This window comes from Ranitomeya imitator, chromosome 4 (genome assembly GCF_032444005.1).
Source record: "Ranitomeya imitator isolate aRanImi1 chromosome 4, aRanImi1.pri, whole genome shotgun sequence".
Lineage (NCBI taxonomy): Eukaryota > Metazoa > Chordata > Amphibia > Anura > Dendrobatidae > Ranitomeya > Ranitomeya imitator.
In genome coordinates, this window is record NC_091285.1 from 510,129,780 (window position 1) to 510,273,958 (window position 144,179).

The 144,179-nt window shown below is 46.5% G+C and overlaps 1 protein-coding gene across 1 annotated transcript; it reads right to left on the reverse strand.

Annotated features, from left to right (window-relative positions):
* Nucleotides 1–546: 546 nt before the first annotated feature.
* Nucleotides 547–112,291, reverse strand: USP8 (ubiquitin specific peptidase 8). The gene is made up of 20 exons (XM_069766072.1): nucleotides 112,154–112,291; nucleotides 104,487–104,672; nucleotides 90,156–90,300; nucleotides 82,494–82,579; nucleotides 70,062–70,179; nucleotides 68,211–68,262; nucleotides 67,221–67,374; nucleotides 58,283–58,445; nucleotides 54,414–54,558; nucleotides 52,577–52,788; nucleotides 41,402–41,809; nucleotides 38,124–38,201; nucleotides 27,257–27,331; nucleotides 26,063–26,313; nucleotides 25,138–25,350; nucleotides 23,700–23,910; nucleotides 6,171–6,407; nucleotides 4,798–4,940; nucleotides 4,574–4,703; nucleotides 547–2,283 (listed from the first exon to the last, which is right to left on the reverse strand). The coding sequence occupies exons 2-20, from the start codon at nucleotides 104,588–104,590 to the stop codon at nucleotides 2,098–2,100; spliced, it is 3,111 nt and encodes a 1,036-aa protein (XP_069622173.1). The 5' UTR covers nucleotides 104,591–104,672; nucleotides 112,154–112,291; the 3' UTR covers nucleotides 547–2,097.
* Nucleotides 112,292–144,179: the final 31,888 nt, after the last annotated feature.

Below are 144,179 nucleotides of genomic sequence, written 5' to 3' on the forward strand. Positions count from 1 at the left end.
TTAGGGTATGCACACACTGCGGATTTTGCTGCGGGTCCGCAGCGGTTTCCCATGCGATTACAGTACAATGTAAACCTATGGGAAACGAAATCCGCAGTGCACATGCTGCGGAAAAAAACGCGCGGAAGCGCAGCGGTTTACATTCCGCAGCATGTCAATTCTTTGTGCGGATTCCGCAGCGGTTTTACACCTGCTCCAATAGAAAACTGCAGGTGTAAACCAGCAGCGGAATCCGCAATAGAAACCGCGATAAATCTGCAGAAAAAACCACAGCAGTTTTGCACTGCGGATTTATCAAATCCGCTGCGGAAAAATCCGCAGCCCTCACAGATACGTGTGCACATAGCCTTAGTTCTGGGTGTCAGCTGTGATAATCAGCTGACACCCGGCCGCGCTTCCCCCCATAAGCGCGGCTGATTGCGCATGATGTACTATTCCGTCCATGGTAAGTAAGGCCCAGGTCACATTGACGGAATAGTACGTCGGATGGCAGAAAGGGATTAATCATTCTTGAGTAATAGCTTTTAATAAAAATACTCCAATAAATGGAATAGAAGAAAAACTTTATTTCATAAAATGCATTTCTAGAGAAAGTTAAGGGCATATACCAATTTTTTTTTTCAAAATCTGAACAGAAAAATACTGAATGGGAGTGGAATGATGGCTATTTAATGCACCCCAATGGACAATTGACAGAGGCAATTAACTTAACAGTAAGCTCTTATGGGCAGGGCCATCGATATCTTTGCATTAATTATTGTATTATCGTTAACTTTGTTATGACTGTTGTATATGAACTGTTGAATTGTAAGGCGCTGCGGAACATGCTGGCGCTATATAAAGATTATTATTATTATTATAACAACTGTGGGTGGATCACGGTCGTTAGAAGCAAGTGACAGCTGATCAGATCAACTGTCATGTGCAGAGAAAGATGTAGGCTCAGCACCGGAGCCAGCATCAAAGGCAGGAACACGACCTATGACACACCTATATGTCATCGGTTGTGAAGGGGTGAATGGATGAAAAAAAATGAAAAAGTGGCAATGAAAGATTAGTTAAGATATGAAAGTAAAGGGAGAAGGAAAAAAAAAAAAAATCACGAATCAAACAATTATCCAAGATGTGAATATATTGGTAAAAAAAAAATCATCATAAAAAGACATGAATGGTCGGAAGGCAATGATCATTAACCAAACTGAGCCCGATCTTCAGACTAGGACAGCTCCCATACAAAAGCCACCAGGGGTCATCTGACCGCTTCTAAGCATCATATATTATTGATAGGGCACTGCAGTTGGACCATGTTATAGCAATAAACCACATGCACAATAAATAATTCAGAGAAATGCTGTGTGCTGCCCTCTGAATGTCTGCTTCCAGGACTTGCAGTAGGGCTCGGTATCTGTATATTGTGATTTTATAACACTAAGTGTATACATCCTCAAGTAGATAGATTTATTTAGATGTTAGACAGTTTATCAAGTGCTATAGGTATTTTACATAAATATGATTTACAACAAAGAAAAGGAGATATATATATACACATTAGGAGTGATGTGCAAGCTTGCAGTCTTTGATTTAATAAGTTCCCAATCTGCTTAGACTGTTTGTACGTCACAGTAGAGAAACATATGGAAAAAGGCAAGAATAGGACACTAGACAAGTTACTTATCAAGCGATTAATACGGACATATCCAAGGCATTTTCAGTTTGATGCTGCAGTGTTGTTTGCTATACACTGCAAGATTCCTGTAAGCATAGCCTGTCTGTTAGTACAGTGTATAGCACAGACGGTCCATAAAGAAGAGCAGAGGAGAAAGGTGGCGATCACCTACAGCCACCATTCAATGCTTCTATTATACAGCAGTCCGTACGAGTAAGAACTCTAATCATCTGTCTGAGAAGAAGTGCAGCGTCGGCTCTCGTCTTCTTGGGATCCTCAGCCCATCACACTCCGAGCAGGAGAGTGATCGCTCCAGTACCCGCTCTTTAATACCCCCGTGGTGATCAAATAAGTGTCACACCACAGTATTTCGTTGAAAATAAGACATTTTTTGAGAAGTAAATGCCTGAGGAGCGTTTCTGGACAAATGCTTATGTCAAAAGCTCAGCTCCTCGAAGATCCAGTGAAGTGTAAAACAAGATGTATGCAGCCGAGGTTTTCACAGAGGAGACTGAAATGTCAGATACTTCATGGTCATCAAATTTAAACCACTTCTGTTTCATTGCATTTTTGCAGTAGGCAGTGTAATGGCCACCATCGAGTCCACCATAGTGGTTCTGTTCAAAACACAAAAGGGAGATGTCAAAAGTAGCAATAAAGGAAACCATTATAAATACAGCCTGCCTAGATTGAATCCCTTCGTCCGTTTCATTAGCCTTGCAGATCACACCACCAATGCTCAAATCGCTAATGAACCTGAAGCGTCCTGGGTTGTTGGCAGACACATGTAAGAAATCAATGCAAGCTCCCTAATCCGAGAATCTTTACTGGGGCTGTACAGCATTTACAAAATATAGCTTCGACCTTACAAACTTTGTGTAATATCAGGCAATAGGATGTATGGAGTTGGGCTGCAATACCTGACAACCAGTGACAGGTGTGGCACTGTGTAGGCAAAACAGTAGGTATGCTTTTCAAACACTGTACCGCACGGCTAATGCCCACTCTGCAGTAAGAATATGCCAGAACTATACGCTGCAATTTTTAGGAGAAACTTAACATAAGGAACGTGTAGGGAAAGTAAGAAAGCAAACACGTTTAAATGGAATCTGTCAACAGGTATATGCCACTTAATCCGGCAGCAGCTCAAAATAGAAGCAGATATCCTAATTCCAGCAATGTGTGAACGGCTTGCTGTAGTTTTGATAAAAATCAGTCATCAGCAGGAGATTATCACTAGTAAAGCTGATACCATGTAATCCTCCATATTCTGTATAACCACACCACCACAACTGATTAACAAATTTGTTTACGCTGTACATAGGCAGAAAGCTGCCAATTAGTGGTGTGGTTGGGGTAGTATAGAGCATTTGGCAAACAGATGTGAATCAGATAAAACAGTGATGTTATTACAAGTGCAGAAAGCAAGCCCAGTAAGTGGACACATCGCTGGAATCAGGGTCTCTGCCCTTACATTATACTGCTCTCAGACCTGGACCTATAGTATTGATGACCTATTTTTAGGATATAATTGTAGATCGGTGGGAGTACTTCACATCAGCTCCTATTTGACAATACACACTAAACTGTGCTGATGTTCAGCTCCAAGCACAACCTGCTGCCGCCAGCTGATCACGGAGGGTGGGTGCTGGATGGTGAACGCCAACCAATAGGTGTCGCGGATCCCTTACTCTGTGGTGTCACTAATTCGTCACGCGCCTGCTCTCAGCACAAGACTTGGGTTGTGCCTGCAAGGCTTAATCTATCTCCCCTCTCAGTCCAGCATTCAACCTCTGTCCTATGCTGTAATGGGAGCATAAATCACACACTGACCCAGGCCACACACCCGCTCATACACGCTGCCACCACTCACCAAATACACAGGCGATGAGTCCCAGAAGTATTAATACTAATAATGCCTACAACAACTCATAAGGCTCACACACCTCAGGCTATGTATTCTTTTAGAACATTCAAGGTTCAACTTGTTAAAGTTTTATACTTTAATACAAAAAGGTTCAGTGCTTACAGTAAGAAAAGATATAAAAATATGATAATAAAAAGACATACAACTATGCAAAACAGTATAAAATAACAGGAGAAACTTACAGAAATCATCTAACTTGGTAGTCTGCTTTCTGCTCCCTGAGGGTAGGATGAATGTAGATTGGATCACACCAGCTCGGCCGCCCCCATTATGTGAACACATTTCTCTGTATACAGGTCTAATTTATAGCTTTGGTCTGGAGGTCAGGTTTCTAGACCAGCCCCTCAGGTTAATATCATAATTGCTTGGTTTTTAATTGGACCACGGCCGCGCCCCCAATGAATATATTATTTTCTCTTGAGATCCTTTGTGTAACAGCTCTCACAGAGATACTATCAGGCCGTAATTAACATCTCTCTTCCAAGAGCTAGGAGGTGTCAAATGTCACCTTTCTTCTGGCTTCCAGCAGGACCCACTGGTGAGATAGGAGACAGAACTCTACTTGTCTCAGGAAAATACATATTAACACCTGGGTGTGAACCTGCAGCCTCCAGGACAGGTGTTCCCAGTCACACAATACCTATACATAAGGTTACTGCACACACAATATATATTAATATATATATATATATATATATATATATATATATATATATATATATATATATATATATATATATATATATATATATCGTATATATATATATATATATATATATATATATATATATATATATATACATACATATATATACATACATACATACATACACACATATACACATATATATATACATACACACATATACACATATATATATACACACACATTACGCTATCGTTATAATAGCCTCACAAGGTGTATTTCATATAACTACACCAAGGTGGCGACAGGTGTATCTTTAGAAGTAGCTACTTACAGAGACACCAAATAAACTGTATTTCTTAAACGTCTTGGGTCCTATGACATATTGGGACAAGTCAAGATGTTCTAATGGAAAATCCACACATGTCTGAAGTTTTTGCTTCCAGCGTCCTTCATAAGAAAATCTAGGAAACAGTCATGCATGCAATTGTTAAAACCAACTGATCGTCTGAGGTTAAGACAAGTATTGCAAAAATGATCATAATAAAATACAATTACCGTTTTAGGTGCACAAGGAGAACTGGGGGGAGTTTCCAAATCTCCATTTTCTTTGTAGAATCTCTACTTGCTTTACAGTTGCTACAAAAAAATCTATTGTTATCCGTCAGCTTCTCTTCTTTGGAAAAAGACTTAAGGCAATCCTAAAAAAAAAAGAATAAAAAAAAAACAATTAAACAAAAACAGATCAATCCCAAGCTGCTTGAGGTGATCGCATTTGTTTTTTTTTTTTTTTATTTGAGGTGAGGAGGTGGGGGGACAAAAAGATTAGATAGTAGACGCATCATTCCGCTATGTTCACACATTGCGCTTCTGCAATTTTTACAGTTACAGCAAAAGCTAGGATTTGAGAAATGTCATGCGCAGACATTGTTTTTTTCCTGACTGAATTGGAAAACTGCTGCATTTTTTACAGCTGCCGTGTGTCACTTCTGTCAGCGGTTTGGCAGCATTTTTTTCAGCCATAGAAAGCAATGAGTAGTGCAAGAAAAGCAGCAAAAACACAGGTATCAGATTTTCCTGCGTTTTTGGTGCAGAAAACATAGGAACAACAGGCACTAAACTGTACCAGCATACGCAAGAGACAAATGTACCTGAAAAACGCAAAAAAGCCCAGCCAAAAATACAGTAAAACCTGCTTTTTTTTTAAAGCTGTTTAATTACTGCGAAAAAAGCAGGTTTTGCCTGCAGAAAAAACAACAACATGTGAACATAGCCTAAAAGGTTTTCTGTAACTGATATTGATAGCCACAAAATCAAATCTGTGGAGGACAGGCACCCAGTATCTCAATCAATGACTCAGTCAATGACTGCCTTCTGGACATCTGTCAGCAGTCTTCCCCATGATTGTGGAGCCTACTGAAACAGACTAAGGGACCTTTTTAAATGATTAGGAAGCCTTTGCAGGTGTTTTTTTATTAATTATTCTAATTTACTGAGAATGACTTTTGGGCTTTCATTGGCTCTAAGCCATAATCATCAACAGAAATAAACACTTGAAATAGATAACTGTTTGTAATGATTCTATATAATATACAAGTTTCACTTTTTGTAATGAAGAACAGAAATAAATGAACTTTTTGATGATATTCTAATTTAGTGAGAAGCACCTGTACATCAATAAACATGAGTATTCATAAGCCCTTATGAAAGTGTCCTGCATCAAAAAAAGCATGGCTGCTTAGTTTTCCTTGAACAGAACGCACACACACAGCTAATACAAGAAGAGTTGGTTCCAGTGGGATATAGATCTGTAAAACCTGTGCTCTGATAATTGAGATTTTTTTTAATTTTGTCATCTATTTCTGTGTCTAAACTTAAAACAAAGAACTTAACGATTTTGAGAAAAGGAGAAATTATCTCGAGACAAATACCTGAAGAGAACATTTGCTTAATGATGGAAGTGGTAGAGACAAGTACATGAAAGCTTCAAACGTTCGGGACTTTTTGTGGCAAGTTAGACATTGCACCGTCGACTTGAACTGGCCTTGGAAAAGTGCCACAATGATAGATTCATTGAGCTGCTTGTGCTTTATCCAAGCCATGTCTGCAGCCTGGGAGTCATTCAAGTGATCGTTGTTTTCTTCCTTATGTCTTTTTCTGTTGTCAGCCTGAAAAAACACAGAAATCATCCAATAGAAAAAGTACGACAAATACAGCAATAGTATAAGCCGTTGACACTTTAGGTCATGACTACATGGTAAATGGAACCAAGAGGTAAAATTTGGCATAGGTGACTGCTTCACAAATACGGGTCGTACTCTGTAGGATCAGCACTTATAATACAGACCCATTCCTATATATCAGGTTCTGGTCATGCTTCCATTACCACATTGACTTTTCACCTAAAACTGTTCAAACCATAATGCGTGGAAAAATCACAGAGCATGGGAAACAAACAAGGAGAATTGTAGCTGTTAACACAGAAAGAGAGATATGATGTCATAGGCATTACCGAAACTTGATGGGATGATACACATGATTGTAATACAAACCTGGAAGGCTACACCTTATTTAATAGAAACAGAATTAAGAAGAGGGGAGGAGGTGTTGCATTGCATGTTAGGAAAAAGTATATCTCCGCAGAGATCCAAGCTTCAGAAAATGGTAGTTCTGCAGGAACTGCTTGAGTAAGAATACAAGGAGAAAAGAACAGACAAGACATTATTGTTGGTGTTTACTATAAGGTCACCTGGACAGACTGAAGATATAGATGAACTCTTTACATCAGATGTCTATGTTGTCAAAAAAGTTTGACAGTGATCACGGGAGAAATTGCCTATCCAGATATTAGATGAGAATCTCTCTCAGGCAAAAGTAATGGGTCTAGAAAATTATTCTCTTCTCTTGCTGACAACTTTGCGTTTCAAAAAGATAGACGAGAGAACAAGTGGATCTGTAATCTTGGACTTAATAATTCGTACCAACAGGGAGGAATTGGCTTAGAAAGTAAAGGTAGCAAAGAATTTAGGAGGCAGCGATCATGCTATACTCAAATTTTTGATTACAAGAGAAGGAAGACCAGTGAGGACTCAGACTGTAAGGTTGGCCTTCAGAAAGGCAGATTTTAATAGACTCAGAAACAGGGTAGGAAAGGAACAATGGCTGAATATTCTTAAGGACAGAAATGTCCAAGAAGGATGAGAGAATTTGCTAAATTAAATCTCACTGCACAATCTAAAAAGGAAAAATCGGAAGAATTTAAAAAGACCAGGATGGACGAATACAGAGCTTAATCATTTCTTAAAAAGGAAAAAAAGAAATTAATATTGAATGGAAAGAAAAGGGGGGGTGGAGGGGGGGGGGGGGGTTGCGCGGGGGCATATCTAAAGAAGAATATAATGCTGCCTGCAGGGGAAGCATTAGAAGAGCTTAAGGAGGTAATGAAGTGAGGCTTGCAAGGGAGACCATAAGCAATAAAAAAAGGATTTTGGGGGTATGTCAAAAGCAAAAGAAAAGTCAAAAGATACTATAGGGTTTTTACAGGGTGAAAAGAGTGAAGTGGTCAAAAAGGATGTTGAGAATTCCCATTTTTAATCTGTGTTCTCTAAGAAAGCAATTGTAACATCAATTGATCTTAACGGTGCTATTGAAGGAATAAAGGAATCCACACTATAAAAGAGAGATGGTGAGTGAACCAATTTAATTTAATTTCAATCTCCTGGTCCAGATGATTTTCATCCTAGGGTACTGAAAGAGTTAGCAAATGAAATTGCAGAACTACTAACAAAAATCTTTGAAAAATCCTGGAGAACAGAAGTCCCAGAAGATTGGAGAAGGGCAAATGTTTTCCCTATCTTCAAAAAAGAAAAGAAGATGGAACCAGGAAATTACAGGCCTGTAAGCCTTACTTCTATACCAGGAAAGATCTTTGAACAATTTATTAAACAGCATGTATGCAAGTACTTGGATAAGAATACAGTAATTAACCAGAGCCAGCATGAGTTTGTAGTGAACAAGTCATGCCAGACTAATCTATCGTATATACTCGAGTATAAGCCGACCTGAGTATACGCAGAGACCCCTAGTTTTGCCACAAAAAAATGGGAAAACTTAATGACTCGAGTATAAGCCTAGGGTGAAAAATGCAGCAGCTACCAGTAAATGTCAAAAATAAATGCCAATGAAAGTAAAATTAATTGAGACATCAGTAGTTTAAGTGTTTTAGAATATCCATATTGAATGAGGAGCCCCATATAATGTTCCATATAGTTTATGATGGGCCTCATAAGATGCTCCATATTAAAATATGCCCCATATAATGCTGCATAAATGCTGATTATGGCCTCATAAGATACTCCATACAGACATTTGCCCCATATAATGCTCCACAAATGCTGACTATGGCCCCATAAGATGCTCCATAGAGATATTTGCCCCATATTATGCTGCACGTGGCCCCATAAGATGCTCCATACATATATTTGCCCCATATAATGCTGTACATGGCCCCATAAAATGCTCCATACAGATATTTGCGCCATATGCTGTTGCTGCGATTTGCCCCATATAATGCTCCACAAAATGCTGATTATGGCCCCATAAGATGCTCCATAGAGATATTTGCCCCATATAATGCTGCACATGGCCCCATAGAGATATTTGCCCCATATAATGCTGCACATGGCCCCATAAGATGCTCCATACAGACATTTGCCCCATATGCTGTTGCTGCGATTTAATTAAAAAAAATTACATACTCCCCTCTCGTCGCTCAGGCCCTCAGCACTTGCTATATTCGCCTGCTCCCAGTTCCACCGACAGTCGCCGCTGTCTTCCCCGTCCTCCACACTGACACTCAGGCAGAGGGCGGCGCGCACACTAATCACGTCACCGCACCCTCTGACATGAGCGTCACTGCAGAGGACGCAGAAGACACAGCGGCGGCCGTTGGTGGAATGGGGAACAGGTGAATATCGCGCACTGCGTTCTACTCGCCTGCTCCCGGCGCAGTGCAGTCCCTGGTTCTCCGGATGCCTGCAGCTTCTTCCTGTATTGAGCGGTCACATGGTACTGCTCATTACAGTAATGAATATGTGGCTCCACCCCTATGTGAGTGGAATGGGGTCCATATTCATTACTGTAATGAGCGGTACCATGTGACCGCTCAATACAGGAAGAAGCTGCAGGCACCCAGAGAACCAGGGACGTGCAGGGACCGCGCCAGGAGCAGGTGGGTATTATTACACAGCGGCTGCTCCCCCTCCGCTGCCGACCCCTGGGTATGACTCGAGTATAAGCCGAGAGGGGCAATTTCAGCCTAAAAAAATGGGCTGAAATTCTCGGCTTATGCTCGAGTATATACGGTAATTTCTTTCATGATGGAGTATATGTCGACTTCAGCAAAGCATTTGATAAAGTATCTCATACTATCCTTATTGAAAAAATGACCAAGTATGGGATTGTCAAGGCTACAGATTATTATTGTTATGGTTAGGTGGATTCATAACTGGCTCAGTAATCGTACTCAGAGTGGTAATAAAATGGTTGCACATTCAATTGTAAGAGTGTTTCAAGTGGAGAAGCACGAAGCTCTGTCCTGGCCCCAGTGTTGTTCCAATATTTTTTTTTATAAATGATCTAGATAAGGGAACTGAAGGTAAACTAATCAATATTTGCAGACGATGCAAAGCTAGGAGGGCTAGCTAACATTAGAGAAGACAGCAGAAGGATCTGGATAAACTTGTGCAATGGGCATCAACTAATAATTAACAGGGAGAAATGCAAGATTCTACATTTGGGCAAAGAAAAAAAAAATTATGTCTACAGAATGGGAGGAATAGAACTAAGCAACAGCACGTGTGAAAAAGACTTGGGTATACTAATGGAACAGAGACTGCCCATGAGTCATCATTGTTATGCAGCGACAAAAAAGGCAAACACCATTCTAGGATGTATTAACAGAAGCATAGAGTCTAGATCACGTGAAGAAATTATCCCCTCTTCTCCTCCTTGGTCAGGCCTTATCTGAAATACTGTGTCCTGTTCTGGGCACATTTTAAAAAAGACATTGAAAAACTGGAGCAAGTTCAGAGAAGAGCTACCAGGAAGGTGAGCGGACTGCAAACTATGTCCTACGAGGAACAGTTAAAGGATATGGGAATAGGCTTAGAGGAGACTTAATAGCGGTCTACAAATATCTCAAGGGATATCACAGTGTAGAGGGATCATCCTTATTTTCATTTGTACATGGAAACAAGAGAAGTAATGGAATTAACATAGTAACATAGTTAGTAAGGCCGAAAAAAGACATTTGTCCATCCAGTTCAGCCTATATTCCATCATAATAAATCCCCAGATCTACGTCCTTCTACAGAACCTAATAATTGTATGATACAATATTGTTCTGCTCCAGGAAGACATCCAGGCCTCTCTTGAACCCCTCGACTGAGTTCGCCATCACCACCTCCTCAGGCAAGCAATTCCAGATTCTCACCGCCCTAACAGTAAAGAATCCTCTTCTATGTTGGTGGAAAAACCTTCTCTCCTCCAGACGCAAAGAATGCCCCCTTGTGCCCGTCACCTTCCTTGGTATAAACAGATCCTCAGCGAGATATTTGTATTGTCCCCTTATATACTTATACATGGTTATTAAATCGCCCCTCAGTCGTCTTTTTTCTAGACTAAATAATCCTAATTTCGCTAATCTATCTGGGTATTGTAGTTCTCCCATCCCCTTTATTAATTTTGTTGCCCTCCTTTGTACTCTCTCTAGTTCCATTATATCCTTCCTGAGCACCGGTGCCCAAAACTGGACACAGTACTCCATGTGCGGTCTAACTAAATTAAACTGAAAGGGAGAAAATACAGATTAGATATTAGAAATTTTTTTTTTTAAATTGAGGGGGATCAATGATTGGAACAGGCTGCCACGAGAGGCGGAGATTTCTCCTTCAATGGAAGTCTTCGACCAGAGGCTGGGCAGACATCTGTCTGAGTTGATATTGTGAACCCTGCATTGAGAAGGGGGTTGGACACGAAGACCCTGGAGGTCCTTCCAACTCTAACATTCTATAATGCAGAAAATAAAGATGATGGTTGGTTGTGTAACATAGGACATGTAAAAACAATTGTTCTTTGCAGAGGTCTTTCCTTCTAAGTGTCAAAAAAATATCATTTCAGATACCAGGCAATATTTGCCTTTGCAGAAAAAAAAATGTATTTAAGCAGTCTTCCCTTTTGTTGTTTTATTTTTCAATTCATGGAACTTAACAATTCTCTCCAAATTCTGCTCAATGCTAAAATTAACGAATAGTAATATAAATACATTTGATACAGTAATGAGTAGTACAGAATCGGTGACATATAAGAACCCTTTCATCTCGACAATAAGTGAATAAAATATATAGGTTGATTGCAAGAAAAGATAGGTTTGCAATTAATGGATTTTGTGTGGGTGTTGCCATATAAAGATGATTTATTATGGCTGATGCTGGACTTCTCATTGCTACACCATGTGCTCGCCAGCCTGCCCAGGCAGTGGCTGGTTGCTGCAGAAGAGCAGATATTGATGCATGGATTACACATTTAACCTTTATAGTTAATGCCCTTCCTATGGCTGCTGTACATCAGAGTGTGGTCTGGTTTGTTTCTCGGACAGAACAATGATCTCTAAAGTTTCCAACACCACACACGCATGGTTTAAAAATGGATCTGTGCCTCCAGTCCATGAGACTCAGAACATGTCCTATTCTCATCAGTTTTTAGGATTGAACGTGGCCATTAAAGGCTATGGCTATCCGTGTAAAGAGAATGAAACGTAGAAGACAGATTCTGTACTTCAGAGTTCCATCCACGCTTCATCCGTTCTTAACTGATCATTTTCAAGAGTTGATGGATAAACTTTCAGACACTCTACATGCTTCAGTGAAAAAAAAGGTTGAGAATAAAAACTGAAGCAACCAGGATGACACCCAAAGGCAAAAAAACCAAATGGGTCTGTTTCTCTTGGAAAGCAACACTCGCACAGATGTGTGAATGTGGCCTTATTGCGATTGCTGGACGATTAACCCATGAAGGTGGGACTATGGAACGACTGGTGGGAGTACCGTTGCAATCTCCTATCAATCACACAAAGGCATATCCTTGCAATTAATGGGACTGTCAGCACAGAAATGACTGTTCAAGCCAAGTCCCGCTGCTCGGTGCTTCATGGTTCGGCCAAACATTTATCTACACCTCTCATCTTATTTTTTTCCCTCAATCTCCATGCCCCCTCCTCTTTGATTATGAAGCCAGAACTGTCAGAGAAAGGAGATACAGTCATGGCCAAAAGTTATTTTGGCTAAAGGTTGTGCAACCAAGTATTAGGCTGAGGGTGCCAATACTTTTGTCTGGACCATTTTGGAGTTTTGTGTGACATGATCAATGTTTTGCTTTTTGCTTCATTCTCTTTTGCGTTTTTTCATTTAAGACAAATTAAATGAAGAAAATAATACCAAATAATTTGTGTTTGCAATCATTTTCAGGAAGAAAATGAGTATTATCTGACAGAATTGCAGGGGTGTCAATACTTTTGGCCATGACTGTAGATGGAAAACAAACAGGTGGGAAGGTGTATATAAATGTTTGACTCCCTACCATGATGCACCAAGTGCCTGTACTTGGTTTGAACAGTCATTTTGTGTTGACAGACCCCCTTTAAGGACTATGGTGTAAACCCCATTAACACTCACTGCACTACATGAATTTTTCCAGTCTGCAGATAAGTAGAGTTTGCCTCATATGGCAATGTTAAGGATAACCGTGTGCAGGACCCAGTCTCAGCAGGTGAACTCTACAAGGTCGGTAGAAAGATGGCTTCTGGTAAAGAGGTAAATGGTTTAAATAATACACAAAAGAAAAAGTGGTAAATCATCTAATGAAACAAAACACGTGTGTAGGTATGAGATGACCCACATTTAATGGTCAGGCAGCATATGTGAGTGAAGATCATATACTCCGCTGTAATGAGAAAACGACAGATACGGAACAGGACAACACACGGACATTTTACTTCAGGTCACTGCTTATCCCACAAAAAAACAACACAGATCTATCTTATAAACAGAAAATGGAGCCATTCGCCTTTATGAACATGAATGGTTTGGCTTACTTACTCTCTACATGGATCATCAAAGGACACGTAAAATAGAAAGTAAAACAAAATGAGATATTACGTCACGTATACTTCTATCTTTATGTATAATAACATGATAAACTATTAAAGTCAGTCAATCAAGAAACAGCTGACCGCACCACCAAGACGCTAAACTCATGAACCCACAGGCTGTCAACAAGAGTCGGCCACTAGGTCTCGGGTGCTGGACCGAGAAAACATCACCATGCAGCTGCGAGTAAGGAAGGAGACGGCAGCACTCACCGATCTTCAGTGCAGGTAAAACTTTATTGCAGTAAAATCTTCACGGCTCGGGGGAGTATATACAGCAGAGTGTACAGGTCAAACAAAAGGTACACTATGCTGTATATGCTCCCCCGAGCCGTGAAGATTTTACTGCAATAAAGTTTTACCTGCACTGAAGATCGGTGAGTGCTGCCGTCTCCTTCCTTACTCGCAGCTACATGATAAACTATTACTGCACCATGCTGTAGCAGTTACCAAGGAGAACCACATGGGCTTAAAGGGAATCGGTCACCACATTTGACCTATCTATGCCATTAGTATGGGCATACAGGTTATAGGTTGATGAGGAGCATGATACCTGTATGTCTCATATCAGATGTCTTGTCGGGGATAAATCACCTTTTATCACTTTATGTAAATGAGCTCTTCCAGGCTCTGGGAAGGATGCTGCCAGGAGGTAACTCTGCCCCCAACCTTATTTTATATAGAAGGAGAAGTTACCAGTGTGATGTGTAATGGTTACCAGTGTTACCAGTGTGATGGGTAAAGTCATTTTGAGGGGTCTATATGATAGAAAATAGCCAAGTGTGACACCATTCTAAAAACTGCACCCCTCAAGGTGCTCAAAACCACATTCAAGAAGTTTATTAACCCTTCAGGTGTTTCACAGGAATTTTTGGAATGTTTAAATAAAAATGAACATTTTACTTTATTTCACAAAAAATTTACTTCATCTCCAATTTGTTTTATTTTACCAAGGGTAAGAGGAGAAAATGGACCCCAAAAATTGTTGTACAATTTGTCCTGAGTACACCGATACCCCAGTGGGGGTAAACCACTGTTTGGGCGCATGACAGAGCTCGGAAGGGAAGGAGCGCCATTTGACTTTTCAATGCAAAATTGACAGGAATTGAGATGGGACGCCATGTTGCGTTTGGAGACCCACTGATGTGCCTAAACATTAAAACCCCCCACAAGTGACACCAGTTTGGAAAGTAGACCCCCTAAGGAACTTATCTAGAGGTGTGGTGAGCACTTTGACCCCATAATGCAGAGCTGTAAAAATAAAACAAAAATTTTTTCCCACAAAAATTATTTTTAAGCCCCCAGTTTTGTATATTCCCGAGGGTGGAAGGAGAAATTGGACCCCAAAAGTTGTTCTCCAATTTGTCCTGAGTACGCTGATACCCCATATGTGGGGGGGAACCACCATTTGGGCGCATGGGAGGGCTCGGAGGGGAAGGAGTGTCATTTGGAATGCAGACTTAGATGGAATGGTCTGCAGGCGTCACATTGCGTTTGCAGAGCCCCTAATGTACCTAAACAGTAGAAACCCCCCACAAGTGACCGGATATTGGAAACTAGACCCCCCAAGGAACTTATCTAGATGTGTTGTGAGAACTTTGAGCCCCCAAGTGTTTCAGTACAGTTTATAACGCAGAGCTGTGAAAATAAAAAATCTTTTTTTCCCCCCACAAAAATTATTTTTTAGCCCCCAGTTTTGTATTTTCGCAAGGGTAACAGGGGAAATTGGACCCCAAAAGTTGTTCTCCAATTTGTCCTGAGTACGCCGATATCCCATATGTTGGGGTAAACCCCTGTTTGGGCACACAGGAGAGCTCGGAAGGGAAGGAGCACTGTTTTAGTTTTTCAACGCAGAATTGGCTGGCATTGAGATCGGACGCCATGTTGCGTTTGGAGAGCTCCTGATGTGCCTAAACAGTGGAAACCCCACAATTATAACTGAAACCCTAATCCAAACACACCCCTAACCCTAATCCCAACGGTAACCCTAACCACACCTCTAACCCAGACACACCCCTAACCCTATTCCCAACCGTAAATGTAATCCAAACCCTAACCCTAACTTTAGCCCCAACTTTAACTGTAGCCTTAACCCTAGCCCCAACCCTAACTCTAGCCCTAATGGGAAAATGGAAATAAATACATTTTTTTTTATTTTTCCCTAACTAAGGGGGTGATGAAGGGGGGTTTGATTTACTTTAATAGCGGGTTTTTAGCGGATTTTTATGACTGGCAGCCGTCACACACACTGAAAGACGCTTTTTATTGCAAAAAAATATTTTTTGCGTTACCACATTTTGAGAGCTATAATTTTTCCATATTTGAGTCCACAGAGTCATGTGAGGTCTTGTTTTTTGCGGGACGAGTTAACGCTTTTATTGGTAACATTTTCGGGCACGTGACATTTTTTTGATCGCTTTTTATTCCGATTTTTGTGAGGCAGAATGACCAAAAACCAGCTATTCATGAATTTTTTGGGGGGGAGGCGTTTATAACGTTCTGCGTTTGGTAAAATGGATAAAGCAGTTTTATTCTTCGGGTCAGTACGATTACAGCGATACCTCATTTATATCATCTTTTTATGTTTTGGCACTTTTATACGATAAAAACTATTTTATAGAAAAAAGAATTATTTTTGCATCGCTTTATTCTGAGGACTATAACTTTTTTATTTTTTTGCTGATGATGCTGTATGGGGGCTCGTTTTTTGCGGGACAAGATGACGTTTTCAGCGGTACCATGGTTATTTATATCAGTCTTTTTGATCGCGTGCTATTCCACTTTTTGTTCGGCGGTATGATAATAAAGGTTTGTGTTTTTTTTTCTTACGGTGTTTACTGAAGGGGTTAACTAGTGGGACAGTTTTATAGGTTGGGTCGTTACGGACGCGGCGATACTAAATGTGTACTTTTATTGTTTGCTTTTTTATTTAGATAAAGAAATATATATATATATATATATATATATATATATATATATATATATATATATATATATATATATATATATATATATATATATATATATATATATATATATATTCCCATTATTTAGGATTTAAAAAAAAAAAATTTTTTTACACATGTGGAAATTTTTTCTTATTTTAATTTTTTACTTTGTCCCAGGGGGGGGGACATCACGGATCGCTGATCTGACAGTTTGCACAGCACTCTGTCAGATCAGCTATCTGACTTACAGGGCTGCAGGCTTACCAAGCGCCTGCTCTGAGCAGGCTCTTGGTAAGCCACCTCCCTCCCTGCAGGACCCGGATGCCGCGGCCATTTTGGATCCGGCCTGCTGCAGGGTTGGGAGACCCTCGCAGCAACGCGATCACAGGGGTCTCAGGGAAGCCCGCAGGGAGCCCCCTCCCTGCGCGATGCTTCCCTGTACCGCCGGCACACCGCGATCATGTTTGATCGCGGTGTGCCGGGGGTTAATGTGCCGGGGGCGGTCCGTGACCGCTCCTGGCACATAGTGCCGGATGTCAGCTGCGATAGGCAGCTGACACCCGGCCGCGGTCCCCCCGTGAGCGCGGCCGATCGCGCTGGACGTACTATTCCATCCGTGGGAATTAAGGCCCACCCCACATGGACAAAATAGTACGTCCAATGACAGAAAGGGGTTAATTTTGCGTTTTTTTTTTTTTGCATTGGGAAATGTCCGGAAAAAAACGCATCAAAAGCGCACCAAAAACGTGTCAAAAACGCATGCAGATTTATTACGGATTTCTTGCAGAAAATTTCAGGTTTTTCTCAAGAGTTTTCTGCGAGAAATCCTGAACGTGTGCACATAGCCTAAATGATACAAGTACTAATACCAGTACTTAGTTTTAACCATCGAGTCCATTTAGCTTAAGTGCACACGTTGCAGAATTTCCGTGGCAATTCTGCAACTCCTGCCGCGGGTATATCGCATGCGGAATTTCCCCGTCAGGCTTCCCGCTCCTCGCGATGCCTCGGTACGAGTAATGCTTTGCGGCATGACCCCAGATGACGTAACGGTCTCGCGAGACCGCTACGTCACCACAGGACATTTCGCAATGCATTACTGGGACCGAAGCGTCGCGAGGAGCGGGAAGCCTGCCGGGGGATGCCGGAAGGCGAGAATATATGGATTTTTGTGTACTCACCGTAAAATCCTTTTCTCCGAGCCATTCATTGGGGGACACAGACCGTGGGTGTATGCTGCTGCCACTAAGTGATACAAAGAAAGTTAGCTCCTCACCTGCAGCATACACCCTCCTGCTGGCTCTCAGCTAACCAGTTCGGTGCAAAAGCAGTTGGAGATCAATAACAATATATGAGCGTATAGCATGTCAAATTATAAAACAAGCACAAGCTAATAATAGGGTAGGAACTGTGTCCCCCCAATGAATGGCTCGGAGAAAAGGATTTTACGGTGAGTACACAAAAATCCCTATTTCTCCTTCGCCTCATTTGGGGACACAGACCATGGGACGTCCCAAAGCAGTCCCTGGGTGGGGACAACATCAGATCAGGCCCTGTGTAACCGCTACTTACAAGTGCGACACCGCAGCCTGCAGAGTCCGCCAGCACATACTCACATCTGTGGAAGTCTGGGAATTATAGTGCTTTAAGAATGAATGCGGACTGGATGAACCCACAAGCTTGCAGGCGTGCTGTGCCGACGCCTGGTGCCTAGAATCCAAGAAACCTCGATAGACAGGGAGATGGGCTGACATCTAACACGGAAGGACTCCTGGATGGTGTAACGAATCCACCAGGCTAACATGGTCGATGAAATGGCTAAACCACCCTTCCTGTAACCGTCAGGAAGCCGTCCTCCTACAGTGAGGTAGCCCAAATGAAGTATCCAACTTTCGGAAGGACGCCGTCCTCGAGACGTACCTACTCAGAACACTCACCTTGTCCAGAAAATGGGGAACCCATTCCATTATGTGGACTGGTGCCAAAAGAGATGAGGGAAGAACGATGCCCTCATAACTGTGGGAATACAATACCACCTTGGTAACCAGGGACGGGGATGGCCTGAGGGCAACCTTGCCTTGATGGTAATAAGGGAAAAAAGTCTGAAAGAACAGAGCGGCTAGCTCCGAAGACTCGTCAGGATGAGGAGATCGCAGAGAAAACAGGGCGACCTTCCCTGATCGTAAAGTCTGACCGGATCAAAAGGAGTCTACTGTAAGACTCCCAGGATCATTAGGGTCCCAAAGATCTAACGGTATGCGATAGGGAAGAACCACATGTGAAGACTCCCAGCGAGGAAGTCCATATTTGCAGTTTTGTTGCAATAAGAAGGAAAAAATGCTAGTTCCGCAAACGAGAAAACCTGACATGGTCAGTGCGGATCTCCCAGGATCACTGGGGCCCTTCCTGCTTCCGAAAAGATCTCTGAAGTAGTGGAAGAGGGGTTAAGGAAACTGGTACCATGGAAGAACCAGAGCATGCACTCCGATGGCTTTTGGACTGGAGGCCGAACCATGAACTTAAGAGTACATTGGCGTTCAGTCTGGATGCCATCCAACCTAAATCTGGAGTGCTCCAGAAAAGTCAGATCTGATGGAAGACTTCCGGGTGAAGTTCCCACTCACATGAGGCGGGACCCTGACGCGTCCGCCATCCAGAGTTCTACTCCTGAGATGTGTAGTGCCAAGATCACCATCAGATGTGAGGTACCTCGGCCATGACGCCTGACCGTGGGTACCTGCTAGATGATTGACGTATGGCACAGACGTGGGATTACCCGATTGAATCGGATGGGGTGACCTACCAGAAAGCAGTGGAGATGCTGTAGAACTAGCCGTACCATTTGAATCCCCAGGACAATGATCAGGAGAAGAGGATTGGCATCGGTAGTCACTAATAACCACTAAACAAGGAGAAAGGATCTCCCCTGGATGAGGAAGGAGCTCAGAGACTACCCTCTGAAAGCCTGATTGACCTGCAGCAAATGAGAGGAGCAAAGAAAACCGCTTCCATTATCGTCACCAATTTCCCTCAGAACCCTCCTAGCAAATCGAATGGAATGAGGGGATGAGTGAACAAGGGCGCGAGCTCCCAGTTGAAGGGCCACGGCCTTGTCTCAAGGGAGAATCACCAACCTTCTGGAAGATTCCAGGATCATCCTCAAAAAGGATATCTGCAGGGCTGGAAATGAGGAAAAACTTGTCTAAGTTTAGCTGCCAGCCCAGGAGAGAAAGGGTATTGCAAGAGATATAGATGACTCAGCGCAGGGTTGGAAGACCGGCTAGAAAGTTAACCAGATAGGGCAGGACGACCACGCCTCTAGGGTGCAAGAGGAACGTGACAGCCACCATAACCCTTGCGAACATTCTAGGTGCGGTAGCAAGGACAAAGGACAAGGTCGTGATTTGAAAATGCTGTTCGCGAAAGGGAAAGCGAAGGAATTTTTGAAGAGGGGAAAACATAGGAATGTGAAGGTAAATATCCCGAATGTCGGTGGATGCCAGAAACTCGACCTTTTTCCGTTGACGTAATGGCTGAGCGGAGGAACTCCATCCGAAGGAGGGGGACCTTGTCAAGCTTGGTAGAAGTTTGAGGTTCAGGGTCGGTCTTACTTTTTGGTCCCCATTTAGGAACCAAGATCCAATAGATCTAGACCGTCCTGGACAACTAATCCACTGCTGGTTGGGTCTATAGGAAATCAAAATAGTTAAAGGGAATCTGTCACCCCCAAAATCAACGGTGAGCTAAACCCACCGGCATCAGGGGCTTATCTACAGCATTCTGTAATGCTGTAGATAAGCCCCCGATGTATCCTAAAAGATGAGAAAAAAAGGTTAGATTATACTCACTTGGGCGGGCCATCCGATCCAATGGGCGTCGCGGTCCGGGGCCTCCCATCTTCTTACGATGACTTCCTCTTCTGGTCTTCACGCTGCGGCTCCGGCGCAGGCGTACTTTGTCTGCCCTGTTGAGGGCAGAGCAAAGTAATGCAGTGCGCAGGCGCCGGGAAAGGTCAGAGAGGCCCAGCGCCTGCGCACTGCAGTACTTTGCTCTGCCCTCAACAGGGCAGACAAAGTACGCCTGCTCGGAGCCACAGCCTGAAGACAAGAAGAGGACGTCATCTGATGAAGATAGGAGGTGCCGGACCCGGACCAGCAGCGGGAACGCCCCTGGGTGAGCATAATATAACCTCTTTTTCTCATCTTTTAGGATACATCGGGGGCTTATCTACAGCATTACAGAATGCTGAAGATAAGCCCCTGATGCCGGTGGGCTTACCTCACCCTCGATTTTGGGGGTGACAGATTCCCTTTAAGGTCTCTGACCAAGAAACCATTGCTCTAGCAACACATGCGGCGGCTAAGGAAGGGTAGAGCGCTGAACTGGAGGCCGCAAGACGGAACGAACTAGATTTGCTATCTGACAGTCCATTGTATTTTTAATTGATGACCCATCGGGTAGGGATACTGGTAGGTATACCACAGGAGATTCTACCCGGTTAATATGCCAAGTGGCAGAATGCGCGGCTGCATGCAGAAGGTCAGGAAAAAACAGTCTCTTACCATCGCCGCTCTTGACGGTGAGGAGTTAAAATGATGAACCCTCAATCCACGATCCTCTTAACAGGGAAGTGGAGAGGGATCGTCCGCCTTCTTGCATTATCTGCTAAATAGTGGAGATGCAGACGGAGTGTTTGGACGCCAAAAAGGGAGCCTCTGTACATCCACAGAGTTAAGGTACCTGGGTGGACAGGGCTGGTTGTCCGGCGGTAGGCCTGGCTGTAGAAGAGGATACATGGAGGCTACACTCCATGTGCTCGTCTATCGATGGTGTGGGGAGATCAGTACCCTTTAAAAGGACCCGTCGCCCTTAAAAATCAGACCAGGCATGGCATCTCACGTCTTAGGTGGGTATACGTGGAGGGGACACCCCGGAGGTTTGCATATTGGCTGAAAAAAGGATACCGCGCTTGCAGAGGTGTCTGTCCAGTGGATCGCTTATCCGGACGCTCCCTGTCCGGGTGAATGGCAAATGCTCTGCGAGGGAGTTTAGTTTCCTCATGAGGGACACTGCATGGTCTAGAGTAGGACCGAAGTCCTCGTCAATCTACAGAGATTGGATGATGATATAAATAGGCGAATCCATCCTTTTCTGAAGCTCTGGTGAGTCCAGAACCAAGGCAATATCCGATCCACATTCAGAGACTTGTTCTCAGCAAATCATTGATGAGGGATCAGGAAATGAAACTTCCGTTTTCTAGGCGCGTGTACGTTTCTAAAAAACTTGCGGCTCCTGCTAGCCGACGGCTCACATGAAGGAAAGGGACCATCTATATTGGTCCTGCGAGCACTCCGAGCCACAGAGCGTTCACGGAGGGAATCAATCTCGTCAGAGAATCCATGGGTTGCGGCAGTGACGAAGCCCACTCAGGGAACTAAGTAATCTGGGATAAGCTGGGATCGGCGGCGGAGGGCTCCTGAGCTCATTTAGGGTGACCGGCTTCGGACTGGTCATGTGCCTTTAAGACAAGGGAATATTGGTCATGTGCCTTTAAGACCAGGGAATGCTGGTCATGTGCCCTTAAGACCAGGGAATACTGGTCATGCGCCTTTAAGACCTGGAAATATTGGTCATGCGCCCCTAAGACCAGGAAATATTGGTTATGCGCCCCTAAGACCAGGTAATACTGGTCATGTGCCTTTAAGACCAGGGAATACTGGTCCAGTTAAGTACATGGAGAAGATGCAGGGAAAGAGTGCAGTACTTCCTTACCCGGTTGCAGAGTTGTTGTGCGCCTTTAATGCAAATGTGCCAGCAGAGTGGACCAAGATGGCCACCGAGAGCTGCAGAGGTAGTAAAGTCTCGCAGAGAGCGAGAGGCGCCAATTTGGGGGGCGGAGCCTCGTGACTTCCATGAATAGGCCCAAGCCAGGGCCTAAATTTCTGCAGCCGGTGTGAGCAATACCAGCGTTTCTGAGGGAAGCGATCGCAGAGCCGCCTTAGCGCGCCATAGTGCAGGCGCAGCTTCCAGGATGCGGCCTACACATCGGCTGAAGGCGGGGGCTAAATTTTTGCAGCCGGCTGCAGCGTTACCTCAGTGAGGTGGGCCACAGGGAAGCTGAGGCTGCCTGTCAGCATGTGAATAACCCGCTGCAGAGGCCCATCGCTGACTAAATCCACTCACCATCGGTGCATGTCCCGGCATGGAGCCGCTGCGATGACTGGGTTTCAGTGCCGAGGAAAGCACGCGCACTCTATTGTTCTGCTGCAGGTCAGGTATTGCAGCATGGAAGGTGCGGGGATAAACTTCAATCCCCCATCCCTATGTTTGGGAGGTGGAAAGGAACCGTACGCCTCCTTGTGCCATCCGCTTTAACAGTGGTGGGACAGTGGGGACTGCTCGGACGGGCCAGTTGTCCGGCTATAGGCCTGGCTCCAGGAGAGGATACCTGGAGGCGACACTCCATGTGGTCGCCTGCTGCTGGTGTGGGGAGATCGGGACCCGAAGGAACCGTCGCCCCTGAAGTGAGCTCAGGCATGGCTTCCCACGTCACAGGAGAGGGTACGGGGAGGGACTCTCCGCGTTCTCGCCTGTTGATGATTAGGGGGAGATCGGAACCTTGAAAGGATCCGTTGACCCCTTCACTCCTTTAATTAAAAAATAAAAATTTACAGAAAAGTAAAACATAAAATAAAAACGAAGCAGACCCAAGTGCCTCCTACAGACACTAAGCAAGAACTGGTTAGCTGAGAGCCAGCAGGAGGGTGTATACTGCAGAGGAGGAGCAAACTTTCTTTGTATCCCTTAGTGTCAGCCTCATAGTGTCAGCCGCATACACCCACGGTCTGTGTCCCCCCAATGAGGTGAAGGAGAAATCATGATTTTTTTATTTTAATTCTTTTTTTTTCTTTTTTTTTTTAACAATTATATGGTTCCCAGGGCATGAAGGAGAGTCTCCTCTCCTCCACCCTGGGTACCATCCGCAAATGACCGCTTACTTCCCGCATGGTGGGCATAGCCACACGCGGAAAGTAAGTGGATCAATGCATTCCTATGTGTGCGGAATCCCCGCGATTCTGCACAAAGAATGAACATGCTGTGGTTTTTTCCAGAATGTGATTCCGCCGCGGAAAAAAACGTCCTAATAATTGGATGCTTAATGTGAGTGTTTATTTGCATTTTTATAGCGAAAAAAAAAAAACGAGAAAAAACATGAACGTGTGCACATAGCCTTAGAGAGAATGTATTAACAGTAATTCCTACAGTATAACAGAGGTGCACTCATTTAGGAAAGGAAAGTAGATTACCTTATTGAGATCCTCATGGAGTCCATCCATTAAGAATAACAGCAGCTCTTGGGAGTCTTGCTGGCTGTATCCCGCAAACTGGTCATTGATTTTTCCAATTGTTACCTTGAAATCTTTAGGGCTTATGTATTTATATTGACCAGTCCAAAGAGCCTTCATTATAATCCCAAACTCCTCGGCCACTTCTCCTTTATGACCTAGAAGATTAAATCTGTGCAGAACAGACACCGTTCAGAATCCCAGGCATCACATTCACCCAAACAAGCAAAAAACAATAATGGCAACGATTTCTCCTGCATCCGAGCAAAATCTGCTCTGTTTCGAGATTTCTGCGGTAATTATGTTGTAAGATTGTAGGCCTGAAACTTCCCAAACTGATAGTACAGGATAATAACCAACAAGTAAAGAGGTTTCCATATTTTCATTGTGTACATCAAGTACTTTTCTGCATGATGTCTCATAGGTTTGCTTTAAAGTTGACATATTACCAAATTTCACAATTCAAGCTTCATACATCACTAAACAAATTTCTGTGAGCTGACAAGCCCGGTGTGCTTACTTTGAAAAGTCACATCAGAATGGCGTTCTAATAATTTGCGAACGTTTTCACTCAATCTCCGCTCACCTCACTAGATTGCCAGTTCCGCAGCGCCCCTCCTCCCTGCTGCGATCTCACTCTGCTCAGTCTCATCTACCAGTAAGGTGGGATGGATGGAGACTGAATACAGACTCTTGACTACTCTAATTATTCAACAAGACTCGAACTTTATATCGTAAAACATTTTATTTGGAATGTATGAAAAATGTGCGTTACAAAAGAACAGAGACAAGGAGTACATATTATGATCCATGCAGATTAAGTGTTGTAAATCATATACGAATAAGCTACTTATTCCTGAAGAACAGGCTAGTTTTTGAATTACGGAGAGGGGAAGATCCATTTTGGACAAGGAAGCAGTCTGCAGAGACTGAACAATAATCCAAGTCTATGAATAGCAGACAGGATTTAGCGTCTTCTGCTATGTGCATCCCAATCTTATTTGGAAATGTGATACTTTGGGCCACAAGAGCCCCTAATTTTGCAGGCGGTCCCACACAAAATGGACAAGTGTCTTGACTAGAACCAGGACTAGTTGTACGACCTTTGAAGGATGTACAGCTGTGTGGGCCTTTCTGACTAGCTAAGGGAGACCAACTTGGGGGCTTCCGGAGCCAAATCTCACTGCTCATTAGACACAGGCTCTAAACTAAGATGCTCATTTAATTATTTGGATTATTCAGTCATTCTGATGTGGAGTTTCACAGTAAGTACATCAGTCTCATCACACCTAACAATCATTTAAAATGATATAAGGCGTTTATATTGTGAAATCTACTGAACGGTCCACTCTACATATCACCTGGCGAAAAAAAGGACATAGGTTAAGAATAAGCCTACCTGTTGATATCTGCTTGATAGCGGTTCTTGTGGAAGTACTCAGCCAAGTGGGGAGTGTTACAGAGACACTGTAAGATAGAGTTCATGTAGCAGGTATTGCCAAGATTCCTGAGACCAGTAAGAGCTGGGCCAGCACCTCCAAAAACGGGGTTCAGGCTGCGGATCTTAGATGCAGATAACTTGGTGATCTCGGTTTTAGCGTGGGTTGTGGGTCTAGAAGACAAACCATTTGTTACAATTAAAAAGTGCAATTATCCAAACTTTAAAAAACTCCGGCAAAAGTTTTTTTTTTTGTTTAATTAATTTCTCTGTTTGGTAGTAATGAAGTAATATTCATTTTCACCAGAGTGGTCCAGTAAGACACCAGTAACATAGCTATGAAGTTTAACCCATTAGGTCCACAAGTAAAGGCTTACGTTACCATCTTGCAACAATAAAGTTCCTTACTGGGTTTTTAATTGCGTCAATCAGTTCTATACAGTTTTGAGTATTGCAAAGTGATGTTCCTGACCACTTTACTACTTATAGAAGAGAACACACAAAGAAACATTTTAGTGGAATTAAAGAAGGCCACAATGGTGAGAAGTTCTTCTGAAAATATGTAAAATCTCGGCGTGCCTCCGTCTGTAGAAATGCCTGTCAGGGTGCTTCCGCTCTTTGGCCAAAACCTCGTTGAAAACCTGCCTGTTAGTTTTTAGACCAGAAGTAACAAAGAAAAAAAAAAACCTATTGGATAACCTCTTTAATCTGACAAAATTAACAACTGGTTTTCAGTACATAGAACGCAAAAGCAATGGCCAGCGGAAAAAGCCATGTCATGTCTAGGACTAGGAAAACAAATCCAACTAGAATCAATCTGAGAACATGTATTTTCAATAGAACATGTTCCAATCATCTACAAAATTTCTCAGATGAGCAAACTTACTTATTTTCACGGTTGATTATCGGTGTTGGTATCTTTTTTTCTTCTTTAATAGCCTGGGTTAAATCTGGAGAAGAATATGATCGTTTCAACTTGGTTTGCTCCTTGTCTACATCTGAATGTGCCTGATGCTTGACTTTCTGAACTTGAGTCGATAAAGGTGCAGATGACGGCTTCATTTCAGGCGGATACATGTGAACAGTGTGCGTTGGTGAATGATAATAGCGGTAAGTACCAGTTACTGCATCAAGAAACTGCAGATGAATGGAATAAGAGTTTTATTACACAAGCAATAATCAGGATTCAAAGGATAATAGGATAACTTGCTGATTTGCTTGTGGTCCAACCGTTGAGACCACCAGTGATCAGAGAAATGGAGCTCTAAAGTCCAGTCCTAAATGGAGCAGAGGTGAGTATGAGTGGCCTGTCCTTTTTAATCTATGGGACCACCCATCACAGCTGTTTCCATCAGCTTCATATAAAATGAGTGGAACAGAGGCTGAACTTGTGCACCTCTCCTGGTCTCAGTATCATTGGGTGGGGTCTAAGCAGTCAGACCCCCTAAGGAGCGGGGAAAAACTTGATTTTTTTGGGGAATATCCCTTTAATTTAATGTTATTATGATTAAAGTCATACACTCACATTAGTATAAAGCTCCCAATAATCATCTTTATTAATTTGAAAAAATAAACACCTAAAGGGTTATTCTACCTTTTTATTTCTGAGTGACGGCTGGGAGGCGTTTGTGTCAGGGGGAAAAGATATGCCCCCCTGACAAACTGCAGGTATGAGGGGGCAAATTCTAAAAACGATTATTTCAGAGTTGGCAGGGACCACAACTAAAAGAGCCACCTTGACAGAATGCTGCATCAGTGTTGCACGAGGTGGCTCTTTAGTTAAAACACACCTTTGGGGTGGGGGGGGGGGACAGGTTCCCTTTAATCAAGAAGAAAAAATGTTAAGAAAATAATTCTATATACGAGAACACACCTTCTGCGCAAACCACAAATGTCCTGTACATTGCACAAAATGTGAGGAAGGAGGCCATATGTGAGTGCAGCTGCAAGGTTTACAGTGCATTTATTGTGTATTGGGGGAGTTAGGACAGATATTGTCTGTCACCGGACAACCATCTAAAGCCTTTTTTCTTGACGTATTAATACTTGTGTGGCAGTCAGATATTTATACACTAATTACCTTAACCCAGCCTTCAGGCATTCCTGGAACAGTTCTCCCCATCTCTTCACTTCGAGCTCGCATCAAAGGTTCTCTCTAAAACAAAAAGGACAAAGATAAAACTAAATTACACTAGTTACCGCACAAATCATAACTTTAAATGGTTACTCTTAACATGTGTGTTCAGTAGCACATAGCTCTCCATTTCCTTGTTGCTGGTGTGGTGGATGCTCCCCCTGCAGTGACAGTTGTGGTTCAGTACCTTTCTGCTACTGTGACACACTCAGATCTGTCAGTGCTTGTTGCTATCAGTTTCCGAATAAAGGTACCGTCACACTAGACGATATCGCTAGCGATCCGTGACGTTGCAGCGTCCTGGCTAGCGATATCGTCCAGTGTGACAGGCAGCAGCGATCAGGCCCCTGCTGTGATGTCGCTGGTCGGGGAAGAAAGGCCAGAACTTTATTTCGTCGCTGGCTCTCCCACTGACATCGCGTCACCGCTCTGCTTTCCGGCCGCTGTGCTCACAGCCAGACCAGAGAAGCAGAGCGCCGAGGACAGACAGCGGTAGGTAAGTATGTAGTGGTTGTTTTTTAACTTTAACGATGGTAACCAGGGTAAACATCGGGTTATTAAGCGCGGCCCTGCGCTTAGTAACCCGATGTTTACCCTGGTTACCGGCATCGTTGGTCGCTGGAGAGCTGTCTGTGTGACAGCTCTCCAGCGACCAAACAGCGACGCTGCAGCGATCCGGATCGTTGTCGGTATCGCTGCAGCATCGCTTAGTGTGACGGTACCTTAATAGCTGCTTCTCTGTAGGGAACAAGGGGCGTGGCAGTGAGGAGCAGCCATTGTCACACTGAATTACAAGTGTTCTAAAGATAATAGAAGTGCACTGCGCATCTCACCTTTATGAGGGCAGGGACAGTACAATTTTTTTTTTTATCTCCCCGAAGTACCACTTTAACTCCTCAGCCTGCAATGAAGCTACTGCACATACTGGCTAAGCTTGGTGGTCGGTCTCCTTGGCAACCAACTGTAATCCATGTGAGAAAACAGCTTTCATAGAGAATGACAGCAGATAGATAAGGCAGGTCAAATGCAAACTTGTTACAGTATATCACAAAAGTGAGTACACCCCTCAAATTTTTTTCAATATTTTATTATATCTTTAAATAAGACAACACTGAAGATATGACACTGATACAATGTAAAATAGTCCATGTACAGTTTGCATAACAGTGCAAATTTAGTGTGCCCTCAAAATAAACTCAACATAGCCAGTAATGTCTAAACCTCTGGCAACAAAAGTGAGTACACAATTAGCCATTTTGCCTCCCGGGTGTCATGTGACTCAGTGTTATAAGATCTCAGGTGTGAATGGGGAGCAGCTGTGTGTATTACTAAAATAAAGCGCTTTGAAACTTTTCAAAAATACCTATCTTTGTACCTGGAGGCAGGTCTGAAGCCTCCTCTGTGAAGCGCCCAACTGCCGTCACTCATCTCTTCTGGGGCGATGGTCGCCGCCCCCTGCGCGCTGTTCTTCTTAAATCCGGCGCCTGCGCTGTGCGTGCCTGCCTGGGGCAGGCGCATTGAGAATTGGCAGTCATAGCTCAGATGCCGGGTTCCTGACTGCGCCTGTGCGGGCAGTGCGGCCACCCTGTTACTGAATCCCCGCCCCGCACGGTGTTATGCATTATGCACAGTGCGGGGCTGGGATTCCTGGGCATGCGCACTGCGCTTGTCAGACGCTCCCCCAGGTTCCCCGCCTTCCAGCGTCGGTCTGTGCAGGAATCTGCCCAGGAATCCCAGCCCCGCACTGTGCATAATGCATAACACAGTGCGGGGCGGGGATTCAGTAACAGGGTGGCCGCACTGCCCGTACAGGCGCAGTCAGGAACCCGGCATCTGAGCTGACGGCCAATGAACATTACGCCTGCCCCAGGCAGGCACGCACAGCGCAGGCGCCGGATTTAAGAAGAACAGCGCGCAGGGGGTGGCAACCATCGCCCCAAAAGAGATGAGTGACGGCAGTTGGGTGCTTCACAGAGGAGGCTTCAGACCCGCCTCCAGGTACAAAGACAGGTATTTTTGAAAAGTTTCAAAGCGCTTTATTTTAGTAATACATGAACACAAAACTAAAAGAGCCACCTTGTTAGAATGCAGCATTACTGCTGCACAAGGTGGCTCTTTTAGTTTATAACGGCTGGAGGGGGTGACAGTGTCCCTTTAAGGACATGGATTACTAAAACCATGTCCTGTGGTCTGATGAGACCAAGAAAAACATACCGTATATACTCAAGTTTAAGCTGAGAATTTCAGCCCATTTTTTCAGGCTGAAATTGCCCCTCTCGGCTTATACTTGAGTCATTCCCAGGGGTTGGCAATGAAGGGGGAGCGGCAACTGTCTAATCATACTCACCTGCTCCTGGCGCGGTGTCCCTGGTTCTCCAGGGGCTGACAGCTTCTTCCTGTATTGAGCGGTCACATGGTTCCGCTCATTACTGTAATGAATATGGACCCGACTCCACTCCCATATGGGTGGAGCCGCATATTCACTATTGTAATGAGCGGTACCATGTGACCGCTCAACACAGGAAGAAGCTGTCAGCGCCCGAAGAACCAGGGACCTGCAGGGACCGCACTAGGAGCAGGTGAGTATGACGAGGGCAGTGCGCGATATTCACCTGTCCCCCGTTCCACTGTCGGCGCCGCTCCAGCTTCCGCATCCTCTGCAGTGACGCTTAGGGTTGCGATTAGTGTGCGCGAAGCCCTCTGCCTGAACAGTGCCGGGGGCCTGAGTGACAAGAGGTGAGTATGTCTTTTTTTTATCGCATTCTTTTATTGGTATCTAATTTTTATTTTTGACATTTACCGGTAGCTGCTGCATTTTCTACCCTAAGCTTATACTCGAGTCATTAAGTTTTCCCAGTTTTTTTGTGGCAAAAAGGAGATTTTTGTGTACTCACCGTAAAATCTTTCTCTTAGCCTCTAATTGGGGGACACAGGACCATGGGTGTTCTGCTGCTGTCCACTAGGAGGCGACACTATGCATAATCTGAAAAAGATTAACTGTGGCTCCTCCTCTGCAGTATACACCCCTGGACGGCGTCAGCCTTCTCCAGTTTTGTGCAAAAGCAGTAGGAGGAACGTGACATGAATAACATAACCATGCCTATAAGAAGGCAACTATGTGCGAGCTCAAGCAAACAATATGAGAACTCGACAGTAACAACGGCCCGGAAGGGCAACAGGGTGGGAGCTGTATCCCCCAATTAGAGGCTAAGAGAAAGAGATTTTACGGTGAGTACACAAAAATCTCCTTTACTCTGTCACCTCATTGGGGGACACAGGACCATGGGACGTTCCAAAGCAGTCCCTGGGTGGGAAGCAATGGACGAATATTGTGCAGACAGGCCGCTACACTTAGGGCACCGCCGCCTGCAGTACATGTCTACCCAGGCTCGCGTCCGCTGGGGACTGGGTATGAACCCTGTAGTGTTTAGTAAACGTGTGTAGGCTAGTCCAAGTGGCCGCCTTACACACTTGTTGTGCCGAAGCCTGGTGCCGAATGGCCCAGGAGGCCCCTACCGCCCGTGTAGAGTGTGCCGTAATACAGGCTGGAAGAGGAGAATTCTTAAGGCGGTAGGTGCCTTGTATGGTGGATTTGATCCACCTGGCAAGGGTAGCTTTGGAAGCTGGCAGTCCCTTGTGGCAGCCTTCCGGAAGAAGGAAAAGAGTCAGACCTCCGGAAGGACGCAGTCCTAGATACATATATACGCAATGCCCTGACAAGGTCAAGCGTATGCAGAGCCTTCTCCACTCTATGAACCGGGACCGGACAAAGGGATGGCAGTGAAATTTCCTCATTGAGGTAGAAGTGGGACACAACCTTCGGAAGGAAGGATGGGACCATACAGAGAACTACCTTGTCGTGGTGAAAAACCAGGAAGGGCCGTCTGCAGGAGAGTGCTGTCAGTTCAGACACCCTGCGTAGCGAGGTGATTGCCACCAGGAAAACCACCTTCTGAGATAGAAGGCGGAGCGGGACCTCCTTAAGGGGTTCGAAGGGTGGTTCCTGCAATGCTGTCAGGACCAGGTTGAGGTCCCACGTTTCTAGTGGTCATCTGTAGGGGGGAACCAATTGGGAAACCCCCTGAATAAAAGTCCTTACTTGCGGCTTGGTAGCAATGCGCCTTTGAAAAAGTACTGAGAGGGCTGACACCTGGCTCTTAAGCGAGCCCAGGGACAGCCTGGCCTCCAGACCCGATTGGAGAAAACCAAGTACTTTGGGTAAGGAGTAAGGGAGTGGAGTCTGGCCACGAGATTCGCACCAGGTAAAGAAAGCTTTCCAGGTACGGTAATAGATCTTGGCAGAGGCTGGCTTCCGTGCCCTGATCATGGTTTCAATGACGTCCGGCGAGAGCCCTGCCTGGGTTAGAACCCAGGTCTCAAGGGCCACGCCGTCAAATTGAGAGCCCCTGAGTTCTGGTGGTAGAACGGGCCTTGTGATAGAAGATCGGGGCGGTCGGGAAAACGCCAGGGGGCGTCTGCTGCAAGTTGTACGATGTCGGCGTACCATGTGCGTCTGGGCCAGTCCGTTGCGATTAGGATGGTTGGAACTCCCTCTTGCTTGATCTTCCTCACCACCCTGGATATCAGGGGGAGAGGTGTTATGTGTGCTAATGACAGGTGTTATGAAGGCAATCCAGAAACACAGTGTGCTTAGCGATCAGAGCGCACACAGTGATCTGACAAATACCCAAAAATACAAGAACGAGCTCTGAGACGTGGAAACTCTGTAGACTGCACACCTGATCCTATCCTAAACACAACTAAAAGCGGCTGTGGATTGCGCCTAACAACTACCTAGGCAACTCGGCACAGCCTAAGAAACTAGCTAGCCTGAAGATAGAAAAATAGGCCTGACTTGCCCCAGAGAAATTCCCCAAAGGAAAAGGCAGCCCCCCACATATAATGACTGTGAGTAAGATGAAAAGACAAAACGTAGGGATGAAATAGATTCAGCAAAGTGGGGCCCGATATTCTAGGACAGAGCGAGGACAGTAAAGCGAACTTTGCAGTCTACAAAAAACCCTAAAGCAAAACCACGCAAAGGGGGCAAAAAAAACCCACCGTGCCGAACTAACGGCACGGCGGTACACCCTTTGCGTCTCAGAGCTTCCAGCAAAACAAAAGACAAGCTGGACAGAAAAAAAGCAACAAAAAAGCAAAAAGCACTTAGCTATACAGAGCAGCAGGTCACAGGAACAATCAGGAGAAGCTCAGATCCAACACTGAAACATTGACAAGGAGCAAGGATAGCAACATCAGGCGGAGTTAAGTAATGAAGCAGTTAACGAGCTCACCAGAACACCTGAGGGAGGAAGCTCAGAAGCTGCAGTACCACTTGTGACCACAGGAGTGAATTCAGCCACAGAATTCACAATAGAGAGGTGGAAAAATGTACAGAAGCTGGAACTGGGTCCAGTCCTGAACCAGAGCGTCTGCTCTGAGCGACCGCGGATCGTGTGTTCTGGCCATGAAGTTGGAGACCTTGGCATTGAAGTGGGATGCCATTAGGTCCACATCTGGGGTCCCCCAGTGATGGCAAATCTGGCAAAAAATTTCAGGATGGAGAGACCACTCGCCCGAGTCTATTTCTTGTCGGCTGAGGAAGTCTGCTTCCCAGTTGTCCACACCTGGAATATGGACCGCCGAGAGAACCGACCCTGTGTCCTCTGCCCAGTGGAGGATATGTGACACTTCTCGCATCGCCTGAGTACTGCGGGTCCCCCCTTGGTGATTCACATATGCCACAGCCGTTGCATTGTCAGACTGTATTCTGATGTGAGAGGCTGCCAGTAATGATGAAAGGCTCTCAATGCCAGGAGGATGGCACGAATTTCCAGGATGTTGATGGACATGGTCACTTCCACTGGGGACCACTTGCCCTGTGCCCTGTGGTGTAGGTGCACTGCACCCCAACCTGTCATGCTCGCATCGGTGGTCAGAACCTTCCATTGACCTGTGAGAAAGGATTTCCCCTTTGCTAGCAAGGTTGGCTTGAGCCACCAGTGCAGGGACCTCTTGGTTGACGACGTTAGCCGGAACTCCCTGTTGAGAGAGAGAGAGAGAGGGTTTTTGTCCCAGGACCTGAGGATGGCTAGTTGGAGAGGCCTGATGCGAAACTGGGCAAATGGGACGGCTTCTATTGCTGCCCCCATCCTGCCGAGGACTCTCAAACCAGAGAGATCGAGGGGGTCTGCGGAGGAGGGTGCGAACTCCTAGGCGAAGAGCCAGTGCCTTGTCCTTGGGAAGGAGCACTAGACCCCTGGAGGTGTTGAATAGCATTCCCAGGAAGGTCAGAGACTGACTCGGGGTTGGTGATGACTTCTGTAAGTTGACTAACCAGCCCATGCGACTCAGAGTGTCGATTGTAATTGAGACGCTGAGCTCGCAGTCCTTGAAGGTGGGAGCCTTGATGAGTAGATCGTCCAAGTATGGAATGACTACTATGCCTCTGGAGTGCAGGACGTCCATGGTGGCTGCCATGACTTCGGTAAACACTCTGGGAGCCGTGGCGAGTCCGAATGGGAGAGCCACGAACTGGTAGTGGTCCTGGTCGATTGCGAACCTGAGAAACCTCTGATGGGCAGGAGCAATCGGTATATGCAGGTATGCGTCTTGTATGTATATGGAGGCGAGATATTCTCCCTTCTCCATGGACGCAATGATGGACCGAAGAGACTCCATGCGGAAGTGACGGACCCGTACATATTTGTTGAGTTGTTTTAGGTTCAATATGGGCTGCACACTGCCTCCTTTCTTGGATTGGAGTAGAACCCTCGGAAGCGCTCGGCCGTGGGGACCGTTACTATGACTCCTGCTTGAAGAAGCGAGGAGACCGCTTGTTGGAAGGCACGAGCCTTGGCCGGTGGTTTTGGGGGGACAGAAAGGAAGAATCGGTCCGGTGGGTTGGAGGTGAACTCTATCTTGTATCCGGAAGACACTAGTTCCCTGACCCACCTGTCTTCTGTAATAGGCAGCCAGACTTGAAGAAAGAGCAAAAGACGGCCGCCTACGGGTGTGGTGTCTTCCAGAGTCATGATGAGGAGAAAGCCTGAGATTTTCCTCCTCTGGGCTTGGACTGGGATGCTTTTGACTACCAGGTCTTGTCCGACCTTTGCGTTGACCGTGAGTTGTCCCTTCGTGGGGAACGGTTACGATTTTGTGCTGGACGCGAGACGGACCAGCCCGAAGAATTCCGAAAGGATCGGAATCGAGTTTGGTTACGCTTCTTGTAAGTGCATTTAGGTTTCAGTTGGGGAAGAGAGGTACTCTTACCCCCAGTGGCGTTGGATATCATCATGTCCAACTGTTCACCAAAAAGTCGGCCACTGAGGTAGGGGAGGTGCGTGAGGGACTTCTTTGAGGCTGGGTCCGCTTTCCATTCCCGCAGCCAGAGGATACGCTGAATTGTGATGGCGTTTGATGCTATCCCCGCTTCACCCCTTGCCGAATCCAGAGCTGCATGAAGCATGTAATCTGCTACGACTGCTATTTGAACCGCTTGGTCCGACAGCTCAGGAGCGGATGCTTGGAGGCCAGCTTGTAAATTTTTGGCCCAGGCCAGAATGGCCTTGGCAGCCCGAACTGAAGCGAACGCAGGAGCCAGGGATGCCCCTGCAGCCTCGAAAATTGAACAAGCCATGCGTTCTACCTGCCGGTCTGCTGCATCCCTGAGGGTTGAGCTATCTGGCAGTGAAAGGAGAGTCTGTGCTGCTAGTCTAAAGACTGGGGGGTCCACTTCGGGTGGGTTCGTCCATTCCTTGGTATCCTTCTGTGGGAAGGGGTACCTAGCCTCAAGATATTTGCGATTAGCAAATTTTTTCTCAGGCTGTGAAAACTGCTTTTTAAGGATCGCCTTAAACTCTAGGTGGTTGAAGAAAACCTTAGGTGGCTTCAGAGGTCCTTCAAAGGAAATCTTGTGTTCTGGGGCCTTTGGTGGCGGAATAGAAATGTCTAGCACTCGATGGATGGAAGAAATTAAGTCCTCAACTAGCGCTGTATTGCTAGGAGGGATTGGGATCAGGGACCCCTCCGTTTCCTTGTCTGAGTCGAAGTCACAGATGCCTTCCGAATCCAGTGTATCACTGAGGCGTCCCCTGCTGGGTGAGCTGGGGCGGAGGCCTTCTCTGGTCGGGGATCGCTGCGGAGATCTGCACTGTGTGTCCCTGGAAGGGGACGGTCTAGGTGACCTGGAACTACGGTGTCTCTCCCTAGAAGGGAATGACCGTGTGCTATGGGATGATGCAGATGGACTTGACCTATGGGTCCGCTTGCGTCCTGGCCTAGACATGGATGTGCCAGGGTCGTCCTGTCCCTGAGTCAAGCTCTCCCTTTGCTGGGTAGCGGTCATAGCCGCGGCATGACTCTGCAGAGCCTGAAGGAATGTGGAGGTTAGGTTATCTATAGACTGCGTCATAGATTGCGACATCTGGGTGACCCATTCCGGCGTGGCATTAGACACTGAGGCATTAGCAGGGGCCTCTTGGGTCTGCGACACAGTAGTCTGAGTGCAGCCCTGGCAGTGCGGGTACGTGTTGCCGCTGGGAAGAGCGGTCCCGCAGGCTGTGCAGAATGCATAATAGCAGTCCAGCCTGGTTCTCTTGGACCTTGAGCCCGGCATAGTGCACAGAGTGCAAAAGGGCTGGCTATGCAGAACGCCTTACAGGGGTAGCTATGCAGAGGAACCTTATAGAGGAGCCTTATAGGGAATATGGATTCACAGCCGAGTAAAACAACCCAGCTGTGATCTTACCCCACCAGTTTGCTCTTAGGTCCAGCGCCGAAGATCCACAGTCCTGTGCCACCCGGAGACTGCTGGCCTGGTCCTGCTGACCAGGAGATGCAGGGTTAATCCTTGCTGCAGTAGAAATGGCAGCCGAGAAAGGTAGGAAGGGGGCGGAGAGCTGGAAAAAGGCGGCAAAGCTGTGTAAAAACGCGCCCTTTCTGTCTCGATCCACCCCCTCTATGACACTGTAGAGTGTCATTTATCATCCGGGGGGCGGGGCGGGCCGGGGGGCAGAGAGGAGGCTGCAGCTTCAGCTAGGCCGAAGCCGGGGCCTAAATTAGATGCCTGATGCCCAGAAAGGCTCCAGGCCGGCGCGGAAGTCCGGGAGGGGGCCGGATCTGAAAACCGGAACCCCCCCGGATTTGAAGGCAGGATAGCGGTGGGGCTATAAACGGGAGGGGGGCCCTGTAAGCGGTCCCCCTGAGGCAGTATAGAGCTGGCGCTGCCGCAGATACAGGGGCACAGGGAGCCCTGTGTCTCTATTATGCCATTCCTGCCTGCACTCCCCCCCCGGCCCCGACAGGAGCCCGCAGCTGGGCTGGGGTCCCTGGATGCAGGCGCAGTGTGCTAGCCCATTGCTGGGAGCTGCAGAGTGCTGCCTGTACAGGCCCTACCTGAGGCATCTCAACCTAATGCCCCCAGAGGGGGATTAGGGAGGGTGCTGCTGTCACCATCAGGGGGTTTTGTCCTCGCCTCAACCTCAACCCATAAACCAAAAGGAATTGGGGAAGGACTTCGAACCAGCACCCGAGGGACTGGGGAAGGAGCGACATAGGGAATAGCCATCTCTACTTCAACCGGGCACCCCATAATAGGGGGCCGAGGAAGGAGCCATGCCGGGAGTCTCACAGGAGACCCACTTTTCTTCATCTGTAATCCGGAAAAAAACGGAGTAAAAAATCTTAGGTGTGCCTCCTATGCAACACTAAGCAAAAACTGGAGAAGGCTGACGCCATCCAGGGGTGTATACTGCAGAGGAGGAGCCACGGTTAATCTTTTTCAGATTATGCATAGTGTCGCCTCCTAGTGGACAGCAGCATAACACCCATGGTCCTGTGTCCCCCAATGAGGCGACAGAGTAATTAGGGGTCTCAGCTTATACTCGGGTCAGTTTATACTCAAGTATATACGGTATTTGGTTCAGATGGTGTCCAGCTTGTGTGGCAGCAACCAGGTGAAGAGTACAAAAGACAAGTGTGTCTTGCCTACAGTCAAGCATGGAGGTGGGAGTGTCATTGTTTGGGGCTGCATGAGTACTGCCAGCTGCAGGGAGCTACAATTCATTAAGGTGACATGTACTTTAACATACTCAAGCACAGCATGATCCCCCTACCTTTGGAAACTGGGCCACAGAGCAGTATTCCAACATGACAACGGCCTCAAACACACTTCCAAGATGACCACTGCCTTGCTAAAGAAACCAAGCGTAAAGGTGCTGGACTGACCAAGTATGTATCCAGACCTAAATTCTACTGAGCATTTTTGGGGCATCCTCAAACAGAAAGTAGAGGAGTGCAAGGTCTCCAACATCCACCATTTCCATGATGTCGTCATGAAGGAGTGGAAGAGCAACCTGTGAAGCTCTAGTGAACTCCATGCCTAAGATAGTTAAGGCAGTGCTTGAAAATAATGATAGCCACTCAAAATATTCACACTTTAAGCACAATCTGGCCATTTTTTAAATCAGGGGTGTACTCACTTGTTTCCAGCAGTTTAGACATTAATTTCGGTGTGCTGAGTTATTTAGAGGGCACACCAAATATACACTGCTCTACAAGCCGTACACTGACTACTTTACATTGTATCAAAGTGTGATGTCTTCAGTGTTGTCCCAAGAAAGCGATAATAAAAATATTTACAAAAATATGAGGGGTGTACTCACTTTTATGATATACTGAATGTTTCAATGTTGTCCAACTAATCTTAACTTTTTTATAATATGATAATCGTTTAAATTTAATAAATCTGCTATATAAACATTGAATAACAATTTAATTCCAAAGTAAAATTAAAAAGTCAAGATGCACATACTCTAGGTCTATCATCTTCGGCAACCTCTTTTGTAACCATTTCTGCTTTATCTTCTTGAGGTCCTTTTCCTACTTCTTGCTGCAAAATAGAAGTGCAGTAAACATTTGCAAAATGTAACAATAGTTTCCACACTGTGGTCCTCAACTACAGCTTAAAAATACAACTTCACAGGCTTATTTGAACAGAAATTGTGTTTCTCTGCACATTACCAAATTTCACAATTAATTTTTGGTTTTAGGGTCAAGTGGAAGTGAACAGAGAAAAACAAACAAAAAACCTGAAAAGGTATGAAAGAGATCTTAACCAAGATTAAAGTGGTGGTCCAATACCTATAAAGCACCTTAAAGTATTTATAAAGCCCTAAGCACTTTTGTAATTAGCTTTATTATTAAATTCCTTACACTTCTCCCTATCCTATTTCCTATATGTGTATTTTACTTCTTGTGATGTTTCGTTAGAGAGGTGTCTCAAATGGGATATCACAAGAGGCTGGGGCTGCACTCAAGTTTTCGGCCACGTCTATCACCCCTCCTGGAACAAGTACATCATCAGGAGGAGGCGCTGCAGTCACTTACTAAAGCATCTGTCACAAGTATCCCCTGACGACTTCCTGGCTCAGTAGAGGTCACCAAGAAATTTCTGCATCTTCAGTTGCGACTTCTAACACCACAGTCACTTTCTCTGAAACTAATCGCCATCAGGAGGTGGTGCTTGCATCACTATCTCCACCCCCTGTGGAGGAATTGTATCAGGGAAAGTGACCGGTGTCAGAAGCAGCGATTGTGTGATGGTGATGGCGATTGAAGACGTGGTCATTTCTCAATCACCTCTACTTGACCAGGAGGTCATCAGCAGACGGTGGTGACAGTAGCTGTGATAAATTTCAAAAACCTGACCGGCACATCCAAACATAGACTAAGTGTGAACAGGTGCTGAACCTAGAGTCGCCAACTCGTATATAGTTAAGTAAATAAGGCAGCACACTGCAGCGCTAAAACCTGCAAACTTGAAACACGAAATTTGAACTGCATTACTGCACTAGAAATATGAAAAATGAGAGCGTTTAGCGCATAAAAATGGCCAATTTTATGTGTACCTGGTAGCCTCTTTACGACATCTCTCTTATACCAGGTCCTACACTTGCCTTACCTCGCTGAGAATAAACGTCTCCATCTGAATGGGTACATGTGAAACCTCTTCGTAGACTAAAATTCTCTCTCTCTGTGGAGGGGTATTGGACCTGCTGTAATTAAAACACCTGTGGCTAGAAGGTGGAGTGCACGATCAGAAGGCTAAAGAATACATTTCAAAAACCTGACCGGCACATCCAAACATAGACTAAGTGTGAACAGGTGCTGAACCTAGAGTCGCCAACTCGTATATAGTTAAGTAAATAAGGCAGCACACTGCAGCGCTAAAATGCAGTTCAAATTTCGTGTTTCAAGTTTGCAGGTTTTAGCGCTGCAGTGTGCTGCCTTATTTACTTAACTATATACGAGTTGGCGACTCTGGGTTCAGCACCTGTTCACACTTAGTCTATGTTTGGATGTGCCGGTCAGGTTTTTGAAATGTATTCTTTAGCCTTCTGATCGTGCACTCCGCCTTCTAGCCACAGGTGTTTTAATTACAGCAGGTCCAATACCCCTCCACAGAGAGAGAGAATTTTAGTCTACGAAGAGGTTTCACATGTACCCATTCAGATGGAGACGTTTATTCTCAGCGAGGTAAGGCAAGTAAGAGAGATGCCGTAAAGGGGCTACCAGGTACACATAAAATTGGCCATTTTTATGCGCTAAACGCTCTCATTTTTCATATTTCTAGTGCAGTAATGCAGTTCAAATTTCGTGTTTCAAGTTTGCAGGTTTTAGCGCTGCAGTGTACTGCCTTATTTACTTAACTAGTAGCTGTGATAAGTGACAGCAGCTGTGATAAGTGACTGCAGTGCTGCCCCTGATTACGTCTGGTTTCAGGAGGGTGATAGACGCTGCAAGCAAAAGAGTGCAGTCCCAGCTTCCAGTGACATCTGTTTTGAGGCTCCATTCAAACAAAACATCACAGTAAAGGTACCGTCACACTGAACGATATCGCTAGCGATCCGTGACGTTGCAGCGTCCTGGCTAGCGATATCGTTCAGTTTGACAGGCAGCAGCGATCAGGATCCTGCTGTGCCATCGTTGGTCGGTGCAGAAAGTCCAGAACTTTATTTCATCGCTGGACTCCCTGCAAACATCGCTGAATCGGCGTGTGTGACGCCGATTCAGCGATGTCTTCACTGGTAACCAGGGTAAACATCGGGTTACTAAGCGCAGGGCCGCGCTTAGTAAGCCGATGTTTACCCTGGTTACCAGCGTAAACGTAAAAAACAAACACTACATACTTACCTTCCGCTGTCTGTCCTCCGGCGCTGTGCTTCTCTGCACTGTGAGCGCCGGCCAGCCGGAAAGTAGAGCACAGCGGTGACGTCACCGCTGTGCTTTCCGGCCGGCGCTCACAGTCAGTGCAGAGAAGCACAGCGCCAGGGGACAGACAGCGGAAGGTAAGTATGTAGTGTTTGTTTTTTTACGTTTACGCTGGTAACCAGGGTAAACATCGGGTTACTAAGCGCAGCCCTGCGCTTAGTAACCCGATGTTTACCCTGGTTACCAGGGGACCAGCATCGTTGGTCGCTGGAGAGATGTCTGTGTGACAGCTCTCCAGCGACCACACAGTGACGCTGCAGCGATCGGGATCGTTGTCTAGATCGCTGCAGCGTCGCTAAATGTGACGGTACCTTTAGTAAATGAAAAAATACACATATAGGAAGCAGCAGCAAAGGAGAAAGTGTTGTGTATTTAAGAAAGCCAATTACAAAAATGCTTAGGGCTTAAAGTTAGGTGTTTATAAAGGGCTTTATTATAGGTATTGAACCACCCTTTAAATGTACACAATATTTGTAAAATTGAGTGTACATCATCACTATTGTAATTAAAGTAATGTAGGAGGGAAGCGCTCATACTATCACAATCTGAGCTCATCTCTTAATTTTGGATTTTATTTTTGATATGTGTATTTTTTTCCAGAAAATCATACAATGTATTAGATAGACTTACACGGTCCCTTAATGAGATAATGACAAGGAATGCTAATATCGGAGAATAAAGCACTGCAAGATACCCCTGTAGAAACCAATGGGCTGTATGTATAGAGCATGAACTTATGGTCATCATACAGAGTAGGTCTTTGCACAAGTTCTCGAACAGCAGCTTGAACATACTGTAAGTCATAGAAAATCACTTTACCTTGTTAGGGTTAGCAGCCACAGACATATCTTTCTTTTTCTCTGACCCAGCTTTTTTAATTTCCTTATTTTTGTTATCAATCACAACTTTTTTTTCTGGTTCTTGTTTTTTCTGTGGAGTCCCAGAGTCCGATTCTCCAGCGTTGAGCCGATTAATTTGCTTTTCTTCTTGGGTACTAGTAATCTGGATTTCCTCTTTGATGTTGTTCTCTTTTTGGTCTTGAGATTTTTCCGGTGTGTCTTTATCTGATAAAGAATAGGTTTCTACTTTTTTGGTGTTTAATGATGGCTTGGTAGAACGATCTGGAATGATTTTTACATTTTGCACTGGATTGTTTTCTCTCACTTCATTTTTATTTTTTTTAGGATTGTCACTTATTCTAACAGTTGGCTTCTTCGTGCGATCAAACTGCAAGTACATGTAAAAAGAAAGAACAGGAATAATAGGACATCATAACAAGAAATGTGATGTAAAAAGACTACAAAGAGAAAAAAAAAAAATTATATATAGATTCGAACTCGGCTTCAGGAAAATGGCCGCCACGATGTCCATCTGCGCACGCGCGGCATCCCGCGGCCATTTTCCTGAAGCCCCGGGAAGCAGGAGACTCCATCTGCGCACGCGCGGCCTCAGGAAGATGGCCGCACCCACCGAGAAACCGCTGAATAGCGGCAAGCGCGCTCTTTTTCTACAGCTGCGCAGTGCATTTGGCGACAAGCACTACGCCACCAACGGGAACATAAGCAAGATGTGGGGGAGAAACAGCGCTGTGACCACGCCCATCCGACCTGACCAGCCTGATTGACAGGCGAAAAAGGCCACTTTTGTAAGATATTTCGGCAGCATAGGTAGGGAATCAGGGGACAAAAAATACCCTATTGTAAAGCACAGCTCAGGCCCTATTTAACGGTATTTTTATCTCCTACTGAAAAAACGGGGTGACAGGTTCCCTTTAATTGTGTAAGAAGGCTAATGGATGGTTAGAATACCCTTGAAAACCGTTGTGCAAGTATGTTAGCACAGCTGAAAACAGTTTGGCTGATTAGAGAACCTATAAACCTGACCTTCCTTTGAGCTAGTTGAGAATCTGGAGCATTACATTTGTTGGTTCCATTAAACTCTCAAAATGGCCAGAAAAAATGAACTTTCAAGTGAAACACGACAGTCTATTCTTGTTCTTAGAAATGAAGGCTATTCCATGCGAGAAATTGCCAAGAAACTGAAAATTTCTTACAATGGTGTGTACTACTCCCTTCAGAGGAAAGCAGAAACCGGCTCTAACCAGAGTAGAAAGAGAAGTGGGAGGCCCCGCTGCACAACTGAGCAACAAGACAAGTACATTAGAGTCTGTAGTTTGAGAAATCAGCGCCTCACAGGTCATCAACTGGCAGCTTCATTAACCCCTTCAAGACGCAGCCCTTTTACGTTTTTAGCTCCCCTCCTTCCAAGAGCCATAACTTTTTTTAGTTTTCCGTCAATATGGCCATGTGAGGGCTTATTTTTTGCGGGACGAGTTGGTTTTACCATGTCTTGTACTAGAAAACAGGAAAAAAATTTCAAGTGTGGTGAAATTGCAAAAAAAGTGCAATCCAACACTTGTTTTTTGTTTGGCTTTTTTGCTAGCTTCACTAAATGCTAAAACTGACCTGCCATTTTGATTCTCCAGGTCATTACGAGTTCATAGACACCAAACATGTCTAAGTTATTTTTTATTTAAGCGGTGAAAAAAAAATTCCAAACTTTGCTAAACAAAAAAAAAAAAAAATTGTGCCATTTTCCGATACCCGTAGCGTTTCCATTTTTTGGGATCCCGGGTCAGGTGAGGGCTTATTTTTTGCGTGATGACCTGATGTTTTTAATACCACTTTTGTGCAGATACGTTCTTTTGATCGCCCGTTATTGCATTTTAATGCAATGTCGCGGCAACAAAAAAAACATAATTCTGGCGTTTTGAATTTTTTTCTCGCTATGCAGTTTAGCGATCAGGATAATCCTTTTTTATTGATAGATCTGGCGATTCTGAATGCGGAGATACCAAATATGTGTAGGTTTGATTTTTTTATTTTTTTTTATTATTGTTTTGAATGGGGCGAAAAGGGGGGTGATTTAAGCTTTTATATTTTTATTTTTTATTTTGTTTAACTTTTGCCATGCTTCAATAGCCTCCATGGGAGGCTAGAGGCTGGCATAGCCTGATCGGCTCTGCTACACAGATCGCTGCTAAGTAGCTGAATTACAGGCTTGATATGAGCGCCGACCACAGGGTGGCGCTCACAGCAAGCCGGCATCAACAACCATAGAGGTCTAAAGGAGACCTCAGATTGTCATGCTGACGCATCGCTGACCCCCATCATGTGACCGGGGTCGGTGATGCGCTCAATTCCGGCCGCGCGGCCTGAAGCGGTAATTAAATGCTGCTGTCAGCGTTTGACAGCGCATTTAACTAGTTAATAGCGGCAGGTGGATCGCGATTCCACCTGCCGCTATTGCGCGCACATGTCAGCTGTACAAAACAGCTGACATGTTGCGACTTTGATGTGGGCTCACCGCCGGAGCCCACATCAAAGGGGTGGACACGACATGCGCCGTACTAGTACGGCACATGTCGTGAAGGGGTTAAATAGTACACGCAAAACGCCAGTGTCAACGTCTACAGTGAAGAGGCGACTCCGGGATGCTGGCCGTCAGGGCAGAGTGGCAAAGAAAAAGCCGTATCTGAGACTGGCTAATAAAAGGAAAAGATTAAAATGGGCAAAAGATCACAGACATTGGACAGAGGAAGACTGGAAAAAAGTGTTATGGACAGACGAATCCAAGTTCGAGGTGTTTGGATCACACAGAAGAACCTTTGTGAGATGCAGAACAACTGAAAAGATGCTGGAAGAGTGCCTGACGCCATCTGTCAAGCATGGTGGAGGTAATGTGATGGTCTGGGGTTGCTTTGGTGCTGGTAAAGTGGGAGATTTGTACAAGGTAAAAGGGATTCTGAATAAGGAAGGTTATCACTCCATTTTGGAACGCCATGCCATACCCTGTGGACAGCGCTTGATTGGAGCCAATTTCATCCTACAACAGGACAATGACCCAAAGCACACCTCCAAATTATGCAAGAGCTATTTAGGGAAAACAGGATTTTTGGTTGCTTACCGTAAAATCTGTTTCTTGGAGCCTCCATTGGGGGACACAGGAACCATGGGTGTATGCTGCTGCCACTAGGAGGCTGACACTATGCAAATAAAAAAGTTAGCTCCTCCTCTGCAGTGTACACCCCACCGACTGGCATTAAACTCTTCAGTTAGTGAGAAAGCAGTAGGAGATAATAAAACAAGGTTGAAAAACCATAACCACAAACTTGAGAAATGTAACGTGAGAACAGTCATAGAACAGATAACAACAGAAAACATTGGGAGGGAGCTGTGTCCCCCAATGGAGGCTCCAAGAAACAGATTTTACGGTAAGCAACCAAAAATCCTGTTTTCTTTATCGCCTCTCATTGGGGGACACAGGAACCATGGGACGTCCCAAAGCAGTCCCAAGGGCGGGAAAAACAGACTTCCATCAGGTCAGAGGACTCACCACTGCCGCCTGCAGGATCCTTCTGCCTAGGCTGGCGTCCGCCGATGCGTAGGTATGGACCTTGTAAAATTTGGCGAACGTGTGGATGGAAGACCAAGTTGCCGCTTTGCACAGCTGTAGGGCGGAAGCCCTGTGGTGCACTGCCCAGGAGGCGCCAACTGCCCGGGTAGAGTGAGCCTTAATCCCAGGAGGGGGCACTCTGTTCTTGACCCGGTAAGCCTCCAAAATTGCCATTCTGATCCATCGAGCAAGTGTCGCTTTAGAAGCCGGCTGGCCTCTACGCGTGCCATCAGGAATGACGAAAAAGGAATCCGTCTTCCGGAAAGAGGATGTTCTATCCAGATAAATCCTCACTGCCCTGACGAGGTCGAGCTTGTTGAACGATCGCTCCAGAGGATGAGTCGGAGCAGGACAAAAGGAAGGTAGAACGATGTCCTCGTTGAGGTGGAAGGTGGAAACCACCTTAGGAAGAAAAGAAGGTGGGGGTCGGAAGACCACCTTGTCCTGGTGAATGACCAAAAACGGAGGGCGGCAAGAAAGTGCCGCCAGCTCGGAAACGCGGCGAATGGACGTGATGGCCACGAGAAAGGCCACCTTCCAAGATAAAACTGATAGAGGAATCTCCCTAAGAGGTTCAAAGGGAGAAACCTTCAAAACGTCCAGTACCAGGTTTAGGTCCCATGCCTCCACAGGGGCCCTGTACGGCGGGACGGCGTGTGCTACCCCCTGAAAGAAGGTCTTAACCTGTGGTCGAGAGGCCAAGGTCTTCTGAAAGAGGATGGAAAGCGCAGAGACCTGACCCTTCAGGGAGCTAAGGGCCAGACCCGAATCCAGTCCTGCCTGAAGGAAGGCCAAAAGAGAAGGCAGGGAAAAAACCATAGGCGGAACACGGTTGGACTCGCACCAGCGGAAGTAAGCCTTCCAGGTGCGGTAGTAGATCCTGGAAGACGAAGGCTTCCGAGCCTGAATCATGGTGTGAATCACCCGGTCCGAAAGGCCGGACGCCCTTAGAACCGCGGTCTCAACAGCCACGCCGTTAAACTGAGCGACCGAGAATTCGGGTGGCAGATCGGACCCTGGGACAGCAGATCGGGCCTGTCTGGAAGGCGCTAGGGAGCGTCCGCGAGAAGGTTGACGAGCTCCGCGAACCAAGCTCTCCTCGGCCAATCCGGGGCGATCAGGATGACCGGCACCCCTTCCGCTTTGATCTTCTTCAACAGTTTGGGAAGTAATGGAAGGGGTGGGAACAGGTAGGGCAGCTCGAACTGTGACCAAGGAATGGCCAGAGCATCGACGCGCACTGCGAGAGGATCGCGTGACCTGGAGACGAATTGCGGAACCTTCCTGTTGATTCGAGACGCCGTGAGATCCACATCCGGAGTTCCCCATCGAAGACAAATCTGATGGAAGACCTCCGGATGCAGGGACCATTCCCCTGCCGCGAGACCCTCGCGGCTGAGGAAGTCGGCGGCCCAGTTTTCTACGCCGGGGATATGCACCGCGGATATCACCGGAACCGTAGCCTCTGCCCAAAGGAGGATCTTGGATACCTCGGCAAGGGCCAAGGAGCTCCGAGTCCCCCCCTGATGGTTGACATATGCCACAGCCGTGGCGTTGTCCGTCTGGATCCGGACTGGAAGGCCCCTGAGGATCCTTTCCCAGTGGCGGAGGGACAGAAAGATGGCCCGAATCTCGAGGACGTTGATCGGCAGCGCAGACTCCTGCGGCGACCAACGGCCCTGAACCGTCAGGTGGCGAAAAACCGCACCCCAGCCGATCAGGCTGGCATCCGTTGTCACCACCTGCCAGTGAACCGGAAGGAAGGACCTGCCCTGGGAGATGAGAGGAGACGTCAGCCACCAGTTGAGAGACCGCTTGAACCGAAAGGAGAGTCTGATCGGCCGATCCAGGGAGAAGACCGACCTGTCCCACTGAGACAGAATGGCTTGCTGAAGGGGTCGAGAATGGAATTGGGCGAAGGGAATCGCTTCCAAGGTAGCTACCATCCTCCCCAGAACCCTCATGGCCGATCGGAGGGAGGGAGGCCGAGGACCCTGGAGCAAGAGTATGTCCCGACAAAGGGTGGATCTCTTGTCCTTGGGAGGAAGACTCTGGACTGACGAGTGTCGAAGAGCATGCCCAGAAAGATGATGCGCTGAGAAGGAATAAGGCAGGACTTCTTCCGGTTGACCAGCCACCCGAAACGGGCTAAGGTGTCGAGAACAATGGACAGGCTTTCGTGGGCCTGAGCAAAGGACGGAGCCTTGATGAGAATGTCGTCGAGATATGGAAATAGCACCAAGCCTCTGACTCTCAAGATGGCAATCAGCGCCGCCATGATCTTTGTGAACACCCTTGGCGCGGTTGCGAGACCGAACGGCAGGGCGACGAACTGAAAATGGTCTTGTTGCACTGCGAAGCGCAGGAAACGGTGATGTCCGGGAAATATTGGAACATGTAGGTAGGCGTCCTGGATATCTATAGAGCATAGAAATTCCTGAACCTCCATGGAAGCAATTACTGAACGAAGGGATTCCATCCTGAAGTGTCTCAGGCGAACCCTCCTGTTCAGCAATTTGAGGTCCAGAATGGGACGAACCTTGCCGTCTTTTTTCGGTACCACAAAGAGGTTCGAGTAGAAACCCGTGAACCGTTCCTTTTCTGGGACAGGAACGATTACCCCGGATTTGAGCAGAGAAGCGATGGCTGCGAAGAAGCCCGGAACCAGAGCGGGATCTTTTGGAGGACGGGATTGGAAGAAGCGATCCCTGGGTCGGGAGGCGAACTCTATTTTGTATCCCGAGGATACAACTTCCCTGACCCATGCATCCTCTACTGCGGAAATCCAGATGTCCCTGAAACGGAGAAGACGGCCGCCCAAACTGGGAGTTGGGCTGGAGTCTTGCAGAGAGTCATGCGGAGGTGGATCTTCCAGTCCTGGGCCTGGACGATCTACCCTGGGAATAGCGAGGACGCCAGGACGGAGTGGGCCTGAAGGACACCGCCTTCTTCTCTTGACGTGCCTGTGGCCTCTGTTGCTGCTGGGAAAAGGCGTTTGATGCAGCGAAGCGACGAAAAGGCCGAAACGAGCGAAACTGTCGTCTAGGAGGGGGGCGACGAGGTTTAGCCTGGGGAAGAAGGGAACTTGTGCCCCCAGTGGCGTCCTTAATGATCTGGTCCAGCTGGGAACCAAAGAGACGAGAGCCTGGAAGGGCAGACTAGTGAGGGACTTTTTGGAGGACAAGTCCGCCTGCCAGGCCTTGAGCCAAACGGTCCGGCGGATGGCAACGGCATTGCTGGAAGCCTGAGCCGCACAAGAGGCGACATCCAGGGAGGCGGAAACCAGGTATTCACCAGCGTGGGAAATCTGGTTGGCAAGTTCCGCTAATTGCGCTGGAGGAGCCCCGTCCAGGATACCTCGCCGTAGATCCTTGGCCCATTTTGAGATGGATTTTGAAGCCCAAGTGGAAGCAAAGGCTGGGCATAGCGCTACTGAAGCCGCTTCAAAGGCAGATTTCGCGAAGGATTCTATAACTCTGTCGTTAGAATCCTTCAGAGACGCTCCACCGGACAGTGGAAGTACCGTGTTGGTGGACAGCCTGGAAACAGGGGGATCCACCGAGGGAGAGACCGTCCAATTGGCGGTAAGATCTGGTGAAAAAGGATATAACACCCCCAGGCGTTTTCCCCTCTGAAAACGTCTGGTCGGATTCTCTCTCTCTCTGGCCAGGATTTCCTCGAATTCAGGATGAGGAGCAAAAAATTTTGAAGGTGGTTTGGCCCGTCTAAACGAAACCGCCTGATCTGCGGGTTCCGTAGAGGGATCCTTAATGCCACATGTTTGGTTTATAGCCCGAATGAGGTTCTGGACCGACTCACTCATGGTGGCGATTTGGCTAGGATCCAGCTCCGAAATCTCCTCTGAGGGCGCATCAGATAAGGCCTCGCCTGACTCAGGGGAGGAGGAACGGTGCGACACCAACCGCGGGGGAGGACCGGGCGGCGAGATGGAACGCGAAGAGGACTCAGACCGACGTTCCTGTCTGGACCTTTTGTAGCTTGGCAAGGAGGTCTCGGGTGGCGGTTCCTGCGACCCGCTGGCCACGGCAGGGGTCTGCAGGGGTAACCGATCCAGCGCGGACACCAAGGTTTGAGATACCCGTGTTAAATCGGCCACCGATTGTGACAGAGAGGCGGCCCAGCCTGGGATGGGGGGATCACTCTCGGGCGGAACAGTCGGGGGGTCCTGGGCGGTGGGAACAATCGGGTTGCTGCAGGACTGACACAGCGGAGAGGACTGACCTGAGGGAAGTTTGCTGTTACAGGACGAACATGCAAAGTACGTGACTAGGGCAGAAGATGAAGAGGTAGGGGGGCGAGCACGGCCCCCTTTAGAAGACATTTTGAGAGATCCCTGAAGATGCCAGTGGGTTAGGGGACAGTGGGGCAGAGAAGGGTGTCAGTCTGCAGTGCAGCTACTCACGGACCCGGTCCTGGAAAATGTCCCACTTGTCAGCTGAGAACTCCTGTCCTGAGGGGCCGTATTCTGTGCAGATCGCTGACCTCACAGGAAAAAAACACGTGCGGGGCTGAGCTGGTGCTGCTGCTGCTGCTGCGGAGTGCACGCCAGAAGAGTGACTCATTCCCTGGAGATATCACCGGAACCGTAGCCTCTGCCCAAAGGAGGATCTTGGGAAGTGGGAGGAGCCAGCCACGGAGGCGCCGGTGGGCAGGACAAAAATATGTCGGGCGGGAAAAAAGCCCGCCCGCAGACCGGAAGAGAGGGAGCGCGCAAACCGGAAGTAGGCCCCGGGGGCCTATAATAGAAGCCGGTGCCCGCTGCGAACCCCCGCGGCGCAGACGCTGCCCGGCAGAGCGGCGCGGCAGCCGGTTAAGAGTCGCCGGAGTAGGCCCCGGAAAAACCGGGGCCTAAATTAGGAACCGGTGACCGCTGAGAAGAACCCCCGCGGCGCAGACGCTGCCCGGCAGAGCGGCGTGGCAGCCGCCGCATGAAAGAGTGCTGCCGCCGGAGAAGAGTCGCCGGAGTAGGCCCCGGAAAAGCCGGGGCCTAAATTGGGAGCCAGTGACCGCCGGAAGCAACGGTGCTGGCTGTGGAGGTGAGCGACGCCTGTGAGGCCGCTGTATATAACGCTGAGGAGGGTAGGAGGTACGCCGCAAGTAGGCCCCGGGGCCTAAATTAGGAGCCAGGGACCGCAAGCAGGCCCCGGGAGGCCGGGGCGCTGGAGGAACGCGGTGGGGCATGGAAAAGTTACCCCGCCACGTCAGAAAGAGCCACCGCGCAGGGAACTGCGCTGCGTCCTGGGAACCCCTTTAGAATACTCACCTAGTAAAATCCCACGTCGTCTGCTACTAACCTTGAGAAGGTATCAGACGTCCATAGGAGCTGCTGATGGACGTCCTCGTCTCCTCCGACCGACAGGCTCTGGTGGGCGAGTGGGTGGGGGACGGAGCCAGGACCGGACTTCTGAGCACGCTTGTGTGCTAGGATCTTGGTCCTGGTGAGGGATCTGTGAGGATACGGGGTGGCAGTACACACCGTACGCATAGTCCGAATTGTGGGACTACAGGTGTGACTGTTCACCCTGTATCCCTCCGGAAAACCTGAAAAGAAAACGCATATTGAGGTAGATAAGGGTCTAATGAAAGACCCATGTCCACCTCCTACTGACACTAAGCTAAACTGAAGAGTTTAATGCCAGTCGGTGGGGTGTACACTGCAGAGGAGGAGCTAACTTTTTTATTTGCATAGTGTCAGCCTCCTAGTGGCAGCAGCATACACCCATGGTTCCTGTGTCCCCCAATGAGAGGCGATAAAGAAAAGCAGGCAGCTGGTATTCTATCTGTAATGGAGATGCGAGCGCAGTCACCAGATCTCAACCCCATTGAGCTGTTGTGGGAGCAGCTTGACCGTATGGTACCCAAAAAGTGCCCATCAAGCCAAACCAACATGTGGGAGGGGCTTCTGGAAGCATGGGGTGACATTTCTCCAGATTACCTCAGCAAATTAACTGCTAGAATGCCAAAGGTCTACAATGCTGTAATTGCTGCTAAGGGAGGATTCTTTGACAAATGCAAAGTTTGAAGGAGAAAATTATTATTTCAAATAAAAATCTTTTTTTCGTACCTTGTTAATGTCTGGACTAGATTTTCAATTCATTTTGGCAACTCATTTGATTAATAAAAGTATGAGTTTTCATGGAAAACAGAAAATTGTCTGGGTGACCCTAAACGTTTGAAAGGTAGTGTACATGCCCAACATGACGGCTTAGGAGGACTCATGCTACCGACACAATGCTTATAAATGATGCTGTAAAAGTTATCATAGCCATATTTCAGGCACGCAATTACAGTTTAAGGTGGCAACATGATTGTAGGGTGGCAAGGCATTGCAACAATGGTAGCCGGAGGCACGCTGAAGGCCAAAATGACTGGCATGTTGATACTCCATGAAGTCAAGTCTGGACTTCCCAAGTAGTCATTTTACACACACTAATATATAGACAGACACTCGGCACAGACTCTGATTAGAGTTGGGGCCGAGCGTCAGTTTACTGTAATCAGATTCTCTTTCAAGGTAAATTGTAGCACTGGTGCGGAGCGGACTGGGAGGTTAGTTTTGCCAACTTCTCTATGGCTGTCTCCACGTAAACTGGACTGCACTTATATGACATCTGAATGCAGTCCGATGTTTTACACACACTCAAGACTTGTATGGGTGCGCATAATCCAATTTGCGGAGCCACTGCAATTGTTTTCTCAAGCCGAATAGGCATGAGAAGAGAAAAAAAAATTGCAGATCTATCAGATAAAACATTCGATAGCACTCAGCCAAGTTATGTGACGATGTGAGCGAGCCCTGACATTGACACAAGGCATGTTAGACTACGCTTGTGGCAGGGCCTAGCGGCCCACCGTAGCCTGCAGACCCGTAAGCCATTATGTGACTTCTGGTCGCCATAGCAACCATTGGCATCCTACGATCAGCTTGCAGGGTGGCCGATAGATTGAAAGTGGGAGCCTTCTCCTCCCTCTGACAACATTCTAGATGCCGTGGTCGTTATTGATCATGGCATCTAGTGGATTAAACAGCCAGGATCGGTGCTGGCACCCACCCTGCTTGTTGCTGTCCGTCTGTCAGTTAAGCAGATCTCCAATATGTGGGAACGCTTTCCTGATCATAACGTACATGTATGACAAATATGGAGAAGAGATTAGTTATGTTCTATTAATTTATGGTGAATCTATCAAACAGCTAATGACAACCAGGGTTTCTAGCGGTGACAGGAAATCAGTTATCGCCTCTGCGGTCCTTGGTGCTTGCTGTTTAAACTTGTGACTATCATTTGTTATCACTAATTATTGGCCATTTATGAAGGAGTTGGAATCAAAGTGGGAGGAAAAAAAATATAGTCGTCAGAACCTTACCACCGCCACAACCCTAAGGTGACAGGATTGCGGGAAGACAGACAAAAAGTGACAAAACTAAGGTCAAATCCGCACTAGAAACTAGCAATAGCATCATACTAACAACTATATTATGAAGGCCGCCCCATGGTTTAGTTCTACGAGTGAGCTGACCTGTGGGATAAGCTTGGGTGCTTCTAATGGCTGGACCGAGGCTGCAGGTTCTGCCTTCTGAATTACACTGATGGGTTCTTCTACGGCTTCTTCTTTAATGGCTTTCTTGTCTCCATCTTGTACATCTGGTGTATGGACTGGAGAAGGATTGACCTGAACAGCAGGCGGAGGAGGTGGTGGTGGTTCTTCTAGAGATGGATAGCTGAAATTCACTAGCACAAATGAAGTGAACAATTCAATAAAAGGTAAGCAAAAAAAAAAGAGGCAATAACGTGATGTAGGTTGGACTAAGAGTGGTCCGCTTTGGACAACCTATTCGCAAATGTGCCCTTTTTACAAAATGCCCGGCACCATTGTGCAGGTTTAACCCCTTCAACCCGGGCATTTTTCCATTGCTACATTTCTGTTTTTTGCTCCCCTTCTTCCCAGATCCATAACTTTTATTTTTAAGTCAATTTGGCCATGTGAGGGCTTATTTTTTGAGGGACTAGTTGTACTTTTGAACGACCCCATTGATTTTACCATATAATGTACTGGAAAGTTGTGAAAAAATTCCAAGTGCTTTGAAACAGTAAAATAAAAAGTGCAATTCCACAATTGATTTTTTACCATGTACAGTAAATGCTAAAACTGACCTGCCATGATAATTCTCCAGGTCATTACAAGTTTGTAGATACCACACATATATAGATTCTTTTTTATTTAAATGGTGAACAAAAGGCGCAATTTTCGAGATCCGGGGCTGGGTGAGGGCCTATTTTTTGTGCTTCAAACTGATTTTTTTTATAGCATTTTGGGATAGATATGATATTTGATCGTCTGACATTGCATTTTATTACAATGTTGTGGCGACCATAAAACTGAATTCTGGCGGTTTTAATTTTTTTCTGCAACGCCGTTTAATTATCTAATTCTTCTTAAATTTTGATAGATTGGGTGATTCTGAATGCGATGATACCAAATGTGTGTATTTTGGATATTTTTTTTAATGGTTTTATTTTGAATGGGGCAAAAGGGGGTGATTTGAATTGTTATATTTATTATATTTAAAAAAAACAAACAAAAAAACTTCTAGTGGGGTCTCCTTCAGACCCCGCGTTGTCATGGCAACACATCGGCGCCGGGCGATCATGTGACAGGGGCACTGATAGAAAAGTTTGTGACGTGCTTCCAGCACGTGCATGTTAAATGCTGCTGTTAAATCCCCTTGTCAATTTCTACGTTAACAGCCGCAGGTGGATTGCCATTCCACCAGCCGCTATTAGGGGCATAAGTCAGCAGGTCAAATCAGCCATCAAGTGCTGGAAAAGATGGGCCCACATCAAAGAAGGAGACACATGTCGTGAAGGTGCTAATATTCAGATTTTATTCTTTCTTAGATCTTATTCTGTTAAAGGGAATCTGACTGCAGGATTTTGTTATTTAATCTGAGAGCAGCATAGAGAACCTGAACCAGCAATGCGTCACTGGCTCAGCAGCCTGCTGTGGTTTCAATACCATCAATGTTTTATCAACAGATTATCACTGCAGGACTAGGCGTTACGCGCCAAACGGTCCAGCTAATTTATGTAACCCCACCATTTTATGTGGATTTTTTTTCAGCAGTATGTGAATGCAATTTGATGAAATCATATGCAGAATGTTAATGCTACCATGTGTAATATACATCAGACTTTGCACAAGTGGGAACATAGCTTAAGTACAGCTTACGAAGCAACCATGATTTTTATGGTTAGTCATAATAAGGCTTAACTCACATTGGTTTACAAATGTAAATTAGCTAGATATAAAAAACCCCACACACAATATGAAATGTTTGAGATAAAACTTCACTTACATGACAGGACCGCGCTTTCATCTTTCTTTCTTCTAGGCACAGATACTTTCCCATTCGTGGTGTACATTGGATAGGAAAAAAGCCAATTTTCATAGCCGCCATCCAATACCAAAGGCTCACTTTTCAGGATGGCTTTAGTTTCCCACTATAAAGAAAGAATATACAGGTGGATATAATGTAATGTTTATCCATGTATCAGACCTCCTGGATCACGTGGGAAACCAGAGATCTCTCAAAATGTGCAATAAACGTCTACATCACTAAGCTTATGTTCTTCTCTGCACAATTTTGAGCATTATGGCCATTGATTTAGATTTATCAATGTTCTATAATAATAATCATCTTTTATTTATATAGCGCCAACATATTCCGCAGCGCTTTATAATTTACTCATCATTGCTGTCCCCATTGGGGCTCACAATCTACATTCCCTATCAGTATGTCTTTGGAATGTGGGAGGAAACTGGAGAACCCAGAGGAAACCCACGCAAACAAAAAAAGAACATACAACCTCCTGGCAGATGTTGTCATTGGTGGGATTTGAACCAAAGACCCCACCGCTGCAAGGCTGCAGTGCTAACCACTGAGCCACCGTGCTGCCCAGTGATGATCTGATCAGTTTTGCTCCACAATAAATCATTAATTCATCGCTGACCATTTTGTGCATTTAAATTGGGATCTTATAGTTTCTATCTTCCAGTTAAAGAGTAAATGTAGTGCAACATAGAGGCGCAGTCAAATGTAGGGATTTAAATAATAAGCCCTAACTTTAGTCAAGTCACAAAAGATAGTCTAAAGGCCCCCATACACAACAGACCAACGCGGGCCACACCCAGGCCCAGCGACAGTATAATGTGTATATAATGTGTGGCCTCCTGACTCTCCCCCAATAGAGAATGTTGGGAGAGATAAGGGTCTGGGATATCAGATTTTGGACTGATGATCCTTCCGGACATAAGTCTGTCCGTGGCTCTCTCAGATAACAGTCCAACGTGTATGGAGGAGGCGGGAGATGGCTGCCGACCGAACCATCATTCTGTTGACAGCTTTCTATATGTACGGGGCTCGGAAGTCTCAAACAAGTGTCAGTTTAGGCTAGTTCCACGCTTCCGTTGTTTTGTATCCGTCACAATGCGTCGTTTTGGGAAAAGAACACATGCTGCAAATTTGCCGGCAGGATGCGTTTTTTTCCCATAGACTTGTATTGCCGACGGATCGCAACGTATGGCCACACGTCGCGTCCGTCGTGCACTGGTTGTGTCGGATTTTGGCAGCCCGTCTGGAAAAAACATTCAAGGGAACGTTTTTCTGTGCATTGCATCCTGTTTTTCCGTCTGCGCATGGCCGGCAGAAAATCTCACACTCTGTCTCTTTCATGTCCGGGACTGCAGACGGAAATGCGCTTTGTGACGGGCAACTACCGATGGAAATGTGAATGTAGCCTTACGTATTAATGGACACGAGGCCATGTTGGGATTTATTAAACCAGCATCAAAATGAATGGCAATACTAGTGAGGGGATAAGCTCAGTAAGCAACATTTTCTATGCATGTTCCTGATAAAACCAGTAATTTCAGAAATGTTGCAGAGCAGTCAGGAGTTAATGTCATGCCGATTGCCTTGATCTTGGCTGTAAATGGATGAGGGCTGAGGCTTAATGCCATTGTAACATGCGGAGATTGCCTAGAACAGGCCATCCCTGCATGTGTTGCGGCTGTTGAACAGCCATGAGACATGCAGCTGCGGGAAGACACTCGGTTAGCACGCGAGAATGCTCGGATACTACCTGATCCCAGCACGTTCGCTCATCACTAATGGTCACATATGTGCAGGATAAATTATTTCTACATTACATATTGATGTAGCTCCTAGAGCTTGTGGCCCCTTTTTTTAAAAAGGGTAAAATCGCTGCATTTTTTCCCCTCAAATTTGCAGCATGTCAATTGTTTCAGCATTTTTTCAGCGTCTTTTCACTCATTCAAATGATAGGGAAAAATACAAGTAAAAAAAGCATTAAAAAAAAAAAAATAAATAAACGTAAGGAGCACTTTTTCTGCAGAAACAAGTATTTGCAGGATATTTTTCTGCACCAAAACGTGCACATATACAGTGCCTTGCGAAAGTATTTGGCCCCCTGGAACTTTTCAACCTTTTCCCACATATCATGTTTCAAACAAAGATACCAAATGTAAATTTTTGTTGGAGAATCAACAACAAGTGGAACACAATTGTGAAGTTGAACGAAATTTATTGGTTATTTAAAATTTTTGTGGAAATTCAAAAACTGAAAAGTGGGGCGTGCAATATTATTCAGCCCCTTTACTTTCAGTGCAGCAAACTCCCTCCAGAAGTTCATTGTGGATCTCTGAATGATCCAATGTTGTCCTAAATGCCTAATGATGATAAATATAATCCACCTGTGTATAATCAAGTCTCCGTATAAATGCACCTGCTCTGTGATAGTCTCAGGGTTCTGTTTGAAGCACAGAGAGCATCATGAAGACCAAGGGACACAACAGGCAGGTCCGTGATACTGTCGGGGAGAAGTTTAAAGCCGGATTTGGATACAACATGATTTCTAAAACTTTAAACATCCCAAGGAGCACTATGCAAGCGATCATATTGAAATGGAAGGAGTATCATACCACTGCAAATCTACCAAGACCCGGCCGTCCATCTAAACTTTCATCTCAAACAAGGAGAAGACTGATCAGAGATGCAGCCAAGAGGCCCATGATCACTCTGGATGAACTGCAGAGATCTACAGCTGAGGTGGGACAGTCTGTCCATAGGACAACAATCAGTCGTACACTGCACAAATCTGGCCTTTATGGAAGAGTGGCAAGAAGAAAACCATTTCTCAAAGATATCCATAAAAAGTGTTGTTGAAAGTTTGCAACAAGCCTCCTGGGAGACACACCAAACATGTGGAAGAAGGCGCTTTAGTCAAATGAAACCAAAATTGAACTTTTTGGCAACAATGCCAAACGATATGTTTGGTGTGAAGGCAACACAGCTCATCACCCTGAACACACCATCCCCACTGTCAAACATGGTGGTGGCAGCATCATGGTTTGGGCCTGCTTTTCTTCAGCAGGGACAGGGAAGATGGTTAAAATTGATGGATGGAGCCAAATACAGGACCATTTTTGAAAAAAACCTGTTGGGAGTCTGCAAAAAGACCTGAGACTGGCACGGAGATTTGACTTCCAACAAGACAATGATCTCAAACAAAGCAAAATCTACAATGGAATGGTTCACAAATAAATGTATCCGGATGTTAGAATGACCAAGTCAAAGTCCAGACCTCAATCCAACCGAGAATCTGTGGAGAGAGCTGAAAACTGCTGTTCACAAACGATCTCCATCAAACCTCACTGAGCTCGAGCTGTTTGCCAAGGAAGAATGGGCAAGAATTTCAGTTTCTTGATGTACAAAACTGCTAGAGACATACCCCAAGCGACTTGCAGCTGTAATCCCTGCAACAGGTGGCGCAACAAAATAGTAAGTTAAAGGGGCCGAATAATATTGCACACCCCACTTTTCAGTTTTTGAATTTTCACAAAAATTTAAAAAATAACCAATAAATTTTGTTCAACTTCACAATTGTGCTCCACTTGTTGTTGATTCTTCACCAAAAATTTACATTTGGTTTCTTTATGTTTGAAGCCTGATATGTGGGAAAAGGTCGAGATGTTCCAGGGGGCTGAATACTTTCGCAAGGCACTGTATGTCAAGAGAAAAACTGCTACACTAGTTTATTTTTTCAATGTATTTTCCACATGGAGAGGGAATAAATAAATGAGGGGTGAGAAAATGGGGCTAAAATAAAGGTTATTTCCACGGTTTTTGAAAGTGTTCTGGTTTACCTTAAAAAGGGCATCTTTTAGACTATGGAGAGTTGTTCCAAGCTTTAAGTCATTGACTGAACTGAACCAATCCAGCAGAACAATGTAATCTGCGTGACTTCTGGTGCTCCATAAATGCTTTGATGCCTCTGGAAGGTCGCTCTCAATCCGTGTAGCAATAAATCTGAATGTAACACAATGTGACTGTTAGTAAAATGCATGAAGATTCCAAACCAGCCAAGCATACCCTAATAAAGACCTGAGTGTGCAACGCAACAACAGGAACATTTTGAAATATTAAACGTAAGCAATTTATAAACAAAAAAAAAAAAAAAACAACCTATACTAGACCAGCTAATAAAAATCAGGCATTTTTCATATTCCATTAGCGTCTATATAAAATTTAACTCCTTCATGCGCACTGACGAGAGTGTACGTCAAAGTCAGGGCACATGCGAATGGAACGGGCTCAGGTGCTGAACCAACACCATATTGGGCAGATGTCGGCTGGGTTACACAGCCAGTATCTGCATGTAAAATAAGCTCTGATCAATGCTATTTAACCTTCTAGATGCCACTGTCAATTAGTGACATAGGTGTGAGGTTACGGCCGCTTACTAAAGACTATAGGACGAATGGACGTAGAGCGGAGTCCACAGCTCTAAGAGAGACTTTCCAGCACGGAGCACCGGTTACATCAATATTATTGTACTTTAATAGTTAATTTGCTTGATGTGTTTTATTAGTCATTTGCTTGCTCGTCAGTTCATCCTCGTCAGTTCATCCTCGTCAGTTCATCCTCGTCAGTTCATCCTCGTCAGTTCATCCTCGTCAGTTCATCCTCGTCAGTTCATCCTCGTCAGTTCATCCTCGTCAGTTCATCCTCGTCAGTTCATCCTCGTCAGTTCATCCTCGTCAGTTCATCCTCGTCAGTTCATCCTCGTCAGTTCATCCTCAGGAATCAATGTTTCTATTCAGTGGCAGCCAGCAGAGAAAAGACGAGCAGTCTAGATCTTCTGTAAACCTAATAGGTACCTTCACACTCAGCAACTTTACGAGAACGACCCGTGACGTTGCAGCGTCCTGGATAGCGATCTCGTTGTGTTTGACACGCAGCAGCGATCTGGATCCCGCTGTGATATTGCTGGTCGTAGCTAGAAGTCCAGAACTTTATTTGGTCGTCAGGTCGGCGTGTATCGTCGTATTTGATAGCAAAAGCAACGATGCCTGCAATGTTTTACATGGAGCTAACAACCAGCTACAACGATAAGTGAGTCGCCGTTACGTCACTGGATCGCTCCTGCATCGTTCTGGAGCTGCTGTGTTTGACGTCTCTACAGCGACCTAAACAGCGACGCTGCAGCGATCGCCTCTTTGTCTATATCGCTGCAGCGTCGCCGAGTGTGACGGTACCTTTAGGCCAGACTATCACTCATCTGTATGAAGGTCTCACTCCCATTGTACTTTCAAACCTAGGCCCATTGTGTGGTTGGCTATAGATGACTCATGGGAGCTGTCACCACGAGAGGTCTCACATACACTCCAAGCTGATGGAATATGCTTTGTTCTGTGAGCTAAAGGAAATGTTTAAGGGGCAAGAGAAAAAGATATGGGGTTGAATCAGGCAATCGTTGGAGGGATTTCGATGGAAGAGGGTCCAAGCTGGGATGGATGGATGGATGGATGTGCTATGGAGTTTTGGAGATTGATTGTTGGCTGGAGTAGTATCCATGAGCTATGGATCTATCCATTGTCTGGAGGAACATAGGCTGTGATGGCACACTATAGCAGCTGGAGATACGAAATCTGTGGGCCAACCAAAAATTGGGAGACAGTGGGTATCACCTGGTACGGGACCAGTGGAACTACTGATATAAGATTGTGAACTTGTGGACTGAGGACATTGTATTTTGGCCATCTACCTGGATTTGGTGTACAGCCATGGATGTATGCAATAAAAAAAATAGTTGCATTGTTAACCTGCCTACGTGATTTTTATAACCCACAACCTCAGATCTTCACAAGTGGTGGCAGCTGTTGGGATCACCTGTATCTGGACAGCATACCAGGGAAAGTTACTGAGCGGTGACTTGGCAGAAGAGATGGCAGACTCCATCTACAAGAGGCTACTCCGCTTTGCTCTGAGCGAGAGCTAGAGTGGTTGCCGGAGGACAACCCTAATACAATGCTTGGACAACTAGGAGCCTGAACATCCACAGGAGGAGGGTCCACAGCCCAGGGCCGACATCCAGATGGCGGAGGATCGACCAACTGAGCTGAGGCTGGACGCACTAGGAGAGTGTGCCACAGACATAGAGCGGGCGGCAGTGTTAAGCGAATATCTAGGTGTGCATGTAACAGCACCCTCACCCACCCCAGAGCAGATGACAGTGGATTACAGGAGAGATGGGCTCCATCTTTAAGGTATCGGGATATACCACAGTTCAATGAGGACACCACGGATATTAATGGACATCTCTGGTTATTTGAGAACCTCTGCCTGCTACATGAGGTGTCAGTCAGTGAATGGCCAAGCTTTTTGAGCATTGGCTTAACTGGAAATGCAAGAGAAGTGTTAAATAACTTGTCTTCTGGGGATCAGAGATGTTACTCTACCATTCACAGCACATTAATAGAGAGGTATGCCATCACGCCTGAAACCTACAGATGGAAGTTTCTGGAGACTGACAAGCCCGATGCACACACATTGGGAGTTTGCTAACACACAACATACGGCATGCACTCGGTGGATAGAAGGACTGGGGGCTCGGGGAGCAGAACAGGTCTTGAATATCTTCATGCTGAAACAATTTATGCCCAAACTCCCAGGTGACTTAAAAGAATGAATGGCGGATAGAAAACCACTCAGCCTGGATGAGGCTGATGATTGGTCTGCTAATCGACCCGGGCTACGTGAAAGTACAGCCCCAGCGAGTCGCGAACAGGGGCTTACATGGAGGCCAGCGAGACCCATTGACTGGCAAGAGGAGGAACGGAGGGGATTTCGGACTTCAAAGAGGGGGAGGTTTCCCAAGCCCCCCAGTGCGGCCCACGTCAGGGTGAGGAGGGTTAAGCTGCCATAGCTGGACGCATGGGACACATTGCCAGGGAAAGTCGGGAACGTTCTAGCCCACATCATCCATGTCCCCAACCGGTGAACACCGTGCTACAATGGGGCAGGAATGCTGAAGGAGAGAGGATCCCACTACCCGAACCGGAAGAGGAGGAGGCATATGTTCTACAAGGACAAGTATCCCAGACTAGATGGGACACCTCAGCAACCATGAACCAGCATCTGCAGCCGGTCTGGGTAGAGGGCGTGGAGGCTGCGGGGCTCCGAAGCCTTTGTTACACTGATTACATCTAGTAGAGGACCAGTGTATTGTTCCCGGCAGCTGGATGTTAGTCAACATAGCTGGAGGAGAATCTCTGAACATTCAAAGGGTCCAACTACATTTAGACTAGGGTCACAGTCGTGGTATGGTGGATGTAGGAGTAGTGCGGCACCTACCAGTAGATGTGTTGCTGGGAAACAACCTAGGAGCAGGGTTGGTGTGCCACTGGGCCAATGTCGTAACCCAAAGCCAAGGATCGGTTTACACTGTCAGCAGAGAGGGAATAGAGCAATCTCAACATGCCGACTAATCCCCTGCCAGTGGTGAGTAATGCACAAAATGTAGTGACTGTTACCATGAGGGAATGTGACCTGGGGGAGGTAAATGACATCAGGGAGGCTGCTCAGGGACTTCAGGACACTGGGTCTACCATCACTATGGACAGCCCAAGTACTGTCCCCCCAGAACATTATTTAACAAGCCACCAAGTGACCATTCCCCACTGCTGGGGGCTCAGCACTCTGGGGTGGGACACAATGGATACAAGTTCGGTTCTCATCGGGTACGTGTGGAGTTTCCCAGGTCCAACAGTGGATCAGGGGGAGGATATGGAGGACCCCGCGGGAGAAACAGACCCCTGACCCAGCTAACTAAATACAGAGTCCTTGTCTCAAGGCTTCCCCCATCGGGGAGTTGGCAGGATCTGAAAGATCATATGAGACAAGCTGGGGATGTATACTATGCCGATGTACACCATGGTGGAATGGGGACTGTGAAGTTTATTCGCAAGGACAACATGGAATATGCCTTGAGGAAACTGGATGATACAAAGTTTTGTTCTCATGTAGATGAAACCTCTTACATTCCTGCCCATGCTGAGAAAAGTGGGGGAGGAGTGTGAGGATATGGCCGCTTACTAAAGACTATAGGACGAATGGACGTAGAGCGGAGTCCACAGCTCTAAGACAGACTATTTCCAGCACGGAGCACCGGTTACATCAATATTATTGTACTTTAATAGTTAATTTGCTTGATGTGTTTTATTAGTTATTTGCTTGCTCGTCAGTTCATCCTCAGGAATGAATGTTTCTATTCAGTGGCAGCCAGCAGAGGAAGACGAGTAGGCTAGATCTTATGAAAACCTAAAGGTACCGTCACATTAAGAGATGCTGCAGCGATATAGACAACGATGCCGATCACTGCAGCGTCGCTGTTTAGTCGTTGTGTGGTCGCTGGAGAGCGGTCACACAGACAGCTCTCCAGCGACCAACCATGCCGAGGTCCCCGGGTAACCAGGGTAAAGATCGGGTTACTAAGCACAGGGCCGCGCTTAGTAAACCAATGTTTACCCTGGTTACCATTGTAAATGTAAAAAAAAACCAAAAAAACACTATATACTTACATTGCGGTGTCTGTCGCGTCCCTCGCCGTCAGCTTCCCGCACTGACTGTGAGGGCCGGCTGTAAAGCAGAGCACAGCGGTGGCGTCACCGCTGTGCTTTACGGCCGGCGCTCACAGTGAGTGCGGGAAGCTGACAGCGAGGGACGCGACAGACACCGGAATGTAAGTATGTAGTGTTTTTTTTTTTTTTACATTTACAATGGTAACCAGGGTAAATATCGGGTTACTAAGCGCGGCCCTGCGCTTAGTAACCCGATGTTTACCCTGGTTACCAGTGAAGACATCGCTGGATCGGCGTCACACACGCCGATTCAGCGATGTCAGCAGGTGATCCAGCGACGAAACAAGGTGCTGGCCTTCTAGCTCCGACACCGACAAGCGATGTCACAGCAGGGGCCTGATCGCTGCTGCGTGTCAAACACAACGATATCGCTATCCAGGACGCTGCAACGTCACGGATCGCTATCGTTATCGTTGTTAAGTTGTTCAGTGTGAAGGTACCTTAAGGCCAGACTATCACTCATCTGTATCAAGGTCTCACTCCCATTGTACTCTCAAACCTAGGCCCATTGTGTGGTTGGGGATAGAAGGCCCAGGGGAGCCATCACCACGGGAGGTCTCACATACAGTCCCAGCTGATGGAATATGCTTTGTTCTGTGAGCTAAAAGATAATGTTTAAGGGGGAGGGAGAAAGACATGAGGGTTGAATTAGGCAGTCGTTGGAGGGTTTCGATGTAAGACGATCCAAGCTTGGATGGATGGATGGATGATCTACGAAGTTTTGGAAATTGATTGCTGGCTGTAGGGGTATCCATTGTCTGGAGGAACATAGGCTGTGATGGCACACTATACCAGCTGGAAATATGAAATCTGTGGGCCAACCAAAAGTTGGGAGACAGCGGGTATCGTCTGGTACGGGACCAGTGGAACTATCGATAGTAGATTGTGAACTTATGGACTGAGGACACTGCATTTTGGCCATCTACCTGGATTTGTTGTACAACCATGGATGTATGGAATAAAAATAGTTGAATCGTTAACCTGCCTAGGTGATTTTTATAACCCACAACCTCAGATCTTCACAATTGGTATTTAAACAATCTAGTTTCTGCTGTGCTCCGCAAGCATTGGCCAGCTGTCAACATGATTTAGGAGTGCTAATCGTTGTTATGGCAGACAATGGACAGCTGAATGCCCAGTTACTGCCATGTTGGTCAAATACACAACAATTCTACCATATGATGCAATTCAGAAGTAATGTACAAGTGAGAAATAATCACAGGTTCAAGTCGTCAAGAGGGGTTAAAACCGTTTAAAAAAAAAAAAGTTTTTAAAGGAATAAAAAAAGTTTAAATAACCAAATCAACACCTTTTCTTAGTAAAATTATACAAAATAATAATAAAACAAAACACATTTGGTATTGAAATGTCCATAAACGTAAAATAAAAATACATAAATGTTACATTACTTTAAATGCTAAAACATAAAAATCTAAAATATCAGAATTGCTGTTTTTCAGTTGCTGCACTTCCCTCAAAACACGTAATAAAGCAATCAAAACATTGTGTGTACCCCAAAAGGTTAATCAATGGAAGAATAAAAATGATACGACTCTCAGAAAAGGGTAAGACCATATTTTTCCCTACAAACTTCTGATTTTTGTATTTAAAAACACTGACCTATACATGTACAGTCATGGTCAAAAGTATTGACAGCCCTGCAATTCTGTCAGATAATACTCATTTTCTTCCTGAAAATGATTGCAAACACAAATTATTTGGTATTATTATCTTCATTTAATTTGTCTTAAATGAAAAAAAACACAAAAGAGAATTAAGCAAAACATTGATCATTTCACACAAAACTCCAAAAATGGGCCAGACAAAAGTATTGGCACCCTCAGCCTAATACTTGGTTGCACAACCTTTCGCCAAAATACCTGCGACCAACCGCTTCCGGTAACCATCAATGAGTTTCTTACAATGCTCTGCTGGAATTTTAGACCATTCTTCTTTGGCAAACTGCTCCAGGTCCCTGATATTTGAAGGGTGCCTTCTCCAAACTGCCATTTTTAGATCTCTCCACAGGTGTTCTATGGGATTCAGGTCTGGACTCATTGCTGGCCACCTTAGAAGTCTCCAGTGCTTTCTCTCAAACCATTTTCTAGTGCTTTTTGAAGTGTGTTTTAGGTCATTGTCCTGCTGGAAGACCCATGACATCTGAGGGAGACCCAGCCTTAGGTAAGTTTTGGCAAACTCCAGCCTGCCTTTTATATGTCTCGGGTAAGAAGTGGGGTCTTCCTGGGTCTCCTTCCATACAGTCGCCGACGGATAGTACGGGTTGACACTGTTGTACCCTCGGACTGCAGGGCAGCTTGAACTTATTTGGATGTTAGTCGAGGTTCTTTATCCAACATCCGCACAATCTTGAGTTGAAATCTCTTGTCAATTTTTCTTTTCCGTCCACATCTAGGGAGGTTAGCCACAGTGCCATGGGCTTTAAACTTCTTGATGACACTGCGCACGGTAGACACAGGAACATTCAGGTCTTTGGAGATGGACTTGTAGCCTTGAGATTGCTCATGCTTCCTCACAATTTGGTTTCTCAAGTCCTCAGACAGTTCTTTGGTCTTCTTTCTTTTCTCCATGCTCAATGTGGTACACACAAGGGCACAGGACAGAGGTTGAGTCAACTTTAATCCATGTCAACTGGCTGCAAGTGTGATTTAGTTATTGCCAACACCTGTTAGGTGCCACAGGTAAGTTACAGGTGCTGTTAATTACACAAATTAGAGAAGCATCACATGATTTTTCGAACAGTGCCAATACTTTTGTCCACCCCCTTTTTATGTTTGGTGTGGAATTATATCCAATTTGGCTTTAGGACCATTCTTTTTGTGTTTTTTTTTCATTTAAGACAAATTAAATGAACATAATACCAAATAATTTGTGTTTGCAATCATTTTCAGGAAGAAAATGAGTATTATCTGACAGAATTGCAGGGGTGTCAATACTTTTGGCCATGACTGTACATACACATATTAGGTAGCACTGTAATTCTACTGATCTGAAGAATCATGCTGCCGGTAACTGGTACTGCTTAATGAACTTTGCAAAAACAAAACTCTAGACATTGGAGGAATTGCATTAAATTTCCCCCTATTTGGAATTTTCTGTCCATTATTCAGTATATTATATGATGAAATGAATGGTGTCTTTCAAAACTACAACTCAAGTCGTAAAGAACAAGCCCTCATGTTGAAGAAAAGTTATGATTCTTTGAAGAAGGGAGGAAAAAACAAAAGCGTAAGACATGGGTGCACATGCATACGCACACACGCAAGTTTGTTATTGCTATGACGTTTCCCTCCACTTGGAATTTTTTCCCGATTTTCCACAACATTATATAGTAAAATGATTTCTTTTAATTCGAAAGTACAAAAAATAAGCTGTCATATGGCTATGTCAACGGAGTATTAAAAAATATTATGGCTCAAGAGGAAGAAAAAAAGCTGCAAAAATGACAAATGTTCTTGCTATGAAAATATTAAAGGGAACTTGTCACCCCCAAGATCGATGGTGAGGTATAAGCCCACCATCATCAGGGGCTTATCTACAGCATTCTGTAATGCTGTAGATAAGCCCCCGATGTATCCTAAAAGAGGAGATAAAGAGGTTACATTATACTCACCCAGGGGCGGTCCCGCTGCGGTCTGGTCAAATGGGTGTCTCAGGTCCGGAACAGCGCCTCCCATCCTCATTCCATGACGTCCTCTTCTGATCTTCACGCCGCGGCTCCGGCGCAGGCGTGCTTTGTCTGCCCTGTTGAGGGCAGAGCAAAGTACTGCAGTGCGCAGGGCCTCTCTGACCTTTCCCGGCGCCTGCACACTGCAGTACTTTGCTCTGCCCTCAACAGGGCAGACAAAGTACGCCTGCGCCGGAGCGTGAAGACCAGAAGAGGACGTCATGGAATGAAGATGGGAGGCGCCGGAGTGGAGCTGAGACACCCATTTGACCAGACCGCAGCGGGAACGCCCCTGGGTGAGTATAATCTAACCTCTTTTTCTCCTCTTTCAGGTAACATCGGCTGTAGATAACAGAATGCTGTAGATAAACCCCTGATGACGGTGAGCTTACCTCACCATCGATTTTGGGGGTGACAGGTTCCCTTTAAGTTCTGGCTCAAAAGACATGGCAGAACCAAGTCTGTTCCCATACATACCCAGGACAGACGGCCTCCTCAGGAATATTTATAGAGGAATTAATATGAGATTCTTCAAAATCCATTGATCTACGAGCATCCATTATAACAACGTTAATATCTGGGTCCTTCATCATCGCAAACAGTTTTACTGGGGTTATAGATCCATTAGGCACTGGAAATCGATACAAGAAAACAATATCGATTTACGTTTAATATAAGCTATGCATAATATAAGGAAAAAAGAAGAATTAGCCATAACTGACACTGAAGTGCCCTGCTACATGCTTTGGTTTCACACTATAGTGTGGGTAGACATTCTTTTCATTAATCTATAGAATATTGGTATGTGTCATTTTGCAGAGAGGTTTTGATTTACGTTGGCAAACATACAGTATATGACGACTAAGAAAATAACTTGCAGAGATTATTCGGCAACAAGGACCACCCATGTACAAGGAATTACAGTACTGGTCTAAGCCATCACAACATCTACTAAAATTCTCATCAGAATACCTGAAGAGCACTAAATTACAAATGACTGAAAAGAAAATTGGAGATAATTTTGCCCACACGGTCAGTTTGCAGGATGTTTTGCATGTCTCTTTAAGCAAATAATCTAGAAAGTTTGCAAATACCACAAGTATTATATGCAACATTTCTAGGAAAATGATGTATTGCTCTACGTATCACTTTTTTTCTGGTGTTTATCTCCATAGGCTTCTCTACAGAAACTTTTTTTTATTAAAAAAATATTATAAAACGTGAAAAGCAACAGCCAAAAACAGAGTCCTGGGCGTTCCTCTTAGGTACCTGTATCCAGCAGGAAGCCTCACTATGCAGTTTCTGTTATAATTAATACACTATCAAGTCCACAATTTACTGCCAAGCAGGAACCACCTACTTTGATCAAGGTGTACTGATTTTATTGTTTGCCCCTAAAGATCAGTATAACTATTAATTTTCTATATAAAGTATGTAACAAAACATTGGTACAAAAGGTAAACCTACCATTTGAAGACACTTCATTTTTAGGAAGGAGCTGTTTTTTATCACCACTTATCTGAAGAAGAAAAAATAAAATCCTTACATTTGTGGGTTTGGAACCACAAGCAGCACCATTTCTCAAACATTATATATATATATATATATATATATATATATATATATATATATATATATATATATATATATATATATATATATATATATATATATATATATATATATATATATATATATATATATACTCACATACACAAATACACATATAAGCAGCACATACACACAGAAGTTATAGGTACGTATTAGGAGTATACCCATCACCTTTCCTGCCAGCATTTACAGGTTTGTGGCCAGACTTTCAACCCTTTGTCATATCCCCCAATTTATATCAACCTGCTTCTTCCTCCCAGGACCCCTAGCGTGCACAAAGCACAGACTTCTCTCTTACTGGTGTGCATGCCTGTTTTTTTACTTGTCCACTAACTGCAACATAGACTATTATTGTAGAAGTCTGTGTATGACATGTAGACCCGTTTTTAGTTGATGTGCCATGTCTGGATTGTCTGCCAAATCAAATCTTTCTTACTCTCCGATATGGTTCCTTTAAAGCAGACTCCAATCATATTGAACTGGCTCTTATCTAATGGCAGCCAAGATAGATCAGTAACGCAGGGCTTGATATATTTATCGCCATCTCAGTGTATCCTGCGTATAAACCACAGTGTGTGTATCCCATGTGATCTATAGACACCAATCTCAGTGTATTCTATGTATATACTGCAGTCCGTGTTTCCTATGTGTATACCGTAGTCGCAGTGTATCCTGTGTTTTATATACACAAGTGTCTCCGTGTATATGTAAATACCACAGTAACAGTGCATCCTTCGTGATTAATATATTGCAGTCTTGTGTATCCCATATGATCATATACACACACACACCAGTCTCTGTGTATCCTCTGATCTGTATACAGCATTCTCGGTGTATCCTATGTGACGTATACATGGCAGTCTCAGTCGGATGAATCCCACGCAAACAAACTCCTTGTCTGTGGTGGAAATTGACTCAAGCGCTGCAAAGCTATAGCGCTAACTACAGAGCCGAGATGCTGCCCGATTTAATATTTCTTACTCTTAAAAAAGTGGGGGTACATATAAAAGCAAGTCTACTTTTACACCATTGACAACATGGACTTGTTACCGTCCATCTCCAATTTCTAAACTATATATTTTGCTTTAAGTACATTTTGCATCATGATAAAAAAAATGTGTCTGGAAGGTAGTAATGTTACTTAGGTGCACGGGGTAGAAAACAGCTGACCGCACCACCGCTCCACAATACCAAGAACACGCCAGACTTTCAAACTGCAGCCAGCCCGCAGACTTCGGGTGCTAAAGCCAGAAGAGCGACCATCATCGATATTGAAGTGTAGAAAAATTGGCAGCACTCACCAGTCTTCACAAACAGGTACTTTATTGTAGCATATCTTCACGGCACGGGGGTGTATATACAAAAGAAAGTGACAGCCGAACGACGGCCGTTTCGCGCCCACCTGGCGCTTCAACGGGTTACTTAGGTGCATTGCCCCCTGTCAAGACCACCAGGTGTATCTCAGTGAGCAGCACCAGTGCTCAACATTGCTGATAGTCTCTGCAGCGATTGCATATGATTTCATAACATCTTATCCACAACACTACCACTGTAACATGCAGTGGAGTTCGCACCCAAAAACGTGACTGGCCAAATCGGCTACAGATGCATGTTATGTGCACCGAACCCTTACATTACAGTCAGCAACAAGCACGATATGAAGCGGCAGCCCTGAATAAGCTGAATTCCTACGAGAAATATTATTACGTTATCAGATTGTGGAGAAACATCGGGAACTTCCTTCGGCAGACGCTGCTCCTCTTGTTTCTTCTGTTCTTCCTGGTCCCTCTCTTCAAGCCTCTTTCTAACTTCAGCTTCTTCATACCTAGTGGGGAACAAGTGAGATACTGTACTTTATACACAATGCGGTGCTCAATATCATCATATAAATATAACCACATTGACAATAATTTACACTAATGCTCTATGTATGGAGAACGCCGCTGTTAACGACTGATCAACAAACATCCTGGACAGCACCGGTAAAGAAAAAGCAACCAATCGCAGCTTTAATTTTAAGGGTATGTGCAGAAGAAGCGGAACTAGCAGCACTTTGGACACAACGCATGTTAGCGGCATCCAAAGCGCTGCAGTCTAATGAACGCAGGTGAATCCGCATGTGGTAACTGAACCGTGCGCATTCACATCGTACAATACATTCTATTGGGGAAATTTCAAAAGAGAAATTGACCTGCTGCAGTCTGGAAAGACGAGCCATATGTCTGTCTCTGCGGATGAGCCGTGGGCGTCTGTGGATGCTTAGTGGGCAAGGGAATTCTTGAAATCCCATCCACTATGCTGTAACATTTGGCTGCTACGAGTGACGTGGCATAAATACACATTTTCTAATCAGCAGTGGTTACTGATAGTCTGCACATACCCTAACAGAGTCATATACAACATGAATAATGCTCTATGACTGGTTGCAGTGGGCAGAACAGATGGTTTTACACTGGGAACTGGAATGCTTTCACTGGGCAATGCACCATTAACTGCTCCTGTTGGAGGAGGGAGTAGCCGGGAAGAAAAATGGAAAGTAATTGTGGGATCTGTGGCACTGACCTTTAGGGTGTAATCTAGGGTGTGAATTTCGAGGTCTGAAAGGGTCTCATCTGAAGTAAAGGTGTTATCCAGGCTTTACTTGGATTGGGAGATGGCTGTTGTGGTCCATGCCCGCCCTCTGCACTGTTCTCAATGTGAGGTCCATATACATGGAAGAGTCTAACGAAAATGTGTATTCTGACAAACCACGTGTTACAGCTAAAATGTCCTGAAAGTACAATTCAAATGCTCCCGACTATGTAGCACAGATCAATACAATCCCAAAAGAGGTTGTCCCATAGCAAAACCATCACCAATCCACAGGACCCCAACCAATCAGGAGAACTGGGATGCCAAAGGCCTGTGTAAAGAAGAGTATGTGAGCATGTGGGACCACCACTCCATACAAGGTCTATAACTCCTGTAGACCGGTAACAGGGCCGTGATGGCATGTGATCACTAATGCTTCATTCACACAGGGGACTCTGGGTCCCTAGCTCTAAGGCTCTATGGGGGCCACGGCAGCTGAATACCGGAAATCATACGTGCATTACTTATCTTGTGGTGATGTGATAAATGCAGTTTATGGAACAACCTTTTTAGAAGGTCACCGGTGTTCAGAATGAATGCTCTGATCTGTTTTGTCAATCATACATAAAGATACTATTAAAAAGGGTTTTTCACTTTCAGTAAAGTGTACCCCAAATGCTCTAAAATAAACATAGCAGGTGCTTACCCTCCCCGGGTCCAGAGCCGGTTCCCGGCCACAGTGAGATTTCATACACAGCATACATAATCCCAATAGCCAATCAATAAGCTCGGAGACTCATGCTGCGCACCTTGGCAGAGCCGGCCGGGTTCAGCGACTGGCTACAGCGTTAACGTGCACTATGGATGTCACCGTTGCAGCCAAAACCCAGGACTCAAGCAGAAGTAAGCAGATGGCGCTGGACCTGTGGAGGGTGACAACCTCATTTGTTTATTTTAACAGGGTTTCACCTTGCAAAATGTGCTCCAATCAGGCTCTCTTCATAACATCACATCTTATCGCTACTGTCCATAGAATAGCTCATATTAACCCCTTCATGACCTTGGGATTTTTCGTTTTTCCGTGTTCGTTTTTCACTCCCCTCCTTCCCAGAGCCATAACTTTTTTATTTTTCCGTCAATTTGGCCATGTGAGGGCTTATTTTTTGCGGGACGAGTTGTACTTTTGAACGACATCATTGGTTTTAGCATGTCGTGTACTAGAAAACGGGAAAAAAATTCCAAGTGCGGTGAAATTGCAAAAAAAGTGCAATCCCACACTTGTTTTTTGTTTGGCTTTTTTGCTAGGTTCACTAAATGCTAAAACTGACCTGCCATTATGATTCTCCAGGTCAGTACGAGTTCATAGACACCTAACATGACTAGGTTATTTTTTTATCTAAGTGGTGAAAAAAAATTCCAAACTTTGCTAAAAAAAAAAAAAAAAATTTGCGCCATTTTCCGATACTCGTAGCGTCTCCATTTTTCGTGATCTGGGGTCGGTTGAGGGCTTATTTTTTGCGTGCCGAGCTGGCGTTTTTAATGATAGCATGTTGGTGCAGATACGTTCTTTTGATCGCCCGTTATTGCATTTTAATGCAATGTCACGGCGACCTAAAAAACGTAATTCTGGCGTTTCGAATTTTTTTCTCGCTACGCCGTTTAGCGATCAGGTTAATGCTTTTTTTTAATTGATAGATCGGGCGATTCTGAGCGCGGCGATACCAAATATGTGTAGATTTGATTTTTTTTTTATTGATTTATTTTGATTGGGGTGAAAGGGGGGTGATTTAAACTTTTATATTTTATTTTTTTCACATTTTTTTTTTTTACTTTTTTTTTTTTTTTTTTTACTTTTGCCATGCTTCAATAGCCTCCATGGGAGGCTAGAAGCAGGCACAACTCGATCGCCTCTGCTACATAGCAGCGATCTGCTGATCGCTGCTATGTAGCAGAAAACAGGATTTTTGGTTGCTTACCGTAAAATCTGTTTCTTGAAGCCTCCATTGGGGGACACAGGAACCATGGGTGTATGCTGCTGCCACTAGGAGGCTGACACTATGCAAATAAAAAAGTTAGCTCCTCCTCTGCAGTGTACACCCCACCGACTGGCATTATACTCTTCAGTTAGTGAGAAAGCAGTAGGAGAAAAGAACAAGGTTGAAAAACCATAACCACAAACTTGAGAACTGTAAACGTGAGAACAGTCATAGAACAGATAACAGAAACATTGGGAGGGAGCTGTGTCCCCCAATGGAGGCTTCAAGAAACAGATTTTACGGTAAGCAACCAAAAATCCTGTTTTCTTTATCGCCTCTCATTGGGGGACACAGGAACCATGGGACGTCCCAAAGCAGTCCCTAGGGCGGGAAAAACAGACTTCCATCAGGTCAGAGGACTCACCACTGCCGCCTGCAGGATCCTTCTGCCTAGGCCGGCGTCCGCCGAAGCGTAGGTATGGACCTTGTAAAATTTGGCGAACGTGTGGATGGAAGACCAAGTTGCCGCTTTGCAAAGCTGTAGGGCGGAAGCCCTGTGGTGCACCGCCCAGGAGGCGCCGACTGCCCGGGTAGAGTGAGCCTTAATCCCAGGAGGGGGCACTCTGTTCTTGACCCGGTAAGCCTCCAAAATTGCCATTCTGATCCAGCGAGCAATAGTCGCTTTAGAAGCCGGTTGGCCTCTGCGAGTGCCATCAGGAATGACGAAAAAAGAATCCGTCTTCCGGAAAGTGGACGTTCTGTCCAGGTAGATCCTCACTGCCCTGACGAGGTCCAGCTTGTTCAACGATCGCTCCAGAGGATGAGTCGGAGCTGGACAAAAGGAAGGTAGAACGATGTCCTTGTTGAGGTGGAAGGTGGAAACCACCTTAGGAAGAAAAGAAGGTGGAGGCCGGAAGACCACCTTGTCCTGGTGAATGACCAAAAACGGAGGACGGCAAGACAGGGCCGCCAACTCGGAAACGCGGCGAATAGACGTGATGGCCACAAGAAAGGTCACATTCCAAGATAAAACTGATAGAGGAATCTCCCTAAGAGGTTCAAAGGGGGAAACCCTCAGAACGTCCAGTACCAGGTTTAAGTCCCATGCGTCCACAGGGGCCCTGTACGGTGGGACAGTGTGGGCTACTCCTTGAAAGAAGGTCTTAACCTGTGGTCGAGAGGCCAAGTTCTTCTGAAAGAGGATGGCAAGCGCAGAAACCTGGCCCTTTAGGGAGCTAAGAGCCAGGCCCGAATCCAGTCCTGCCTGAAGGAAGGCCAAAAGAGAAGGCAGGGAAAAAACCATAGGCGGAACGCGGTTGGATTCGCACCAACGGAAGTAAGCATTCCAGGTACGGTAGTAGATCCTGGAAGACGAAGGCTTCCGAGCCTGAATCATGGTGTGAATCACCCGGTCCGAAAGGCCGCACGCTCTTAGAACCGCGGTCTCAACAGCCACGCCGTTAAACTGAGCGACCAAGAATTCGGGTGGCAGATCGGACCCTGGGACAGCAGATCGGGCCTGTCTGGAAGGCGCCAGGGAGCGTCCAGGAGAAGGTTGACAAGCTACGCGAACCAAGCTCTCCTGGGCCAATCCGGGGCGATCAGGATGACCGGCACCCCTTCCGCTTTGATCTTCTTCAACAGTTTGGGAAGTAATGGAAGGGGTGGGAACAGGTAGGGCAGCTCGAACTGTGACCAAGGAATGGCCAGAGCATCGACGCCCACTGCGAGAGGATCGCGGGACCCGGAGACGAACTGCGAACCTTCCTGTTGATTCGAGACGCCGTGAGATCCACGTCCGGAGTCCCCCATCGAAGACAAATCTGATGGAAGACCTCCGGATGCAAGGACCATTTCCCTGCCGCGAGGCCCTCGCGGCTGAGGAAGTCGGCGGCCCAGTTGTCCACGCCGGGGATATGCACCGCGGATATCACCGGAACCGTTGCCTCTGCCCAAAGGAGGATCTTGGATACCTCGGCAAGGGCCAAGGAGCTCCGGGTCCCCCCCTGATGGTTGACATATGCCACAGCCGTGGCGTTGTCCGTCTGGATCCGGACTGGAAGGCCCCTGAGGATCCTTTCCCAGTGGCGGAGGGACAGAAAGATGGCCCGAATTTCGAGGACATTGATTGGCAGAGATGCCTCCTGCGACGACCAACGGCCCTGAACCGTCAGGCGGCAAAAAACCGCACCCCAGCCGATCAGGCTGGCATCCGTTGTCACCACCTGCCAGTGAACTGGAAGGAAGGACCTGCCCTGGGAGATGAGAGGTGACGTCAGCCACCAGTTGAGGGACCGCTTGACCCGAGAAGAGAGTCTGATCGGCCGATCCAGGGAAAAGACAGACCTGTCCCAGTGAGACAGAATGGCTTGCTGAAGGGGTCGCGAATGGAATTGGGCGAAGGGAATCGCTTCCAAGGTAGCTACCATCCTTCCCAGAACCTTCATGGCCGATCGGAGGGAGGGAGGCCGCTGGAGCAAGCGTATGTCCCGACAAAGAGTGGATCTTTTGTCCTTGGGAGGAAGACTCTGGACTGACGAGTGTCGAATAGCATGCCCAGAAAGATGATGCGCTGAGAAGGAATAAGGCAGGACTTCTTCCGGTTGACCAGCCACCCGAAACGGGCTAAGGTGTCGAGAACAATGGACAGGCTTTCGTGAGCCTGAGCAAAGGACGGAGCCTTGATGAGGATGTCGTCGAGGTATGGAAATAGGACCAAGCCTCTGACTCTCAAGATGGCCATCAGCGCCGCCATGATCTTCGTGAACACCCTTGGCGCGGTTGCGAGACCGAACGGCAGGGCGACGAACTGAAAATGATCTTGTTGCACTGCAAAGCGCAGGAAACGGTGATGTCCGGGAAATATCGGGACATGGAGGTAGGCGTCTTGGATATCTATTGAGCATAGAAATTCCTGAGCCTCCATGGAAGCAATTACTGAATGAAGGGATTCCATCCTGAAGTGTCTCAGGCGAACTCTCCTGTTCAGCAATTTGAGGTCCAGAATGGGTCGAACCTTGCCGTCATTTTTCGGTACCACAAAAAGGTTCGAGTAGAAACCCGTGAACCGTTCCTTTTCTGGGACGGGAACGATTACCCCGGATTTGAGCAGAGAAGCGATGGCTGCGAAGAAGCCCGGAACTAGAGCGGGATCTCTTGGAGGATGGGATTGGAAGAAACGATCCCGGGGTCGGGAAGCGAACTCTATCTTGTATCCCGAGGATACAACTTCCCTGACCCAAGCGTCCTCTACTGCGGAAATCCAGACGTCCCTGAAAAAGAGAAGACGGCCGCCCAATCTGGGAGTTGGGCTGGAGTCCCGCCGAGAGTCATGCGGAGGTGGATCTTCCAGTCCTGGGCCTGGAAGATCTACCCTGGGAGTAGCGAGGACGCCAGGACGGAGTGGGCCTAAAGGACACCGCCTTCTTCTCGACGTGCCTGTGGCCTCTGTTGCTGCTTGGAAAATGAGTTTGACGCAGCGAAGCGACGAAAAGGCCGAAAAGAGCGAAACTGCCGTCTAGGAGGAGGGCGACGAGGCTTAGCCTGGGGGAGAAGAGAACTTGTACCCCCGGTGGCGTCCTTAATGATTTGGTACAGCTGGGAACCAAAGAGACGAGAGCCATGGAAGGGCAGACTAGTGAGGGACTTTTTGGAAGAAAAGTCCGCCTGCCAGGCCTTGAGCCAGACGGTCCGGCGGATGGCAACGGCATTGCTGGAAGCCTGAGCCGCACAAGACGCGACATCCAGGGAGGCGGAGACCAGGTAATCGCCAGCGTGGGAAATCTGTTTGGCAAGTTCCGCTAATTGCGCAGGAGGCGCCCCATCCAGAATACCTCGCCGTAGATCCTTGGCCCATTTTGAGATGGATTTTGAGGCCCAAGTGGGAGCAAAGGCTGGACATAGAGCCGCTGAAGCCGCTTCAAAAGCCGATTTCGCAAAGGATTCTATAACTCTGTCGTTAGAATCCTTCAGAGATGCTCCGCCGGACAGTGGAAGCACCGTGTTGGTGGACAGCCTGGAAACAGGGGGATTCACCGAGGGAGAGACCGTCCAATTGGCGGTAAGCTCTGGAGAAAAGGGATATAGCACACCCAGGCGTTTTCCCCTCTGAAAACGTCTGGTCGGATTCTCTCTCTCTCTGGACAAGATTTTCTCGAATTCAGGATGAGGAGCGAAAAATTTAGAAGGTGGTTTGGCCCGTCTAAACGAAACCGCCTGATCTGCAGGTTCCGTAGAGGGATCCTTGATGCCACAGGTTTGGTTTATTGCCCCAATGAGATTCTGGACAGTCTCCCTCATGGTGGCGATTTGGTTAGGATCCAGCTCCGAAATATCCTCCGAGGGCGCATCAGATAATGCCTCGCCTGACTCAGGGGAGGAGGATCGGGACCGCAGGGGAGGGCCATGTGGCAAGATGGAGCGTGAAGAGGACTCAGACCGACGTTCTTGTCTGGACCTTTTGTGGCTTATCAAGGAGGGCTCGGGCGGCGGTTCCTGCGACCCGCTGGCCACTGCGGCGGTCTGCAGGGGTAACCGATCCAGCGCGGACACCAGGGTCTGAGACACCCGTGTTAAATCAGCCACCGATTGTGACAGAGTGGAGGCCCAGCCTGGGATGGGGGTATCACTCTCGGGCGGAGCAGCCGGGGGATCCTGGGCGGTGGGAATAATCGGGTTGCTGCAGGACTGACACAGCGGAGAGGACTGACCTGAGGGAAGTTTGCTGTTACAGGATGAACATGCAAAGTACGTGACTAAGGCAGTAGATGAAGTAGGGGGGGCGAGAGCGGCCCCCTTTAGAGGTAGACATTTTGAGAGGTCCCTGAAGAAAATGCCAGAGGGTTAGGGGACAGTGGGGCAGAGGGGGGTGTCAGTCTGCAGTTGCAGCTACTCACGGACCCGGTCCTGGAAGATGTCCCACTTGTAGATGGAGTGCCCTGAGAAGCAGTATTCTGCGCAGAATGTGCTGTGCGCACAGAAGATGCGAAGGTGCGGGCGCGCTGCGAGAGCTGGTGCTGCTGCAGCTACAAAGCGGTGCGCACACCAGAAGAGTGTCCCTGGTAGAAGGGGGGCGTAGCCAGACACTGAGGCGCCGGTGGGCAGGGCACAGAAGGTCGGGCGGGAAAAAAAGCCCGCCCGCAGAAGCCGGAAGTGGGGGAGCGCGCAAACCGGAAGTAGGCCCCGACCGAAGCCGAGGCCTAAATTAGGAGCCGGCGGCCGAGGGGAGGCCGCGGCGCCGGAAAGGTGTACCGGAATAGAGCGCCGCAAGAGATACAGGCGGCACAGCAGCCTACCAGGCTAGGGCCGGGAGTAACTAAATTAGGAGACGGCGGCCGCGGCGCCGGAAAGGTGAGCTGGAATAGTGCGCCGCAAAAGATACAGGCGGCGCAGCAGCCTAAGACAGTGCCGCTTTAAGAGTGCCGTAGTGAAAACCCCCTGCGGCGCTAGAACAGTGCGCCGCAGGAAGAAGCGGTGCGCCGGCCTGCCAGGGCTGCAGAGCCTGTGTGCCCCATGAAAAACCGCGGCGCAGAGCAGTGCGCCGCGGATAGCAGAACCTGAAGGTCTGTGGCCGAAGGTAAACCCGGGTCGTGCTGCGGGATCCGTGCAAGCGACGACCAGGTATATGGGAGCCCCTAGTAAGACCCCCTGAAATATCTGGGATGGTATGGGAAATACTTACCTCAAACATCCCACGCCGGTACTAACCTTAAAGGGGATGAGATGTCCAGGGAGCTGGTGATGGACGTCCTCGTCGCCGCAACCGACAGGCTCTGGTGGGCGAGTGGGTGGGTGACGGAGCCAGGACCGGACTTCTAAGCACGCTTGTGTGCTAAGGCTCTTGGTCCTGGAGAAGGATCTATGAGGATACGGGGTGGCAGTACACGCCGTACTCATAGTCCGTATTTTGGGATTACAGGTGTGACTGTTCACCCTGTATCCCTCCGGAAACCTGAAAGAAAAAACGACGCACATTGAAGTAGATAAGGGTCTAATGAAAGACCCGTGTCCACCTCCTACTGACACTAAGCTAAAACTGAAGAGTATAATGCCAGTCGGTGAGGTGTACACTGCAGAGGAGGAGCTAACTTTTTTATTTGCATAGTGTCAGCCTCCTAGTGGCAGCAGCATACACCCATGGTTCCTGTGTCCCCCAATGAGAGACGATAAAGAAATGGAGGTGTGCTGTGAGCGCCGACCACAGGGTGGCGCTCACAGCCACCGGTGATCAGTAACCATAGAGGTCTCTAGGACCTCTATGGTTACCATCCTGACGCATCGCCGACCCCCGATCATGTGACGGGGGTCGGCGATGACGTCATTTCCGGCCGCCCGGCCGGAAGTGGTAGTTAAATGCCGCTGTCTGCGTTTGACAGCGGAATTTAACTAGTTAATAGGTGCGGGCAGATCGCGATTCTGCTCCCGCGCCTATTACGGGCACATGTCAGCTGTTCAAAACAGCTGACATGTCCCAGCTTTGATGCGGGCTCACCGCGGAGCCCTGCATCAAAGCAGGGGATCTGACCTCGGACGTACTATCCCGTCCGAGGTCAGATAGGGGTTAATATATCCAATACTAAACATAGTATATGTTGACAGACTAGAATATTGAAAAAAATGTTTTTACAAATATTTAAAACAACATTCCTTTATTTTTTATTTAAACCTCTAACATACAGAATATTTCCAGTAATATTCCTTTTAATAGTAAGGCCTCTTTCACATTTCCGTCGGTACGGGGCCCGACGTACGTTGTGCAAAATAGTGCACAACGTGGGCAGCGGATGCAGTTTTCAGACGCATCCGCTGCACATTATGAGTTCCGGGGAGGAGGGGGCGGAGTTTCGGCCGCGCATGCGCGGTCGTAAATAGCGGACGCGTCACACAAAAAGTTACATTGAACGTTTTTTTTGTGACGACGGTCCGCTATTACCGACGCATCCAGTGCACGACGTATGGAATGGGTGTCCATACGTCGCGATGCGCCGGTAATGCAAGTCTATGTGCAAAAAACGCATCCTGCGGGCAACTTTGCAGGATGCGTTTTTTGCACAGAACGACGCATTACAACGTTTTTATAAAGACGGAAGTGTGAAAGTAGCCCAACACCTCCATTTTATGTTAATCCCTGCTTCTCCTTTTAACCCCTTCGTGACCTTAGGATTTTCTGTTTTTCCGTACTCGTTTTTCACTCCCCTTCTTCCCAGAGCCATAACTTTTTTATTTTTCTGTCAATATGGCCATGTGAGGGCTTACTTTTTGCAGGACAAGTTGTACTTTTGAACAACATCATTGGTTTTACCAAGTCGTGTACTAGAAAATGGGAAAAAAAATTCCAAGTGTGGTGAAATTGCAAAAAAAGTGCAATTCCATGTGTGTTTTTTGTTTGGCTTTTTTGTTAGGTTCACTAAATGCTAAAACTGACCTGCCATTGTGATTCTCTAGGTCATTACGAGTTCATAGACACCTAACATGTCTAGGCTATTTTTTATCTAAGTGGTGAAAAAAAATTCAAAACTTTGGCACAAAATTTTTTCTTTTTTTAAGCATTTTCCAATACTCGTAGTGTCTCCACTTTTCGTGATCTGGGGTCGGGTGAGGGCTTATTTTTTGCGTGCCGAGCTGGCGTTTTTATTTATACCATCTTGGTGCAGATACGTTTTTTTGATTGCCCGTTATTGCATTTTAATGCAATGTCACGGCAAACAAAAAACGTAATTTTGGCGTTTCTAATTTTTTTCTCGTTATGCCGTTTAGCGATCAGGTCAATCCTTTTTTTTTTTTTTTTAATTGATAGATCGGGTGATTCTGAACGGGCGATACCAAATATGTGTAGTTTTTTTTTTATTATTGTTTTATTTTGAATGGGGGGAAAGGGGGGTGATTTAAACTTTTATATATTTTTTTATTTATTTCATATTGTTTTAAACATTTTTTTTTAACTTTTGCTATGCTTCAATAGCCTCCATGGGAGGCTAGAAGCTGGCACAACTCGATCGGCTCAGCTACATAGCAGCGATCATCAGATCGCTCCTATGTAGCTGAATTGCAGGCTTGCTATGAGTGCCGACCACAGGGTGGCGTTCACAGCAAGCCGGCATCAGTAACCATAGAGGTCTCAAGGAGACCTCTGGTTACTATGCCGCCGCATCGCTGACCCCCGATCATGTGACGGGGGTCGGCGATGCGCTCATTTCCGGCCGAAAGCGCTAGTTAAATGCTGCCGGCATTTAACTAGATAATAGCGGCGGGTGGATCGCGATTCCACTCGACGTTATTGCGCGCACATGTCAGCTGTACAAAACAGCTGACATGTCGCGGCTTTGATGTGGGCTCAGCGCCGCAGCGCCCATCAAAGCAGGGGATCTGACCTCGGACATACTATCACATCCGAGGTCAGAAAGGGGTTAATATCATCCAGCACTGTTAACACTCGTTATATCTGTGTTCAAAAAATGTCTAGCAACAGTTTTACTACATCTGTTCTGTTTAATATTGGATATATTAATATGAGCTATGTGAGGGCTCATATTGTATATAGAGAGGCTATGTGGGTGCTCACACTGTACACAGGGGGCTATGTGAGGGATCATAGTGTTTATAGAGAGGCTATGTGGGAGCTTATACTGTAAATAAAGTCTATGTGGAGGCACATACTGTATATGGGGGCTATGTGGGAGTTCATACTGGGTATAGGGGTTATGATGAGGCTCATACTGTATACAGGGGACTATGGGGGATCACTGTATATGGGGAGGCTATGTGGGGCTCTTACTGTATACAGGGGTCTATGTGGGGGGCTCATACTTTATGTAGGGGTCCATATGTCGACTTTTACGGTTTATAAGGGATCTGTTTGTGGGCTCATACAGTATATAGGAGGATGTCAGCATACTTACTTCTGCTCAATATTAAGGGTAAGTTCACACAGGGCGTTTTTGCTGCTTTTTCTATGCTAATTTTCAGCAGCTTTTTACAGTACCAGCAAAGCCTATGAGATTTCAGAAGTCTCATGCACACACACTGTGCTTTGCTGCGTTTTTTGGACATAGAGCATGTCACTTCTTTCAGCGTTTTTTCAGCATTTTTCACCCATTGACTTGAATGGGTGTTGAATAAAAAGCTGCAAAAACGCAGGTATCATTTGCTGCGTTTATGGTGCTGAAAATCCAAGGACATTAGCATGGACAAAGAAAAAAAAAAACACACAAAAAAAAAACGCATCAAATACGCACCTATACCTGCGTTTTTGACGCAGCTTCTTTCCTGCCAAGAAGATCAGGTTTGCTGCAGAAAAAAAGGGAGCAAAAACGCCCTGTATGAACTTACCCTAAGTGATACAATTAAAATAAATAAATAAATCAATATGTTAATATTTACCAGAATGAATTTCAGCCTATTGGTTTGGCCCTCTGTAAAACAGTCAGTGTCACAACTGTAGCCCCTCAGGAAAATTAATTGCTCATCCCTGATTTAAACTATTATAGAATTTGGAGTCCAATTTTTTGAAAGTGGAACAAACAGAATTAAAAAAAAAACAAAAAACAAACAACATTTTCTCTCAATTGCTACTTAATAGTTACAGAAAACTTACCGGTTCTTAAGACTTTTCGAAAGCTTTTCTGCTTCTTCAATTGATTTTAAGATGGTGGTAGGCCCAAGTAAGGATTTATAGTAGTCCTATAATTAAACAGTCATTGTAAGTGCTGCTTCTATTACTGCATATGTTAACGGTTGAACATGTCAGCAGGCAGATGAGAAAACCAGGAGTACTTATCATACCGAAAGGGTTGTCCGAAGCATAAATGTATAGAATTTACTAATATACTTGTATTATCATAAGGTGTCCTGATCTCCAGACAGACATCAGCCTCAGTCCAGGCAGCCCAACTTCCAGCTAAGGTACAAAACAGGAAAAGGCTTCCATTGCAGATTTGTGTGTAGGGTGTAGCAAAGAGGGCTGGATAATTGGATCAGCTCAATTTCTAAGCCAGATTCATTTTCTGTCACAGCTAACAGAAAGTGGGGCTGGCTTAGCTACTAAAAAGAGCCAGTTAATCATCCCCCTTCACCTATACAAGAGTTCTCCCCTTGTATACTTCAAAGTCAGGACTGGGACTGATGCTGGTATCCAGAGATCAGACTCCTTTATTAAAGGGAACCGGTCACCAGGTTTTCCCTATATAAAGTAGGGCCAGCACATGTAAGCCATCATATATAGCATTCTAGAATGCTGTACATAACTCCTGAATGCACTCTGCATAACACAAAAAATAGCTTTTATTATACTGGCCATGGGGCAGTCCGATCTGAAAGGTGTCTTGTCTTGATCTGGCGCCTCCTCTCTTAGGCTACGTTCACATTAGCGTTGTGCGCCGCTGCGTCGGCGACGCAACGCACAACGCATGCAAAAACGCACCAAAACGCACGCAAAAACAGGATTTTTGGTTGCTTACCGTAAAATCTGTTTCTCGGAGCCTTCATTGGGGGACACAGGAACCATGGGTGTATGCTGCTGCCACTAGGAGGCTGACACTATGCAAATAAAAAAGTCAGCTCCTCCCCTGCAGTGTACACCCTACCGACAGGAAGTAGGATATTCAGTTAGTGAGAAAGCAGTAGGAGAAGCAACGTGTAAAAGAGAAAGAATAATAATATAATAATAATAAACTTTATCTATATAGCGCCAACAAACTCCACGGCGCTTCACAGATCAACAGTTTCAAACACTCAAAGAGTGTTCAAAGAACTCAAACGTATACAGTAAACAGAGCTGTTCAACTTGGGAGGGTGCTGTGTCCCCCAATGAAGGCTCCGAGAAACAGATTTTACGGTAAGCAACCAAAAATCCTGTTTTCTCTATCGCCTTTCATTGGGGGACACAGGAACCATGGGACGTCCCAAAGCAGTCCCTGGGGTGGGAACAGCAGAAAAACTCCATTCAGGTCGGAGGAATCACCACTGCCGCCTGCAAGATCCTTCCGCCTAGGCTGGCAACTGCCGAAGCGTAGGTATGGAGCTTATAACCCCTTGGCAAAGGAGTGACCGGAACACTAGGTTTCCACCTAGCAAAGATGTACGGCGGATGCCCCATGGTGTACCGCCCAGGAGGCGCCCACTGCCCGGAGCAGAGTGAGGAGTCACTCTGTTCTTGATCCGGTGAGCCTCCAGAATGGCAGGTCTGATCCAGAGAACAATCGTAATCTTGGAAGCCGGCAGGCCTCTTGGCGTACCGTCTGGAATGACAAAGGACAGACCTTCTTCCTAAAGAAGGCGGCCCTACACAAATAGATCCTCACCGCCCTGACCAGGTCTAGCCTGTTCAGAGAATGCCCCAGAGAATCGATCGGAGCAGGACAAAGGTGGGAAGGACGATCTTATTCAAGTAAAAGGAGGACACCACCCTGGGAAGAAAAGGCGACGAAGGCCGTAAAACTACCCTATCCTGGTGAAAAACCAAGAAAGGGGCGATAGGAGAGAGCCACCAACTCCGAGATGCGTGGAGATGGCCACCAGCAAAGCCACCTTGCAGGACAGAGCAGACAGTGAGGCTCATGGAGAGGCTCAAGGGAGAAAGTCCACCGAGCCTCCAGAACAAGACTGAGGTCCCAGGGATCCACGGAAGTGTGGTACGAGGGAGCCGCATGCGCTACTGAAGAAAGGTCCTGATCTGAGAACGGGACGGATATAAATCTTCGTACCGTGATAGCCAGTAGCAAAGGACCTCTGAAAAGGGACTTCAGAAAAAGGATGGAAAGGGTTGCTATCTGACCCTTCAGAAAACTAAGGGCAAGGCCAGCATCAAGTCCCACCTAGAGAGAACGGCCAAAAAGGAAGGTTTCAACAGCAAAGCTGTTAACCTGAGACACCAAGAATTCTGCGGCAGATGGGTCCCCAGTACAGAAGATCTGACCTGACTGGGGCCTCCAGTGAGAGTCCGCGAGGAGATAAACGATCTCAGCGAACCAGACCTTCTGGGCCCATCTGGTGCGGTCAGAATGACCGGCACCCCCTCCGCATAGATCTTCAACAGTCTGGGAAGAAAGGGGAGGGAGGAACAGAAAGGTAAGTACAAATGGCGACCCAGGAATGGTCAAGGTATCGGTATCCACCACAAGAGGATTGCGGAGTTGGAAACAAAACGGTGGACTCTTCCTAAGCAGTCGGGCCGCCAGGAGATCGGTGTCTGGAATTCCTCATCCAAGGAAAATTTGAAGGAAGACCTCCTGAGTCGGGACCCCTGTCCTGCCGCAAGGCCCTCACGGCAGAGAAAACACTGCGGCCTAGTTGTCCACGCCAGGGATATACACTGTGGATAGTGCTGAAACCGTCGCCTCTGCCCAGAGGATCCTGGATACCTCCGCCATAGCCAAGAGACTGATTCCCTCCCTGGCGATTGACATAAGCCACAGCCGAGGCATTGGACGTCTGGATTCTGACTGGCAGACGTCTGAGAAGCCTTTCCCAGTGACTCAGGGATAGAAGAAAGGCCCCTCTCTCAATGGTGTCGATCGGCGGAGAGGACCCTTGCTCCGACCAACGCCCCCTTCAATGACGGATGGCGAGAAAACGCACCCCAGCCGGGAAGGCTGGTGACCGTCGTCACCACCTGCCTTGGGGAGGACCGGACATGAGGAATGAGAGGGGATGACAGCCACCAGTTGAGAGGCTATTAGAATCTGATGGAAAGTCGGATTGGAGGGTCCAGAGACAGCACAGACGTGTCCCACTGAGGAAGGATGGCCTGCTGAAGTGGTCCCAAGTGGAACCGCGCAAAAGAGAACGCTTACGGAGCTGTCACCATGCCTCACAGGACCGTCGTAGCTGAACGGAAGGAAGGCAGCCGTGGGCCCTGCAGAGAGCGAACTCTGTATGGAGAATTGCCCGCTTCTCAAGAAGAAAAACCCCTAGCGATGTCGAACAACATGCCTAAGAGGACGAGACGCTGACTCGGAACAAGACAAGACTTTGTTCTGTTGGCCAGCCACCAGAAACAGGACAGGGAGTCTAGGACGATGGTCAGACCCTCGGGGCCTGAGAGAGGGGCAGAGGCTTGATGAGGATTACTTCAAGGTATGGAATGAGCACTAAGGCCCCAGATCATCAAGGAAAATCAGGACATGGAGCAAGGCCTCTTGGATATCCGTGTAGCACAGGAAATCCTGTGGGTCCATGGAAGCCAGGACTGAACAGAGGAACTTCATCCTGAAATGCCGCATGCGGAACCTTCTGTTCACCAAGTTCAGAGACAGAAAGGGTCGAACTGCGCCGCTCTTCTTCGGCACTACAAGCAGGTTTGGATAGAAACCTGGGAAGCGTACCTGCTGTGGGACGGAAACAATAACCTCCGAACAAAGAAGGAAGGTAATGGACGCAAAGAAACCCAAGATCAGAGGAGGATTTTTAGAGGGCGGGATTCAAAGAAGCGATTCCGGGCCGCTAAGCGAACCCTATCTTGTATCCAGAGGATACCACCTCCCTGATCTAGGCGTCCTCCACCGAAGCTAGCCAAACATCCCTGAAAAAGGCAGGAGATGCCCGCCCAAACTGGAAGAAACGCTGGGCCGTTAGCACGAGTTATTATGCCGGAGAAGATCTGCCAGGTCTAGGCCTGGTGGACCAACCATGGGAGTTGCGGGCACACCGGGAAGGGATAGGCTTAAAGGAAAGCCTTTTCTCTAGCCAGACGAGATCGCAGTCTGTGTTAGCTAGAGGAATCTTCCGACGCCGCAAAACAGCGAAGGGACAAAGGGAACTCGTGCCTCCCGTGGCATCATTAATAATTTGTTCCCTCATGTAGCCAAAGAAACAGGCCCTCCGGAAGGGCTGTGTGTAGAGCCGAATATTCCGTCGGATGGCCACCATAATGCTGGATGCGTGAGCTGCACAAGCTGCGCATCTAGGGAGGCAGATGCCAAATATTTCCCTGCATAGGAAATCCGGTCCGTCAGGTCGGCTAGCTCCCCCGGAGGAGCTTCAGGCGGGGTGCTCTTACAAGGCTGTTTGGTCCATCTATCCATGGTCCCTGAGACCCAGGTAGAGGCAATGGCCGAGGCACAAAGTAGAAGCAGCCGTTACAAAAGGCTGATTTTTCCAGCGGTTCTATAAAAGTATCCTTGGAACCCGTGCCAAGCTGATAGACAGTCTGGGAACTGACGAGTCCAGAAATGCCCGCTTCCTGCCGAGGAATCAGTCCAGTTAGCGATGAGCTCAGGAGAGAAGGGATATAGGATGCCGAGACGCTTCCCTGTCTGCAAGCATCTGGTATGGCTCGCATTTCTCCTGGCAAGTACCACCACCTGTTCAGCGTGTGTGGGGCAAAGGTCCTGGAAAGTGGTTTGACCGTCTAAACGAAAACCGCCTATTCTGCGGGTTCCGTAGAGGTATCCATGATGCTTAGGGTCTGGTTGATCGCATCAATAAGGCTATCCAAGTCTGAAACTTCCTCTGCAAACATGACCGAGGAAGCCCGTCTCTCTCTCGATAGAGAGGAGGATCAGGAAGAGGGATCTCACCGGTCCAGACCGGAGGGCAAGATGGAGCGGGAAAGACAGGTGTCAGACGTCCATGGGGTTGATGGTGGACGTCATGGTCTCCTCCGACAGGCTCTGGAGGGCGAGTGGGTGGGGAATGGAGCTGGGACCGAACCTCTAAGCACGCTTGTGTGCTAGGATCATGGTCCTGCCGTCGGATCTATAAAGATACGGGGTGGCAGTACACGCCGTACTCATAGTCCATAATGTGGGATTGCAGGTGTGACTGTTCACCCTGTATCCCCCTGTTCTGTATCTCTTGTAGGCTGGACGGAGAATCCTGTGACCCACTAGCGATTGCGGACAGGCACGAATACCAAGGTCGTGACATCCTGGTGAGGTCCGCCCCAGACTGAGACAGAAGGAAAACCCACCCAGGGATAGGGGTCTCGGCCTCACCCGGGTTAGTGACTCCTGGACAGGGAGTTGCTGCAGCTGACAAGAGGAAGCAGGAGGACGGGGACGCTCTCCTTATAGGGTTAGGCCTGGGAGCAGACCCACTAAATGATGTCCGAAGGTTAGGGAAACAGGAGAGGGGAGTAATAGGCTGCATAGCAGAGCTACTCACAGTAATAGTAGGGTCCTGCAGACTGCTCCTGGCTGTAGCTGCGACCGGCATCATGGCACAGATCCAGGGCACCAGCGATGAGATGGCAACCTAAGGAGGATGCAGGGGACCCCGCCGGAGGAAACGTGTGCTGGGGAAAGAAAGGGCCTGGCTGCAGTCTGGAAGAACCGCAGAAGGAGACCGCTGAAAAGGGCGCTGGAACGTGCGCCCTGCTGCGGTGTGGCGCTAAGCAGAAGGTAGCAATCATGGGCCCAGGAGCACCAAGATGGCGCCGGTGGGCAGGGAGAAAAGAGATTGTCGGGCGGGAGAAAGCCCGCCCGAAGAAACCGGAAGTGGAGGAGCGCGGTACCGGAAGTAGGCCCCGGCAGAAGCCGGGACCTAAATTAGAGGCCGGCGCGCCGGTAGAAGAGGCCACGGCCCCGGAACAGTGCGCCGCAGAGCAGTGCGGCAGCCTGCCAGGGCCGCCCGAGGGAACGAAGAGTAGGGTCGCGGCGTCGGAAGTAGGCCCCGGCCGGAACCGGGGCCTAAATTAGAGGCCGGCGCCACCGGATAAGAGAGCCGCGGCGCCGAAGCAGAACGCCGCAGGGAAAGAGCAGCGCGGCAGTCTGCCAAGGCCGCCGCGCAGGGACAGAAAAGCAATGTTGCCGACGAACAGTGCGGCCCAGGGGGAAGCGGTGCGGCAGACTGTCAGAGTGTCGCGCTGATGGCGGCAGAAGAAGAGACAGAACCAGCGTACCTAGCCTGCCATCACCGCAGCTCAAAAGGGAGCGCTGCTGCCTGACCCGCTGCGATGCTATTCTGGGATTCCTAACATAAAAGTAAAAATCGTGCCTCAGGGACCTCTGCTCCCCCACACTGCGAGTGATCTGGGAAAAGGGAGCATGGAAAATACTCACCTAAACATCCCACGCCGTTACTAACCTGAGGGGGATGAGACGTCCATGGAGCTGGTGATGGACGTCCTCGTCACCTCCAACCGACAGGCTCTGGTGGGCGAGTGGGTGGGGGACGGAGCCAGGACCGGACTTCTCAGCACGCTTGTGTGCTAGGATCTTGGTCCTGGAGAGGGGTCTATGAGGATACGGGGTGGCAGTACACGCCGTACTCAGTCCGCTTTGTGGGATTACAGGTGTGACTAATCACCCTGTATCCCCTCCGGAAAAACCTGAAAAGGAACGACGCACATTGAGGTAGATAAGGGTCTAATGAAAGACCCGTGTCCACCTCCTACTGACACCAAGCTAAACTGAATATCCTACTTCCTGTCGGTAGGGTGTACACTGCAGGGGAGGAGCTGACTTTTTTATTTGCATAGTGTCAGCCTCCTAGTGGCAGCAGCATACACCCATGGTTCCTGTGTCCCCCAATGAAAGGCGATAGAGAAAACGCTGCGTTTTGCGACGCATGCGACGCTTTTTGCCGAAATTTGGACGCAAGAAAAATGCAACTTGTTGCGTTTTCTTGGTCCGACGCTTGCGGCAAAAAAGACGCATGCGTCGCACAACGCAACAAAAAAACCCGCATGCGTCCCCCACGTTAAATATAGGGGCGCATGACGCATGCGTCGCTGCTACGTCGCCCGACGCAAACTAGCATAACGCTAATGTGAACGTTACCTTACAATCATTGTCCTCCTTCCCTGCTTTGACATGTTCTACGTCGTCCACATATCGTCTCCCCATCATGCTCCGCACAGGCACACTTCTTTGTCCTGCCGAGGGCGGAGGAAAGTACGGTAATGCACACGTGCGGGGAAAGGCAAAAGAGAGCCAATATCCCGTAGGTTAAGCCGGCACATGTGCCCTATAGTGCTCTGCCTTCGGCAAGGCAGAGAGAAGTGCGCCTGTGCAGGAGTGTGGATGACATAGGGCACATGAAGCAGGGGAGGAGGACGGTGATCGCAAGAACGCACAATTGGTCACAAATAATATCATAAGCAGCAATACACAGTAAAAGAACGATAGTGTATATACAGCAGCAGATCTAATCACCCTGTATGCCGGGAACAGTGCTGCACCAATACCACATGCATGGCTAGAAACACTTTTACTTTGCCGAGACACAAAGGTTCAGGGCAAAATTCTATGGGGGCACAGTACAGATCTGGTATAAGACTTCTTAAACTACCTATAATATAAACATTTAGAAACTATACCTGGTTTTGCTTGAAATCCGACCTTTTCTTAACGAGGTCAAACACAAACAAGAACTTCATATAGAGGACATAAGCCTTCTCTTCATCTCTGTCAAGTCGGCATTCCTCCGCTTTCTGAAAGATCTTGCAGGCAGTGGCAACATAGCTGAATAAAAAAAGTTATATATAGTAACAAGTTAGAACTATGTTTGACAGGAGCATATAGAAAGATAACACTGAGCAGCTGCTAATAAGCATTTTCCCACTAACCAAATGTATTATAAGGAAAGGGTAGGCACCTGCTTGCAACCATTGCAAAGGCTCATGAGGGGGTTTCGTATGTGACTTCTATTAGGCCCACTTGGACACTTTGGTTATTGTGTGAGAGGGTGTTCCGGTTATCTTTTGAGACATAAGACAATTTATATACACTGCTCAAAAAAATAAAGGGAACACCGAAACAACAGAATATAACTCCAAGTAAATCAAACTTCTGTGAAATCAAACTGTGCACTTAGGAAGCAACACTGTTTGACAATCAATTTCACATGCTGTTGTGCAAATGGAATAGACAACAGATGGAAATTATTGGCAATTATCAAGACACACTCAAAGTAGTGGTTCTGCAGGTGGGGAACCACAGACCACATCTCCGTACCAATGCTTTCTGGCTGATGTTTTGGTCACTTTTGAATGTTGGTTGTGCTTTCACACTCGTGATAGCATGAGACGGACTCTTCAACTCACACAAGTGGCTCAGGTAGTGCAGCTCATCCAGAATGGCACATCAATGTGAGCTGTGGCAAAAAAGGTTTGCTGTGTCTGTCAGTGTAGTGTCCAGAGGTGCTACCAGGAGACAGGCCAGTACACCAGGAGACGTGGAGGAGGCCATAGGAGGGCAACAACCCAGCAGCAGGACCGCTACCTCAGCCTTTGTGCAAGGAGTAACAGGAGGAGCACTGCCAGAGCCCTGCAAAATGACCTCCAGCAGGCCACAAAATGTGCATGTGTCTGCACAAACGGTTAGAAACCGACTCCATGAGGATGGTCTGAGTGCCAGACGTCCACAGATAGGGGTTGTGCTCACAGCCCAACACCGTGCAGGACGCTTGGCATTTACCACAGAACACCAGGATTGGCAAATTCACCAATGACACCCTGTGCTCTTCACAGATGAAAGCAAGTTCACACTGAGCACATGCGACAGACGTGACAGAGTTTGGAGACGCCGTGGAGAGCGATCTGCTGCCTGCAACATCCTTCAGCATGACCGTTTGCCAGTGGGTCAGTAATGGTGTGGGGTGACATTTCTTTGGAGGGCCACACAGCCCTCCATGTGCTCGCCAGAGGTAGCCTGACTGCCATTAGGTACCGAGTGGAGATGCTCAGACCCCTTGCGAGACCATATGCTGGTGCGGTGGGGCACTGGGTTCCTCATAATGCACGACAATGTCAGACCTCATGTGGCTGGAGTGTGTCAGCAGTTCCTGCAAGATGAAGGCATTGAAGCTATGGACTGGCCTGCCCGTTCCCCAGACCTGAATCCAATTGAACACATCTGGGACATCATGTCTCGCACCATCCACCGTCGTCACATTGCACCACAGACTGTCCAGGAGTTGGCGGATACTTTAGTCCAGGTCTGGGAGGAGATCCCTCAGGAAACCATCCGCCGCCTCATCAGGAGCATGCCCAGGTGTTGTAGGGAGGTCATACAGGCATGTGGAGGCCACACACACTACTGAACATCATTTCCTTGTCTTAAAGCATTTCCACTGAAGTTGAAACAGCCTGTAACTTCATTTTCCACTTTGATTTTGAGCATCATTCCAACTCCAGACCTCCGTTGGATATTAGTTGTGATTTACGTTGATAATTTTTAGTTTTTATTGTTCTCAACACATTCCACTATGTAATGAAAAAAGATTTACAACTGGAAAATTTCATTCAGTGATATCTAGGATGTGGGATTTTAGTGTTCCCTTTATTTTTTTGAGGAGTGTATATATTTAGGTTGCAATTGTCAGCGGATCAGATTGCCAGATTTCTATAAGATTACATTACAGGTTTTGTCCCAGGAGGACAGACTGGCTAGAGGCTGCACCAGAAGAAATACAGAAAGCTGTGGTGGTGATAGCAATTGAGGTATCTGGCCTTGATGAATTTCCAGTTGAATTGTACAAGTTGTTTGGAGATGTACTTCACTCAGAACAGTTACAGGTTTTCCAGCGCGCTCTGAGGGTAGGATGACTACCTGCCTATGTTTGATGCCTTCAGCTCGATCTTGGGCCGTGGCAACTTGATGGATAAAAACTCTGTAGGATGATCGATCCTGTGCAAGCCTAGATAAGGTCCACTAGGTTCTTCTCCGCCGTTATCTAGATTGCATCACGTCACCAGGTTGCTGATCTTCCTCTTCACCTTATTCCTTCTATTCTTCCGATCATGATGACCTTCTCAAGTGATTACTCTCTTCGAATGAAGTGTCCAAAGTAGGCAAATAGGCAATATTTTTATTTTGGAAATTTACCGATAGCTGCAGCATTTTCCACCCTAGGCTTCTACTCGAGTCATTAAGTTTTCCCAGTTTTTTGTGGCAAAGTTAGGGGTCTCTGCTTATACTCGGGTCGGCTTATACTCGAGTATATACAATATATATCACCATTAATTCCATGGTGCTGTACATGAGAAAAGGGGTTACGTACAGGGTTATAGATATCGTTTACAGTAAAAAAAAAAAATTTACAGTAACAGACTGGTACAGAGGAAAGAAAGAGGACCCAGTCCTTGCGGACTTACGTTCTACAATATATATTTGTTCTTGCCATCCATGGTATTAATAACATCCTTCTTCAGCACCACAAGGCGTTGATTCTTCTGCAGTCTTGTTACTTCATCGTCCAGATTTCGCATCCGTATGTTATCACAGAAAAGAACTGAGTATATACTAGCCGTGTCTTCGTTGCCAGTGAAATGTTCCTCGATTTGAAGACATTGTCCAGTGACTCCATTGTTGATTTGCCATACCTATTCTCCCACTGACTTCCAGGGTTATCGCTGCATCTTAAGTGATCATTGAACAGAGTAGGTTGAAGTCCTTTACAACTTTCAGTTCATCGTTGTCCATCTCAAATAGGTCTCAGTCATATCTGGCAGTAATCAATATATTTGTCTTTTTTGTATTGAGTAGGAGTCCCGTATGAGAGCTTTCCATCTTGACACGCCATAAGAAATTCTTCATTCCGCTTGTTGCCATCAATGGTGTATCATCGGCATATTTAAGTTTGTTGATTATTAGTCCAGCAATTTTGATTCCTTCTTTTTCGGCAAGTCCAGCCTTCCTGAAATTATCTTCTACATGTAAAATGAATAGAAATGGTGACAGGATGCAGCCTTGTCTGACGTCTCATTCTACTTTGAACCATGAAGTGTCGCATGGTTCCGTTTTGAGTGTTGCTTCTTGGTCCTAATGAGGCTGATCAGACGGTTCAACACACCCATATCCTTCATGGTATTCCAAAGTTTATGGTGAGCAACACAATCAAAGGCTTTGCAGTAGTCAAAGCAAAAAGAGATCTCTTTGGCTTTTCCCAATAACCATCTAATGTTAGCGAACACATCTCTTGTTCCTCTTTTTTTCTAACCCTGCTTGTTCCAATGGCAGCTCTTGGACAAAGTAAGGCTGTAGCCTTCTTTGTAATATCTTCAGTAGTATTTTTCTCGGATGAGGTACTGGACCGATCTTGTCCAGTACTTCAGCCATTTACAAGTTGTTCAAGATTTTATTAGCTCTACTGGAATATGGTCACATCCAGGTGCTTTGTTTTTTTTAACAGAAGCTCCACTGCAGCAACAACTTCATTCGGTTCACTATCATTTCCAGTCTCTGTATCAGTTTCATCCCCTATCACCGAGTCGTTCTTATAGAGGTGACATCTTTCAACATTCACACTTTTGGTTGAAACTTTTGTTGTGTCTCTGATCTTTCGGTATGCCTACATGGTCTTGCCCTTCAGATGTTTACATTCTAAATAAAGTTCTTTGTCTGCTTGAATGGCTCTCTTTAGTCTTTAAGGCTACGTTCACATTAGCATTACGCTAATGTGCGTCGCTGTTGCATCGGCGACGCAGCGGCGATGCGCCCCTATGTTTAACATAGGGGACGCGTGCGTCTTTTTGTTTGCGTTTTCCGACACGTGCGTCGTTTTAGACGCTAGCGTCGGACGCAAGAAAACACTACAAGTTGCATTTTTCTTGCGTCCGATTTCGGCAAAAAACGACGCACGCGTCGCAAAACTGATGTTGTCTGCTTCCTGCTTGTTACCTTTTCCTATTCGTCTTTCTTCGATAATGTTTAGGGTCTCTTCTGCCTCGTTTATGGTCTTTCTGGCTTCTTCAGTAATAAAATAGTCTTTCTATGTGTCCATAATTCCTCAGGATTTCTTTCATCCGTGTCAAGCTATATAAATCGATTGTGCAGACTGTTCCAAAGAACCTCAGGTTCGTTAGCCAAATCGAAGTCGGAAACAACCCGTTGTCTGAAACCATTATTATTGTTCTTCTGAAGACAGGCAAGAATGTGTTAATTGCACATTCCTATAGCCATCTCCCTTTCCAGCTGATGGTAAAATAATCGCAATATCTCGCTCTTGGGTTAGCCTCTCTCTTATTCACTCTAACCAAATTGGATTTATGCCAGCTAGAGCTACTGCAATTAATTTGTTTAAAATGTGCAGATACCGGTTGATAATCCTGTGCAAAGGATTGTTTGCTCTTTGAATGCAGACAAGGCATTTGATAGTATTGAATGGGATCAGATATGGGGCGCTTTTTGAAGAAGGCACTTGGAGAGACATCTACTATATAATTGTCTAAGGGTCACTTCCGTCTTTCTGTCTGTCCTTCTGTCGGTCACGGATATTCATTGGTCGCGGCCTCTGTCTGTCATGGAAATCCACGTCGCTGATCGGTCGCGGCAAAACAGCCACGACCAGTCAGCGACGGGCACAGTCCGGAAGAAAATGGCCGTTCCTTCCTCACCGCAGTCACTGCCCGGCGCCCGCATACTCCCCTCCGGTCAGCGATCACACAGGGTTAATGGCAGCGTTGACCGCGGTGTAATGCACTCGGTTCACGCTGCTATTAAACCCTGTGTGACCAACTTTTTACTATTCATGCTGCCTATGCAGTATGAATAGTAAAAATATCTAATGTTAAAAATAATTAAAAAAAAAAAAAATAGTTGCATACTCACCCTAGGTTGGCCCCCGGATCGAAGCGACCGGTTACCGATGCTCCTCGCGACGCCCCGGGGACCGCTCCATGCATTGCGGTCTCGCGAGACCACTACGTAATCATCATCTCGCTAGACCGCAATGCACTCTTCAGACCGGAGCGCGCGACGAGCCTCGGTAACCGGCCGCTTCGATCCGGAAGGTGAGTATGTAACTATTTTTTATTTTAATTCTTATTTTTTTTAAACAGGGATATGGTGCATACTAAGTGACTTGCCAATATACTACGTGACTGTGCTGTATACTACGTGGCTCTGTGCTGTATATTACGTGACTGGGTAATATACTACGTGACTACGTGACTGGGCACTACACTACGTGGCTGGGCAATATACTACGTGACTACGTGACTGGGCACTACACTACGTGGCTGGGCAATACACTACGTGGCTGGGCAATACACTACGTGGCTGGGCAATACACTACGTGGCTGTAGATAAGCCCCTGATGTTACCTAAAAGAGGAGAAAAAGAGGTTTGATTATACTCACCCAGGGGCGGTCCCGCTGCGGTCCGGATCCGATGGGTGTCTCTGGTCCGGTCCGGAGCCTCCCATGTTCATTCCAAGACATCTTCTTCTGGTCTTCACGCAGCAGCTGCGGCGCAGGCGTACTTTGCCTGCCCTGTTGAGGGCAGAGCAAAGTACTGCAGTGCACAGGTGCCGGGACAGGTCAGAGAGGTCCGGCGCCTGCGCACTGCAGTACTTTGCTCTGCCCACAACAGGGCAGACAAAGTACGCCTGCGCCGCAGCGTGAAGACCAGATGAGGACGTCAAGGAATGAAGATGGGAGGCTCCAGACCGGACCTGAGACACCCATCGGACCCGGACCGCAGTGGGACCGCCCCTGGGTGAGTATAATCTAACCACTTTTTCTCCTCTTTTAGGTAACATCGGGGGCTTATCTACAGCATTACAGAATGCTGTAGATAAGCCCCTGATGACGGTGAGCTTACCTCATCATCGATTTTGGGGGTGACAGGCTCCCTTTAAAGGCAATCTGTCACCTAATTTTGGCCCCATAAACTGTGGCCACCGCCATTTGGTGCAGTCCAGGTCCGATGGGCGTCGTGGTCCAGTCCTCCCATCTTCATACAATGTCGTTCTCTTCTTTGCTTCCTGTAGCAGCCCCTGTGCAGGCATACTTTATCTGCCCTGTTGAGGGCAGAGCAAAGTACTGCAGTGCACAGGAGGCGGGAAAGGTCAGAGAGGCCCGGTGCCTGCGCACTGCAGTACTTTACTCTGCCCTCAACAGGGCAAATCAGTAGCCCTTGCAGGGGCCGCGACAGAAGCAAGGAGGATGACGACATCGTAAGAAGAAAGGAGGCGCCGGACCCGGACTGTGACACCCATTGCACCCGAACCGAAACGGGACCGCCCCTGGGTGAGTATAATCTAACTTGTTTTTCTTATCTTTCAGGATACATCGGGGGCTTATCCACAGCATTACAGAATGCTGTAGATAAGCCGCCGGTGGCTGCAGCTTATAGGCCAAAATTAGGTGACAGATTCCATTTAACTATCTGTGTGTGAACTCTGGGACCAATGTTCTGATGTAACGATCGATACTCGCCCATTCATTCACGATTCTCATCCTGTATAAACACTTGACATTATTTGCTTGTCAATTACGATTGCATCATTTAACTGATTATCTGCTCGTGTTAATTAGCCATAAGTGCTCGAAATGTCTTCCATCAACGTTGCAACAGTCCCATATCTACTATTGGGCCACAAAGTCTATTAAGAAATGTGGTTTATGTAATAAAACCTTCTGGATCAACATGTTCGGTATGTTAGGTTAGGGCATGGGTTGAACTAGATGGACTTAAAGTCTTCCTTAAACCTTAAAAACTATGTTACTATGTAAGAGAAAGTCAGACCTTCAACTCAGAGGTATATTAAATCTTCCCTACACCTCAGAATTATGACTAATGTAAAAGCTAAAACTAGCTTGCAAAAAAAAAAAAAAAAGGACATGGATGAATTAAAGCTGCCAGGGACCCACCTGTCCGACTAGTCTCCAGCCCAGCTCTGTCACCGGGCAGCTTCTCCCCACCGGCAGCCCTGGATAATCAGATCGCTTCCTATATAAGTGTAAAGAGTGGCAAAGACCTATCAATCCAAGGCAGCTGGTGGGGAGAATCCGCAGGGAACCCACGTGTCCGACTAGTTTCCAGTGCAGCTTGCTCCCAACCAGCTTTCAAAGTATAATCCTCTCTGTAACGCAGCAGCGTTTCAGAGTCAAACATACGTAACTGAGTTAATCTAGCCACTGAATGCTAAGTGTTGCCTGTGGTTCGAGCAGCGTGTTTCAGCTGTCTGGTTCACTTTAAGGCTGTGTGCACACAATGCAGATTTGGTGCAGAAAAATCTGCTGCAGTTCTGCACTAAATCTGCATCTCCTGGCAGAATCTGCAGGTGCGTTTGTGCGTTTTTGATGCGTTTTTTACAGTGCAGTTTTGGTGCAGATTTTAAGTGCGTTTTTTGTGCGTTTTTTTCATGCAGTTTTGTAAGCGTTTTTTAAAGCTAAATTAAGCCCTAACCCTAGCCCTAAACCTAACCCTAGCCATAACCCTAACCCTAGACCTAACCCTAGCCATAGCCATAACCCTAGCCATAACCCTAGCCATAACCCTAGCCATAACCCTAGCCATAACCCTAACCCTAACCCTAACCCTAACCCTATTCTAACCCTATTCTAACCTTAGTGGGAAAAAAAAAAAAATTCTTTATTTTTTTATTGTTCCTACCTATGGGGGTGACAAAGGGAAGGGGGGGGGTCATTTACTATTTTTTTTATTTTGATCACTGAGATATAACCTATCTCAGTGATCAAAATGCACTTTGGAACGAATCTGCCGGCCGGCAGATTCGGCGGGCGCACTGCGCATGCGCCCGCCATTTTAGAAGATGGCGGCGCCCAGGGAGAAGACGCACGGACCCCGGGAGGAACGGTAAGTATGATGAGGTGGGGAGTGGCACGGGGGTGGGGGGGGGGGGGGGGGTCGGTCAAATCGGAGCATGGGGGGGGGTGGATCGGAGCGCGGGGGTGGTGGATCGGAGCGCGGGGGGGTGGATCGGAGCACGGGGGGGGGGGGGGGGTGGATCAGAGCACGGGGGGGGGGGGTGATTGGAGCACGGGGGTGAGCGGACAAGAGCACGGGGGGAGCGGAGCACAGGACGGAGGGGAGCCGGAGCAGTGTACCGGACAGATCGGTGGCTTGGGGGGTGGGGGCACATGTTATATGTTGTATGTAATGTATGTTTTGTGTGTTTGTGTTTTTAACCCATTGTAGTCAGTCGCCTGACGATGGGACAACTCTCCCATCATCACATTTCGATGGGAGAAGTAGTCCCACCCGACGAATGACTACAATGCGTCACTACTGACAGAGAGACAGACACACAGACCGACACACACACACAGACCGACACACACACAGACACTACATACCATTTCCACCATACGCTTCACATCGACCATACACTAACTTCACTACACTCCGCCCACACACTTCCTCCACATCACTGACGTCACTTCCGTCTGCTGCGGTTTTGACACCCTAATCCGCATAAAATCTGCAGATGGTTTTTACATCTGCAGTTTTTATGCGGATTTGACCCACAAAATGGGAGCCTATGGGTGCAGAAACGCTGCAGAACTGCACAAAAGAAGTGACATGCACTTCTTTGAAATCTGCAGCGTTTCTGCACGGATTTTTCTGCACCATGTGCACAGCTTTTTTTTTTTCTATTGATTTTCATTGAATTGTAACTCACAGTGCAGTTCTGCAGCGTTTCTGCTGCAGAAAAAAACGCTGCAGAACTGCACTAAATCTGCATCGTGTGCACATACCCTAACAAATGTTTGAGAAAACTGAGAAGCGGCAACAAAGTGAAATGCATTGCATCTGTAAGGGTATGTTTCCGCGGTCAATAAACGCTGCGGGTTTGACGCTGCGTACAGCCGCAGCGTCAAACACGCAGCGTCCAGATGTTACAGCATAGTGGAGGGGATTTCAAGAAATCCCATCTCCACTATGCGTTAAAAGACGCACGCGGCTTCCTGCGTAATCGGACATGTGGCGTGTCTTTCCAGACCGCAGAATGTCTATTTATGTTGCGGAGACGTTCAGTCTCCGCAAAATAAATTTCCCATAGACTATCATTAGATGTGGTAAAACCGCATCATCTTTATAGTCACATGTGTAGTAAGTGTGGAAACGCAGCTTGCTACACATGTTTACCAATTTAAATAAATGTCTTACCTTGTTTCAGCCGGAAGTTCGCGTACACTGCAGTTCTCGCGATGAGATCAGCTGACTGCGAGAACTGCCGTGCACGTGACCGCCTGGGTTATGTCTGGTCACTAACAAAGTTCTCACAGTCAGCTAATCGTGAGAACTGCAGTGCAGATGACCGCTGGAGACCAAGTTATCTCTGGTGGTCATCTACAAGCTCTTCTGTGTCTGGATATCAGGCTGGATGGTGGCATATTGCCACTGTTCAGCCAAAGGCATCCAGATGTAGCAGAGCTGGACTCGTCGTGAGACACTCAGTAATTAGACTATGTCGGACAGGGAGTATTTGTGTTGGTTTATTTTATTTTGTTGCAAGAGATCGAGGGCGTCGGGAATTAGGCGATGCAGTAAGTATGGTTAATTAAGATTATTAAAGGACTTTATTCTGGCCGTGTCTTTATTTACCATGTAACTATAGGATTAGTAATAAATAGATGCCTCTCCATTACCAAGCCATGGGCTTGATGTCACCTGACAGGTGACATCAACCCCATAAATATTACCCCACTTGCCACTGCTACAGGGCAACTGGGAAGAGCCGGGTAAAGTGCCACAATTGGCGCATCTTTGGATGTGCTAGTTGTGGGGCGAATGCGGGCTGCTATTTTTAGGCTGGTGAGGGCCAAAATCCATGGGCAACACCAGCCTGAGAATATCAGGCCGCAGCTGTCTGCTTCTTCCTTGGCTGGTTAACAAAAAATAAGGGGACACTAAGCAGTTTTTTGTTTTGTTTTTTTGGAGGGGATCCCACTATTTTTGCTAACCATCCAAAGTAGTCAGACTGCTGCGGCCTGATATTATCAGGCTGGTAAAGTTCACGGATATTGGATCCTTACCAGCCTGAAATACCAGTCCCAGTAGTCTGCTTTATTCTGGCTGGTTAACATATACAGTGCCTACAAGTAGTATTCAACCCCCTGCAGATTTAGCAGGTTTACACATTTGGAATTAACTTGGCATTGTGACATTTGGACTGTAGATCAGCCTGGAAGTGTGAAATTAACTGCAGCAAAAAAGAATGTTATTTCTTTGTTTATTTATTTTTTTTAAATTGTGAAAAGTCTTTTCAGAGGGTCATTTATTATTCAACCCCTCAACCCACCAGAATTCTGTTTGGTTCCCCTAAAGTATTAAGAAGTAGTTCAGGCACAAAGAACAATGAGCTTCACATGTTTGGATTAATTATCTCTTTTTCCAGCCTTTTCTGACTATTTAAGACCCTCCCCAAACTTGTGAACAGCACTCATACATGGTCAACATGGGAAAGACAAAGGAGCATTCCAAGGCCATCAGACACAAGATCGTGGAGGGTAACAAGGCTGGCAAGGGGTACAAAACCCTTTCCAAGGAGTTGGGCCTACCTGTCTCCACTGTTGGGAGCATTATCCGGAAGTGGAAGGCCTATGGAACTACTGTTAGCCTTCCACGGCATGGACAGCCTTTGAAAGTTTCCTCTCGTGCCGAGGCCAGGCTTGTCCGAAGAGTCAAGGCTAACCCAAGGACAACAAGGAAGGAGCTCCGGGAAGATCTCACGGCAGTGGGGACATTGGTTTCAGTCAATACCATAAGTAACGTACTCCACCGCAATGGTCTCCGTTCCAGACGAGCCCGTAAGGTACCTTTACTTTCAAAGCGTCATGTCAAGGCTCGTCTACAGTTTGCTCATGATCACTTGGAGGACTCTGAAACTGACTGGTTCAAGGTTCTCTGGTCTGATGAGACCAAGATCGAGATCTTTGGTGCCAACCACACACGTGACGCTTGGAGACTGGATGGCACTGCATACGACCCTAAGAATACCATCCCTACAGTCAAGCATGGTGGTGGCAGCATCATGCTGTGGGGCTGTTTCTCAGCCAAGGGGCCTGGCCATCTGGTCCGCATCCATGAGAAGATGGATAGCACAGCCTACCTGGAGATTTTGGCCAAGAACCTCTGCTCCTCCATCAAGGATCTTAAGATGGGTCGTCATTTCATCTTCCAACAAGACAACGACCCAAAGCACACAGCCAAGAAAACCAAGGCCTGGTTCAAGAGGCAAAAAATCAAGGTGTTGCAGTGGCCTAGTCAGTCTCCTGACCTTAACCCAATTGAAAACTTTTTGGAAGGAGCTCAAGATTAAAGTCCACATGAGACACCCAAAGAACCTAGATAACTTGGAGAAGATCTGCATGGAGGAGTGGGCCAAGATAACTCCAGAGACCTGTGCCGGCCTGATCAGGTCTTATAAAAGACGATTATTAGCTGTAATTGCAAACAAAGGTTATTCCACAAAATATTAAACCTAGGGGTTGAATAATAATTGACCCACACTTATGTTTAAAATTTATAAAAATTTAACTGAGCAACAAAACTTTTTGGTTTGTAAGATTTATGCATCTGTTAATAAATCCTGCTCTTGTTTGAAGTTTGGAGGCTCTAACTTATTTGCATCTTATTAAACCTGCTAAATCTGCAGGGGGTTGAATACTACTTGTAGGCACTGTATAGGGTGGACACAACGCCATTTTTTTTTTTAATTATTATTTATTTATTAAAAAGGAGGGGACCTCTCTCTGTGCTTTCCTCCACTTTCAGTGTCATGTACGTCCTGCGGTGTCACAAGATTCACTGTTATGTAAATTAGTACACAAGAGTTGTAAGCTGCGTTACCGCACTTAATACGCATGTGACTAGGAAGATAATGCGGTTTTACCGCATCTAATGAAAGTGTATGGGTAATTTACGCAGCGGAGACGGAGCGTCTCCACTACATAAATTGACATGCTGCGGTCTGGAAAGACGCGCCGCATATCCGTCTCTGCAGGTGAGCCGCGGACATTGGTGCACACACAGTGGGCATAGGATTTCTTGAAATCCCATCCACTATGCTGCAACAGCTGGACGCTGGAGATGTACACAGCATCCATCCCGCAGCGTTTACTGACCATGGGAACGGAACATACCCCAATATATCTGCAAACAGGAAAGTGTTGTTTTTTTTCCTTCCCAGAAGCCAACTTTCAATTAGTTTTATTTCAAATGACAAAAAAAAAAAAAAACCCACATGCAATGAAAAAATGCATAAAAAACGCTGGTGACCAGCCACTGACCTCAGATGCAGATTTAGTGCAGATTTTATCTGCGTCAAATAGTGAGCAAATGCTGAGCCAATCCTGACGGTGGAAACATACCCTAATTTTATCTTCACCCATAGGGTAAGTTAACAGTTTTTTTTTCTGCAGCAAAACCAGATCTTCTTGTCAGGAAAGAAGCTGGGTCAAAAACGCAGGTTTAGGTGCATTTTTGGTGCGTTTTTTTTCCTCTTTGTCCATGCTAATGTCCTTGGATTTTCAGCAGCAAAAACGCAGCAAATAATGATACCTGCGTTTTTTTCAGCACCCATTCAAGTCAAGGGGTGAAAAAACGCAGCAAAAACGCTGAAGTGACATGCTCCATGTCCAAAAAACGCAGCAAAGCACAAAATGCTGATCAAACAAAAACCAATGTGTGCATGAGATTTCTGAAATCTCATAGGATTTGCTGGTACTTTAAAAAGCAGCTGAAAATTAGCATAAAAAAGCTGCAAAAAAACACACAGCAAAAACGCCTTGTGTGTACTTACCCATAAAAAAAAAGGAAAAAAAAAAAAACAATGTTGCAAACCTAGTCAGCAACACTCCCCCCCTCACAAGGGCTCATCTCATACTCACTTCAATATCTATCGCAGTACATTTCTTCACATATTGTGCAATGGAAAGTTTCAAGCATTTCTAGTACTCTTTGGAACATGATGCAATTCTCAGGAAGACAAAAAAAAAAAAAAAAAGTGAAACAAACCTTCACTAAGGCTATGTGGACACGTCCGGAATTGCCACGGAAATTTCCACGGCAATTCCGGAACTCCCTGTTGCGAGAAAAACGCATGCGGAATTGGCATGCGTTTTCCCGCTAAACACTAGCGTTTTGCAAGCATAATTAGCTTGCAGAATGCTAGCGTTTTCCAAGCGATCTGTAGCATCGCGTGGAAAATTGATTGACAGGTTGGTCACACTTGTCAAACAGTGTTTGACAAGTGTGACCAACTTTTTACTATTGATGCTGCCTATGCAGCATCAATAGTAAAAAGATCTAACGTTAAAAATAATTAAAAAATCGTGATATTCTCACCTTCCGGCATTCCCAGTAATGCCTAGCGGCAATAACCCCAGATGACGTAGCGGTCTCGCGAGACCGCACGTTATCACAGGTCATTTCCGCAAAGCATCCTTAGGAAAGTGAGCATCGCGAGGTGCGAGAAGACTGCCGGGGACACCAGAAGGTAAGAATATCATGATTTTTTTTTAACAATTATATGGTTCCCAGGGCCTAGAGGAGAGTCTCTTCTCCTCCACCCTGGGTACCAACCGCACATGATCCGCTTACTTGCCGCATGGTGGGCATAGCCACATGCGGAAAGTAAGCGGATCAATGCATTCCCATGTGTGCAGAATCTCCGCAATTCTGCACAAAGAATGAACATGCTGCGTTTTTTTCCGGAATGCGATTCCGCCACGGAAAAAAATGCAGCATGTGCACAAAAAATGCAGAATGCATTCTAATAATTGGATGCTTAATGTATGTTTTTTTTGCGGTTCTATCGCGTTTTTATAGCGAAAAAAACGCAAAAATTCCTGAATGTGTGCACACAGCCTAAGAGTGCAAAACAGAGGGAAGACTTTACTTGGCTGGCTGAATACAGATTAGTACAGGCTTCCACACCACTAGTACATACATACCTCTTTGTGCTGGATGTATCCGCTTTAACCTCAGCTTTCTTATTAAGCTCTGACAGGGAGGTGGAAAGGTACAGCTCTTTGGGTAATGACGATGCTGTTGGCATGTTGCCCCTGGGTTCCTTTCTTTCTTGTTCACATCAGCAGCAGGTCGATCTTCTAATCATCCTGGTGTCAATGAGCTCCTTTCTGCAATGAATAAGGACAAACATATTAACGAAATAATTACTGGAGCCAGGTAATTATAAATAATACTAGATGGTGGCCCGATTCTAACGCATCGGGTATTCTAGAATATGCATGTCCACGTAGTATGTTGCCCAGCCACGTAGTATGTTGCCCAGCCACGTAGTATGTTGCCCAGCCACGTAGTATGTTGCCCAGCCACGTAGTATGTTGCCCAGCCACGTAGTATGTTGCCCAGCCACGTAGTATATTGCCCAGCCACGTAGTATACTGCCCAGTACAGAGCCACGTAGTATAGAGACTTAAAAAAAAAATAAAACATATACACACCTTCCAAAGGCCCGTTGAAGTCCTGCTATACTCACCATCCGCCGCCTTTCCCGCTACTCGGGACGCTCCTGGGATTGCTCCATTGCAAGCGGCAGCTTCCGGTCCCAGGGCTGGTGTGAGCAGGACCTATGATGACGTCGCAGTCACATGACCGTGACGTCACGGCAGGTCCTTGTCGCACACCAGCCCTGGGACCGGAAGCTGCTGCTTGCAATGGAGCGGTCCCGGGAGCATGGCGAGGAGCGGGAAAGGCGGCGGAGGTGAGTATAGCAGGTTTGTTGTTTGTTTTTTTTTAAATTATTTTTAACATGACATTTTTACTATTGATGCTGCATAGGCAGCATCAATAGTAAATAGTTGGGGGACACACAGGGTTAATAGCAGCGGTAACGGAGTGTGTTATACCGCGGGCCGTTACCGCTGCCATTAACCCTGTGTGAGTGGTGAGTGGAGGGGATTATGGAGCGGGCGCTGGGCAGTGAGTGCAGGGGAGTAGGGGAGGGACTAATCGGACTGTGGCCGTCGCTGATTGGTCGCGGCAGCCATGACAGGCAGCTGCCGAGACCAATCAGCGAATGAATAACCGTGACAGAAGGACAGACAGAGACGGAAGTGACCCTAAAGGTACCGTCACACTAAGCGACGCTGCAGCGATACCGACAACGATGTCGATCGCTGCAGCGTCGCTGTTTGGTCGCTGGAGAGCTGTCACACAGACAGCTCTCCAGCGACCAACGATGCCGAAGTCCCCGGGTAACCAGGGTAAACATCGGGTTACTAAGCGCAGGGCCGCGCCTAGTAACCCGATGTTTACCCTGGTTACCGTTGTAAATGTAAAAAAACAAACACTACATACTTACATTCCGGTGTCTGGTCACGTCCCTCGCCTTCAGCTTCCCGCACTGACTGAGCGCCGGCCGTAAAGTACAGTGGTGACGTCACCGCTGTGCTGTGCTTTACGGCTGGCCGGCGCTCACCAGTCAGTGCGGGAAGCTGACGGCAAGGGACCTGACCAGACACCGGAATGTAAGTATGTAGTGTTTGTTTTTTTACATTTACAACGGTAACCAGGGTAAACATCGGGTTACTAAGCGCGGCCCTGTGCTTAGTAACCCAATATTTACCCTGGTTACCAGTGAAGACATCGCTGAATCGGGAGATCCAGCGACAAAATAAAGTGCTCCACTTTCCCCAGCGACCAACGATCTCCCAGCAGGGGCCTGATCATTGGTCGCTGTCACACAACGATTACGTTAACGATATCGTTGCTACGTCACAAAAAGCAACGATATCGTTATGTGTGGCGGTACCTTTAGACAATTATATAGTAGATAAGTAGGCTCTGAAGGAAAAATATAATTGTAAAGGAAACTATAATATCAGGAAAATAGTTAGTTAAGGCTGCATCCAAATGATTGGCTCTACACAAAAGGACATAACATCTATGTACTGTTATTTCAGGGACTCAGAGCCACAGGGGGTACGGGGTGGTCTGTTGGGAGAATATAGAGAGGTATCAAACATGTCAGCTCAGCTCATACCCTTAGTTTAAAAGCAGGTAGCAAATGGTCTGTACTAGGCAGAATATTTCCTACTTGATGGTGGCCCGATTCTAATGCATCGGGTATTCTAGAATATGTATGTATGCATGTGTATAGCAGCCACATAGTATATAGCACAGGCCATGTAGTATATAGGAGCCATGTAGTATATAGCAGACAAACACTACGTGGTCTGTGCTATATACTATGTGGCTGCTATATACATACATACATACATATTGTAGAATACCCGATGCGTTAATACAGGCCACGCAATATATAACAGTGGCCACGCAGTATATACCAGTCTAAACAGTATATAACACAGCCCACGCAGTATATAGCAGCCACGCAGTATATAACACAGGCCATGCAGTATATAACACTGGCCACGTAATATATAGCACAGCCCACGCAGTACATAACACAGCCCACATAGTATCTAACACTGGCCACGTAGTATATAGCAGCCACGGGGTATATAACACAGCCCACATAGTATATAACACTGGCCACGTAGTATATAGCAGCCACGCAGTATATAACACCGCCCGCATAGTATATAGCAGTGTGGGCACATATCCCTGTTAAAAAAAAACAATTAAAATAAAAAATAGTTATATACTCACCCGCCGGGATCCAGCGAAGCTCTTGTGATGCGCGAATGGTTGCCGCCATCTTCCGTTCCCAGGATGCATTGCGAAATTACCCAGATAAGTCTTCTGGGTAATTTTGCAATGCATCTCTGGGAACGGAAGCTGGCGGCAGGCGTGAGCGCATCGTCGGACTACGGAAGGTGAGAATAAGAAACAGCTAAGGCCTGTATAGAAACCAGCCCTGTCTATACCCTCAGGAGAATTTGTAGGAATAGCTATGGAGGATATCCACTAATTTAAAACATAACCTTTAATACATATATAAAGAATTCGGATCCTAACATGACACATACAAAAACAATACAAACGTGCTCAAGTGAACCAGTGCTCAAGATAAAAAACTGGATCGGTCTTACCAGTTTTGACGGACATATAGAAAGGACCCCTCAAAGTCCATGAGGGTGGTGGTTCCAGATGTAGAGGGCCAAGGGTAGGGAAGGTACACTGCCACTGTCTTCCCTGTGACCCCTTAGAAGAACTCCTGTTCTGACAAGGACAGGCCCCAAGTGTGCCCTACTATGGGAGACCACCAACCAGAGTGTAACCCTAAATGTCTCTCTTCTCCCTACGCGTTTCAACTCCGATGGGGGAGCATCATCAGGGGAGTTATATAAAGAAAAGGAACCAGTGGGTCCCCTCAAAAAGTCCTAAACAAAAGCGATTCCATAGAGTCCGTATTAGTATCAGTCCGTACTAGATGGTTAAAGGGTCCCGCAGTGGCTGGGAGGTCCCCTCAAAAGGTCAAAGATGCTGGCTGTGTCTGCAGCTTATGTGAGTCACATAAGTCACATCCGTATTAGTATCAGTCCGTACTAGATGGTTAAAGGGTCCCGCAGTGGCTGGGAGGTCCCCTCAAAAGGTCAAAGATGCTGGCTGTGTCTGCAGCTTATGTCAGTCACATAAGCTGCAGACACAGCCAGCATCTTTGACCTTTTGAGGGGACCTCCCAGCCACTGCGGGACCCTTTAACCATCTAGTACGGACTGATACTAATACGGACTCTATGGAATCGCTTTTGTTTAGGACTTTTTGAGGGGACCCACTGGTTCCTTTTCTTTATATAACTCCCCTGATGATGCTCCCCCATCGGAGTTGAAACGCGTAGGGAGAAGAGAGACATTTAGGGTTACACTCTGGTTGGTGGTCTCCCATAGTAGGGCACACTTAGGGCCTGTCCTTGTCAGGACAGGAGTTCTTCTAAGGGGTCACAGGGAAGACAGTGGCAGTGTACCTTCCCTACCCTTGGCCATCTACATCTGGAACCACCACCCTCATGGACTTTGAGGGGTCCTTTCTATATGTCTGTCATAACTGGTAAGATCGATACGGTTTTTTATCTTGAGCACTGGTTCACTTGGGAAGGTGAGAATAGCAGGTTTTTTTGCTTTTTTATTATTTTTAACATTACATCTTTTTTGCATAGGAAGCATCAATAGTAAAAAGTTGGGGACACACGGTTAATAGCAGCGTTAACGGAGTGCGTTACCCGCGGCATAACGCGGTCCGTTACCGCTGGCATTAACCCTGTGTGAGCGGTGACTGGAGGGGAGTATGGAGCGGGCGCCGGGCACTGACTGCAGCGGAGTAGGGAGGGACTAATCGGACTGTGCCCGTCGCTGATTGGTCACGGCAGCCATGACAGGCAGCTGGCGAGACCAATCAGTGACGCGGGATTTCAGTTACGGAAGTTGCAGACAGACAGACGGAAGTACCCCTTAGACAATTATATATATAGATTAACTGTATAGAGAAGAGTGGGGGAGACACAGGATATTTGAAATGCAATCTCACACCCAGTCACCAAACAGCAGGTTTTAAATAGTCCAAACGGGTGATCATGGAAATACGAGCCTATGGTCAGGACGATAAAAAGCTGTGTGGCACAAAAAACGTTCACATGTGGGCGCTGACTAAGAGGCTGATGTAATCCATAATGAATTTCTCCTTCCCTTAAGGAAACAGAAGATCTCTGTAGACGTAAATGTTTAGATATTTCTGCTATTTCTCCCTTTTTATTTTATAACTGTTTTGCATATTTGTATTTTGTTTTATTTTCATCTTTTTATATTTTTTTTATTTTAAGCACTGTATATTTTTATATTAAAGCTAAAAATCTTAAATAAGTTTGATCCTTGTATGCTCTAAAGGACCATAGCTTTCTGGGAGTGTGTGAAATTTTGATTACAGTAACATATTTCGGGGACTCATCACCCCGTGTTTGATGAGTGGTGGCAGCGCGTTAAGTAACTGAGGTGTGTTGACTGTCGGGGTGTGATTTATGCTCACTTTATAGCCAAAAACAGAGGTTGAGCGCTAGATTGTTAGAGTAGATTAACCCTTGCAGGCACATCCCACGTCACGTGACGAGTAGTGTATAAGTGACATAGGCACAAAGGGTAGCTATTCTATCCTCGAAAAACAGAGACAGAACACGTACAAATACAGCAGACATCTGAATGAAGTCTTCTGTATAGATGGCACAGTCGTTAATTTTGTAGTATTAATGGATTGTATTCCCACCATACATCTATTGATGTCCTATTAATTTTTCCTAGTAATATATAACATAAATGCACTTCCTGAAAGATGCGCCGCATGTCAGTTTCCATGGGTGATCTGCAAGTGCACGTAGTCGCATAGTGGACATGGGATTTCTAGAAATCTCATCCACTATGCTGTAACATCTGGCTGCTGCGGTTTTCGCACTGCATAAATACGAGTCAAAACTGCAGCAATTCCTGAATGTAGGAACGGATCCTAACAGTGGTTGCATTCATGTGCGTTTTTTTTATTCACCTCTTTCAAGAGAAGTGGGAAAGTTGCAGGGTCCACAAATCCTCAAGTTGAATTACACCAGAGATGAGCAAGATTGTTTGGACTCCAATATCTCATTGCAGCAGGGGGTTCAGAATCCTCATAAAATACTGAAATCTTTACGCAAACACGTTTTATATACATGTAAATAGAGAAACAAAATGCAAACTGTCCAACTATGAAATGGATCCTGGAGCTGAGGTGCAAGATGACACATTCTAACTTCTGATCTCTATCTATAGCCATGCCAGCTCATACAAGCTCTGTCCTGTGTATGTGCACACCATTAATATAGTCCTCAGCAGGCGCAGCTTGTACAGCGTACCTGATCCGTACACTGCAGACAAGAAACTAAACGGAAAGCAAGATTATCCATCACCTCCCAAATGTATATCCTGCAGAAGTGAGAAAAAGATTGCATGTGCGTGCACACAGCCTCGCGCACTCCTGCGCCACACACACAGCGCCTCGTGCACTCCTGCGCCACACACACACAGCCGCGCGCACTCCTGCGCCACACACACACAGCCGCGCGCACTCCTGCGCCACACACACACAGCCGCGCGCACTCCTGCGCCACACACAGCCTCGCGCACTCCTGCGCCACACACACAGCGCCTCGCGCACTCCTGCGCCACACACACACAGCCGTGCGCACTCCTGCGCCACACACACACAGCCGCGCGCACTCCTGCGCCACACACACACAGCCTCGCGCACTCCTGCGCCACACACAGCCTCGCGCACTCCTGCGCCACACACACAGCCTCGCGCACTCCTGCGCCACACACACACAGCCTCGCACTCCTGCGCCACACACACACAGCCTCGCACTCATGCGCCACACACACACACACACACACAGCCTCGCACTCCTGCACGCAACACTCATTGCTGAATGTCCACCTCTGCTCCCCGTGTCTGCTATTGACAGCAGAGCTGACATCAAGTCAACAACGCTGCAGCCATTCAGTGCACTCAGCAACTCATGCAGTCAACTCAGGCAGAACCAATGAGCTCAGTCTTTGGGTGCAGAGTTGCCAATTTGACATCAGCGCTGCAGGCAATAACAGACACTGGGAGCAGCGGTGGACACTGGGAGGGTGAGTAAAACGCCGTTCAAACAAACTGAAGCTAGGAGAAACCAGAAAACATTAGAGCCTGTGGCCTCAGCAGTCTGGAGCACCGCCACCTAATCACACCCAAAATTATAATCTGCAAAAAGCTGTAAGCCGCTCCTTTCAGGTGATTGGATCGTTCATTCCGGCATAAATATCATCCTGATCGTCAGCACATCGCCCGTGACGCTGTATGAGGACAGAACGATCATCGCGCTCTCCCCATCGGTAACTCGTCAGCCTGTGTACACTGGGCGGTATATGAGCGCGCTTGTACAGTCGGTTGTCTAAGGCACCCATTACAGATCCAAGCACACACAACTGCTCCGGAGTAGCAAGTACACAGGTGTGGCCGGGGATCCTGCTGAGTGGCGACATTTCTACACACCGGGCTCCCACTGATCAGACAAGACAGAAGGCAGAGTCATGCAACACCCATGGGACCTTTAGCTGCTGGTATGCCCAATCCGGAGGCAGCAACGAGGACCTTGATCCCATCGCTGGGTCAGGTACAGGATGTCAGTCATCCGCAGCAGCAAACACCAGGACGAGCGCCGGGCTCCCGCTGATGGCGAGAATCTATATCACGTTCAGTATTTGGTCAGTATTTTACCTCAGTATCTGTAGACCAGGAGTGGGTGATAAATACAGAAGTGGTGCATATGTTTCTATCATACGTCTCCTCTGATTGTTCCACTCCTGGTTCTGAATTACTGGCAGTGTGGCACACACTACATGTACCCTGTACACACCACAGAACATGGACGAGCCAGGTGGTACATGGCCAAGAAAGTGCTGCTGAGCATTGTAGTCCCCAGGGCATGCTGGGATCTGTAGTGCTGCCCGGGTCCCAGCGAGGTCAGTGACACCACGTGATATAGGCTACACCCCATATACACGGCCACGGTGTGCACACACGGACCAGCAATGTGAAGGTCATAGGTCGCACGTCACATGACAGCTGGCGGGTTACCGGAGTCCGGGCCGCGCACTTCCCTAGCCTGGGAGCCGTCATCCTGACTTACCGCGACCGTCTCGTCCCAATCTTCGCCGCCCCTCCAGGACATCGCCCACCGCACACAGGACGGCGGCTCCGGCAGCTGCACAAGCCAAAATGGCCTCGGATTGTTTTCCTTGCGGTGTCAGTGAGCGGCCGACGTGATGACGTCACTAGCGGAGTGCACGTGCCCTCCTATGGGGTGAGGAGCCGGCTCCGTGTGTCCCGTCCCCCGTGTCCCTCCGCTGAGCACCGGCTCTACCGGGAGATACGGGAGTGATGGGCGTCACTGCAGACACTCAGCTGTGTTGGCTGAAAAGTGAAACGGCTCCACAAGCCGATATGTGTGTGTTGCACTTACAGGAGATTTCCACCCGGGGGCGCACTTTGTGCACGCAGACCAGCTGCGGACTGCTAAGGCTCGGTGCACACGATCCTGTTTCGGCCGCAGTCTATTAAATCCGCAGGTCACTGAACCATAAGGATTTACCACATCCAGTGCATTCTATTCCGGAGACTAGCGTCCTCATTCGTCTGAGAATATCACGTTTCCACTGCTCGAGGGACCAATTCTGGAGGTTTCTGCACCACTCTAAACGCTTGGAAACATTTGTCATTGAGAGCAGCGGTTTTCTAATTGCAGCTCTTCCATGGAATCCAGATTTGTGCAGCTCCCGACAAACAGTTTTAGTGGAAGCTGGGTTCTGTAGGTGTTCATTGAGCTCAGCAGTGATTTTCAGAGCCGTGGTCTTGCGATCCTCTCACAATTCGCTTTAGAGTCCGACGATCTCTCTCAGTCAACTTTGACTTTCGGCCGGACCTGTGCTTTGCTGCAGATGTTTTTTCTTCTCTTTCAAACGCAGTCATTACTTTGGAGGCAGTATCTCTTGACACGCCAAGCATTCGGGCACTTTCTGTTACACTAGCGCCTGCCATACGAGCACCAACAATTTGGCCTCTTTGAAGATCCGAGAGGTCTGCCATTGGGATCAGGTTCTCATCAATGTTCTTACAGTTCGGCAAAACAAACAGTTAATTTCCATACACATATCACATAACACAGATAATCAACTACAAAACATTACCATATGTCACGGTTTGCATGTTTATCACATGTTCGAAGATTATGATGCCAAAATGTTAGGTGTTTCCATTATTTTGTCCAAACCCTGAATACTATATAATTGTCTAAGGCTAGTTTCACATTTGCGTTAAAAAACGCAGCGTTTTTAACGCAAACGCAGGTAGTGCAAAAAACGCGTGCAAACGCTGCGTTTTTTAGACACATGCGTTTTTGCATGTGTTAAAAAAACGCGGCGTTTTGACGCGTTTACATGCGTTTTTTCCTGCATTTGCGTTTTTGAAATGCACGATGAGAAGTGTGTGACAGCTGCCAATCATCAAAATCAACTAGAAAACCCACTATAAACAGAAATAGCTAGGGTTAGGATCCCTAGGGTTAGGGTTGGGGGGTGGCTTATCAGTGTGTATTCTTGTGTTTTTCTATTGAAATTCATGCAAACGCATGTGCTTAAAAACGCATGCGTTTACATAGACAGCAATACGTTTTTTTGCCGCAAAAAAACGCCGCTAGAAATTACTACAGGTTGCATTTCCGCAACAAAACGCAAGCATAGAAACGACGCATGCGTCGTCAAAACGCGGCAAATCGCATGCAAAAAAACGCATGCGTTTTTAAAGTTAAGTATAGGAAAAAAAAGCATGCGTTTTTTTGCGCTAAAACGCAGCGGCAAAAAACGCAAATGTGAAACCAGCCTAAGGGTCACTTCCGTCTTTCTTTCTGTCTGTCTGTCACAGATATTCATTGGTCGCGGCCTCTGTCATTTAAATCCAAGTCGCTGATTGGTCACGACAAAACAGCCACGACCAATCAGCGACGGCCACAGTCCGGCGGCAATATGGCCGCTCTTTCCTCCCCGCAGTCAGTGACCGTTCCATACTCCCCTCCAGTCATCCAGTCAGCCCTCACACAGGGTTAATGCCAGCGTTACCAGAGCGCGGTGTAACGCACTCCGGTTACGCAGCTATTAACCCTGTGTGACCAACTTTTTACTATTGATGCTGCGTATGCAGCATCAAGAGTAAAACGATCTAAAGTTAAAAATAATAATAATAAAAAAAGGTTATTCTCACCCTCCGACGTGCGAGCGGTATCCTCGGCTGTACAAGCAGCAGGTTCCGGTGCTAAGGATGCTATGCGAGAAGGACCTTCCATGACGTTACGGTCATGTGACCGTGACGTCATCACAGGTCCTGCGCTCATACCTATCCTGGGACCGGAAGCTGCCGCGTGCACCGCACACAGGCAACAGGACTACAAGGGGCCCTCGGAGGGTGAGTATATGTTTCTTTTTTATTTTTTAACCTGTTACATACGTGGCTGGACAATATACTACGTCGCTGTGCAATATACTACGTGGCTGGGCAATATACTACGTGGCTCAGTGCTGTATACTACGTCGCATTGCAATATACTACGTGGCTGGGCAATATACTACGTCACTGGGCAATATACTACGTCACTGGGCAATATACTACGTCACTGGGCAATATACTACGTCACTGGGCAATATACTACGTGACTGGGCAATATACTACGTGGGCTGTGCAATATACTACGTAGCTGGGCAATATACTTCGTGACTGGGCAATATACTACGTGACTGGGCAATATACTACGTGGCTGGGCAATATACTACGTGACTGGGCAATATACTACGTGACTGGGCAATATACTACGTGGCTGGGCAATATACTACGTGGCTGGGCAATATACTACGTCACTGGGCAATATACTACGTCACTGGGCAATATACTACGTCACTGGGCAATATACTACGTCGCTGGGCAATATACTACGTGACTGGGCAATATACTACGTGGGCTGTGCAATATACTACGTCGCTGGGCAATATACTACGTGACTGGGCAATATACTACGTGACTGGGCAATATACTACGTCGCTGGGCAATATACTACGTGACTGGGCAATATACTACGTCGCTGGGCAATATACTACGTGACTGGGCAATATACTACGTGGGCTGTGCAATATACTACGTCGCTGGGCAATATACTACGTGACTGGGCAATATACTACGTGACTGGGCAATATACTACGTGGCTGGGCAATATACTACGTGACTGGGCAATATACTACGTCGCTGGGCAATATACTACGTTGCTGGGCAATATACTACGTGACTGGGCAATATACTACGTGGGCTGTGCAATATACTACGTCGCTGGGCAATATACTATGTGGCTGGGCAATATACTACGTGGCTGGGCAATATACTACGTGACTGGGCAATATACTACATCACTGGGCAATATACTACGTAGCTGGCCAATATACTACGTGGCTCGGCAATATACTACGTGGCTGGGCAATATACTACATGGCTGGGCAATATACTACGTCGCTGGGCAATATACTACATGACTGGGCAATATACTACGTGGCTGGGCAATATACTACGTGGCTCGGCAATATACTACGTAACTCGGCAATATACTACGTCACTGGGCAATAATACTACGTAACTGGGCAATATACTACATCACTAGGCAAAATACTATGTGACTGGGCAATATACTACGTCGCTGGGCAATATGCTACGTGACTGGGCAATATACTACGTGGCTGGGCAATATACTACGTCACTGGGCAATATACTACGTCGCTGGGCAATATACTACATCACTGGGCAATATACTACCTAGCTGGGCAATATACTACGTGGCTGGGCAATATACTACATCACTGGGCAATACACTACGTCACTGGGCAATATACTACGTCGCCTGGCAATATGCTACGTGATGACTGGGCAATATACTACGTCGCTGGGCAATATACTACGTGACTGGGCAATATACTACGTGCCTGGGCAATATACGTACTACGTCAACATGCATGTTCTAGAATACCCGATGCGTTAGAATCGGGCCACCATCTAGTATGTATATATATACAGTGGGGCAAAAAAGTATTTAGTCAGTCAGCAATAGTGCAAGTTCCACCACTTAAAAAGATGAGAGGCGTCTGTAATTTACATCATAGGTAGACCTCAACTATGGGAGACAAACTGAGAAAAAAAAATCCAGAAAATCACATTGTCTTTTTTTTAAACATTTTATTTGCATATTATGGTGGAAAATAAGTATTTGGTCAGAAACAAACAATCAAGATTTCTGGCTCTCACAGACCTGTAACTTCTTTAAGAGTCTCCTCTTTCCTCCACTCATTACCTGTAGTAATGGCACCTGTTTAAACTTGTTATCAGTATAAAAAGACACCTGTGCACACCCTCAAACAGTGTGACTCCAAACTCCACTATGGTGAAGACCAAAGAGCTGTCAAAGGACACCAGAAACAAAATTGTAGCCCTGCACCAGGCTGGGAAGACTGAATCTGCAATAGCCAACCAGCTTGGAGTGAAGAAATCAACAGTGGGAGCAATAATTAGAAAATGGAAGACATACAAGACCACTGATAATCTCCCTCGATCTGGGGCTCCACGCAAAATCCCACCCCGTGGGGTCAGAATGATCACAAGAACGGTGAGCAAAAATCCCAGAACCACGCGGGGGGACCTAGTGAATGAACTGCAGAGAGCTGGGACCAATGTAACAAGGCCTACCATAAGTAACACACTACGCCACCATGGACTCAGATCCTGCAGTGCCAGACGTGTCCCACTGCTTAAGCCAGTACATGTCCGGGCCCGTCTGAAGTTTGCTAGAGAGCATTTGGATGATCCAGAGGAGTTTTGGGAGAATGTCCTATGGTCTGATGAAACCAAACTGGAACTGTTTGGCAGAAACACAACTTGTCGGGTTTGGAGGAAAAAGAATACTGAGTTGCATCCATCAAACACCATACCTAATGTAAAGCATGGTGGTGGAAACATCATGCTTTGGGGCTGTTTCTCTGCAAAGGGGCCAGGACGACTGATCCGGGTACATGAAAGAATGAATGGGGCCATGTATCGTGAGATTTTGAGTGCAAACCTCCTTCCATCAGCAAGGGAAATTGAAGATGAAACGTGGCTGGGTCTTTCAACATGACAATGATCCAAAGCACACCACCAGGGCAACAAAGGAGTGGCTTCGTAAGAAGCATTTCAAGGTCCTGGAGTGGCCTAGCCAGTCTCCAGATCTCAACCCTATAGAAAACCTTTGGAGGGAGTTGAAAGTCCGTGTTGCCAAGCGAAAAGCCAAAAAAATCACTGCTCTCGAGGAGATCTTCATGGAGGAATGGGCCAACATACCAACAACAGTGTGTGGCAACCTTGTGAAGACTTACAGAAAACATTTGACCTCTGTCATTGCCAACAAAGGATATATTACAAAGTATTGAGATGAAATTTTGTTTCTGACCAAATACTTATTTTCCACCATAATATGCAAATAAAATGTTAAAAAAACAGACAATGTGATTTTCTGGATTTTTTTTTCTCAGTTTGTCTCCCATAGTTGAGGTCTACCTATGATGTAAATTACAGACGCCTCTCATCTTTTTAAGTGGTGGAACTTGCACTATTGCTGACTGACTAAATACTTTTTTGCCCCACTGTATATATATATATATATATATATATATATAAAAACATATCGGAACCAATGAGAAATACAATACATATTCCCAAAACCCCTATCACGGGGGACCAGGGATCCTCTCCAGGATATAGTTTTTAATGCATAGAAAAAAAGAGAGTTTTTGATCCAAACCAAAAATATATAATTCCAAATCAAGGTTGCTCAAAGAATCCACATCTTACAGCTTTGTAAAGTTACAAACTGATTTTTATTTAAACACAATACTTTAACTTACAACCATGAACAATTATCAATAGAGTTGAGCGACCTTGACCTTTTTAGAGTCGAGCCGGGTTTTGCGAAACCCGACTATGTCCAAAGTCGGGTCGAGTGAAATCGGCCGATTATGACGTAAAGTCGGGATCGACCGAAACACGAAACCCAATGCAAGTCAATGGGGCAGCATAGTCGGCAGTGAGTGGGGGCCAGGAAAACACCTAGAGTGGCCATTTTAATGTCAAAACCATCCATTCTTCTTAATGAAGCTTGTCAAGCGTAATTTACCTTATAATAATTGGAAGGCATTTGAAATTGGGGGTCATTTGGCTAAAGTTGTGGGGGGTAGGGCTGGTTCAAGTAATTAGTGGGCCCAGGAAATCTGGACCACGTCACGGCAGTGGAGCAGGGAGAGGTAAGTATTTCAACTTTGCAAGTGCTGTGAACCTGAGCAAGCAGGGGGGGCCCACTCGTTGGCATTGGCACTGGCACAGGGCCCCTCAAAGTACAGCGGTGTGTTTGCACGGCGGGGGCGCCTCCCACCGGCAGCAACACTTTTGCGTACTATGAGAGGCCCTGTGCCAGTGACGTCGCCAACTAGTATTCCTCCCCCCACCTGATGAAGGAACCTGCACTTTCATCTGCACCTTCCTCTTTGTCCCCGTGTAAGGTGGTATGGTATGCGGGAAGAGCAACCTGACTTTCAGCAGGGTCACAATGTTGTTGTGTAGCGTGCACGGGGAATGTTGCGTTATGGGTCAATGTACCAGCAGACTCATCTATCACTGGCTGGGCAATGGGCACGATGAAGTGGAAACACAGATATAGGCCCAAAGAAGAAAGTGGGCTAAATGCAGTTCAAAATTGGTAACACAGGAATAACCAGGGGGCATTGCAGTGGAGGACAACTGGAATGAGAGGCTGACACAGAGAGTAGGGCCAAATCAGTAAGTAGTCGAAATGCAGTTCAAAATTGGCAACCGTAGTAAACAGGCGGCACAGCTTTGTTCAGTGGAGGAGAACAGCAAGGAGTGGCAGACACCGATAGTAGGCCCCAAACCAACTAGTACGCCAAATGCAGTTGTTCCATTTAACCACAATTTAATGAGAGCCTGAAGATAGAAGCTCAGGAAAGGCAACCTGGGGAACACCTTGGAGTGTAACACACCATCTCTCTCCACCCCATACCCATTTTGTATGGCCTAATGCAGTGTACTTTTCTACAACTACTAAACGAGAGTCGGAAGACCGAAGCAATGGCAAGGAAACCTGGGGAACACCTTAGAGTGTAACACACCCTCTCTCTACACCCCATACCCAATTTGAAGGCCTAATGCAGTGTAGTTTCCAAGAACTACTAAACGAGAGCCGGAAGATCGAAGCTCAGGAAAGGCAACCTGGGGAACACCTTGGAGTGTAACACACCCTCTCGCTACACCCCATACCCAATTTGAAGGCCTAATGCAGCGTAGTTTCCAACAACTACTAAACGAGAGCCGGAAGATCGAAGCTCAGGAAAGGCAACCTGGGGAACACCTTGGAGTGTAACAAACCCTCTCTCTACACCCCATACCCAATTTGTAGGCCTAATGCAGCGTAGTTTCCGACAACTACTAAACGAGAGCATGAAGATCGAAGCTCAGGAAAGGCAACCTGGGGAACACCTTGGAGTGTAACACACCCTCTCTCTACACCCCATACCCAATTTGTAGGCCTAATGCAGCGTAGTTTCCGACAACTACTAAACGAGAGCCGGAATATCGAAGCTCAGGAAAGGCAACCTGGGGAACACCTTGGAGTGTAACACACCCTCTCTCTACGCCCCATACCCAATTTGTAGGCCTAATGCAGCGTAGTTTCCGACAACTACTAAACGAGAGCCGGAATATCGAAGCTCAGGAAAGGCAACCTGGGGAACACCTTGGAGTGTAACACACCCTCTCTCTACACCCCATACCCAATTTGAAGGCCTAATGCAGTGTAGTTTCCAAGAACTACTAAACGAGAGCCGGAAGATCGAAGCTCAGGAAAGGCAACCTGGGGAACACCTTGGAGTGTAACACACCCTCTCGCTACACCCCATACCCAATTTGAAGGCCTAATGCAGCGTAGTTTCCAACAACTACTAAACGAGAGCCGGAAGATCGAAGCTCAGGAAAGGCAACCTGGGGAACACCTTGGAGTGGAACACACCATCTCTCTACACCCCATACCCAATTTGAAGGCCTAATGCAGAGTAGTTTCCAAGAACTACTAAACGAGAGCCGGAAGATCGAAGCTCAGGAAAGGCAACCTGGGGAACACCTTGGAGTGTAACACAACGTCTCTCTACACGACGGAAGGGCTGATTCTTAGGAAGGAAGGCTGTTGGAAATAAGCATTGCGCGTCCGAGGGTGATTATATTCTTATTAGGTATATACTCACCCTCGGACGCGCCCTGCTTCTTTATTTGGAATGAATGTTTATTTGCAATGTGGTGTTGACTTTCTCTATTATTTTGGTAATTAATGATTTTATTATTTTCATTATTTTGCATCTTCTCGGCAATAATATAAAGAAGACGCGACAGGACAACACTCGGTGGATGCCATATGTGTGTTTTCAATTTAAAAAAACTTTCAGTTAACTACTTGCAGGAGAAAGTAATTGTAGCTGGTGGCCATTTTTAGTACTGTACCAGATTAGAGTTGTGTGTTTGTTTTTAATGTTAAAATGTCTGCATTTGATATCTCACCAGTATTTTCTTTTTTATAAGCAAAATACTTATTTTTATATTTTCTGATGTTGGTTCCAGGGGTACACGGCCAGCAGTGCCCTGGTCAGTGTAGTAGTAGTTGAAAGAATGGACCGCAGACAGGCATCGAAGGCCTAAAATAATAACACATGGCTGTAGGCAATTTTAAATTGGTTCCAGGGGTACACGGACAGCAGTGGTGTGGTCAGTGGAGGCCTAGTGGAAGGAGTGACCGCAGACAGGCATCGAAGGCCTAAAATAATAACACATGGCTGTAGGCAATTTTAAATTGGTTCCAGGGGTACACGGGCAGCAGTGACCTGGTCAGTGTAGTAGTAGTTGAAAGAATGGACCGCAGACAGGCATCGAAGGCCTAAAATAAAAAAATTGGGCTGGCTGTAGGCAATTTTAAATTGGTTCCAGGGGTACACGGGCAGCAGTGGTGTGGTCAGTGGAGGCCTAGTGGAAGGAGTGACCGCAGACAGGCATCGAAGGCCTAAAATAATAACACATGGCTGTAGGCAATTTTAAATTGGTTCCAGGGGTACACGGGCAGCAGTGACCTGGTCAGTGTAGTAGTAGTTGAAAAAATGGACCGCAGACAGGCATCGAATGCCTAAAATAATAACACATGGCTGTAGGCAATTTTAAATTGGTTACAGGGGTACACGGACAGCAGTGACCTGGTCAGTGTAGTAGTAGTTGAAAGAATGGACCGCAGACAGGCATCGAAGGCCTAAAATAAAAAAATTGGGCTGGCTGTAGGCAATTTTAAATTGGTTCCAGGGGTACACGGACAGCAGTGGTGTGGTCAGTGGAGGCCTAGTGGAAGGAGTGACCGCAGACAGGCATCGAAGGCCTAAAATAATAACACATGGCTGTAGGCAATTTTAAATTGGTTCCAGGGGTACACGGACAGCAGTGGTGTGGTCAGTGGAGGCCTAGTGGAAGGAGTGACCGCAGACAGGCATCGAAGGCCTAAAATAATAACACATGGCTGTAGGCAATTTTAAATTGGTTACAGGGGTACACGGACAGCAGTGACCTGGTCAGTGTAGTAGTAGTTGAAAGAATGGACCGCAGACAGGCATCGAAGGCCTAAAATAAAAAAATTGGGCTGGCTGTAGGCAATTTTAAATTGGTTCCAGGGGTACACGGACAGCAGTGGTGTGGTCAGTGGAGGCCTAGTGGAAGGAGTGACCGCAGACAGGCATCGAAGGCCTAAAATAATAACACATGGCTGTAGGCAATTTTAAATTGGTTCCAGGGGTACACGGACAGCAGTGGTGTGGTCAGTGGAGGCCTAGTGGAAGGAGTGACCGCAGACAGGCATCGAAGGCCTAAAATAATAACACATGGCTGTAGGCAATTTTAAATTGGTTCCAGGGGTACACGGACAGCAGTGACCTGGTCAGTGTAGTAGTAGTTGAAAGAATGGACCGCAGACAGGCATCGAAGGCCTAAAATAAAAAAATTGGGCTGGCTGTAGGCAATTTTAAATTGGTTCCAGGGGTACACGGGCAGCAGTGGTGTGGTCAGTGGAGGCCTAGTGGAAGGAGTGACCGCAGACAGGCATCGAAGGCCTAAAATAATAACACATGGCTGTAGGCAATTTTAAATTGGTTCCAGGGGTACACGGACAGCAGTGGTGTGGTCAGTGGAGGCCTAGTGGAAGGAGTGACCGCAGACAGGCATCGAAGGCCTAAAATAATAACACATGGCTGTAGGCAATTTTAAATTGGTTCCAGGGGTACACGGACAGCAGTGACCTGGTCAGTGTAGTAGTAGTTGAAAGAATGGACCGCAGACAGGCATCGAAGGCCTAAAATAAAAAAATTGGGCTGGCTGTAGGCAATTTTAAATTGGTTCCAGGGGTACACGGGCAGCAGTGACCTGGTCAGTGTAGTAGTAGTTGAAAGAATGGACCGCAGACAGGCTTAGAAGGCCTAACATAACAAACTTGGGCTGGCTGTAGGCACTTTTAAATTGGTTCCAGGGGTACACGGGCAGCAGTGGTCTGGTCAGTGGAAGTCTAGTGGAAGGAGTGACCGCAGACAGGCTTCGAAGGCCTAACATAACAAAATTGGGCTGGCTGTAGGCACTTTAAATTGGTTCCAGGGGTACATGGGCAGCAGTGTATGGTCAGTGGAAGTCTAGTGGAAGGAGTGACGGCAGACAGTCTTCGAAGGCCTAACATAACAAAATTGGGCTGACTGTAGGCACTTTTAAATTGGTTCCAGGGTAACACGGCCAGCAGTGGCCTGGTCAGTGTAGTAGTTGTAGAAAGAAGGGACCGCAGACAGGCTTCGAAGGCCTAACATAACAAAAATGTCAAAACAATGGTATTGTCAGTGCCAGGCATTGAAGGATGTCAGCGGCTAGACTACACATTGGTGAAGCTGTGAGAGATAATTTTGCTAGTGGTAGAGCACTGTTTGAGCTGGGGGGGGGAACTGTCTTGTGGCCGGCGGTACAGGCACAGGGCCCCTCATATTACAACGGTGTGTCTGACGTTGGGTGCGCACCACCACCGCCAGAGACACTTTATTGTACTATGAGGGACCCAGTGGCAGTGCCGTCGACCAAAAGCGGCCACACCCACCTCTTCAGACAAACAGCACTCTCAAGGGTCCAAGCGCAAAGTGGCGATAGCACGGCCCCGTGTGGGGAGTTTGGCCATTTCGTGAGGTGGAAACATGTCGTATGCTGGACAATCAGGTGAAGAAAATTACGAGATTGGAAAAGTCATTCAGAATAGTCCACAGGCAAGACCTTTTCATAGGAAAGCTAGGTGTCAGCCGGGCAGGGTGGGGCAAAAGATTTTGAAATCCAGTTGTGGTTCATTTTAATGAAGGTTAGATCATCTACATTTTGGGTAGCCAGACGAGTCCTTTTTTCTGTTAGTATTGAACCTGCAGCACTGAATACTCTTTCTGATAGGACACTAGCTGCCGGGCAAGCAAGCTCCTGCAATGCATATTCTGCCAATTCTGGCCAGGTGTCTAATTTGGATGCCCAGTAATCAAATGGGAATGACGGTTGAGGGAGAACGTCGATAAGGGATGAAAAATAGTTTGTAACCATACTGGACAAATGTTGTCTCCTGTCACTTTGAATTGATGCTGCAGTACCTGTCCTGTCTGCGGTCATAGAAAAATCACTCCACAACCTGGTCAGAAAACCCCTCTGTCCAACGCCACTTCTGATTTCTGCCCCTCTAACACCTCTGGTCTGCTGGCCCCTGGAGCTCGTGTGAGAACGATCACGGGCGCTGTGTGCAGGGAATGCCAGAAGCAAACGGTCAACAAGAGTTGATTGTTTTGTTGCTAATATTAGTTCCAAGTTCTCATGTGGCATAATATTTTGCAATTTGCCTTTATAGCGAGGATCAAGGAGGCAGGCCAACCAGTAATCGTCATCGTTCATCATTTTTGTAATGCGTGTGTCCCTTTTGAGGATACGCAAGGCATAATCCGCCATGTGGGCCAAAGTTCCCGTTGTCAAATCTGCGGTTGTGCTTGGTTGAGGGGCAGTTGCAGGCAAATCTACGTCACTTGTGTCCCTCAAAAAACCAGAACCCGGCCTTGCCACGCCACCAATTTCCCGTGCCCCCGGGAAAGCTTCCTCATTAAAAATATACTCATCCCCATCATCCTCCTCATCCTCCACCTCCTCTTCGCCCGGTACCTCGTCATGTACACTGCCCTGACCAGACAATCGCTGACTGTCATCAAGGCTTTCCTCTTCCTCTGGTGCAGACGCCTGATCCTTTATGTGCGTCAAACTTTGCATCAGCAGACGCATTAGGGGGATGCTCATGCTTATTATGGCGTTGTCTGCACTAACCAGCCGTGTGCATTCCTCAAAACACTGAAGGACTTGACACATGTCTTGAATCTTCGACCACTGCACACCTGACAACTCCATGTCTGCCATCCTACTGCCTGCCCGTGTATGTGTATCCTCCCACAAAAACATAACAGCCCGCCTCTGTTCGCACAGTCTCTGAAGCATGTGCAGTGTTGAGTTCCACCTTGTTGCAACGTCTATGATTAGGCGATGCTGGGGAAGGTTCAAAGAACGCTGATAGGTCTGCATACGGCTGGAGTGTACAGGCGAACGGCGGATATGTGCGCAAAGTCCACGCACTTTGAGGAGCAGGTCGGATAACCCCGGATAACTTTTCAGGAAGCACTGCACCACCAGGTTTAAGGTGTGAGCCAGGCAAGGAATGTGTTTCAGTTGGGAAAGGGAGATGGCAGCCATGAAATTCCTTCCGTTATCACTCACTACCTTGCCTGCCTCAAGATCTACAGTGCCCAGCCACGACTGCGTTTCTTGCTGCAAGAACTCGGACAGAACTTCCGCGGTGTGTCTATTGTCGCCCAAACACTTCATAGCCAATACAGCCTGCTGACGTATGCCAGTAGCTGCCCCATAATGGGAGACCTGGTGTGCAACAGTGGCAGGTGCGGATGGAGTGTTTGTGCGACTGCGGTCTGTGGACGAGCTCTTGCTTCTGCAGGAGGACGAGGAGGAGGAGGAGGAGGGGGTGCGAACGGCTACAGACAACTGTTTACTAGACCGTGGGCTAGGCAGAACTGTCCCAAACTTGCTGTCCCCTGTGGACCCTGAATCCACCACATTTACCCAGTGTGCCGTGATGGACACGTAACGTCCCTGGCCATGCCTACTGGTCCATGCATCTGTTGTCAGGTGCACCGTTGTGCTCACAGATTGCCTGAGTGCATGGACGATGCGCTCTTTAACATGCTGGTGGAGGGCTGGGATGGCTTTTCTGGAAAAAAAGTGTCGACTGGGTAGCTCGTAGCGTGGTACAGCGTAGTCCATCAGGTCTTTGAAAGCTTCGCTTTCAACTAACCGGTAGGGCATCATCTCTAACGAGATTAGTCTAGCTATGTGGGCGTTCAAACCCTGTGTACGCGGATGCGAGGCTAAGTATTTCCTTTTTCTAACCATAGTCTCATGTAGGGTGAGCTGGACTGGAGAGCTGGAGATCGTGGAACTAGCGGGGGTGCCGGTGGACATGGCAGACTGAGAGACGGTGGGAGATGGTATTGTTGCCGCCGGTGCCCTAGATGCAGTGTTTCCTACTACGAAACTGGTGATTCCCTGACCCTGACTGCTTTGGCCTGGCAAAGATACCTGCACAGATACAGCAGGTGGTGCGCTAAATGGTGGTCCTACACTGCCGGAAGGGATGTTGCGTTGATGACTAGCTTCATTGGCCGAGGGTGCAACAACCTTAAGGGACGTTTGGTAGTTAGTCCAAGCTTTCAAATGCATGGTGGTTAAATGTCTATGCATGCAACTAGTATTGAGACTTTTCAGATTCTGACCTCTGCTTAAGGAAGTAGAACATTTTTGACAGATGACTTTGCGCTGATCAATTGGATGTTGTTTAAAAAAAATGCCAGACTGCACTCTTTCTAGCATCGGATACCTTTTCAGGCATTGCAGACTGAGCTTTAACCGGATGGCCACGCTGTCCTCCACCAGGTTTTGGCTTTGCCACGCGTTTTGGGCAAGATACGGGCCCGGCAGATGGAACCTGTGGCGATGTTGATGCCTGCTGCGGCCCCTCCTCCTCCTCTGCTTCAGAACTGCTGCCGCCTGCACCCTGTTCCCCCAATGGCTGCCAATCGGGGTCAAGAACTGGGTCATCTAATAACTCTTCTTGTACCTCCTGCGCAACTTCGTCTGTGTCACCGTGTCGTTCGGTGGTATAGCGTTCGTGATGGGGCAACATAGTCTCATCAGGGTCTGATTCTTGATCAGCACCCTGCGAGGGCAATGTTGTGGTCTGAGTCAAAGGACCAGCATAGTAGTCTGGCTGTGGCTGTGCGTCAGTGCACTCCATGTCAGATTCAATTTGTAATGGGCATGGACTGTTAACTGCTTCACTTTCTAAGCCAGGGACGGTATGTGTAAAGAGCTCCATGGAGTAACCCGTTGTGTCGCCTGCTGCATTCTTCTCTGTTGTTGTTTTTGCTGAAGAGGACAAGGAAGTGACTTGTCCCTGACCGTGAACATCCACTAACGACGCGCTGCTTTTACTTTTACCAGTTTCACGAGATGAGGCAAAAGAGCTAGAGGCTGAGTCAGCAAGATAAGCCAAAACTTGCTCTTGCTGCTCCGGCTTTAAAAGCGGTTTTCCTAATCCCAGAAAAGGGAGCGTTCGAGGCCTTGTGTAGCCGGACGACGAACCTGGCTCCACAGCTCCAGACTTAGGTGCAATATTTTTTCCCCCACGACCACCTGATGCTCCACCACTACCACTACCCTCATTACCAGCTGACAATGAACGCCCCCGGCCACGACCTCTTCCACTAGACTTCCTCATTGTTTTAAAAACGTAACCAAACTAACGTTATTTGTTGCAGTCACACAACTTACACGGTGAGCTATAACTTCAGTATGATTTAGCTACCCCTTTACAGGTTGGTGAGACCACAGCGAAAATCAGGCCCAATGTTACACACTCTTTTTTTGGTGGCTGCAAATTAGAGAGATGCCCCACACGCAGGACTGTCACTGAAGCACAAATGTTAATATTAATGTCACACTATTATTTTTTTTTTATTTTTATTTTTTTCAGGAACACTTTAGAAACCCCCCAAAAAAAAAAAAATAGATTTTTGCAGGGAGAATTTAGAAAACAAATGTAACAAACTATATGCTTTCTATGGGTCACTGAGTGAGAGATGACGCACACAGGAATCAGGAGTGGCACACAAGCCCAGAGGCCAATATTTTTCTACCAATGATTGATGGAGTTATTTTCTCTGGTAGATTTTGGAACCCAAATCAAGGAAAAAAAATGTAGGCTTTCTATGGACCACAATTGGAGAGAGAGAGAGAGAGAGATGGCACACCCAGGAGTCAAGACTGGCACACAAGCAGAAAGGCCAATATTAATCTCCCACTGTTTTTTTTTTGTTTTTTTTTTTTTTTTTTTTTTTCAGGGAGACTTTAGAAAAAAAAATAATAAAAAAAATATGATTTTATCAGGAAGAATTTAGAAACCAAATAAAATAAAATGATTTTTTCAGGGAGAATTTATAAAACAAATAAAAACAAAAATAGGCGTTCTATGGCCCACTGACTGAGAGATGACGCACACAGGAGTCAGGAGTGGCACACAAACCCAGAGGCCAATATTTTTCTACCAATGATTGATGTAGTTATTTTCTCTGGTAGATTTTAGAACCCAAATCAAGGAAAAAAAATATAGGCTTTCTATGGACCACAATTGGAGAGAGAGAGAGAGAGAGAGAGAGAGAGAGAGAGATGGCACACCCAGGAGTCAAGACTGGCACACAAGCAGAAAGGCCAATATTAATCTCCCACTGTTTTTTTGGTTGTTTTTTTTTTTTTTTTTTCAGGGAGACTTTAGAAATAAAAATAATAAAAAAAATATGATTTTATCAGGAAGAATTTAGAAACCAAATAAAATAAAATGATTTTTTCAGGGAGAATTTAGAAAACAAATAAAACCAAAAATATGCGTTCTATGGCCCACTGACTGAGAGAGAGAGAGAGATGGAACGCTTAGTACTGGCACACAAGCCCAAAGGGCAATATTAATCTCCCTTTTTTTTTCCAGGGAGAATTTCTGAAACCCAAAAAAAAAATAAAATAGGCTTTCTATGGCCCACTATTTGTGAGAGAGATGGGACGCTCAGGACTGGCACAGATGGCACGCTCAGGACTGGCACAGAAGCCCAGAGGCCAATATTAATCTCCCTTTTTTTCTGGGAGAATTTATAAAACCAAAAAAATATTTAAATAGGCTTTCTATGGCCCACTATTTGTGAGAGAGATGGCACGCTCAGGACTGGCACAGATGGCACGCTCACAACTGGCACACAAGCCCAGAGGCCAATATTAATCTCCCTTTTTTCAGGGAGAATTTCTAAAACCCCAAAAAAAAATAAAATAGGCTTTCTATGGCCCACTATTTGTGAGAGAGATGGGACGCTCAGGACTGGCACAGATGGCACGCTCAGGACTGGCACAGAAGCCCAGAGGCCAATATTAATCTCCCTTTTTTTCTGGGAGAATTTATAAAACCAAAAAAATATTTAAATAGGCTTTCTATGGCCCACTATTTGTGAGAGAGATGGCACGCTCAGGACTGGCACAGATGGCACGCTCACAACTGGCACACAAGCCCAGAGGCCAATATTAATCTCCCTTTTTTCAGGGAAAATTGATAAAACAAAAAAAAAAATTAAATAGGCTTTCTATGGCCCACTATTTGTGAGAGAGATGGCACGCTCAGGGCTGGCTGGCACAGATGGCACGCTCAGGACTGGCACACAAGCCCAGAGGCCAATATTAATCTCCCTTTTTTTCTGGGAGAATTTATAAAACCAAAAAAATATTTAAATAGGCTTTCTATGGCCCACTATTTGTGAGAGAGATGGCACGCTCAGGACTGGCACAGATGGCACGCTCACAACTGGCACACAAGCCCAGAGGCCAATATTAATCTCCCTTTTTTCAGGGAAAATTGATAAAACAAAAAAAAAAATTAAATAGGCTTTCTATGGCCCACTATTTGTGAGAGAGATGGCACGCTCAGGGCTGGCTGGCACAGATGGCACGCTCAGGACTGGCACACAAGCCCAGAGGCCAATATTAATCTCCCTTTTTTTCTGGGAGAATTTATAAAACCAAAAAAATATTTAAATAGGCTTTCTATGGCCCACTATTTGTGAGAGAGATGGCACGCTCAGGACTGGCACAGATGGCACGCTCACAACTGGCACACAAGCCCAGAGGCCAATATTAATCTCCCTTTTTTCAGGGAAAATTGATAAAACAAAAAAAAAAATTAAATAGGCTTTCTATGGCCCACTATTTGTGAGAGAGATGGCACGCTCAGGGCTGGCTGGCACAGATGGCACGCTCAGGACTGGCACACAAGCCCAGAGGCCAATATTAATCTCCCTTTTTTTCTGGGAGAATTTATAAAACCAAAAAAATATTTAAATAGGCTTTCTATGGCCCACTATTTGTGAGAGAGATGGCACGCTCAGGACTGGCACAGATGGCACGCTCACAACTGGCACACAAGCCCAGAGGCCAATATTAATCTCCCTTTTTTCAGGGAAAATTTATAAAACAAAAAAAAAAATTAAATAGGCTTTCTATGGCCCACTATTTGTGAGAGAGATGGCACGCTCAGGGCTGGCACAGATGGCACGCTCAGGACTGGCACACAAGCCCAGAGGCCAATATTAATCTCCCTTTTTTTCAGGGAGAATTTATAAAACCAAAAAAAAAAATAAATAGGCTTTCTATGGCCCACTATTTGTGAGAGAGATGGCACACTCAGGACTGGCACACAAGCCCAAAGGCCAATATTAATCTCCCACTGTATTTTTATCAGGGAGAATTTATACACCCCACAAAAAAAAATACAGAAAAATGAAAAGGCTTTCTATGGCCCACTATGTGAGAGAGATGGCACACACAGGGATGGCACTCTAGCAGAAATGCCAAATTGCCAATCTTAATCTCCCACCAAAAAAAAAAAAAAAAAAAAAACAGGGAATGTCCTACAATTACTATCTCCCTGCCTGCAGTAATCTCAGCCAGGTATGGCAGGCAGCTACTATCTCCCTGCCTGCAGTAATCTCAGCCAGGTATGGCAGGCAGCAATAAGGAGTGGACTGATGCACAAATGAAATAAAAAGTGTGGACAAACAAAAAAGATAGCTGTGCAGAAAGGAAGGAACAAGAGGATTTGTGCTTTGAAAAAAGCAGTTGGTTTGCACAGCGGCGTACACACAGCAATGCAGCTATCAGGGAGCCTTCTAGGGCAGCCCAATGAGCTACAGCGCTGAGGGGAAAAAAAACAAAAAAAAAACTTCCACTGTCCCTGCACACCGAGGGTGGTGTTGGACAGTGCAAATCGCTGCAGCACAAGCGGTTTTGTGGTTAATGGACCCTGCCTAACGCTATCCCTGCTTCTGACAAAGCGGCAGCAACCTCTCCCTAAGCTCAGATCAGCAGCAGTAAGATGGCGGTCGGCGGGAACGCCTCTTTATAGCCCCTGTGACGTCGCAGACAGCAAGCCAATCACTGCAATGCCCTTCTCTAAGATGGTGGGGACCAGGACCTATGTCATCACGCTGCCCACACTCTGCGTTTACCTTCATTGGCTGAGAAATGGCGCTTTTCGCGTCATTGAAACGCGACTTTGGCGCGAAAGTCGCGTACCGCATGGCCGACCCCGCACAGGGGTCGGATCGGGTTTCATGAAACCCCGACTTAGCCAAAAGTCGGCGACTTTTGAAAATGTTCGACCCGTTTCGCTCAACCCTAATTATCAATCTACAAATACTGTGTGGACGTCCACACTCCAATACCGCACCCTCCTCTGTACCTGATGTCCTGACGGATGTATTATATATTTGTCCAATAAAGTCCACGAATTACACAGCTACAATTGGGTGAGTGCTGCATATTTTCTTCTTTTACTGCATTGTGTATATATATATATATATCGTCTAAGGGGCGCTTCCGTCTGTTTGTCTGTTTGTCACGGAAATCCCAAGTCGCCGGCCGCGACCAATCAGCGACGGGCACAGTCCGGCTGCGAAATGGCCGCTCCCTACTCCCCTGCATTGAGTGCCCACTCCATACTCCCCATCCCCCCCCCCAGTCAGCACCCGCCACGCACATAGCGTTTTAGCAGTCTGTTAAGCAGACTGCGTTACACAGCGGCATAACGCAGCATCAATAGTAAAAAGATATAATGTTGAAAAAAAATGGTGCTATTCTCACCTTCCGCCGTCCAACGATGCGTGCGAGCAGCGAGGCTGCCTCCAGCTTCCGTTCACGAGACCGCTAAGTCATCTGGGTAATTTCGCAATGCATCACTGGGAACAGAAGCTGGCGGCAGCCTCGCACGCATCGGGACAACTTCAGGGGATGCCGGAGGGTGAGTATATAACTATTTATTTTAATTCTTTTTTTTAACAGAGTTATGGTGCCCACACTGCTGTATACTACGTGGGCTGTGTTATATACTGCATGACTGATATATACTACGTGGGCAGTGTTATATACTGCGTGGGCTGTGTTATTTACTGCGTGGGCTGTGCTATATACTACATGGCTGCTATATACTATGTGGCTGCTATATACTACGTGGCTGCTATATATCACGTGGCTGTGCTATATGCTATGTGGCTGCTATATACTACGTGACTGTGCTATATACAACGTGGCTGTGCTATATACTACGTGGCTGTGCTATATACTACATGGCTGTGCTATATACTACGTGGCTGTGCTATATACTACATGGTTGTGCTATATACTACATGCTATGTGGCTGTGCTATATACTACATGGCTGTGCTATATACTACATACTACGTGGCTGTGTTATATACTAAGTGGCTGCGCTATATACTACGGGCTGTGTTATACACTACGTGGCTGTGCTATATACTACGTGACGTGGCTGTGTTATATACTACGTGGCTGTTATATACTACGTGGCTGTGCTATATACTACATGGCTGTGTTATATACTACGACGCTGTGCTATATACTACGTGACTGCTATATACTACGTGACTGTGCTATATACTACACGGCTGTGCTATATACTACATACTACGTGGCTGTGTTATTTACTACGTGGCTGTACTATATCCTGCACCCCAAACCCCAGACATCCATCGCCTTGAACCCCCGACATCCTGCGACAAATCAGTGACAGACGCAGTCCAGCCGCAAATTGACGCGGGATTTAAACCACGCTTCTCTGATTGGTCCCGGCCGACCGCGACCAATCAGCGATATTGGCGCGGTATTTAACCCCTTAATCCCCAAGGGTGGTTTGCACGTTAATGACCGGGCCAATTTTACAATTCTGACCACTGTCCCTTTATGAGGTTATAACTCTGGAACGCTTCAACGGATCTTGGAGATTCTGACAAAGTTTTCTCGTGACATATTGTACTTCATGATAGTGGTAAAATTTCTTAGATACAACATGCATTTATTTGTGAAAAAAATTGAAATTTGGCGAAAATGTTTAAAATATTGCAATTTTCAAACTTTGAATTTTTATGCCCTTAAATCAGAGATATGTCACACAAAATAATTAATAAGTAACATTTCCCACATGTCTACTTTACATCAGCACAATTTTAGAAACAAAATTTTTTTTTGTTAGGGAGTTATAAGGGTTAAAAGTTGACCAGCAATTTCTCATTTTTACAACACCAATATTTTTTAAAGACCACATCATATTTGAAGTCATTTTGAGGGATCTATATGATAGAAAATAACCAAGTGTGACACCATTCTAAAAACTGCACCCCTCAAGGTGCTCAAAACCACATTCAAGAAGTTTATTAACCCTTCAGGTGTTTTACAGGAATTTTTGGAATGTTTAAAAAAAAAAATGAACATTTAACTTTTTTTCACAAAAAATTTACTTCAGCTCCAATTTGTTTTATTTTACCAAGGGTAACATGAGAAAATGGACCCCAAAAGTTGTTGTACAATTTGTTCTGAGTACGCTGATACCCCATATGTGGGGGTAAACCACTGTTTGGGTGCATGGCAGAGCTCGGAAGGGAAGGAGCGCCGTTTGACTTTTCAATGCAAAATTGACTGGAATTGAGATGGGACGCCATGTTGCGTTTGGAGAGCCCCTGATGTGCCTAAACATTGAAACCCCCCACAAGTGACACCATTTTGGAAAGTAGACCCCCTAAGGAACTTATCTAAATGTGTGGTGAGCACTTTGACCCACCAAGTGCTTCACAGAAGTTTATAATGCAGGGCCGTCAAAATAAAAAATCATATTTTTTCACAAATATGATCTTTTCGCCCCCAATTTTTTATTTGCCCAAGGGTAAGAGAAGAATTTGGACCCCAAATGTTCTTGTGCCATTTGTAATGAGTACGCCGATACCCCATATGTGGGGGTAAACCACTGTTTGGGCACATGGCAGAGCTCGGAAGGGAAGGAGCGCCATTTGACTTTTCAATGCAAAATTGACAGGAATTGAGATGGGACACCATGTCACGTTTGGAGAGCCCCTGACGTGCCTAAACATTGAAACCTGTTGTGAATTCTGTTGTTGGGCTCCCTCCTGTGGTCATGAATGGTACTTCGGCTGGTTCTGTCCATGGACTTCCTCTGGTGGGTGTTTCTGAGTTTCCTTCCACAGGTGACGAGGTTAATTCGTTAGCTGCTGCTCTATTTAACTCCACTTAGATCTTTGCTCCATGCCACCTGTCAATGTTCCTGTATTGGTTTAGTTCACTCCTGGATCGTTCTTGTGACCTGTCTTCCCAACAGAAGTTAAGTTCCAGCTTGTATTTCTTTGGTTTGCTATTTTTCTGTCCAGCTTGCAATTTTTATTGTTGTCTTGCTTGCTGGAAGCTCTGGGACGCAGAGGGAGCGCCTCCGCACCGTGAGTCGGTCTTTTTGTAGGTTTTTGTGCTGATCGCAAAGTAACCTTTCCTATCCTCGGTCTGTTCAGTAAGTCGGGCCTCACTTTGCTAAATCTATTTCATCTCTGTGTTTGTATTTTCATCTTACTCACAGTCATTATATGTGGGGGGCTGCCTTTTCCTTTGGGGAATTTCTCTGAGGCAAGGTAGGCTTTATTTTTCTATCTTCAGGGCTAGCTAGTTTCTTAGGCTGTGCCGAGTTGCGTAGGGAGCGTTAGGCGCAATCCACGGTTATTTCTAGTGTGTTTGATAGGATTAGGGATTGCGGTCAGCAGAGTTCCCACGTCCCAGAGCTCGTCCTTCATTATCAGTAACTATCAGGTCATTCCGTGTGCTCTTAACCACCAGGTCCATTATTGTCCTGACCACCAGGTCATAACAGAAACCCCCCACAAGTGACACCATTTTGGAAAGTAGACCCTCTAAGGAACTTATCTAGATGTGTTTTGACAGCTTTGAACCCCCAAGTGTTTCACTACAGTTTATAACGCAGAGCCGTGAAAATAAAAATTAATTTTTTTCCAACAAAAATGTTTTTTTAGCCCCACAAATTTTTATTTTCCCAAAGGTAACAAGAGAAATTGGACCCCAATAGTTGTTGTCCAATTTGTCCTGAGTATGCTGATATCCCATATGTTGGGGTAAACCCCTGTTTTGGCGCACGGGAGAGCTCGGAAGGGAAGGAGCACTGTTTTACTTTTTCAACGCAGAATTGGCTCAAATTGAGATCGGACGCCATGTCGCGTTTGGAGAGCCCTGATGTGCCTAAACAGTGGAAACCCCCCAATTATAACTGAAACCCTAATCCAAACACACCCCTAACCCTAATCTCAACCATAACCCTAACCTCACCCCTAACCCTGACACACCCCTAACCCTAATCCCAACCGTTAATGTAATCCTAACCCTAACTTTAGCCCCAACCCTAACTGTAGCCCTAACCTTAACTTTAGCCCCAGCCCTAACCCTAACTTTAGCCCCAGCCCTAACTTTAGCCCCAACCCTAACTCTAACCCTAGCCCCAACCCTAACCCTAGCACCAACCCTAACCCTAGCCCTAATGGGAAAATGGAACTAAATACATTTTTTTTAATTTTTTTATGTTTCCCTAACTAAGGGGGTGATGAAAGGGGGTTTGATTCACTTTTATAGCGGGTTTTTTAGCGTATTTTTATGATTGGCAGCCGTCACACACTAAAAGACGCTTTTTATTGCAAAAAATATTTTTTACGTTACCACATTTTGAGAGCTATAATTTTTCCACATTTTGGTCCACATAGTCATGTGAGGTCTTGTTTTTTGCGGGATGAGTTGACGTTTTTATTGGTAACATTTTCGGGCATGTTACATTTTTTGATCGCTTTTTATTCCGATTTTTGTGAGGCAGAATGACCAAAAACCAGCTAATCATGAATTTCTTTACGGGGGGGGCGTTTATATCGTTCCACGTTTGGTAAAATGGATAAAGCAGTTTTATTCTTCGTGTCAGTACGATTACAGCGATACCTCATTAGATTTTTTTTTTATATTTTGGCGCTTTTATACAATAAAAACTATTTTATAGAAAAAATAATTATTTTTGCATCGCTTAATTCTGAGGAGTATAACTTTTTTATTTTTTTGCTGATGATGCTGTATGGTGGCTCGTTTTTTGCGGGACAAGATGACGTTTTCAGCGGTACCGTGGTTATTTATATCCGTCTTTTTGATCGCGTGTTATTCCACTTTTTGTTCCGCTGTATGATAATAAAGCTTTTTTTTTTTTTTTTTTTTTATGATGTTCACTGCAGGGGTTAACTAGTGGGCCAGTTTTATAGGTCGGGTCATTACGGACGCGGCGATACTAAATATGTGTACTTTTATTTTTTCTTTAAATTTAGATAAATGTATTTATGGGAACAATATATATTTTTTTCCCTCTTAATTTAGGAATTTTTTTTTTTTTTTTACACATTTAAAATTTTTTTTTTTTTACATTGTCCCAGGGGGGACATCACTGGGCTGGGCAATATACTACGTGACTGGGCAATATACTACGTCACTGGGCAATATACTACGTAGCTGGGCAATATACTACGTTTATTGCCCAGTGACGTAGTATATTGCCCAGCCACGTAGTATATTGCCGAGCCACGTAGTATATTGCACAGCGACGTAGTATACAGCACAGAGCCACGTAGTATATTGCACAGTCACATAGTATATTGCCCAGTCACGTAGTGTATTGCCCAGCCACTTAGTATATTGCACAGCGACGTAGTATACAGCACAGAGCCACGTAGTATACAGCACAGACACGTAGTATACTACCCAGTCACGTAGTGTATTGGCCAGTCATGTAGTATATTGCCCAGCTACGTAGTATATTGTCCAGCCACGTATGTAACAGGTTAAAAAATAAACATATACTCACCCTCCGAGGGCCCCTTGTAGTCCTGTCACCTGTGCGCGGTGCACGCGGCAGCTTCCGGTCCCAGGATTGGTATGAGCGCAGGACCTGTGATGACGTCGTGGTCACATGACCGTGATGTCATGGAAGGTCCTTCTCGCATAGCATCCTTAGCACCGGAACCTGCCGCTTGCACAGCCGAGGACACCACGCGCACGTTGGAGGGTGAGAATATCGTTTTTTTATTATTATTTTTAACATTAGATCGTTTTACTATTGATGCTGCATATGCAGCATCAATAGTTAAAAGTTGGTCACACAGGGTTAATAGCTGCGTAACCGGAGTGCGTTACACCGCACTCCGGCAATGCTGGCATTAACCCTGTGTGAGGGCTGACTGGATGACTGGAGGGGAGTATGGAGCAGGCACTGACTGCGGGGAGGAAAGAGCGTCCATAGTGCCGCCGGACTGTGGCCGTCGCTGATTGGTCGTGGCTGTTTTGCCACAACCAATCAGCGACGTGGATTTCCATGACAGACAGAGGCTGCGACCAATGAATATCTGTGACATACAGACAGAAAGACAGACAGACAGAAAGACGGAAGTGACCCTTAGACAATTATATAGTATATTACATTATATGTCTGGTATCTGTTCTATTCATTGTCTATGGAACCGATGGAAGTAGCTGAGCAGCTCTATAGATAATGAATAGAGCTGAGGCCGAGCATGCACAACTCTTCTCCATCTAGGTTGAGCCCTGTTTTCCGAATCTCGGGGGGCAGTGGCCAAATGCCCAGTGACCAGCAAGTTATCCATGATCCGATGGATCACATATGCATCGTACATACATATACCGTACATACACACAGATACACATACATATACTGTACATACACACACCGTACATACACATACCGTACATACTTACACAGATACACATACATATACCGTACATACATACAACTTACATATACCGATATACCATACATACACACAGATACACATACATATACCGTACATACATACACACCGTACATACACATACCATACATACAGATACACATACATATACCGTACATACATACACACCGTACATACACATACCATACATACAGATACACATACATATACCGTACATTCATACATACATATACCGATATACCATACATACACAGATACACATACATATACCGTACATACATACACTTTAGATACATATACCGTATATACACACAGATATACATACATATACCGTAAGTACATACACACCGTATATACACATACCATACATACACAGATGCACATACATATACCGTACATACATATACTGATACTAGATGGTGGCCCGATTCTAACGCATCGGGTATTCTACAATATGCATGCCCACATTAACAAAAATCCCAATATCATAATGCTGGTCTGGGCTACAACACATAACCATAAAGTGTCCCCAGATCCGTCAAAAAAGCTCCATAACAAGCATATTTATAAATAGGAGAAGAAAGGAGCATACAGTATAGTTTTATAAACAAGTGTCTTTATTGATACAAAAATGCTAAAAATAGTAAGACAATTACATATAAGGTGTAATCCAGTCAAGCACGGGGGGAGGACCACCCCCTGCAACCCCCATATATATGTACAAGTAACAACCAAGGGGGGAGAGAAAACCCCCACATACAAATAAGCTGGAAGACAAAGCCCACATATACCTAGGAGAGTACCATGGCCATCATAGGGCTAAACTAATGGTAATGTGTGATATATAATAAAGTGACAAGTGCCGTGGCTAGGCTTACCAGAGAGGGGTGCAGGAGGAGAGTCCCGCCGGAAAGGAAAACGCCCCGACGCGCGTTTCGCGGCTCTAAAGCGCCGCTTTCTCAAGGGGATAGCAGTCCACCGGTGCAGGACCTGCTAATAACCCACCCGACCCCGATCACGTGTGCGGCAGCAGCCAATCCGCGCGGCATTAGCGGTACATGCGCACTGCGGCGGGCGGGTCAGGAGCGGGGGCAGGGCGTCAGGCCGAGTGCGCAAGCGCCGGAAAAAGATCCGGAGACTGCGCACAAGGCACCGAGACGCCCCGCCCACACACCGGAGCCACCCGCACACAGCGCGATGCGCACAGCCGCATAGATAGCTGAGTAAGGGGAGGAATACAACCCCTAACTGCCAATGAGCGGTATGTATACATAGGCAATGTGTACAAGGCAATAAAGAAGCAAAGCGTCATCTGATAAATAAATAGGAGGAGCAGGAACAGTCCACCACATATAAACTAAGAGTTTGTATGTACACGCAATATGTGTGCAGCTATACGATGGTATATAAGATCAGTTCGTACATGCAATGGTGTCAGCAATGTGTATACAAGACAATACTGACAAATGGCACCAACATACTATATGCCCGCATATCACTGTCTAAAACACATACCCCCAATATGGACAGTCCCAGTTTTCCCCAATAACAGTGAAGGGGAAAAGAAGGGAAGGAAACAGCAATGCATGACATAAAAGTAATATGGGCAAAGCCCGTACAAATGAATATGAGCCAGAGCAGTATATACAGTATAACATAATACATAAAAACATAATATACATGGTATATACAGACAACCACGACATGTACATATACGCCTGTGCACATAGTCCATATGGCGTCCAAAGATAACGGGTGATGGCACCATGCTGACCCTCATTAAAGTTAGCGGATGGCAATTATATGTAGAATGTTCACCCCACACGAGGCCGGAATCAAAGGGGGGGGCCAATATGCAAAAGTCATTACTATGGAAAGAGAAAAGACAAAAAGTTAGAATCAAAAAAGAAAAAATAAAACATTAAAAAGATAAAAACAAAAAGTCCGGAGGGACAATGATGAGACGCAACGGAGGCTCATATTCGACTACGCTAGAGATAAGGAGCGAAGCTCAAAGATCCATTGAGGCCCCTGGGCGTCAAAGTATCAAGCAGAACAATCCACTTGGACTCGATCTGTGCGAGTCGTTTCCTATAGTCACCACCTCTAATGCCAAGATGAAGAACGTCAATCCCCCTAACAGAAAGTAGTTTATCATTACAATTATGGTGCTGCCTGAAATGGCGTGGAATTGTTTTCAGGTCAACTAATGTGGGCGCTGTCCTGGCCGCGCCAATGTCCCGCACATGCTCACGAACACGAACCCTAAGTTCGCGAGTGGTGAGCCCAACGTATATTTTTGGGCACGGACAGGTCGCATAATAGATGACGTTGGTGGTATTACAAGTTATGCGCTGTCTAATTTGAAATACTTTTGAACCATCACTCGAGGTGAAGTCAGAGCAGCGGAGGACATTGGCGCAGGCAAGACAGCGCCCACACGGGACACATCACATACGGGGGGCCCCCCGTACCAAAGACATTTGTTGGGGCTGGAACGTAGTGGCTCCTCACCAGAATATCATTAAGGCTCCTACACCTCTTAGGAGTCATCAGAGGAAAGTTGCCCAAGGCAGCACGCAGGGAGGGCTCAGTGTGTAGCACTGGCCAATGTTTGGAAAAAATGTAACGCATGTTCTCCCACTCTTGATTATAGGTGGAAGTGTATCTAATTAATCCACCCTTATCCTCATTGTGCCGTCGAGAGACATCGTGCAATAGATCACTCTGTGGGGTAGTCCTGGCACGGTCATAGCCGGCCCTAATCGACCTGTGGCTATAGCCACGGGCCTTAAATCTCTGTTTAAGATCACTCGCCTGCTGTTCAAATTTAATATCAGAGGAACAAATACGTTGCATCCTGAGAAACTGTCCGACCGGGATGGCCCTCACGGTGGCTGGATGGTGAGCAGAGGTGGCATGCAGTAGAGAATTAACCGAGGTCGGCTTCCTGAAAACGTCGGTCTGGATGCGCCGATCAGAATCAATTTCCAGATGGACGTCCAGGAAGTCGACTGTAACAGTGCTGTGAACATAGGTCAAGCGTATGTTCAATGTATTATCATTAAGGCCTTTCACAAAATCCTCGAGCTGGTGGACAGACCCGCCCCAAAGAAACAGAATGTCATCGATATAATGATGCCAGCACAGCACATGGGCAGCAGACGGTGGGCCCCCGTCGCCAAAAATCTCTCTCTCCCAGGCGCCCAGGAAGAGGTTGGCGTACGAGGGCGCACACGCCGCGCCCATGGCTGTGCCGCGTTTCTGTAAATAAAAATTATCTTTAAAGATGAAAAAATTATGGGTCAGGATATACTCCACCAGCTCGAGGATTAGCTCACACAGAGGGCCATCCAGGTCGGAGGCACTCAGGAAGCGGCGGACAGCATCTAGCCCATGGGAGTGATCAATGCACGTATATAGACTCTCGACGTCAGCTGTTACGAGGATTGTGTCACAGTCCACAAGGATGCCGTCGACCCTTGACAGGACGTCCGAAGTGTCCTTAACGTAAGAAGGTAAGGTCTCCACCAGAGGTTTCAAGTAATAGTCAACGAATTGACATATGGGGTTGCACATCCCATCGATACCAGACACTATAGGACCCCCCGGAGGGTCAAGGGCATCCTTGTGGACCTTAGGCAACAAATACAGAGTCGGGACTCTAGGGGACCTGACCATTAAGCCATCGAATACTTGTTTGGTGATGATATTACCCTCCAAGGCCTCAATGAGAATATTTTGTAAATCCCGCAAAAAAGGTACCGTAGGATTGGAGGAAAGCTTGAGGTAAGTATGGGGATCCTTAAGTTGCCGAAAGGCTTCCCGTTCGTACTTCACGCACGGCCAGATCACCACGTTCCCCCCCTTGTCCGCTGGTTTAAATATCACGTCTTTCCATGATTGAAGTTGTTTAATAGCCGAACGCTGTTTAGCAGTAAGATTGTCATGCGTACGGCGTGAGGACAGTTTTTTGAGATCCTCACTCACCAATTTAGTGAAAATCTCCACCGCAGGAGATAAGGACAAGGGGGGGAACCTGGCAGACCTGGGACGAGCGGAAGGGGGAAACTTACTTGGATCAGGGGTGTCTTGTTCCTCAAGCAAATCCTCCAAGTCCCGGAGAGTGTTCCTCTCAATATCGCTCATATCTGTAGTAAGAGTCCTGCTTGTATGAAGTTTCTTAAGAATTAATTTGCGGGAAAACAAATGAAGGTCTTTTACTGCGGAGAAATAATCAAACGAATTAGTAGGGGAAAAGGTCAGGCCCCTACTGAGAACATCAATCTGGTCCCGAGAGAGAACATGTGTAGATAGGTTAAGTACCTGTATGCCCCCCTGCGTGCTTACCTGGGCAAACCCCCCGGTCGTGGTGGTTTTGGCAAGTTGTCTAGTGGTCATTCTCTTATTGGAATATCCTGACGCAGTAGAACCACCACTTTGAGAGGTGGTGACTATACCATCGTCCCGGCTGGATACATTGGAACGTATAGAGGTCGACCTTGATCTAGATTGGAACCTATTCCTAGATCTGGTGCGTGACCGGCCAGGTGGATTCTGCCATCTATATACTCGCAAGAGTCGTTTGTCTTCGACGTCCCGTTGAAACTTTTTCGCTTTGGCGGTTTGGATATCACTGGCCCATTTCTGGAGCTCAGCGTCCACCTCATCATTTAGTTTTTTGAGGGCGTCTCCTGTCATTTCTTTCTGTAGAATCGCCTGCAGGCCATCAATTTCCGCCTCAATAGACTCTAATGATGTCTGATTCATTTGTTTAAGGAGACTAATAAAGCCCCTGGCTAACACCTGCTCAAGGGGCTTTATTAGTCTCCTTAAACAAATGAATCAGACATCATTAGAGTCTATTGAGGTGGAAATTGATGGCCTGCAGGCGATTCTACAGAAAGAAATGACAGGAGACGCCCTCAAAAAACTAAATGATGAGGTGGACGCTGAGCTCCAGAAATGGGCCAGTGATATCCAAACCGCCAAAGCGAAAAAGTTTCAACGGGACGTCAAAGACAAACGACTCTTGCGAGTATATAGATGGCAGAATCCACCTGGCCGGTCACGCACCAGATCTAGGAATAGGTTCCAATCTAGATCAAGGTCGACCTCTATACGTTCCAATGTATCCAGCCGGGACGATGATATAGTCACCACCTCTCAAAGTGGTGGTTCTACTGCGTCAGGATATTCCAATAAGAGAATGACCACTAGACAACTTGCCAAAACCACCAAGACCGGGGGATTTGCCCAGGTAAGCACGCAGGGGGGCATACAGGTACTTAACCTATCTACACATGTTCTCTCTCGGGACCAGATTGATGTTCTCAGTAGGGGCCTGACCTTTTCCCCTACTAATTCGTTTGATTATTTCTCCGCAGTAAAAGACCTTCATTTGTTTTCCCGCAAATTAATTCTTAAGAAACTTCATACAAGCAGGACTCTTACTACAGATATGAGCGATATTGAGAGGAACACTCTCCGGGACTTGGAGGATTTGCTTGAGGAACAAGACACCCCTGATCCAAGTAAGTTTCCCCCTTCCGCTCGTCCCAGGTCTGCCAGGTTCCCCCCCTTGTCCTTATCTCCTGCGGTGGAGATTTTCACTAAATTGGTGAGTGAGGATCTCAAAAAACTGTCCTCACACCGTACGCATGACAATCTTACTGCTAAACAGCGTTCGGCTATTAAACAACTTCAATCATGGAAAGACGTGATATTTAAACCAGCGGACAAGGGGGGGAACGTGGTGATCTGGCCGTGCGTGAAGTACGAACGGGAAGCCTTTCGGCAACTTAAGGATCCCTGTTGTGAATTCTGTGGCAGAGCTCCCTCCTGTGGTCACAAGTGGTACTTCGGCTGATTCTCTCTGTGAGCTTCCGTTGGTGGAGGAAAGTGGTACTGCGGCTTCTGAGTTTCCTTCCTCAGGTGATGTGGTGAAGTCGTTAGGTGCTGCTCTATTTAACTCCACCTAGTGCTTTGATCCTGGCCTCCAGTCAATGTTCTAGTATTGGACCTGTTTCCTCCTGGATCGTTCCTGTGGCCTGCTGCTCTGCATAGCTAAGTTCCGCTTTGCTATTTTGTTTGCTGTTTTTTTCTGTCCAGCTTGTCTATTTGTTTTTTCCTGCTTGCTGGAAGCTCTGGGACGCAGAGGGTGTACCTCCGTGCCGTTAGTTCGGTACGGAGGGTCTTTTTGCCCCCTTTGCGTGGTTTTTGTAGGGTTTTGTGTTGACCGCAAAGTTACCTTTCCTATCCTCGCTCTGTTCGGAAAGTCGGGCCTCACTTTGCTAAATCTATTTCATCTCTACGTTTGTCTTTTCATCTTAACTCACAGTCATTATATGTGGGGGCTGCCTTTTCCTTTGGGGTATTTCTCTGAGGCAAGGTAGGCTTATTTTCTATCTTCAGGCTAGCTAGTTTCTCAGGCTGTGCCGAGTTGCATAGGGAGCGTTAGGCGCAATCCACAGCTGCCTCTAGTGTGGTTGGAGAGGATTAGGGATTGCGGTCAGCAGAGTTCCCACATCTCAGAGCTCGTTCTATGTTTTTGGGTTATTGTCAGGTCACTGTATGTGCTCTGACCTCTATGTCCATTGTGGTACTGAATTACCTTATCATAACAGTACTGGAGGCCCAAAGTACTAAT

Excerpts from the sequence above, each read along its gene's own strand:
- USP8 (XM_069766072.1), bottom strand. The coding sequence starts at position 104,590 with ATGCCAACAGCATCGTCATTACCCAAAGAGCTGTACCTTTCCACCTCC. Across the intron at positions 4,704-4,797 it reads CTCCTTGTGCACCTAAAACG|ATTTTCTTATGAAGGACGCT; the intron begins GTAATTGTATTT and ends ACTGTTTCCTAG. Across the intron at positions 2,284-4,573 it reads ACAGTTTATTTGGTGTCTCT|AACCACTATGGTGGACTCGA; the intron begins GTAAGTAGCTAC and ends TGTTTTGAACAG.